Source organism: Camarhynchus parvulus, chromosome 2, assembly GCF_901933205.1.
Source record: "Camarhynchus parvulus chromosome 2, STF_HiC, whole genome shotgun sequence".
NCBI classification, from domain to species: domain Eukaryota; kingdom Metazoa; phylum Chordata; class Aves; order Passeriformes; family Thraupidae; genus Camarhynchus; species Camarhynchus parvulus.
This window is the reverse complement of record NC_044572.1, coordinates 28,371,543-28,515,721: the sequence shown is the minus strand read 5'-3', so window position 1 is coordinate 28,515,721 and position 144,179 is coordinate 28,371,543. Positions and strand designations below refer to the sequence as shown.

General features: G+C 37.4%; 1 protein-coding gene across 1 annotated transcript; it reads left to right on the top strand.

Annotated features, from left to right (window-relative positions):
* Positions 1-50,371: 50,371 nt before the first annotated feature.
* On the top strand, positions 50,372-116,291 carry ETV1 (ETS variant transcription factor 1). The gene is given in 14 exon segments (XM_030966856.1): positions 50,372-50,543; positions 51,081-51,216; positions 52,002-52,089; positions 53,808-53,855; positions 63,730-63,783; positions 84,113-84,242; positions 85,794-85,982; positions 89,771-89,885; positions 89,887-90,019; positions 102,015-102,083; positions 104,459-104,527; positions 107,543-107,712; positions 111,185-111,286; positions 113,868-116,291. Coding segments are annotated over 13 exon segments (1,434 nt in total). The 5' UTR covers positions 50,372-50,543; positions 51,081-51,171; the 3' UTR covers positions 114,090-116,291.
* Positions 116,292-144,179: the final 27,888 nt, after the last annotated feature.

Genomic DNA, 144,179 nt, shown 5'->3' with positions numbered 1-144,179 from the left:
AGGCAAATAAAGTTAGAGATTTCAGCATGTTCCAGAATATCATTGTAAAAAAGAATACAGTCAGCTGTGGTATGAAAGGCAGAAAAATACCTTTTTTATTTTTCTAAATTTTTAGGTTACTCTTTGTTTGTCAAGATTACAGCATTTTAGTGATTATTAGTGATTTAGGGTACTAGTGGTATTCTACAAGTTTCTGCCTTTAACCCCAAATGGCTTCTGGGGCTTGTAACTTTGAGGCAGACCATAGCAAGACCAAGGCTTTCTGAGAGGCAGACACTTCCAAGAGGTGTCCCTCACCTCTCTGTGGGAATGGCTAGGGTGATCGGCTACAAAATGGGGGAAAAGAAGAAAAAAACAGGAAGAATTATCTCTAGACAAGGAAGAAGATCAGAGAGAACTCTGCTGTGGAACAAAACAACAGATGCTCAAAGTGAAGCACGGTGCAGTGGCAGCCACAGAAATGGTTGTGAGGAACCTGGAAGGCCAGAGAAGGCACTCAGGGCTAATGAGCAGCAATGAGCTAGATAAATGGGTTAATTACCTTTATCCAAAGAGCCCTTCCATTTAAGGCTGAAGGAGTAAAGTAGTATTTCCTTGCTTTGAATGCAGAAGGACCCTGAGAAATTTGGGCTGAAGTAGACAATACTACCGGGCCCTTCAGGGGAAGGGAGAAGGACTTGCAAGCAAAGGGGAGCTGAAAGATTGTCAAAAGAAGGTAAAGGACTTTCCAGAACTTTATCTTTTCTTTCATACCCTGAAAAAAAAATGAAGAAAATTTGCCTTTGCAAAACAGCAGTTTGTCAGGCTACTAAGTGGTTAGCCTGAAAATAAATAAATAAATTTAGAAAGCTGAGGTGGGCCAGCGGAGCACAGCTCAATGTTTTATGCAAGAGCGGTGAAGAACGTGTCAGCCTGTTGCCAGCTAATTGCTGCTTGTCTCCAGCTCCATCAGGTCTGAAAGCATTCTGTTTTCTCTCTGTCCAGAAGGAAGGAAACTTTTTGTGGTCCTGCTGAGGTGAGTAAAAGCCTTGCTGTAGCCCTGGCTGGAAAATGAATAAAACATGGGCGAGACCTGGAAGCTGTTAATGAGAAATAAAGTAATAGCTTAAAATCTGTGGCATGTGAGGCTCTGAGGTTGTGCTATGCAACAACGATTTACATGGAAACTGTCCTCATGTCTACCAGGGTTTGCTGATGTCTGCTCATCCTGGGCTTGTGCCATGAGGAGCCTGATGGCTCTTACTCCTCGTTTTTGTTCAGACTGTGGATTTTTAGTTGGCCTTGAAATAAGGGGGTTTCACCTTTTCTGTTGTGCATGTATGTGTATGGAGCTTTTCCATTATCAGGTTCTCTTAATTTTAGAAATACCTCTGAAGAGGAGAAATTTCTCTATGACCATTAACTCCCATTATGTGAAAGTGCCTGACAGCTTGAAACTATTAATAGGCAATGATACTTCGAGACATCTAGAGTCTGGGTATGGTGGTATTCAGAGGCTGCTTTCTTTCCTTTCTGATTCATGATACAGAGAGATTCACTGAGGAGCACCTCAGGGCTCTCTTTAAATGTGACTCATACAAAGAGTAAGTGATAATTGTCAGGCTTTGTTATTTATAGTAAGGGGGTTGATGGTAAAGAAGCAGATTCATGTGAGGTACCCACTCTAATAAACATGGAAAATAATATACTGGATCTGAGTGAGAAGGAAAGATTTTGAAGTTTTTGGGTGAATTTTTATACTAGTGTTGATACGAAAATACTTAGCTGCTTATGGACCTCTTTGAAATAAACTTTTGGTTAGTTGTTTTTTACCTAGGGTAATATTTGCATGCTGTGAAGGAACGCAGAAATTTGCATTAATAAGCTGCTTTTTTGGACAGGGAAGTGAGCACTTCTTAGTCTGTTGATGAAAACCATCTTTATGAGCCAAGTTGTGCTGGCTAGTAAGAGATTGTCAATCTTCAGGGCTATCATTCTATTTACATTAAGTGTGCAAAAAAAATCTCATGCACTCAAACCACATGATAACAACTATTCTATAAACTATTTGTACCTGCAGAGAGAGATTGATGATAGCTCTGTCCCTTGGTGAGGTGGACATTGCAACGTGAGCATTGTCACTGTAACTTCTGCCCAGCCACGAGATTAGCTTTTGCAAAGGATGTGGTGTAGGGTTTGTTAGTGTGATGATTTCTTCTTTTCTTGGGTTTTTGAGTAAATATGAATGTGTTCTAAAACTCTCTTTTTATCCCAGAATGATAAGAACTCAAACTTTGATTCAGACAGATATAAAATATGTTTATCGTACACACATATGTAAGCAAGCAAATGCAGGAAGATCTATTTCATCTACATTGAACTTTACTTCCATATGTTTCAATTCAGTCCTATTATTCAAGGAAAAAAGAAAGAACTTGTTAATGTAGGTAGCTTTAGAGAATTTCAGGGGAGAAATGGGTATGTTGGGATTTTCTTATCAGTAGTATGACCTTGTTACAACAATATATACATATAGATTAAGGAACCTTTCCCTCATTGATATCAATCACTGTTTTCTTTGACTGTAATCTGAATAGGGGTTTTCTTGTAGGTTTTTTTTTGTTGTTGTTGTGTTGTTTGTTGTTTTTTTTTTTCTGGAAAACTAGCTAAATCTTTCTTTTAATGTTTCAATACAATTAGATTACAAGAAGCTTTGAAAGATTTGGTCCAGCTGCCTGATTTACAAAGTCTAAGACTGAGATGCAAATTCAGGCCTTCATATTTGTCAGTAGTGCTGGTCAAAAGTTCCTTAACCTCTGTTTCATCAAAATTCATTCAATTGTGTGGAGGAGCCTACCTTCCTTAATCAATCTGCTTTTTTACTGAATTCCCATTTCAGAGCAAAATAACTTACTTTTTAAATGTCAAAATATTTTGTCCTTGAATGTTAAAAGGAAATGTGAAGTTTTGTTTGTTTCATTATTTCCAGTTCATTAATGTAGTGATTAGCATTGTAGTATAACTGACTTTTCACTTTAAAAAGAAAAATGTGAATAAAATGATGCTCTTTTTAATTCACTACAGAGATAATTATTATTTCCTTTAAGAAAAATGTTTAGTTCTTGTATTTGTTCAAGATCCTGCAATGAAACTTGCAACCTTTGTGCCTTTACAGTTGACAGCAGAGTAAAAGGCTGCTCATCAAATTCTAGTATTTAGTTAAAATACCTGCATTTTTGGTATTCAAATAGTAGGTACACATCTCCTAAGTGTTGCATTCAAGGAGTTGCTTTTTCATTGTTTCTCTTTTTTTCAGATTAATTTGTCAGAACAAGTCTACCTGGTCACTGAACAAAGAAGGGAAATTCCGTTATTAAGTTATCCTAATTATTATAAAATAAGTCAATCACAGAAGAATATTTTACAGTAGGCATTGTAAAACAAGTTATTGACAAGGCAGGTATAATGCTTGTTTTTATTCTAAGAAGACATTGTAACATAATTGAAAATAACCTTTCAATCATGTTGATAAGGCATATGTATGTCCTGTAATTCTCAAAATCTTGCAGTCTTTAATGTCTCTCAGTGTTTTGGGTGAATTATCAGCCACTACTGTGTGATAGATAATCTGAGCTCTTTTTACAATCAGAGTTACCCAAAACATGTACACTGTCTAAAGTTTTGTTATCTTCTTTTTGGTCACAGTACCTTTATCACTAAGTACTGTCTACCCGATATCTAACCCAGTTGATACTGTGTTAAAATTCTTGCTGTGACAATCATCAGTCTTATTTTTATGATCTTGGAACACGAGGTTGGTGTGTTCCAAGATCATATAAATAGTGTTAGTGGACTTGCATGAGGTTAATGGGGCTTACAGAAAATGTTACATTTCTTTGGCACAAGATAAGGTTCCCTTCTGATGGGAATCCTGTCACTTTTTGAGATATAACAACTTTCTCTGTCAAAGAGTTGTGATATTAGTCTGTGTGGAATGATTTATAGCTTTCTCTTGGCTTGCCTGCTGAATCTTAGGCAAAAATAAAAAAATCTTATGGCAGATGCCAATCGTTTCCTTTTGGTATGCATGTAGAAAAATGTGTTACCACGAGAGCTAGTGAAAGCATTCAGATATAACCAGAAAAGCTGAGCTGACAACAGAGAGCATTGCTCTGTTCTGGGAGTCAGACTCACACAGGCAGAATTTGAAACGTTCAGAAAAGGGTTAAACTCCCTTTATTCGTTTCTAGGGTGACTTCTGTCTAAAAATGCAAGAGTAGAAGTAGGTATTAAATACGTCTGCAACTTGCCACTGCTAACGCTCATGTCTGCGCAATATTTCTGCTGTTTTCTTATCTCAGATATAGCACGAATGGTAATTTTTAACTATTTCTACTATGTGCTTCCTCCACAAAGCACAGTGCAATAGCACAGCATAAAAGCAGATTTTAATAAGTGCAATAAAAAAGTTTTAAGAAGCCCAAGATACCTTCTGGTCCAACATCACAGGACAGTAAAGAGATTTGCAGAAAAAAAAATCACATAATGCCAATTCCACCTATTCTCAGTAGAAGTTTGCATCACAGAGGACTTCTAGCCAAATTACAAGTCATTCGTTGTTTCATTCTAGCTTGTTCACAAATGAATTTGGAGAGTTCCTATGATATGATCCTTATCGGAATATATATGCATACAATTGCATAAAGGAGGATTGAGAATATTTTGGCAGATCTGGTTCCTCTTATGTGTGTACCATGCTATTTCTGCAACGCCAATGGGGATCCCTTGAGAGCATTGGAAGTCCCAATGTAGAATGAGATATTAGGTCATAGTTTTGGAGATTATGATTGAAATATAGCCTTGGTTGAGACAATTTAAACTGAAGTTATGGATGTGGAGGTGAAGTCCCAACTCCACTGAAATTCTTGGTTTGCCATTGCAAAGACAGAGCCTGTGTTTTATCCCTGCTGTATTGTGGTAGTGCTAGGAACATCTTTCCTGCCCCAGTTAAAATGTCTGCAAAGTTCAAGTAAGATATTGAGAAGTTATGTGCATTCACACATCTGTAAGACCTACTGAATTGGTGCACCTGCAAAGTTTCCCCACACTATTAGCATCGAAATGAGGTCCCCAGGTCTCTCCCTTTCAGCATAGTGCTCATGTTTTCCTTTCTCACTTTTCTACGTCCTTAGCAATCCTGTATTTCCATCTCCAAAACCATTAGCTTCAACAGGCTGTATTAGAATATGTTTTCATCTACACAGTTCTGTACGTTGGTGGTTAGGCACTAGGCTGAGAAATGGAAATTTTTAATTTCTCAGGTTAAGGAACAAATCAGTCTCCGGTTTTCTAGCAAGAACTGTAAGCGCTATAAGCAGTGTTATAAGAGTCCTGCTCAGTTAAGGACCTGTCTTAAGCTCCACCCTCTGAATCTCAAAGGCATGAGAATTTTCAAGCTCCAACTAGATGGAGTTCACACATCACTGTTTTATTTTGCATCTGCCAATTCACATGTAAATTTTATGGATTCTATGTGTAACTGTGTCTCTTCTCACTATTCAGAGCCTTAAAAATCTACCCTTAATGTTTGAATCACCCTGCTGGGGTAATGTAATACCGAACTTGAGTATGAATGAATAAATAGTTGCTTTGAACCCAGCTTTTAGGACTTCAAGAGAATAGTGACTTGGTAACAAATTCTGTGCTGTTGACTTAAGAGGGCCTGACACAGTGCTGCAAAAACCAGGTCTATGTGCAGCATAACACAGCCCACTCCTAATTATTTCTGCCTAAAGTAGCTGCTGCTGTTTGTTTTCTTGTATTTCATACTTAAAACAGCAATGACGCAGTAGTGAGTCAGGTCTTTGCCAGTGCTTAAATAGCCAGGGCTAGGTGCTATATAAAAACTTTTTTTTTTTTTTTCTAAAAGCTGGTGTGTGTGTAAACCTTAATTAGGAGGTTATAGGTTTAGGGTATGCAAAGGGTGTACAAAGAGTACATCTTCAGCCTCCTACATTTACATACTGCTTTTTCTTTGCAGTATCAGCTAATATCTGTGTACTCTGACTTCTGTTTTGTAATTTTTTGGCACCCACTGCACACCTTCAATCTTGCTCTGTCTTATGTATAAAGCCAATCTCGTAGCTCATTTTTTCAACGTTATTAAAATGTTAATCAACAGTCAGTATAAAGCAGCATATTAAAACATCAAATAGAAACATTTTGTGGCACTTTTTATTCATAACTAAGAAAATTTAATTTTCTAAAAACTGCTAGTCTTATTCCTTAAAAAATTGCTCCATGTGGAACTATAAAAATATTTTTAGTTAACTCATTGCTCCAATCTAGTGGTAAAGAAAGGCTGAGAATCTTATCTGAAGCAACAATTTAATTGTCATGTGACAATATTGAACATAGAGAAGGTACAAGGTTCTTGTCCTTATTTATTTGATTTCCATTTTTTCTCAGCTGCATTCAGATATTGCCATGCTTAAGCTGGACTGTTACTTAGTAGTTCTTTGCCTTCTGGCTCATCACTGTTCTATCTTAATCTTCAGTCATAAAATAATAACTGATTGTCTTAATTCTCCTCAATCTTTGAAGCTTTTGTTTGTTTTCCCATCACTTTGTTTTCCATCTGCTAGTTCCTTTGCTTTGTTCATACACTTCTAATGAGAAGTACTTTTTATTTTGATCTGAGTCACAGCCCTTGTAAATTTTCTTTGCTATTGAGATACATTCAGAGTTCACCTCTAAAGAATTCCTGGTCTGTCAGTTCACAATCTTATCTTCTGTCAGGAATCATTCTCAGAATGTTTTCTTCCCTGACACCCCGCCCCCACTTCCCTTCCTTTCTGGTTACATTAGGCACAGGTTATTTATTTGTCTTTACTTATGAGGCCTTTAGTGGCTTACATCTACCTTGAGAAAAAGTATTTTTATGTCTATGCCTAAAAACTTCTAATGCTGAGATGTCTCATTTCATAAAATCTCTTTGATAGAAAGGCAAATGCTTGTTCATATGATCTACATCTGGTCAAACCACAGCAATATTCTTCAGCCAGTAGTTTTAGATTTTAAAGCAAATATTTTGGCAATTTTAGCATATTTAATACACAATCAAAATTCCTATGGAAATGTCTACAAACCTACTCCATTACCTTCCTTCAAATCCTTCCTTCAACTATGTACAAAAAGACCACGTTGTAACTATTACCACAGAAATCAGAACCTGTTGTCTTTCATATTCTGATGTATCTGTATCTGTACTTAACAGCTTTTAAATTACAAGTTTGCTTTTAGGGGTGGGGGAAGGGAACTCCATGTTCCGTGGTGTGAGAGCATCTCGCACAATAGGAGTTCTGCTCCACTACTACATCATTCAAATGCTCGGCCAACAGAGATATATCTACGTAGTTTTATGTTGGCAGATGGATTTATAGCCCACTGATGATTACATTGCATGTCCCATCTGTACATGATCTGCAGGAAACATGAACCCAGCTAGAAGATTTACGCTGTTGCATTTTTAGCTTACTGTACTGAAACTTTTGTCATTCATTCTCTCTTCTGTTGGTCAAAACCAACAATCACCATATAACTGGGTTATGTGGAGATTTCACTTCTTCCTACTGCATTCTCCTCACAAATAGAAGAAACTGCAAAATCTTTGTCTCATAAGTGCCCTATTGGTGTTTCTTTAAAATCTCAAATGCCCCCTGCCTAAAAAAAGAAAAAAAAGGTGTGATGGACACATGTGATCCCAGATCCAGCAACATTGGAGACTTTTTAGGAAGATGCTGAATAGACCAAGGTTGCATACTTCCTTTCTCTCCTGCCTATCCAAGGGAAGCTGGCCTTGTGAAATTTTTTAACATTTGATTGATTTGCCAGCGACCTGATCCAGGATCAGAAGGAAAGATGCAAAAAAACTTAGTCTGGATTTTGACTTGAATTTTCAGGTAAAATACCCTAACTGTGATATGGGCACGCCAGGTTAGATCTTGAAGGCTAAGTCTGACTACCTGAGGTCACAAAGAGAGATTCCTGGCCTAAAGTGCCTCCCCAGGCAGGTGGCACTGTAGTGAGGGAATGGATCACATACTCCTCTCTCAATAGGCTTTATTTATTTTATCTGCTGTCTACCTTCTGTGACTTGCTTCCTTTCCATTCCTCCAATGAGAAGCTGCATTGCTAAAGCTTGTTCCATAACTTCAGTGGGGGAAGTTGCAAGAATAAAGAAGCATATGTATTAAAAATGAAGAGAAATAACAAAATGCAGAGTTTGTCATAACTTGCAGTAAGCTGCTTCAGTTTTGTTGCCCCCACCTGTTATTTCCCCTTGGTGTTCACCCAGGCAAGATGTTTTCAGGGATAAAAGAGAGAAAGTAAGATTACTCAGAGTCAGGGGAAATTAATGTGTTATTTGCAACAGAGGTGAAGTTCAGTGCATTGTATAGAAGGGAGCTTTAATTAAAACCTCTGTTTCAGAAGTAAAGTAAGTAGGTTGAAGTCCAGGTGAAAGAAAGGAGGGGGGAATAAAGGTTGCATTTTCTTTCATTTTTCTGTTTTAGAGGCTGCCTGTGAGCTGAGGGCACTCCCTGTGCCAGGCTCTGTCACAGGCTCTGCAGGCAGGTGAGGGGCACACACTGGCTACAGCCTCCTGGATTGGCTGCCTTTTCAGTAGCCTGGGTTTCTGCAGCCTTCCCAGTCTCCTTTATGAAGCAAGCACTCTCTTAAATCCACATAATATTGGTGACCCCATCCCCTCTCTCATGTGACCCACTGGCCTGACACCTTTTAATAAAACTTAGGGAAAGTATTTAAGAGTAGTTAAAAGGTTATTCCTGATATTTTGTGCTTTTTTGGACAAATCTTCTTCGGTGTTTTTTCATCACTGTCTCTAGCTGCACACCTTGCTTCTGTGTTTTCCTGTACAGCTAATTATTCTCCTAGATCTTCTGACCTTCTTAACATAGGAACTGAAATGTCAAAGAATTTACTGTATAGTATTTCTTTACAATATTTTTTTTTGTCAGGGAAATGAATATGTTTTTCATTCCATCCATTTGCTGGCCAGGTAGTATGCACAGAGAAAGCTAAGTACTAAACGGATTGAATGTTTTACTTCTCCCAAGATTCCCTAGATATATTTATTTTATTTGTTGCAGTCTGTTCCCTGAATGAAAGTATAGAGGAAATATCTCTATTGCTGCCTTCTGCATTTCCTTTGCAGAAATGCCAATATTTGGACTGGAATCTCATTCATTGTAATGCAATTTCACAACAATCATCTAAATTGTTCTAGATTTTACTTGAGATTAGAACCCAGCCTGGAAGGTTGGTTAAAGTAGGATCAGGATAAGGAATTGTTCTGAAAAGTATTTAAGGCTGCCTCATCTGGTTTGACTCTACAGCCATGAATGTGTTTTACAGACTTGGGAAGGAATTCCAGGTTCTGCTAGCTGTACTGACAATGGTGTTCTTACTGCCTTGAGTGGTCCTTCCTTTCAGCAGCAGTATGAATTGCAAAGTCTGACTCCCATCCCCAAGAGAACCTACCTGTTTTGGAAGAGATCTTTAATTCAGCAAACCTGTCTTTAAGAGGCAAAACTTTCTTAATACCATAGAGAATTATTTATCAGTTATGTCAGAAGTGCTTTAGTCAAGAGAGTGAAGTGGTGTTAAACATGTGACTTCCATTTTTAAGATAAATAGCTAGCTCTTACAAAAAGGTTTTCATTCTCTGTTAGACAAGAAAAATCCAAATGAAACTTTCAATTTTTTTTTTATTTGCATTAGAAATATAAAATTGTTTGCTTTTTACGCTAGAAAATGAACTTTTGAGAGAGCTCCCAAATCGTCGTTGAGAACTGTTTTGCTCTTACTCAGCTCATGTTGGGTGGTGTTGTGGTCTCACCACTACTATATTTGAAGTTTTCAATTTATTCCAAAGGGGCACTTCTTGTTAATGTACACAGGGTGCAAGCTTATTTAAGGTCTGCTTGAGGAAGAGATTCAAGAGCTTGACTGAAGTTTTTGAAAACTGACTTATAGTTTGCAGAAAGGGCATTATCAAGACAACACTTTTCATTGAATAGAACAAAAACTATAGCCTGCAAACCCCACAACTCAAGACTGGTTTTGTCAATTGGACACCTACCTCACCACAGGCGGCTATGACTCGGGACCTAACCTGAGATGTGTGACTTTGCTTGTTCTTTCACTCCCTGAGAGCATTTGTTCACTTACTGCCATGCAGATAATGCATTGCATTTCACAGCACAGCAAGTTTAATCAGGACATGTCACCATTAATTTGTACTGATATGCACTGATGGACAGGGTTTTCCAGGAGCATGACTAGCTGTTTATCAAGCCATCATCAGTTCTGGAAAAGAAATGGTGCAATCCCCCTGTTGTCTTACAGCATCTGCTTTATTATCTGCTCACAGGAGCACCTTTTTTTCCACTCCTTCTTTGGGTTTCCCTTTGTAGCTGTCACTTGTAGACAGCTTCATTTATTTCTGCTGCTTTCTAATTCCTTTAGGAGAGATGTCTAAAAGATGTGCTTGATTTATTGAAACATGTCGTGTAACTGAAATGGTTAATGATGGCAAGACAAGAGTAAATACCACAATCTGCATTTGATTTCTGAGGCTTTCCTGTTATTTACAAAGTGTCTCTTTGAGTACCATAAATAATTTACAGTTCAAAGTGAATAATTCTAAGTGCTAAAAAGCCAAATTCACATTTATTTCATTTGCTAATGTTTTCACAATATAACACAAAGCATAAAACCCCTTCTCACTGCTCTATAGTTTAACAAAAGAGATGTTAGATTAGCACAGAAACTCCAAAGGACTCTTATAACAGTAGGTTAAGGAGAGGTATCAGTTCTTCGGTCTTGTAGTCCCTATTATGGTAAAATTCTAACTCCAAATGCAGAGAATTTTACCTGACAAAAGACACCAGGGTTAAGCTTTTAGCATGCAAAACTTATCTCACAAGTGCCGTTGTTTTATTGCTTTAAAGAATTTAACAGAGGGAATGACTCTGAAAGCTAATCCTAGAGAATGACTTGATTTTATTTGGACATACTGTAATTTGTCTGTAATAGGTAGAAGTAGTGCACGTGACTTACAAAATTAAATCATAATCACAAATACTAGAAGAAAAAAATCCACAGAAATCAAAATGCTTGTCACTGATATGCAGTTGCACACATCAATTTTAAACAATTCTTTCTATTCTTGTTACTGTCATACAGTCTAAGCCAAGTTAAAGGAATTTGTAGAAGCATTGACTAGTTGAACACTTCCAAAAACAAAATATAAATCCTTATTTTATAATGTCTAGTTCTTTTTGAAGCTAAACATCCCAAATGCTACTGACAAACAAAAAAAAAAAAAAAAAAAGAAAAGAAAAAAGCAGCCATTAATGCTGGGGCAAAAAAGCAAAAACTTAAACAGAACAAAAAATCTTGCTCTTTTAAAAATTGAACTTGATATCTGTATAATGATTATCACATCACAAGATAACTGACCTCATTAAAAGATTTGCTGAAGGAGATCAGATCCTATCCCTCATTTTCTGGAAGAAGATAAATATAGGTTCTGTCTGACATTTGCAGACCAAACAAATCACTCTAAGGGACATCTCCTTTAAGGGGAAATAAGAAAGGAGCTGTATCTGAAAACTGTATCCAATATTTGAAATATTACATAATTTTGTTATTATAGTATCCAATATTGACCAAAAAATTCAAGTATTTGCAGAATTCCTGTAAAGAAAGGGAAGATGTTAAGCATCTGACTATATTCAGTTTATTACAACAAAATAGTCTTAGTACTGCTAGCACTTATGAAGAACTTGGCCCATCAGACATATTTATTATTTGTCATTATTTATGCACCAGCTTTTCCTTCTGAATGATCGATGTTTCCTTTGCCCACCAAAGCTGATATAAAGGATTGCTACACTCACAGTTAAAATTAGTCTCCAATGTTTAACATTACCTAATGACTTCACACAGCAGTGTAAAGAGTGAAGAGAAAATCAACCAGAAGGAATTTTAGGGAAATAGATCCTAACTAATCAGGTCCACGTTTCGGCACTGGGGACAGGTTCATGGTTGAGGTAAATAGGAGTAGTTGTCTCGGAGTCAGTGGAGTTGATTTATTACCAGTTGAAAGACCAGGCAGGACCAACAATGTCCCAGCCCAGTGAAAGGACATGTGCTATTCCCAGTGAATACCAATGGGGTGGGCCTTTTCAGTGGGCCTGAGTGGGTGTTTTGTACATCTATGTGATTTGGCAAGAGGTTCCTTTTCTGAAGCCTGAAACGATTTGCAAATTTGGAGGAAGAATTCAACCAGACGAAGGGAGAGGGAAAGAAAAAAGAAAAAGAGGCCAAGGTTTTTGGTAAATGAAACCGTAGGGACGGGGTGTCTGTGCTACCCTTCTAACAAGTGAGATGGAGCTAAGGGCACTTCCACTGCAGGTACCAGCCTAAAAATATGTCTGCATTAAGGGACTTTTGCCCTCACTGTCCAGTTTTTAAGAGCTCCTTCTATTGTGGTACCTGGTATACTTTGAACATACTTTGGAGCAAGCCCAGGGTATATTTTTGGGGAAGGAATGAGTAGATAGAGTGTTTCATTGGGAATAACTGCCTCAGGACAAGGACTTGGATTTCTCTCTGAATTGATGGGTTTCACTGAATTTGAATTTGACAACTGAAGAAATGAGGGATTTTGTGGCAGGCTAAGGAAGTGCTTTGTACCAAGCCTCCAACTCTCAGAACCCTCCATTTCCTCCAGAACTGTCAAGGAAGAGTGCAGAGATGTGCAGGAGAGAAGCAAACTGGCTGTGATGCATTGGACACTTAGGTTGCACGTGCTCAGACTCAGTTAAAATACTCTGGTGCATAGGATGAGATTCTTAAGCAGTATATTTCATGTAGCTCTTGATTCATAGTTTTCTTACATGTATTTGATGCCGTTGTCCTTCAACCACAGTGTGTAAAGTGCGCAAGTTGTGCTTGTGAAACAGTTACTTCAGCTTTTTTAATGAGTTGTTTGTCAGCATTTCACAAGAGACTTGCTGATTATTGACTCTTGTTCCAGCTGACACCATTTAGCTAAAGAATAATCTTTTATGAAATATAAAGATATAGCTATATATATAGGCATATTTATGAGCCAGAGACTGCTATCAATGTAGTAGTTATAAATTAAATGTAACAGCTAATTAAGAGGTGCAATTTCAATGAATAGAACTATCGGTTTGGTCTTTAAATCCAAATTTTCCTCCATTTAAATTAATCATTACAGTATTGATATTGCCTTAATAACTAAGGATGCAAAGCAAAAGAGAGAGAGGGACAGTGTAAAATGCCAGAAATCCTTGAGCTGTATATTGAAACTGAAATGTAGTTACAACCACAGGCAGCTTTAATGATAATGTTAATTGTCTCTCCTCCCCCATCCCTCCAGCCTCCCCATCTCTGCTAACATTCAAATCCACTATTTCTTCTGGATTTCATTTGGCAGTCACATCCCACTCAATATGAAGGCGTATAAAAGAGAAAAATCAGTCTGCTAGCATACTATATTGGACCCAATTTCTTACTCATCTCATGGCACCAAGATTTCTTTTATCTGCAGGAATGCCAACTGATAGAGCAAATGACAGATGAAGCAGTCACTTGCAACAGTTTGGCTCCAGAATTAGGGATACTTGTCTTCCCCATTGTGAAATACCCTTTGGTACTGGCAAAAAAAACTCCAACAAACCAACATAAAAACAACAACAAAAAGCTTGAAAAATTGGCGACATTCTCAAAGGCATCCAAATTAATTAGCATCCAGATCTCACATTCCTTTGTACTATTGCATGAGAGCTCCACATTTATTTTTCATAGATACACAAATTGTTGAAAGCCACCAGTTACTGTCTTCTTAAGGAAAGAAGTGTCCTTAATTTCTGAAAGGCTAGAGTTACTCTTATTAAGTTGTCTGGTTCACCAACATGTAGAATGCCATGGGAATTCTGCTGCAGCATAGGGAAGACAATTTTTTTTTAAAAGGTAGTAGCACTGTATTTCGATCTTGTCCCATCTTAAATCCTATTAATTTTATTCAATAGGTTTTCCATTTAACATTTTTAGGATTTATGATATTCTCAAAAAGAAATTTCTTATTGCTAAACTCTCCTGGAAACTTCCATTTTCATTTTTATTGTATTTCATTTAATTTTATTACTAGTTCATAATTATTCCTTGTGAATTCTTTTGAAGTATTCTTGTACAAAAACACAAATTACAATCACAATATAATTTGGATTTATACCTCTCCAAATCATCAGGTCTTAACCTCTTGCTTAAACCAGTCTTGCAGGCCTAATGCCTCTAAGGTTAGGCAAAGGCCTTGTTTGGTTGAGTTTTGAATAAGTCCAAGGGTAGAGACTCTAGTTTGTGTCTACTACAATGTCCGATGACATTCCTGGGGAAGATTTCTTCCTAGTTCTAACTGGAAATTCCCTTCCTGCAGTCTATTGCCTGTTCTCTTCTCCCCTGGTTAAACTGATCAATCTGCAGTGACCCAGATCTGCCCTTCCTGAAAACAAGTGTGACATCTGCCTGTCTGTGCTCCTCAGAGAGCTCCCACACGTGCAGTCTATTCAGTGACTGAACAAGCGTGTCTCAGCGAGACTTACTGGCTCCCTCAGCTGCCTCTGAGGATCAGTCTGCTTCCATGGATCTGCGTGTTAAATTTGCTTTGAGTCTTCCATGCTTCATATTAACACAAGTAATACATGGCCCCATGTTGTTCCCCAGTATTAGGGGCTGAACTGAAAGAAGCCTTTACAAGTTGCAGCAGAGCAAAGCAGACCTCATGTTCCTCATCCTTTTCTTGTCTTCTGTCATTAAGTTCCCTGGCCCATTCAATAATAGGTCTACACTTAGTGTTTTGAGATAACAATAAGTTCTTAACTACTTCTGTTGTACCTCCTGACAGCTGAGCTTTGGTTTTACTAATTTTACAACAGAATCACTGAGAAATGTTTTTGGGTAGCTCAACATTGCTTTCAATTTCTGTGCAATTCGTTTTAGCATTTGAGCTCACGCAGAAGTTTCCTATTCAGGCAAGCTGGCTTCCTGTGCTTGACCTTCTGGCACATTGGAATGGACAATTCTTTTTCTTCTTCTGTTGCTGAAGGTCAACCAGCTCACCTGGCCTCCTTCAAGTCAGTTGCTCATGTGATTCTGCCTAGAAGTTTTACTTGACTATTTGACTTCTTCATGTCTCTCAGGATTCTAAGCTCTTTCTCCTTTTCGGTTCTGCCAAGGTTATCCTTAACTATTGCATTACCAACCTGTTCTTACTTCTGAGCAGCAGTTATGCCAAGAAGGAATTACCCTCCCTGCATCTTCATTGCTTGCACAAAAAATTTTCCCTGATGTACTCCATAAATTTTGTGTGTGTATGTGTTCTGAGATCTCCCTACTCCAGCAGATATCAAGTTTTATTATTCAAGTTTTCCTTGACAAACTGGGTCTGCAGCTACAAACCTTCTTCCAGGTTTTTCAAGAAGGCTTTGTCCATTTCCTATCAAACATTATGTCATCCATCCATTGCAGCCCACCAGTCATGGTGTCATCTTCTATCATGTCGAAGTGGGCTTGTGAATGTAGTCGGAAATTATGACCATGTCCGTAACTTTTTTTTTGTCACTAAAATGTAGAGCACAAATTCTTGTGCTGTTTGTTTGTTTATATTTGTCACCTTCTCAGAAAAATAGCTTACTCAGACTAGGGGCTTGCTTTAAACCATCTGTGTATTCCCACGTTTAAAACTTTGCTGTCTGAAATGCAGGTTAAAGCACAGTTTTTCTGTGGTCTGCATGCCCTGAGTTTATAGTACAATGCAGTCTAAATGTTCTGAGTGTTGATAACTCTCCAGTGAAGCTTTAGTTCTCTGCCAAAAGCACCTACACATAACTAATGCGAGACCAGGAAATAATATAATAGTGTCTTATCTTGGAGGATGCACTAGGTGCCCCAGAGAGCACAGGGACAATGACAATATAGAAACCAAGATATGGCATTGCAGTTGGGCTCTTGTTCCAGCTTAGCCTGATGCCTTAAGTTTTAGCTTTTATATTTTTCAGATTCTGTGCTGCTTCAGTGCATAACTCTGAGCTTCATATTAAGTGTTAGCAAGCTCTCTTCTCAGGGCAGGTTGAAACAATCCCTTTCCAGCTTGTCCAAGGACAACTGTTACAAGCTCCAGGCCCAAAAACTATAAAGAACAATAATATTCTCTCTCAATGATGAGAGAAAAACAAGAAGGATGGAACTTTATAACCCAGAGCAATAACTGGACAATTAACTGCAATATGCAAATGGAACAAAACTTATGAAAGTGTAAGATCCTGTGACCGGTTGTCCATTTTTGTGACCATTTTGGGCTCACCTTGGGTGTAGCCCTGGCCAGGCTCTTGTACTGCCCAAGGTGTATCCATTGAGGCCTTTGAAGAAATACCTACTTTATTCTCTTAGCTCTTTCTAGCCTCTGTTCTTGGTCAGCCTTCTCAAGGTTCCTGTCAACAAACTGTAATATGCAGGTAAAGCTTTCGTATTTTATGTATGTATGTGTAGCCATATAAGTATGACTGTACTGTGTCTTGAAAAATAATACCCTCTTTTATGTCATGAAAACATAAGCTGTTAAGACATTGTTTTGATTTACTGAAATTTATTATTTATCTCCACAATGAAAGAAAAATAATTACTTTAGGATATGTTTCAAAAAATGAGAAAAAATGTTTGTTCTGTCTTGAAGAAACAAAACGATTTTCATACAGCCATGTACATCAGAATAACTGAACTTTGAAGAAACCGGCAAATTAGGTGGTTTAATAATTGTGTGTTTGTTTTCCTCTCACTTATTCTGTTGATCAAAGATTACACCTAGAAGTTGCTAAACATCTTAAAAAATACCTGAGTGATCTGGTGTAGCAAAAAGGCAAAGTTACTCAATTACATCGCATAGACCAGCAGTGGTTTAAGAGCAAAAGCTGATTGCAAATCTTAATGACTGCGTGATTCATTTGTGAGCCTCTAAATATACAGAACTTGTATGTGTGGTGTATATAATATATGGTATTTCCATATATTGGAGCTCAGGATTCTTGGACTTGTAAAAGTAAAGTCCTTATATGACAGTATCCTTGTCACTTGCCTGCACTGAAGTGGAAAATTCTAGTTCTTTTTCAGCCAGCTCAGAACTTTGGGAATTGTCTTTTCTCTTAAATACTTCAAATAAAATGCTAAATATATCCTCAGCTTGCTAAAATTAGTGCAATCTGGTTGCTAGCAAAGGAGACAGTAGCTTGGTAGATGATTTAAACAGATGATGTGTATGTGAATGATTACTTTAAAGACAATGGATTTATGCCCATTGTGAGAGTAGAATATGTCTTTAGGGTTTTTTCTGTAATGGGGTTATTTTTTTTAAAAAAAATTCACGACCCAAATTTTTGTAAGTGATCAGAAGGTACTCAGCTACTACAGCCAAAATAGCAATAATTCTTTCTTCCCCTTCTCAGTTGGAAATAGCTCATTTAGCTATTTTTATTTGCTTGCTCCTATGTATGAGAGAGTAGTTGCCATCCATGCAGAAGTTAGGTCCACTCAAGACAGCAAGTTCCACGAATTTCATCATCTTCAAATGGTGTCTTCCTAACAATGCCTTGAAACAGTTTTCAATGTCCAGGATTTATGTATTGGTGAGTTGTTGCTCAATTTTATTTCTAGTTTAAAAGACACCTGAGGGCTTTGTTTGGAAAGAAATTTCCTTGCATTTAAACCAAGATTTAAAAAAAATCTTTTTTTATCCTTCTCACTTTCATTTGCATGGGATAGCTACTCAGGATGAATAGGACCATACATTATTCAGCTGAGCAAAGGAACTATTTTTCATTAAAGCAGATCAAATGGGGTTCATAGACACAGACAGAAAGGTGGGCTCTGTTCATCTAACATGAAGCTGGGACCCTAGATGTTTATATGTTGATCAACAACTGCAGAAGTCTCTATGTAATTTTTAATTAGACTAATTTATAATTAGACCAATCTAATATTTTATCTCAATGGTGTCTTTGACCTAGATCATCTGTTTACTACCTCTTATGACAGTGGTGAGTTTTTCCAGCCTGTTTCTGGTTTTGAATTGGAATGCATGTTGTTTCAATCAGAAATTCAGGCAAATTTCGAAGTATGTAACAAAGGGTTGGTTTAGTTGTCTGAAACCTGAAGAAAAAAATGGTGAGAAAAGTAGAAGGGAAGCTCCACAGAAGGTGCACAAGAGACTTCAGGGGAAAATTCTGACTCATTTGAAAGCTCACATCATTAAAAAATTAAACAAGTGATTTACCAGCGCAATAAGGCAAAAATCAGAGGGAAAATTGAGGCTTAGAATCTATAAGAATAGCAACAAACTACTCAACTATTCTTGGTCTCATTTCTATAGCTGCTTGTCTGGAATACTGTCTGGAACCCTTTAATTCAGAAACATCTGGCAATAAAACTTAGAGATTACCTTTCGTGTTTTCATCACTTTCAGTCTCTAAGTCTTTGAGCGCTCTGCTTCCTCGTCTTTTGAAAAATAAATATAAGGCTTTTTGAATATTTTTCATAAGTTCATGGAATTGGATTTCACTTTTGTGTAACAATACAGATATTTAATCACTGCAAATGAGTTCCAGGTGCTGGAATCTTCACTCCTCAGGCTAAGAATATCTTTCTGGAATAAATGCACCTCAGTAATTTTGTTCCTATATAAAAATGTTCATTTCATCTCTCACCCCCAGCTGATTGGTAGTAGCATTTAACTATTTTTATTTTTTTCATCAAAGATGCCTCTCTTCTTCATACAAAGCTGTATTAGTTGATTACAGGACCAGAAGAATAAGTTATGTTTTGTGTTTCTTTAAAATATTATTTAATTTTGCTGATTAATATAACGAGCCTTACAGTTTAAAAGGAGTTGCAGTGATTTAAGAATATAAATCTAGAAAAGTTGGAAAGTGAATAAATATCTATTTTTTAATGAGAAAAAAACAGTCTTCCTGCAGATTTCTGGGTAGTATTTGAGCCAAAAGATGTATCTCTTAAAATGTAACAATCCTATAAAATAAAAGTATTATAATTTTGGAAGCAGTTAGGGGTTTCTATGTTTTCTATTTTTTAAATTGAACATTACACTTCTGGTAAAAACATTCATCCTTAGAATTATCTGCTATTTATTCTATCCATTCTGTTCCGGCATCAGCTGCAGATTACTCCTCAAGCAAATGTTCAAGAAATATACTGATTTTTTTGTTTATTATTGCTCATTATTGTTTCTGCCTTGAATTTTGACAGTTTTCTTTGGCCACTGGGTGAGAGCTGAGCCTTGTTTTTCACTCAAGCTGCTGTCTACTGTACACTGCATGCTGCACAAACACACATCCTAAAAAGGAGCAGCGCTCCAAGAGAACTGATGGACCTCTGGCATAGAATAGATTGGGAAATTTGATTCTCTTGCGTATAAGTGGGTTTTAGTTGTTTGGTTTTTCAAATTTCTTTTCTTGATACAAGTTGCATTTTGACAAGCATCTCAAGTCATAACAAATTAGACAAGCTGCAACCCATGATTTTTCTCCCTACTCCCTCAGTCAATGTGGAAGGAACATATTACATCACCCCTTAGTACATGAGAGTCATTCCTTTTCTTTACTTCATGTGTTCCTTTCCCAGGAACACATGAAGTTTTGTCACAGGAGTTACAAACTGAATGCTGCTGAGGGAGGGGAGCACTATTTCCCTGGATAACCTAAAAAGGCAGAGATTTCTCTCTCTGGAATAAATAGTCAGTGGTCTTGTCCTTCCTTGCATTTGTTATTAGCAAATGAGAATCTGGGAAGGATAGGAAAAGCACCTGTGAAAACAAATAACTTGGGGTTTGCCCTGAAGTTCTCTCAGCTCAGGAGCAAAACCAGGAGTCCTTCAGCAGCGAGCACAAGAGAAGCATTACTCTATTTACTGTTTGTTCCTTGAGATACATGTATGATCCTGCTCTTTAGTTTGGGAAGGGTGTGTGTGTGGCATGTGTGAGGGGGGTTTGCAGGGAGAACAATGATAAAGGCAGCTTTTCCCTCTGTGAATAATGAGTAGTTTGAGTGGTCACACCCTGGGCTCGGGGAGAGGACAGGCTCCAGAGCTGCTGGGAGCAGCAGTGTGGCTCTGATAAGACACAGACACGCTCAGCCAGGTAGTGTTTGCTACTGGCATTCCAGCAGAATGGGCTTATCTGTTCAAATTACATTACGTTATGAGCAGCAAATAAATTTGCATTAGATTTCTCTGTTGCTTGGTTGGGTTTTTAAGACATCAGTGCTTCAGATATTTTGTTACTCAATCTAATCTAACATCTATTATTGAATTTTCAGTTTCCTAATCTGACCTCCATTATTTCTCTAACTTTTCCTTCAACACATTTAACACACAATAAAACCACATTTTCACTCATCTCTGTCTTAATTTAGAACACAGTGTACTTTTGATCTTGATTTGTTCCTTTCCTAGACATAGAAAAATGAGAACATTAAAAAAAAAGACAGAGAACATTTTGTGCGGTTTTTTTTCTTTCTGGTTAGTTTTGTTTGTTTCTTTGGGGTTTCTTTTGTTTGTTTGTTTGGGGTTTTTTGTTTGATTTTGTTTGTTTGGTTTTCTGTTGTTTGATTTTTTGGTTTTTGATTTTTGGGTTTTTTGCTTGGTTTTTGTGGGGGTTTTTTTTGGTTGGTTGGTTTGGGGAATTTGTTTGTTTTTTTTTTTTCTTTTTGGGGTGATTGTTTTTTTTTTTAATCTGCCTGTAACTGGCATTTTTTTGTTCTCTTGACTTCATAATTTGTAGTAGTGTTTGTTTTCTATCATCTTCTGTATTTGCATTTAGGCCTTCAGAAAAATGACAAACTAGACCAACCTGTGAAAGCAGAGGCTTCTGATAATCCATAAAGCAGGAGCTCATAAGCAGTAACAGAGATTCTCATTCTTTTGCATATCCTTAAAGACTTAATTTTTGGGATATTTTTAAGGTTTTCCCTTGATATCTTGCTTGTGGACATCACATATAGAAATAATGGCTGCTGTTACTGAGGCAAACTACTGTAGTTGACTCGTATTTATTACAAAATCTTATCTGTGAAAAGGAATTTATTTTTTCAGGAGTTTTTTCTTAACAGCCAACTGATCTAAATTCATCTGGTTTAAATTCATTCAGCAGTTCAGGAAAAGATCATTGATTATTGGTTCTTTAAAAATTCCCTAGTGTTCTAATTCTAGTAGACAGTTTCCACCTTGACTTTTTTTGCATTCAAGAAACTGTTTTTAATCCAAATACAATATTTCTGGCAGACTGGGTGCTCTGGGGGGTTGAGGTTTTTGGGTTATTTTAACTTTTTAAAAGTTTTGTGGGTTTTACTAGAGAAAGAGAGAGAAATGTGTATTTGAGTTTATTGCACTCCTAGTATACGCACCAAGGTATCTAATAGTGCAACCTCCTGTCTCAGACAAGAAGACATTCAGAAATTGTAACAGAAGGCATCCAGCAGCTTTAACCTGGAGTTAATGATGGATAATAAGTTGATGACAATACTGATAACACAATTTAAGTATTTTACATTCAAGTGAAATTAGATGAAATACCAGTTAAGCTTGTTTTAGAACCCTTATCATTGTTAATTTGCTTTGCAATCCAACTAAACCTCTCACATTTCTTAATTCTGTGTTACATTGAGGTATCCAACTAAATGATTTGTCTACAAATAGGAAATAAAAGCCTTATGATCATCATTAGCTTTCAGTTTGGGCACGTATAATGTTGGTTAAAATAAGCTTATGGAACTTACAGAGTTACATGTCAACTTTGAACTAAACCATTCAGAAAAGTTACACATCTTAATAATAATTTCTGATACCTCTTTTCAGTGTTTTTTAATAGATTCTGCTGTATTAAAAATTATTGGTATTTTAGAGCTTTTATAAGAAGACACTGGGTACTTAAATTTCTAAAGCAGCTTTGTACAATGTATGAATGCTCTTTTAGAACTCAGCAGGTTTATCACAAATGTTTATTTACCCCAAATGTACCTATTCATCTAATTGGTAGAGACTGACAGACTACTTTACTGTTTTTATCACTTTGCAGTGGCATCAACTGGCTTCCTTCCTGCTTTCTACATCAATGGAATAATGAGTCAAGTTTAATTTTTACTTCCCTTTCTTAGTGAAAATGATAACCAAGGAAGACTTTGGGTTCCTGTCTGACTGTGTGGCATCTATTTTAGTTTGAGCCAAGTACATTTGAGTGCAAAATGCTATGCAGAAATGAACTTCTTACTGAAAACTTCAGCTTCTTTAGGTTTCAGACTTTAAATACAGATTCTCTAAATTTAGAGTGAGATTTGTCATCATGCTGAGAACAATAACCATTCTGAGACTATAGCTCCTACTTTGTAGATCAGAAGGAAGAGAGATCTCCCAAATGATAGCTTTTCTATTTAATGTGGTTGAATCCTAATTATCCTGAATACACAGAGTTAAATATTTCATATAGTAACTGGAAAGATAAACATTTTTACCTAGGGATGAGTTGGATCTGGTTGGTTCTTTGTTTTGAAATGAGCATAAAGTAGGGCATTTTCACTGTGTGCAGACTTGATATTTCTTGTGTGCATCAAGGTTGCCTCTTCAGTTAAATTGGCGGACTGCACAGACACAGCTCCCATACTCCTTGTGTGTATGTCACACAGGACTAAGATCTTTTGTGGTCTGCTTTAGTTCAGGAATTCTGCCAGCCAGATGAGTGTTTCTGAGAACAGAAGTTGATGATGTGATTGTATCTTTTAGTGATCTCCTTAGGCAGGGTGAGAACATGCTCTTGGACAGCACAGCTGGGGACTTTGATACCTGCTCTAGTGGGCCAGCTCATGTTAAGGAAAATATGACAGCACTGGTGGGGTTGAGAGTGTAAGTTCCCTGTGTGTCTCAGCACAGTAAGCACCCTTTTCACACAGTTCAGTTCCACTTCTTACATCAGTGCATCTGTTGCAAGTGTTGTTTAAATGTAATAATTAGAGCAGCCAAGGTTCCTTAAACAAGAATATCTCTTGTTTTGTTGGTCTGTGGGGTTATTTGGAGAAGAGCTTGTGTTGCTACCAGTGCAGGGAAAGACAATTTTTTTTTTTTCTAAAAGGAAATAGGTTTTCCTGAGGTTTTTCTTGCTGTACATTTAAGTGCAGATAGATGTCAATGAAAATTCTAGATACAAGATTTCTAGGTGAACTGTGATATTGTCAACAAAGTTGACAATATTTACAGAATTTACATAACAAAACTATTTATTAAAAATAAGTTGTTCTGATTATAAAAGTGACACATAAATGTAACTCCTATTCCTCTAGCACAAGAAAACAATGGACCCAGAAACTTCGTGTACATAACAGAATCTGCTTTAAAGTTTTTGACAACATTTGGCAAATTTCATTCCCAGAGCAGGCACAATAGTTATTGGTACTAAGGTTCAAGTTGTTAGTCTTAGCTACCAACTTACCACTAATAGTTGACTACTATTGTCAGACACCATGTTACTATTGCCAGAGAAGGCATAAAAATGTAATAAAAATTAAACTTTTAAAGTAAGCAAAAAAATCCACCAAATCCATGGACAAAATAAAAATGGGCTGTCTTACTAGATGAAGAATAGAATTAAAAAATATCTTTTGCTTGCTCCTTGATATTTTATTAAGTACTTGTCCTCAGTACTGAGACTGTCCCATATATAACCTCTGCATAATAAGCTAAAAAAATGAATTTGAAAGAAAATGAGTAAAGAAAAAATGGGTACTTGTTCATGTGATATGTATAACTGTTGATGAAATTGCTGACCTAAAACTAGACTAAATACCTCTATGTGTATATTCCGTTCTAGAAGTATTAGTGTCTCCTAATATTTCAGTTGTCTGTGCATCTAAACATTTAAATAAGTGCTATATGAAGTTTACACTTAAAAAATAACACCTAACTTAAAATAAAAGAATACAGGAACTACATGTGTATGTCCACAACACTTTTTTATGTTGGCAATATTTTTGTGAGCTTGAGCACTATTCAGCAGTGGGATGCCTGTACAGGACTGGAGGATGTGGCCAACAGAGTTTACCTAGTAGAAATCAGAAGACATCACTTAAACTCAAGCTTTTAATTTACTTGCCATCAGACTGAGAGATACTTGAGCTCCATTTTTTAAAATTCCACATATGTTTTGATTGTTATTACCTAATAGTCAGCATTTGATACCAAATAGATAGAAATTGCTCAAACCTCAGAAATACCTGCTGTATAAAACTTCTGTTTCATAAAGGCCTGTGGGATTTTTTCTGCTTTTTCTAAGCCCTACCACTTGTATGTGCACTACTTGTGTAAGATTTATTTTGTCAAGTTAGAAATTTAGCAACAAGCAAGCATGATTGCTTTTCTATTTCATGTTTTTTTTCTGTTCAAAGATAAATATTTTCTCCTTGAACTTTCTTTCTTCACTGTGATACAGAAGAGGAATTCAGGTACCTTTTTGTTCATATGAGTTTTGCAAAAGCAGAAGAGTCATTGCCTGTACTGTTATTTCATGTGTATGTCACGATCTTTGAGCTTTCAACCTTTACCCTGTTGCAAATCAAGTTTCCGCTAGCACAAGCAGCTCCTGAAGCAGCCACTTTGGCCACAGTCAACCTACCTGGGTTTCCTGAGGATGTTCACCCTGTGGTTTCACAGATTCTGAAACAGGAAGCAATTTAGTGAATTCTATTCACTGGAAGGGTCAAATGCCCTCTGCTTAGAAAAAGACAACTGACCTAACAAGTGTTACCAAGTGGAAATAACTTGTGTTTGCTGCTCAGTTCCTTTATTGTCGTTCTTACATTGTTAAACATGGTTGTCTTTTTTCTGCTGGGGCTTTACATTTTTCACAGTACTACTCCATTCAATAGATGTATTATATGAACACAGTCAAAATTTTATTTAGTATCTATAAACAATTTATACTTAAGTGTGGACAGATCTGCATAAAGCAGTACTTCTCTCATTCTCTGTTCACTGGGGAGAGGAAGCTGTGCAAGTCAGGTGTGCAATTCCAATTGACGAGCTCAGAACTCATAATCTTGAAGTTGCTCTTTAAGCTGTGTGAATGATGACAAGATCCTTAACAATAACAACAAGAACAGTTGTTTTCTAAGCTATTTTTTTCCTTATTGCTGCTGTGGGAACGAATAAAGATTGAGGCTTTCTTCCAGAAACACAAAAGATTGAGGTTTTTCCCAGTACATTTTCCCTCTTCTAGATGCAGGAGCAGAACTTGCAGAGGTTTGTAACTATTGCTTCATCACTATACTTTTCGGTGAATAAATATTGCTCATCGATAAAACCTCAGGCAGACGGTCAATAATGGTTGAGTATTAGGTAAGGCTACAATGAATGTCTGGATAAATTTATAGGTTGAAGAAAAAGACAATAGAAAACTCTGAAGGCTAAAGAGAATATTTAGGCATTCTGTGAGGATTAGAGCCAAGTTGTTCACCGGATAGCAGGTATCTTCTTACCCTTTGGGAAACCTAAGAGTTTTGTGGGATTTTATTATTAGAAATGCTAAAGAACCATTATGTCAGCAGCATTATCTTGTCCTAAAGATTCTTGCTTAGTTCCATATAATATTTGATTTAGTCTCATTGAAAAGCAAAATAGATGTTTGTTTGCTAGGCATTCATAATGAGTTTTACCTTGCACCAGAGGAAATCTCTTTAAAACTTCTAAATGTTAGACATGGTGCCATAGAGCTAGATACACATGCCAAACCATGCTTTAACAGATTATGAACTTGGTAAATACAAAAGCAGGGTAACAGCAGAAGTGGTTTCAGATCACATAGAACTCCTTTTTTCTGTTTCTGTGGTTTGAATTTAAATTTTTTCTTTACTTGTAGTACTGGACATGCTTTTTTTTTTCATGGGACACTTAACAGGCATATTATTGATTTCTTTGTAGATCTGAGTGCGAGTCAGACAACTAAAGAAAAAAAAATCTGATTTTCACATGTTTGAAAATCTAGGCAAGAAAGAGAATTCTTCATTTGTCCCTCTGTGTTATAAGGTCACACTTGAGAGCTTTATTAACATGCTGGATTTTTCTCCCTCTCCTTATGGGTTCACAGCCATTTAATTTGTCTGCCAAAACTATTGAAGAATCCTTATTTATCCTCTGTCTGCAATAGGTACCAAATGTAACATTGCTAGAGCTCATTTATGTTTTTCCTGGAAAGTTAGAAGCATAACAAATCTACTGCAGAACACTCGTTCAGTCCATCTCTGAAATGTTTTCAGAAACCTCTCATTGCTCACCTGTTTTGACTTCCTTCTCAGCCAGTTCTGGACAGCAGAATATGAGTTAGTGTTGTTTTGTGCCTGAGCAGCCTTCTTGACTGCTGTTCTTTACAGTTCCATCAGGGAGGTGTGAATGACTTGTGTAAGAGTGTTTTCAAGTGTACAAAGGTCCTGGAGGCTGCTTGTACACCCACACTAAGATAAAACTTTAATTTACGTCCTGTAAAAGGTATAGCTTAAGCCCATGTTGTAGGTGTCTTTATTTAGTTCATTAAAAATTATCATGATATTTGACTCAGGCACAGGTTCCCTAAGATACAAGATATCATTCTTGGGAATAGTGGGAAAAGCACATAAACTCACCTTTTTTAGTAGGAAACAAGTGTGTTAAATCTGAACATTCCCTGAACTTACATAATTAGAATACCCAAATATCATTTAGTCATTAACTATTGATGTCTTCATAGGTAGAAATTGAGTCCTATTCATTACCATTTTCTGCTTACATAACACTCAGGGGACTTCAGGGGTATCTTGGCAGTGGGGAAGCCTTGAGAGAAAGGTAATTTAGACAGATGATAATAGTTGTGCTAAAAGGACAGTATTTCCAACATTTGGAAAGGGCCATTGAAGAATATGATGAGTTGGCTTTTGTTTTGCAGATCATTGTCAATGATTATCGATAAGGTTTTTCTGTACATCTTTTTTGCTTGGGCCTAGAGGTTGTTCAGTGAAACATATTCATGTTCATTTTCTTGAATATGAGGGATCTTTTTTCAAAGATAGTAGTAACTTATCTACCCAAAAGACTAGTTTAGGAAACACAGAAATGGCCATAGTCCAGCACATAAAAGGCAGAGCCAAGGTGGAGTTGGAGCTGAGTTTAGCAAGGGATGTAAAGAATAACAAGAAGTGCTTCCATGGGTATGTCAGCCAGGAAAAAAAGGTTAAAGAGAGCAGCACCCTTCTGATGAGCAATGCTGGCAGACTGGTAACAAATGAGGAGAAGGCTGAGATGCTCAGCAGTTGTTTTGTCTCAGTCTTCTATGGCAGTCTTTTTCCACACCTCTCCAGTGGATGGGCTGCAAGATGGGACTGGGAGAAAACAAGGAGGGACCTTGGCCAACTTGATAGAGGAGTCCAAGGTAACCACATGAAATTCAGCAAAGCCAAGAGCAAGGGGCAATCCCCAGTATCAGCATAGTCTGAGGGATAAATGGATGAAGAACAGTCCTGCCAAGAAGGTCTTGGAGGTGCTGGTGGATGAGAGGCTGGCCATGAGCTGGCAGTGTGTGCTCACGGTCCAGAGAGCCAAACGTGTCTTGGACTGCATTAAAAGCTGTGTGGCCAGCAGGGCAAGGGAAAGCATTCTGCCCATCTACTTCACTCTCATGGCAACCCAGCTGGAGAGCTGTGTCCACCTCTGGGGTCCTCAGCACAGGAAGGACACTGACCTGTGGGAACAGGCCCAGAAGTGTGCCACAAAGCTGACTAGAGGCATGGAGAACTTCTCCAAAGTGGAGAGAACTGGACTGTTCAGCCTGGACAAGAGAAGGTTCCAAGGGAGACTTTATTGCAGCCTTTCACTACCTGAAGAAGGCCTAGAAGATAGTTGCTGAGGGATTTTTTGCAAAAGCATATAGTAATAGGACAAGGAGTAATGGCTTTAAATTATTTAGGGAGGATTTAGATTAAATAATTAGAAGAAATTCTTTACTACGAGAGTGAGGAGGCACTGGAACAGGCTGATCAGAAAAGTTGTGGAAGCATTCAAGGCCAGGCCGGATAGAGATTCAAGTAACCTGGTCTAGAGGAAGGTGTCCCTTAGAACAAGATTATCTTTAAGACCCCTTCCAAATCAGACCACTCAGTGATTCTATTATAAAAATAATTAACTTGTGATATGAATAATTTCAGAGTCTGTCCACAAGATTATGATGTTTGCTTGACAAAAGAAGTCCTTTGGTTTATCATTTATCTTTCTCTCCTTTTTCTCCCTTCCCCCTGCTTTCTGTTGTTGAAAGGCAGCAATATATTACACAATTTTCTGGTATAATGATGGTACTCTGAATCAATAAATGAATCCTCATGTTGCACAAAGGATACTGAGCAATTTTATTTCATAATAGGATGCAGAGAGCGACCATACTTTGCATTTCCTGCCCTCACAGTGGTTTTTGGCTTTCAAGTCTCCATCAATCTAAAGAAAGTAAGAGTCAAGTGAGATACAAGAAGCAGTGAAGAGACATGAAAACTAACGATAAGGTAGGAAGCAGACAGATCTATACCAAAGTTCAGGTTGTAGTCATGCCTCTGTCTCCATGTATGTTGTCACACCACCCCCAAATTCTGCATATTGAGGAAGCTATTAACATCTGAGAGACAGATTCTCTATCTGAAGAAAAGACCTCCATTGAGCTCTGCATCACCACATTGCATTTAATTAACTAGCAAAACACCCTGAAGTAAAACTGAATTAAAGGTCTCACTTAAGCTAGGGAAGGTGAAGAATTTCAGACTTAATTTGCCAAATGGTATTTCAGTATTTCAAAGGAAATGTGAAATTCTTACATAAAATCGGTTATGGCCAACTTGGTCATTGATATGGTAAAATTCTTGAACGTGTCTGTGCCTTAAACAGAATTTCTTCTCTTTTGGACAAAGTAAGTTGACATAATTTGCAGAAATTTTGTACAACTCTATGTTGGCTGAGATGCGTTATGTGCAATATCCTGGGAGCAAACAGACTCAGTGTTTGGCTCTCTGATTGGATGGGTGAGAAAAGTTGTGAAGTTCTTGCTCTTCCTTTACTCTTGGAAAGTCCTAACAAAGATGTAGGAAGCTGCTTTGGAGTGCAGAAGGATGTTTTTGCTTACCTTCTATCTTAATGTAATTCTTTTGTGTGTGTGTAGTAGATATCACAATCTATCCCTCAGTTTCTACTACAGAAGCAAAACACTGCCTCTTTTTGGAGTAAAGTCAGCACCAGATATATGTTCATAACTGACAGAAGACATTGAAAAGACAGAGTTTCCATATGAACTTCTCCATTCTTGTTGTTTCTATAGACTGCTACCAGCCTACGTAAATACACCAGACATTTATATTTTAAACATGGAATGGGTCTAAAATGTTGTCTTTTTCCTTTCTTTTATAGTAGCTTTTTCTATTGACATCACAGTGGTTGAGAAGTCAAAGGAACTGTATTAGATATGAATATTCACAATGTGAATTCAAGCTGTAATTTTTAAAACAGATCATAAATGCAATAACCTCTGATTCCTTTCCATTATAACATCTCAAATACTGTCTTCTAAAAAAAGAGTTTAGAACATACCTTATATCTATGTAATTCTTTAAATACCATATGCAGCTAATGCTGATCTTCATTTGAACATAGGGAGGTATAAATACTTCTATGTGGAAAAAAAGTTACTGTCATTACACCTGATTTTGAACTTCCATTTCTGCAGTTAGGAGATGATACCTGCACAAATGATAAGAGAATATGGTGGAAGTTGTAAAATTCTTAGGTAAGTTGGCATTTCCCTTCATGGAAGAACTTATGCTTATATAACTAGGGTGTGCTTTCATTATTATTCTCAAAACCTGACTGTAGAATATTAATTTTAATATTGGAAAACTTATTATTTTGTTTATCTATCTGCAGTATCTCTCCTCATGTTCTATCCAGTTGCCTTTAATCTGTGGGCCAGAGGGTGATTGTGTGCGAAGATGAAAGATTTGAGGTAGTTTATTATGGAAACCAGAAAATTCTGAAGAAATGTTAGGGCTTCTATACATAAAATCTTAATGCCCAAAGAGAGAGGTCTCTGGATAGGGCAAGAAGTAACATGATTAATTTTACCATCAAGAACAACAATCTTGCTCTAAGGGACAGTTAAGCAATGGAGTAGCTTGCCTAGGGATTCTCTGTTGCTAGAGACTTTTAGGAACTGGTTAGACAAATACATTAGGTGTGGGGTTTGTGCCACTGGTTACTTGGAATATAGGATGCACTAGACAGACTCCTGAGGTGTGTTCCAGCCCTATTTTTTGGTTTCTTCTATAAAGGTTCCAGGACAGACTACATGAAAATCATTACTAAAAATCTATTAAAACAATTACAATCACTTTACCCAGCAAACCATCTCTTTTAATTTTTTTTCAGAGATGGCTTGGTTTACTGTGGCCTGATAGGTTTTATTAAATTGATCCTTGCCATTTATCATTCACCATCTGGTCTCTCCTAAGTGTTTATATATTGATTCCTTTGTTACTTAAATCTGACCGGGTAAGAAAAGGAAGCAGTTATCTTCTGTTCAGAGAAAACAAGTAAAGTTAACCAACACCTGTAGCAGGGGCCCTGCAATTCTTACTGAGTTTTTATGTTGATAAATCTGTCCAGCATTTTCAGTAGTCTAGTCAGTGCTGCTTTGCTGTCCTGAGTAATCCCTCAAATCTCACCCTACAGCAGCCTTGTGCCATGCAGTTGGCATTAGATACCTTTGACAGGATTTACATAACCTCCACCACCCCTGAGAGGAAGTGTTTTCTTTAAGCTGCACTTGAGGCCCTTACAATATCACAAGTTTTAGTCCTTCTCACATGGACACTTGTCACAGAGACATTTGTTCTCTCTAGCATTAATATGAATGTCTTGAACCCAGAAGTATTGTATTGTAGAGTAACCCTATGAAAACTGGAAAGGAGTATAAAGACAAGAGGAGTTTTTCTCAGCTAGCTGCAAGACCTTGAAAATAGAAGAAAAATCTCAGCTGCAACCAGCTTTAGATTTCATAAACCATTCATGTGAAAAACATTTCTTAAGAATCTTTCATACCATCAATTTTTTATACATGGATGCTTTGATAAGCATTTTACATGAAAAATGCTCAAAACCATTTCTGTTCTGAAAAAGGAAACATTAATTTAAAAGACAATAGAACAAAAACTTATGAGTATTTTATGACGTTATTTTATTTTGGCATTCTTTGTTATTTTTGTGTCTTACAGTTTGAGTATCCATTCTCTAAGACTGACATTTTCAATCCTGAAATATAGAGTTAAGTGTTTCTCCAATTAGAAATCAGATTTTTGCCTGAGCTAGGCATTTCTTGCATCATATGTGTACAGTAGCAGTATATAATTAATAATATTTGCATTAGCAATAAAATTTCAGTAGTTAAGGTTTTATTTTTGCAAGGGGGAACTTCAGAAGCCCTTATTGCCATCAGACAGTAAATGAAAACTGAGTGCATCCTGTTGCAGATGCTGTAAAGACTTAAAGAAATTCTTATGGATTTGTCATTTACAATTGGTAAGTCCTATTTCCTTAAACAGGAATTTTACAGGTGTTTGGTTGTTCTAAAACAACATAACCTTCCAGGAAAACTTGTTCTTTTGAATTGAATTACTGAACATTCAAATGTTAACTAATAAAGCAGATTTGCTTTAAAAATTACTGTGGCACATTTCTTATCATTAATTACTATTATCTATACAGAAATCAACTCCATTCCATTTAATTTTGTGCCACAATATTTAATGTTTTCTGAAGTCTTTCCTTCGGAATAACTGATGTAATGCAGGAAAATGGAACACAGAGCACAGACATTGAAATTTGCAATGAATGTATTGACATGGTATAAGGTGTAGTGATATTTGTTGGCAACAGGGAGACACACCTGGGATAAGAATATATGGGTCTGAAACATCTATGCTTTTTCCATGATACCACAATATTGTTGCAATGGAACTCAATTCACTTTCCTCTGCATATCCTCAACAATTTCCTGTGAACATGTCCAGTGAAACAGAGGGTCACAAGGCTTTGAAGCCAGTTGGAGGGAGTGCATCTAGAGATGATCAAACCTTTCCGGTGCCTCAGACCCTGAGATTACCAGAAAGCTTCTCAAAGTTGCCTGGCATCCCTTCATTTTAGCCCTGTTCTTCAGGAAAACAGTAGTAAATTGGATTCCTAAAAATGCCTCTGTGACAGTGTGCATCTTTCCAGTGAAACAGTATGAAGCTTCTTATTGTGACTGGTTTATATGAATTGTCAAGAATTGCTGGAAACATGTGTATGGTATGACACAAACCAAAATAGTTGAATAATCAAAACTAATGCTTATGCTCTCTTCTTGGGCTTGTGTTTCTTTTCTAGATTTTATGGTTAAGGGAACAAAACACAATTAAGTACCATGTGAGACTTAAGTAGGTAACCATTTATGCCAAATTGCTAACCTACTATTGATGTTGAATATTTCCAGGGAAATATAGCTTCCATTCCAATTAAGTTTAAAACAAGAAGCTCTCCACCTTCGCCTACACAATACTACGAATTTAAAATTCAGTTATGGAGGCAAGTTTTACTCTACTTATTTCACACCATTTCATATGTGACATTAGGATAAATATTCCTTAGAGAAGATGCAGTGGAAGGGTGTAAAAAAGTGGGATTTAATGTGATTAAACCCTTCTGAAATGAACAGAAATGTTTCCACCAAGTTAATACAGATACAGGTGAATATGTTGAATTGAACAAATAGAGCAGCTGAACAGTGACTGCCACAAAGCTTCATTTGTGTCCATCAGCTACATTTTTCTGCCAAACCAGCGACATGCAAGTGACATGCAGTTCAGTAAACCTTCTTAGAGGTAAAACAAATTGAAGTAGTCTGAAGTGCAAAATCTTTAATGTATTTCAAGGCCCTTTTGTCTACAGTGCACTGAATTTTTGAGCACTGTAGTCTTTTAGAGAATTAGACTTGATGTAGATGGGGGTTACATTGTTTCCACAAACAATACATCAAAATTTTCCACTTGTCTGTGTGTTTAGTGGCTGCAATGAAATTTTTATTATCCAACAATGGACACTATTTCAGTATGCAATATCTATACATGGAAGTAAACTATTTGCTTCATGTGCATTATTATGCAATTATTTTTAAGATGAAGAGGTGTTTTAATGCTGAAGGTGAGAGGAGTTACACTTTCTCAAGTATTACACAATGACCTTTTTTCAAAGTCCTCTTAAGTCATCACTAGAGAGTTGATGATGCTCTTACAAAACACTCAATTATTGATTTTTAAGCACTTTTAAGATTCTTGAGATGAAGCTTATATGCTTGTACAGTTCAGAAGATGCACCACAACTTAGGCTTTGAAAAAGATGCCAGATATTTATGGTTGTATGTCACACATGAACTCCCAAGGAAGTACTCTTCTAGTTGAAGTGCAGTCAAATCAAAAGAATAGAAAAAAGTGAAAAGCTTTAGCAATAATTAACAGTACCTAAAAACATCAGTATTTAAAACTCGATAGACATAACAACATGAAGTAAAAATGGTACTTTTCCTTCCATGCAATTTATTTCTTAAAATATTCTCAAAATCCTTAGAAATTTTGGTGGAAAATTCCTTTAATTCATCCATGGAACAAATGTCAAAACAGAAAATGGTGTTTAGTCTGTGGCATACAGTGAATTACTTTTGTTGTTGTTTTTATTTTTTAATTGGGGTGGGGGTTTTTTAGGGATTTTTTTTTTTTTGCATTAGGGAACTTAGCATACAGCACTGCTACTGTATAATGAGGTTTTTATGTGGAAGTGTCTATGAAGTAGTGGCATTTTTACATGCTTGAACAGATGTGGATTAAATTTCCCAAACAGGGAACACAATCTCATTCACATAAATGGATAATAGTTTTCTTTCAAACTATAGACATTTATTATGAGATTTATATCTGTCTTTAGACTTCTGAATATGTTGGTAATGCATAGCCACTATTGATTTCAATATGGGTTGGGAGTTATTTGTCCATCTTTAGGCATTTTTATATCTGTCAAAATCACAATTTTAACTCTGAATAGGAGTTTTCCTTTCAAAAACATAAGGATTAAATAATTTTTTTAATTTGTAAGAATGCATGCTCTAAGCAAAACATTTATTTTACACAAATACAAATCTAAATAAATTTCTCAAATTATTTACAAATACTTCTGAGCTTCATTTTTAGACTAAAATTCAGAGACTGTAGGCAGATACACTTGTATTCATTTATGTGTTTTGTGGTGAAATTTCAAAAACTCATAATTTATATACCAGTATATGAGGTGTACTTACTGAGGTGTAAGTACTGGTTGTACTTACAATTTTCAATTTCTGTTTGTACTAGCTTTCAGAAATATTTTAATAATTTTCTATTTCTTTGTGGATAACCTGGTCCCTAAAATATTTTTAAATAGAGTGAGCTGTAATTTTTGGTCACAGAAACTAAATTTGGTTTGGTTAGAATTGCATATACAGGACTAAAGTGGGATAATTTACTCAGGAATTTTTCTTTTATGAATAATGAGAATTTAAAAATTATGACAATTGTTCTGCAGATTGCTAAAATGCTATTAATTGACTAAATTTAGGTTTCCTATTGTAATTACTATTATTATTATTATTAAATATGCTATTTCTCTTACAAAATTTTTGAAGTCACAATGGTCAGTTTCCATCAATGAATTATTCTAGTATTTTGTAAATATCTTCATACATAATTATTTTCGCATTGCATCTTTTTGCCAGAGGATGAGTTGCACAATATATCCAAGTGAATAATGAGGATAGCTCAAAATTGGGGAAATTGTAAATTGGCTAACCAAAACCACTACAGACAGATAATGTGATGTCACACGTACAGACAGAATGATCTATTTCATGTCCATATGTCTAAAAAACTGGATGTTTCTTCAGAGATTTCAGAGGAACAACCAGCCATATGTGTGATTTCATGACTGAGAATTTCCCTTGCAGGCCCTTATCTGTCTTGTTTCTCTGTAGCCTCTATGTTACAGACTATGAACAGCCATGTAGTTTGGAAAAGGGACACTCGTGCTTTGGCATGACTGCTGGATACTGGGCAGGGAAACCTTCCAGGTGTGAAAGGAGAGATTTGTCCTTTCCCATAAGCAAGTCATCAGGCATAATAATATAATAAGGCTAGCAAAGCCTTCTGGGGTTCAGCATAGAGTTTCTGAGGTTCTAATTTAAATAATATTGCTTATTACAGACATCCCCATGTTTGGAAATGTAAAGATTTTAATTTTCAAAGAGGAGAAATGAAAAGCACTCCATTCATTGAAAAGCTGCAGAAGTTAGCCTTAAGATATTGGCAAAATCAGAATGACATTGTGCAGATAAATAACAGACCATTTTGTCAGATTCCATTTTTACAGCTGCCCGTTCTGTTAATAAAATTGTTCTACTGCTTCAGAATATTACTTTTAAAAGTAAAAGGGCTTACAAGTGCTTTTAAAAGAAAATTAGAATATACTGAAGTCTTTTCCCAGGCTTTTCTATTGGCAAAAAACCAAGTCAACAGCACCCAACTCAACAACCCCTCCACACGGAATGTATCTGTGGTGCTACCCAGGGTTGGTCTCTGTTCTCACAGCTGAACCTGGCTGTGATGTTGAAGGGCAGAGGGAGGTATGCTATGTAGCAACAAGGGCTGAGTGTAATTCTGAATAGTTTTACTGGGCAAGGGTGGCATTCTTATAATCCTCCTACTTTTATGTCGTTTGTCGCAGTAAATCACTCTCTAGCTTACAGCCTTGCTGAATCTGTGTGGTGCACTGGTTCACCACCTACAGAAATGAGGAGCTGGCTGAAGTGAAGATCATAACGGCAGGCACTGGATGCTTGTTAAAATTCTCTATTATGCTCTATTGGCATTTCATAACAGAGAATGGACGGATTAAAAATGTGTGCTGATTACTATACAGCTGGGACTTTTTAACAAAACGGCTGCATTCTTGTGGTACACCAAAGAGCTAAACTATGTTCTCAGAAGCACTTAAACTGTGAATCTATGGAGACTCTTACATGCAGGGATGAGATCCCAGCTTCTGTCCTCAGTGTGCTGGGTTGTGTCCCTTGTGTGAGTGATGTTTCTGGGAAGTATGGAAAAGTTCTGTGAGTCTGGTTGATGCCTTAAGCTTTAGCTTTCATAATTTCCAGATTCTGTACTGCTTTAGTATCACTCAGAACTTCATATAAAGTGGTCACAAGTTCTCTTCACAGTTTAGTTAGAAAAAACTGTCCTTTCCAGCCCAAGGACACTGGTGCAGCTTCAGGCCCAAAAACTGTAAACAACAGTGAATTGAGGACAGCAATCTGAGAGGATGGGACTTAACCTGAAGCTGTAATTGGACAATTAACCCCAATATGTAAACGGACCAAAACTTATAAAAGTGTCAAAATTCGTGACCAGCTGTCCCTCTTAGGTCCATCTTGGGTGTAGCCTGACCAGGCTCTTGCACTGCCCAAGATGTATCCTTTGAAGGCCTTTCTAATAAATACCTACTTTATTCCTTTAACACTGACTAGCCTCTGTTCCAGGTAGCCTCTCTAGGCATCATGGTTTGATGTGGTCAAGAAGAATGCAACACACTCTGCTGCTTTCTGTCTCTTTGTTTCTTCACACACATTCTGTTCAGGTGAACTAGAACTCACAATTAACACAACTTACCAAGCCAAATCGAGCTGAACTCTAAACACAGTCATTGCTACCATCCCATCAGTAGTGCGTGCTGTGTGAATTGAGAGCTATAAAATTCACTTTGACTTAAAACGCGAGATAAAGTTTTTCCTGACGTCTCCATCAACATTTTACAAAACTTTTCACTGGTATTCTGAAGCCTTATATGAAAATCTTACACAAAATTTCAGACTGTAAATATGTACATTATCTGTTATTTTGCCTATGCTCATTTCTTCTGTTTATCTAGTGTTGATGTGATGATTTGATTTTTTACTGCACATGCCTTTTTTTGCCTACCTCTCTGTAACTCCTGTAGATGAGACCTCCCAGGTGATATTCAACATCTCCCCTTCCCTCTGTTTTTCCTGTTCCCAGTTTCAGTGAACATAAAAGCTGTACATAATGTAAAGGTTTGCCATCTTTGGTGCAAAACTAAATAACACGATGTGCTTTCCTAGTGCCTTAAAAAGACCTCTGGACCCCACTAGTGTTCCCTATACCAAACATTACCCAGGACAACGCTTTAGTTATCACACATAGGACAGTATTCCTGAGCTCATTCTGCATAATTGCCATCCCTCTGGAAATAGGTTTTAGTCAGAACAAGAAAAATTATATGAGTTAGGCTAGTTAGACTTGTATCAATAAATAAAATACAATGGGAACTTTTGTGTCAAATTTGTATTGACAAGGCAAATTTTGATTTAGAATTAGAGAAATGTGGTCTGCTCCAAGAGTGACTCACAAAATTTGACCTAGGTTCTTAGCCTTTTTATTCCCTTAAATTTTTAATTTCTTAAAATTTCTGAAAATTTATTTCTTATGTAAAAAAATAATATAAAAAAAGAGAACTGAGACCATCCTCCCTTGTCATGTTGAAAATCACTCAGCTGATGACTATTGAATGAATTGATGAGCTCTTGCAGTTTTCCAGATCTTGTCTTCAGGGGTGCTAGATGTGGCTTGTTCGATGTTTAACACTTAGGATAGCTTTCTCTTTTACAATAATGGTTACTATTTCACTATTAAAAACCCCTGCTATTAATAAGTAGAATGTGACACTATCATCATTAGCCTAAGTAAGCAAGAAAGCTTTTTTTTTCCTTCTTCTTATTCACTAATTTATCTTAACAGTGATAAATAGGATGAATGTGATTTTGTATACTTGATGAGGTGAGTTATATTTGGTGTTTCACTCTAATGTGATGGGTAATATTTTCACAAGAGTTGCTTCTGGAGATGTTGCTACAGATAAGAGAGGTCTTCTGAACATGCTCCTGTTATATTACACTATTAAGCATTCAGAACACCAGATGATATCCATATGGAAAGCAAGAAAAAATATAAGAAATGCTATATTCAGACAGAAAAAAGAAACTGTGTTTAGTGGTCTTGCAAAAGCACCACTACGGTTGGCAAGAATACTTTTCATGTTGACAGTCTTTGCTCAGAAGTCTAAGCCTAAATGCTCATCAAGAGTCAACTGCACTCCTCCCATAGACATGTTCCTCTTGGAAAAGCTGAGGGATGCTTGTCAGCCAGTACTGGCAGCACAGATTTCTCTGCTATGTTAAACCTAATATAAACTGCTACTTTTAAAAGGCACAGTGTGGGTACTTCTTTGAGTTGACATTCCAGCATTTTCCTGAAGTGCTCAGTTCCCTACAAGATTATGTGTTTTCATTTGTTTGGGGCTTTTTAAAGAAAATGCCAGAAGTATTTGGTCTCTCTTAGCTCTGTTTAGGGACATGCTTGTGTTTTCAGGAGAAAACTCTGAATTTAAGCTCCATAAGGGCTTTCTAAATGAGCTTGCAAAATTTGATAGGCTGCACAATCCACTAAATCACATTTAGCTGGCAGCATCATGTGCAATAAAAGATCTATTGCTAGAAAGAGCCACAGGATAAATTAGAAACCCTTAGAAGTTTTCGTAAATTATCTCTAATAGTCTTTACTTACTACACTGTTGCAGCAAAGTGGCATGGAAAGACTACTGAAGAATCTATGCTAGTTTGTGCAGAAACTATTTCTGTATCATCAGGAGCCTTCTGGAGAATCACAAGCCACTAGGAAGCAACCATTAGTTGGTATATGGTGAAATCACACCTCTTTGCTAAAGCTATTGAAGGAATTTTACAGAGACCAGCTCACTTTTTTTGATGACCTGAGCTCTAAAAATTATCTGTGCAGCCTACAGTTGCTCTTTTCTAGTAGGGATGGCAGCTAAAACAATCAGAGAAGCACAAGTTCAATCATCCTTTGCTACTTCACTATTTACTACTAGAAATTAGGCCAGCATCCCTGACATTGCTACTTAGCAATTAGCTTAGAGGGTAACACCTTCTTTTTTAGAAAAAATCATGTCTACTTACATTTTCTTTAATTTTTCAAGCTCTCAGCTTTGAGGTTTAGTTTGCTCCCTTTTTTGCATTTGCTGGCACGGATGGAATATCAAACTCTAGGATATAGATATGTATTTTATGGACATCTGTATTTTTACTGTGTGATTCAGCCAAAATACTTGAATATTTTCTCTTTTTACCATTGTAATTTGTTTATGGTATTTTTAAGTAATTTGACTTTATGTATACAAATGGAGAATCCTTGTGCAGGAATTATGTTATGCATGGCTGTAACAATTTCCTTATTGCTTGTTTTTGAACATTGCCCAAGGACATTCTATCAAACTAACCAATATATGTAATGTACACCCCTTTTACTATCCTAAGGTAGAGCTATGAGTGGAATATTTAGCTTTTAAGTGATTTTAGGTCTGGCTGAGTGCATAGGTGCTTCTTTGTGTATATTCTCCTCTTCATCTATATTATCCAACGTGTACCAAAGATGGCATGTTTATGGTCATGACATGGACTTCTCGGGGAGACAAAGGTAATTTTCATCCTGTACCTTTTAGTTTTTGAAATTAATATTTTGACACCCTGTTAGGAGACTGAGGGTAAAGAATGGCATCCAGGCCAGACAATAAGACAAAAAAAGCTATTATATGAACTTAGAAGTCCTCCTTGGAAGGTTTTTCTTTGACTTGTAGTAAACTGCTACCCCCAAAAAACTTGGTACATTTTTGTGCAATGAATTGGATTTACACAATTAAATTGTCAATCAGAGTTGGTAAAACAAATCGACATTAGAAGAAAGCAAGCAAGAAAGTTCCATACCTCAAGTATGGTTTCATTTATATCTTCCTTGTCCGAAGGGGGAAAAAAGTCACAGTGACTCAGGGAACTGTGCTTAGTAAATTTTAGCTTTCCTTTGTAAAATGTGAAGGAAAACATCTTTCTTCCTTAGGCTATCATCAAAAGCATAGAGATGATAATATAAAGATTCAACAGATTTTGCAACAAAAACATCCTGAATGAAGTATCAGATTGCAGAGATTGTAATTTTAGATATAAGGAGCCTTATATTTTTGGATTTTTCTGAGGTCAATCTACGATCTGAGGAATTTTATGATACTCTGAGCTTCTGTTTGTATCTGAATTGGACTCTAAGTAAATTAGAAGATTTTTAATTTTTTTTTAAATGTAGTCTGGCCCTGTTCACAATGGGATTCCAACATTTCCTATTAGAGCATGATTTATCAGGAATTTACTTAATCTCCAGCCCAAACTGTAGTACAGGCCTCTAAATTTAAAAAGGAAAATAAGCAGAGCACTTAACACTGAAAGAGACCTAAACTTAGAATTATAATAAATAAAATAAATAAAAACCTAAATTAAAATTACAAAAAATAAAGATGAACCCAAACCAAAATTGGAAAAAGTTATGTCAGTCAAGCCTGTTATGTTCAAAAGGCAAATATGATTTCTGTCTTTCATATCTTAGGTTATTGGTATAATGCAATTAAATACTCTCTGTCCTATCAAATGTAAACTGTAGCTTTTATATTGCTGTTTTTCTTAGAGATGTCTATTTCTTGTCCTTCCCTCTTTCTCAAGCTAGATATGATTTTGAAACACAAGCAAACGAATGTCAGTTCCTTTGGCCTCTGTTCTGCTATTCCATTGCTGAAATTCTGCCCAATTGAAAATTTCCATTCAGGCTGAGTGGCATTTGTTGAACTGGTGGTTGTTGTTTTTATTATTATTTTACGTTATTTTAACACTCTTTTGCAAAAGTCATGGACTTTATGCAACACTTGCTGTGCCTATGCATGACATTTTAAAAGCAGCTGCTTCTGTGGATCTTTTCCACAATAGTACCTTTTTTTCCTGAAGACACTCTGACCCTCACAAAAAACCCTTCAGTGACTTTTAAACCTTGGTCTGTGATGTTTCCAAACTTGTGTGTGGAGTAGGTTCCACCCAATTTAATACTATGAAAACCTAAGGAATACTAACTAAAAAGGTACAGTGAAGAGTAAATAAGATCAGTGAAAGATTTTTCAATATCTCTACCACCTTTTCCTCCTTTAAAACAGTGTAGAATGTTGTACAGACTTTGTCTTCAAAATCTCTGCTCTACATTACACCTTTTGTGATCAGAATTAATAGGCAGAACAGTGTGCACAAGGAAATAGATGGAGCAGAATGGTTTATGAGGGTTTCTTATGTAAAAAGTGTTTTTCAGATTACAATAATTTTTTTCAGCCTTCAGTGTGTTAGAAATGAAGATAAGACCATAGAATGTTACTATGCTACAGGGATCCTTCTTGCTCTTTGGGACAGTACACGTGCTGTTTGCTTATTAAAGCAGCACACAGTTCTCAGAAGATGTCTTATTTTAGCTATAGAACTGATTTTTCTTTTAATACACATTAATGGAAAGTGACTGGAGAACACTTCTATGCTTCTACAGTCCTGAAAAGGCTAGAATTGTGTGAATTCGTAGCAATATATTTCAGAGAGCAAGAGCTTGGCAGTTTCCTTTAACCTGCAGTCATTTTACCTTGTTTGCTTCCCTATGGTGAACCAGTAGCAGTAACAGCAGCGGTTGCAGATGGAATTAGAGCATATTTGGCCCTTGTCATATATATCAGGGCTTGAATTCCACCTCCTGCTTTCAGCTCCTTTTTTATTTGATTGATTGATTGATTGATTGATTGATTGATTGATTGAATGTGGGACATTTTAAAATATTGCACTTCAAAATAGGAAAAAAAATCTTTGTGACAAAATAAAATCCAATAAGAGGCAGTAACTTCATGCCCTATTAAAACACCGTACTTTCAAAAATGAAAATCCTAACATTCAAAGATTGCATGTTCTTCCCTTCTCCCCTCTTTTTCAAATACTGAAAACTAATGAATTGCAAAATTGTGAATAATGGTAACCTTGCGCACTCTATGTGGAAGAAGCCTCAAACATCAGAGCTGAGTTTGGTGACCCAATATAGCTAGGTCAAAGAAAAAATGAAGTCCTGGAATATTACTGAAATCCTCCCAGCATGCAACATTTGTCCCTATTATTGATCCTTGGTATACTCACAAGAGCCTAATTTTCTGTTTTTGAAAAACAGGTATAATTATTGTTTCCTATCTTATGAACAGATTTTGGGATGTGCAAATACAAGTTTTTAAGCACATTAAATTCACCAAATTAAAAGATCACTTCCTGCTTCTAAATGTTTTGCATTTTATAATTCTAAGGGTTCAAATGATATCTCCTTTGTGGCATTTATCATTTCGGTGAAGACTTGCACAATTTGTCTGGTGGGACTCTGATCTATAGTTCCTGTATATCCTATTACAGCTGTACATATAGTTTTAGTCTCCGTTTTTTGTTTATTTTTTTTCCTACCTCACATTTCCTCCCAGGGAAGAATTTCCCTACCACATGACTCAACATAGCTGTTTAGTCCTCAATTTAAACCTTGCAAACATTGGCTTTTCCCAGTCTACCTATAGCTTTCTTTTATCTGAACTTCATTTTCTCTTTTGGCATCGCTGCTTGCGTGTGCCGTGAAGTGCTGCCAAGGTCTAGCTCCTTGTCTTTATTGCTGTCCTTTCCTGATTTTCATGCTCTTCTCAACCACCTTTCATAGATGCGCCCCATCTTTGGCTCTTTGCAATACAGTTTATCCTGAGTGTGAGATTGGTTGATCTAGGTAGCTCTCTAATAGCTGTGATAACCATAAAAGCAGTAATGACAGACTGCAGTGCCCCACATTTTCTTCTTACTTTTTGCTTTGGATGGGAAAAGTTCTCATGGAAAGCTCAGGAACCTCATATTTTTTCAAATGCTGCTTTAAAACTTCTAATTTAAAATGCATCTGCTAGTCACAGATAGAAGTGATACATAGCTACCGTCTGTTTTGTTACCTCTGCCTCTCAAGGATACTGGGTTTGGGTGTGAGGGAGAACACATTTTCATTTCTGTTTTGATGAACAAACACCTCTGCTCTCTAGGGCAGAGACCACGATCTTTGCTCAGCACCTTCACAGGAACAATAAAGCCTGGCTACGAAGGCTGGCATTTTCAGCAACTAAAAATAGAGAACATATTAAATATGGCAAAAGTGAAGAACATAATGCATATGATCTCATTATCTTCCCAGAAGTTAACATAGTCTGTTCTCTTACATTATCTACTCTACAACAAAATACATGCCCTACTGCAAATGGGCACAAAAAATTTAATTCCTCTCCTGAACACCAGTGGCAGCACATGCATGCCTCAGCCTCTTAATAGCAAAGCCACTTCTTAATTAACTGGAGACTGGGGCAGGATTTGCTTCTGGAACAACATTTACAGTGTGCTTTTCAACTAATGTCTTGGTTTATTTAGGTCTTTTTATCATTTTACTAAGTCTTTGCTTCTGAAAAAAACCTAAGAAATACTATTCTCTGTCTTTTAATTTTTTTTTCTCTTAGTAATCAACACCTGCTTTCAGGATCTTGCCATTTTATGTGCATGGAGCTGTGTTTAGATTTTGTCCCTTTGACTCTTCTGTTGCTTGTCTTGGAATACCTGGGTGTTGTGCACAACTATCTGGGCTTAGGGGTGGTACACAGGTGGAAGTGGATGGCTAGGTCCTAATGATTATGCATGTTTACTATTTCAAATGTACATATATACAATATAATATAAATATAGCCATTGCCTGCTAATAGTAATAGTTTTGATTATTGCTGTAACTATCAAAACTCATAAATTAATAATTGTAGAGAGAGGTCATATTTTTTACTAACTCAGTTGATGCAGTTGCTAAAAAAAAGAGGAAACAGGCTTAAGGCCCTTATTTGAATCCACAAGCTTGCTTGGTTTTTTTGTCATTATAGCCAGTCATTTAATAAATGGTATTGCTTTTTCCTACTGACCCCTTGCTGCTATGTTAATATCTGTGCTCAAGCTCTGAGCATGTCCAATAGTGATCTTGAGGGAGAGTCTGTAATTCTGAAAGGGCACGTTGTGTCATCTTTGTGTCTTCTGGGTTTCAGGAGGGCTTAAAGAATGACCAAAACCATTTAATGTGCACTAAACAACTTACAAATGAGAGACTTTCCAGCAAACTTAGTAAACACAATCTTTAAGCATTTCTCTTCCTGTTCCTTGCTTCATGTTTGCCTTAGACTGTAATTGCATCAAGAGATTTGAGGTTTTCTACAAACTGTATGAACTACAGTGGGGCAGAAATCTCACAAAGTATGTGAAGGATTCTGAAGTGTTTGCATGATTCTCTCTTGGTACCCGTACAGGAGGACATGCAAATTAAAGCCATCTGTGAGATTATGCACAAATTCTTTTGCTGGCCTGATATTCAAGTGACTTCTAGGCTACTTGATTATCACTTTATCATGGTTGGCCATTTAATTAATTTAATTGCAAGGAGAGAAACCTGGAAACTCCACTGACCCTGCAAGAAGCTATTGCAATTTACATTTAATGTTTCAACTTGGTTTGTTCTTTCAGTGACTCATACACTGCTATATTAGGTCCTGGACTAGTATAATTTTTTATTTTATTTTGAGTTTCTCAGTTGGTAAGGAAATGAGTATTGTTGTGATGGGATTAAGATGATTTATACAACTCAGTCAAGAAGTCTTTTGAGTTTTCTCTAGTATTTTGCACTAGAGGACTGCCTGGTGCTTCAGTTGTGCTGGCACAGAGAGCTGAGAATTCATCCTAATCATGGATTCACAGTTCTAGATGACTCACTCCTCTTGTGTAGTAATTGTAATTGAAATTAATACATATGGATAGCATTTTTGCTCCTCAAAGGTTCAGAAGGAACTAGATTAGGAAAATCCATTGAGCTAGATGCAGCCAGTATCTCCACAATCAATAGAAATAGACTATTATTGTCAACAGTACTTCTCAAGTTAAGAACTCAATGCTCAATACCTCATTTTATAGGGACAAAACCCCTGGTGAGATGACAGGGGGTGCCTGTGTAGGAATTACCCAGAAGACCATCGGGAGATCCAGAACAATACTGAGGTTACTCTGCTCCAACAACTGGGCCAGTGCTCTAAGTGAGTTGCCAAGACTTTTCCTCTCTAAAGCTTTTATACTTTGAAGTTTTGGTTATGGTGAAGGCTGAAATTATTTTTAAACTTAACTTTTCATCTTTCAGGGAATCATAGAATGGTTTGGCTCAGACCAGGCCTTAAAGGTCATCTAGTTCCAATCCCCTTGCCATAGACAGGGACACCTTCCACTAGACCAGATTACTCAGAATTCCATCCAGCTTGGTCTTGGACACTTCCAGGGATAGGATATCCATCACTTCTTTGCAAAACTGTTCCAGTGCCTCATTCCCCTCATAGTAAGCAGTTTCTCCCTAAGATCTAATCTAAAGCAGCCCTCTTTCAGTTAAAAACTGTTCCCACCTTGTGCTGTCACTGTATGCCCTTGTAAAAACTTCCTCTCCATCTCTCTTGTAGGCCTCTTTATGTTCTGGAAGGCGCTATAAGGTCTCTCTCCCTGGAGCCTTCTCTTCTTCAGGTGGAACAACCCCAATTCTCTCAGTCTGTCTTCATATGACAGGTTCTCAAATCCTGTGATCAACTTAGTGGCCCTCTTCAACAAGTACATCTTTTTTATTTTGGGGGCCTCGGAGCTGGATGCAGTATTCCAGGTGAGGTCTGCCCAGAAGAGAGGAGAGGGGAAGAATCTCCTTTGGTCTCCTGGTCACACTTCTTCTTCCAGGAACCAGGATATGCTTGGCACACATTGCAATAAAAGATTTGTCTGGAATTTTAATTTCTGCACTCATTGTGAAATATTTTAATTTTTGTTTTCCTGTGTAGCATAATTTTCTAGTACAAAAATATTTTCTGAAATTTGTTCTACATTGCATTATCAGGTAAACAGACATTGAAATGCAGTTGGTTATGGAGGCCTCTAGGTTTGCAACACTAAGTCAAAATGAGAATGACGTATGCAACGTGCTGTTAATTCATACAGTCAAACACAAACAATGCTGTTGTTTTCTTCCATTTTTTCATTGAAGATACTTGTTTGCGCATACTTTTAATTCCACATCTCATAGTTTCACATATGAATACAATCACCATTTTATTTCTTCCTACTGGTACGTTCCTTTCTCTTGATTTAAGGTTTAGTCCTTGATGCTACATTTGAAACAAAGGCTTTACAGAAAGCCATAATGTTGGGCAAGTATCTGCCCTATTAATTTCTCTGTTTTTTCTTTTTAATTCTGATGTTATATACTATTTTGTTATATGACACTATAGCACATCATGATAAAATAAGCCCTGTTAATCTTCTTAAAGAGTCAGCGTCAAGAGGTTAAATTGTGGTCAAGGGTTAATTTACCAGACAGAAATCTCATTAGGTTTTCATGGATTTGCTGAAGACAGTCACATACGTAGTTGTTATTTTAATGAGTCTTCTATAGACTATGTTTTAAAAGTTGCTGTTCAACAGTTGTTTGGATGGAGGGCATCCTTTTTGTTGTCTGTCAGGCTCATCAGTGACATCAAAGTTTACTGGGGAAATGCCTGGAAGGAATGGATAAAGGAAAACAATTTCAAAAACCTAGTGAGGTTTTTTAAATGTAGCTTTGAAATGTGCCTGCATATTATGCTCCAATTGTGACTATCTCTTTTCTGAAGGATTTTCTTCAGTATAAGCATAATTTTATGAGCGTGTCCAAAAGGTTTTTTTTTCATCATAAAGTATTTTTGAGTGTATTTCCCTGTCTTCTTATCAAGTAAATTTATGATCTTTATTTTTTATTATTTTTTAAAAATTGTTATTGAACTTGGATTTTATCATATTGGATTATGATGATTTATTTCTTGATTTGACAATGTGCTTAAACTCTTTCTACATTTTCCAGAAGAAACCGGTCTTTATCAAATCTTCTCTTTGCTCTGTTTTGATTTACTTTCATGTTTTACATTACAGCAATTATTTGTAACTCCATAGTGTGTCAAATTGAACAGAAAATATATATTTCCTTGTCCACTTTCAAATAAATGTGTGAAGTATATATTACCATTAAGAAATGGAAATAATATATAATTTTCAATATATAGTGAAACTTTACAGATTACTTGAACATGTCCATTTGTAAAAGGGAGCTAGTATCTTATTTCTAAAGCAGTATTATTAGAAAAATTGATTTAAAAATAATTTCTTATAGCAAAATAAATTCAGTGCATTTTTGGATATTTTCAATTGGGTAAAAAACTGTTTCACCTTTTCAACTAAAAATGGAAGTGATTTTGAAGTTAATTTTTCAGTTTCTAAAAGGATTATTTAAAAGGAAAAGATACTTAATAATACAGTACTATTTAAAGTAATTATGTTTTAACTACTCTTTCCAAAAAGAGTAGTTAAAACATAAAATCGTTATAAAAACCCCAAAAGTTGCAAGAATTTTGAACAAGCACGTAAAATTACAAAGTAATTACTATGCCTTCACCAGTTAACATACGAGACAGTTATGACTGATGATGATACAAATTGCAATTCAGCACATAGAACTACATCTACAGGATCCTCCTGTTAATAGTTAATGAAGTTTTTCTGAGTACCACTCAGCACAGTGGATGAACAAAGATGGGGATAAAGAGGGCTTCAAAACATCTTCACTCTTCCTTTCCTCCCTAACATGTGTAACAGGCCCAGAGAGAGGGAGGAGGGAAGGGAAGGAAGGGATGTGTGGCATGAGGAGGAACAGCAAGCAGTACCGTGGTTCTCCTGCCAGGATGCATTTATTGCACAGCTTCTCTTGGAGTTACAGCCCAGTCTGGACCACAGAGAGCTTGGCTCTTTGCATAGAGTCGACCTCCTACAGCTCAGTGAAGCAGGATACCAAACCTGTGCACATGGAGAGGAGGTGGTGGTGTGCGCTGGAAGGTGGCCACGGTGCTGTGCCAGACTTTGTAAGGTGCAGGTTGTGATGTAGGGAAGTGCAAGGTGGGACCCAGCCTGTGTGAATTTCATGGCAAATTTTGGGCGATTTTTTCATAGGCCATTCCATAATATATGATGGCTCTGTGGTAACTTTGGAAACTTCACTTGATGTTGGTTTAATTGCCTTGGCTGACTGACACACCAACGACTTTTAGTGCACTGTTTAAAGACAAGAAAATCCACTACTGATTTTGCTTTGGAAGAATATGTGGTAAAGTCCAGTGCTTTGGGAGCTGGTTGATGAGTGGCTCAGCATATCCATCCAGTGGGATGGGGTGGTCAGCTGGAGGCAGTCGCTTCATTGGCTCTGCTGGTCCAGAGGTTAAATTGGCTGCTTGCTTCTCAGGGTCATGTGTGTAGCCACAGCCTTCCCATAAGCCCAGCAGCTGCTCCAGTCTGAGTTTGGGTATAAATAAGAAAATGACGGCCTTGTTAGAGAAGCTGTGAACGCCCCATCCCTGGCAGGGCTCAAGGCTGGGCTGGATGTGGCTTTGAGCAATCTGGTGTAGTGAGAGCTGCCTATGGTGGAGGGTAGAATTAGCAATTATTTTATCACAAAAGTGGCTTACGGGAACAACGACTGAGAGACTTGGTCAAGAACAAAATAAAAACATTATAGGTTTTTACATTTAGAATAACATTATTCTCTTGTAATTGCAGGTATGCTGGGATGGATGTGTGAAAACAGAAGGAACAAGAACACAAAAAACAAGCTGCTGGTGGTGGATGTTTTCCCTGAGAAGGCCATATGGGAAGGACAGGAGTGGTGGGAACATGGTGCCTCTCTCTTCCTCAGCTGGACTGGACAAGTGAGTATAGATGGTGAGATCAGAAAGGAGGACAATCAAAGTGTTGTGGCAGAGAGTAATATGCTCCAGAATAGTGTGTAATGAAACAATTATAGTTTTTGAAACAAAGTAGTACAGAAGAAGTGACCTGAATATTGTTAAAACCACCAGAGGGAAATTATGCAAAAGCAGGTTTCTTTAGTTGGCTTTACACTGTCAGCTATAAAGCGAGCCCTCAGAAATGGCCGAGTGAGAAGCTGGGCTTGCTGGCTTTGGGGCTTTACTTGTTAAATGCTGAACTACGTCAGATCATAGAAACCTGAAACTTTGTATCTCACAGCAAGATAGCGTCATGAATACCTAAATTTACCACCTAATTGCTGTGATACCTGGAATTTACTGCTCAAAGGGAGGACAAATATAGCTGTTATGAAACCACACAAATCTGCTTTGGTGCATCTTGGCAGTTCAGAAAGGCAAGAGTTTTTGGACACAGCCTTCCAACAGCCACTCTGTCCAAAGAACAGAAAGCTTGCTTTCTTACAGAAGTGCTCAAAAGTCCTGACATTGGTGGGTCCTGGCACCACTACACCAAAAATTCCCCTTGATCCGGTGTATGGGTGCTGCCAAATTCTGTCTACAAAACTTAGAAATTATGTCATCCTCGTAGAAATAAAAATTGCTTTCTATGATTCAACGAAAAAAAAAACCAACCCAAAAAAAAAACCAACCAAAAAAAACCCACCCCAAACCCGCCAACCAAAAAACGCCCAACAAAAAAAACCAAACCGAGAGCGACCATGAGCCCCGGGATGCCACCAGCACCGGACAAAACGGTACCAAGTCTCTCTCGCCGCGCTCACCTCCGGGTGCCCGCGGCGCTTTGCGGGGCAGCTCTGCCGCCAGAAAGGGCGCGCGTGTGCGTGGGGGGCGCGTTTCGCTTTACAGAGTCAGGCAGGAGAAACTTTTTCTTTAAATAATTTATTTTTTGTGAATGGGAAGGGTTGCCCTGCCACCCGGGGGGGGCGTAGGGGACACGGCGTGCCCGCGGCAGGATCCCGCGCTACCGGCGGGCCCCTGAGCGCCACTTCCGAGGCGCTGCCCCGCGGGCGGCGCGGGCCGGGGCCGCGGCAGGAGTCGCCCCCGCGGGGCCGGGCGGGGCGGCGGGGCCGGGGCCGGGGCCGGGGCGGGCGGGCCGCGGCGATCGGCGATCCGGCGGGGGGCGCGGGGAGCCAATGGGCGGCGGGGATCCGCCGGCGCGGCTCGGGGGCCCCTGGAGGAGGAGGAGAGGAAAAACCACGGGATTGAGCTCTGTCAGTGGCGCTCGCGGCTTCCAAGGGGGAAGTGCCGGGGAATAATTAATGTTTTTATTAAATTTGGAGGGAATTTTTTTGCAGCCGATCGCCGCGCGTGGCCTTCAGGTGGGTCTTGCCCCGCAACTTTGCCCGCCGCCCCGCAGGATCGCGCGGCGGCGGTGGGGCTGCGGGAGCGATCCTGTGGGAGAAGGTGGCTGGTGCGCGGGGCGGGGGGGCCGTGCCTGTGTGTGTGTGTGTCTGTGTGTCTGTCTGTGTGTGTGTGTGTGTGAGGGCGGTGAGTGCGTGGCCGCCGGGCGCCGCCGCCGCCGCGAGGTGCGCGGCGAGCCCCGCGTTCGCCATTACGAGTTGAGCACACGCTTGCGAGAGCCGGGGCTGCCGCCGGCGCGGATCGCCCGCGGGCGCGGCGCGCAGTGTAAATAAAGCCCTGCCTCTCGCCCCGCCGGCCGCCGCCGCCGAGTGCTTTTGCTCCGCGTTTTGCTGGCAGGAGTGTGTAACCCAGGTGAAGGCAGAGAAGGGAGGGTTGTTTTTATGAATGGGACTCTTTGAGGTTAATTAGGTATGCAAATGCAAGCAGTTCATTCATGCTGGCTCTTTTTTTTTTTTTTTTTTTAAATCTAAAAGCCATCTTGTATTCCTCTCTAGGCTGATTGGAGTCCAGATCCCGAGGAAATCTCCAGATCAAATGCCCAGTAAATAAAAAACACTGAGCTAAGACTCGTGGAAGAGCTGCAGAATGGATGGATTTTATGACCAGCAAGTGCCTTACATGGTCACCAATGTGAGTGATCAGTTCAAAGTTGGTGTTTATAAACTTGACTCGGACTTATTTCTGTGGGGGAGTTTTACAGACACAGTCTCTGCTTTGTTACGGCTGTAGGGGCGACTCTTCATCTGGGAGCTTTGCTTGCAGGATGAGCCTATCTTCTTAGTTATTGCAATAAAGCATCGTGTTCTTTTAAAGACAGTTTTGGGATGATTAAAAAATCATGCACATGATTAGCGGATGAGGGAGGCGAGAGCAGCAGCAGCTGCATTCAAAGTTTCTGGCTGCGTTTGCTGCAACGTTCAAAAGAATGAAGTTGAGGCAAACATTAACCTTTTTTTTCCCCTCTCTTTTTTTTTTCATTCAGGACTTCGCAAACAATTTTATAAGTAACACAGGGAAACAAAGCAGTCCATTATAATTTCATGTCTGGGCTCTCCTGCATAGCTTATGCTATGGGGATTTATGGGCTATTGTGTAGGTTTGTATACTTTAGATGCTAAAAATACAATTGGCATTGTGTTGCTGCTTAAGCACATTATATACATATTGTACAAATAGATGTCTACATAGATAGATAGAATTGTGTTGCATTTAGATATAGGACTCTTTGGGAGGATATTAGGTGCTCAGCAGTATCTTTTGTTAGAAATTGAAGGCTGGCAAGAAGTCCCTGTTTGAAAATATAAAGAATTTATGCCAACTTTGCATATTCCTGATTAATTAAAAAAAGCCCAAAACAAACCCAACCAAATCTCAAACCTCAGATTTCTAAAGTAACTGATCTTTCCTGTTTATAGAATCCGCGTGGGAGAAACTGTAATGAGAGACCGACAAATGTCAGGAAAAGAAAATTCATTAACAGAGACCTGGCTCATGATTCAGAAGGTGAGGGCTTGTTGTTCCCCCCCCTGCCCCCCCCCTTTTCTTACTAATGCAGAGAAGCATTTTGAGAGTTCTTTATTTATTTATTTTGGAGATAAATATATCTAAATCAATCTGAATAAACAAGACAAGAAAACTACATTTACTAGTGCAAAACAAACTGGCAGAGGCAATAAATGTATAAAGTTGAAAGTCTTTCCTTGACTTACCCTGTTGCATTTTGTGCACATGTGGCACACGGATGTCATGTGCTGAGGACAAGCCTTTGCGGCATCTGACACAAGTCATGGCACCTGGGTTTTCACCATCAAGCCTCTTCATATTTAGGGCATTCTTCATCCCTCACTTCTTTTAACGTCCTTTTCCCTGGTATGTCTTCACTAGTGGTAGCAAGAGTGAGAGAATGTGGGTGTGGAGATTTGATTTTCACCAGCTTTACTGTATAGTCAGGGTTCTCGTGCCTGCTGGCCTGTTTCTCTTGTTGTATGACACTAACAGGGTTAAAAATCCAGGGAATTTCGATTAAGGGAGCCTAGAGTGGAGAAAGTTTTGGGGGCCCAAAGGTTTGTAACTTAGTCCCATCAGTAGCCACCGAGGACTGTAGCTTGAGAACTGTAGCTGTTAACACTTCTTTAGGTTACAAGGTCTGTATTATGCTACGCCTACAGCCCAGAAAGTACATGAGACCTACAGGAAGATATGTAGAGGCCTATAACTTACCCCTATGTAAATCTTATCAGGGTAAGAACACACTGACACACTTTTCAAAGTCCATACTTGCCTGGAAAAGTAGATTCAGAAAAAAGCAACTTTCTGATTTTCAGTTAAATCATTTCCCAATGTGCATGTGGGGTATCAGTCCACAGGATAAATGAATACCCTCTGTCATTTAAGTATATGTAAATAGTTATCTGTCAGCATTCATAAAAGAGGAAGTCTCTCTCAAAATACAGTAAATTAAAAATAAACCATTTGTTAGTTCAAATATCCTACTTAGTCTTAGCAAACAGAATTTTCGTAACTGAGTTTCTGAGGCTTGCAAGTAAGCTGAATGCTGCTCTGCTTTACACCCATTATAAGTAACTGATTTCAGTGCATTGCAAAAGATAAGCTGCTGCAAAATTCAGTCCACGAAAAAGGTTTTAGTTTTAAAGAAGTACAGTGAGTACAGCATAGAGGAAATAGTGGTGGTTCTCATGTCATATGAAGTAAAACATTAGGGGAAGTACAAAAGATTTCCCATTTCTCTTTGCTCGTGCAGCATCTCAGGTCACGTCTTCAGAATTTTTATGATAGTTATGACCTTACTATTAAAAATACTCAGTTGTTGCTCAGCAGAACTGTGGAAGTCCAAGCAAGCTTTATCCGGGGCAGATATTACAGGAGAAGGCCTGAGTTGTATAAGAAGAAATTGTTCACCTGTAAGAAATATTATGATTTTTAGCTTTTCTATGTGTTGCTGAATGAGCCTTCTATACTACAGAGCTCTGGTTAAGATTCTGGTTATTATTTCAAGAGCTGAAAATACAGTAAGTGCTTGGGGTTTTATTAATAGGTGTAGAAAAATCAGTAACTGATGCCTCAGAATGCCTGCTTTTTCTGTACACTTGACTGCCAAAACAGAATTAATGTATACTGCTCTTAAGGAAAAAATATATTTTTGAACCTATTTTAATCTTTTGAAGAGATAACATTTTATCTATGTCTTTATCTTTTTGCAGAACTCTTTCAAGATCTGAGCCAATTACAGGAGACATGGCTTGCAGAAGGTAAGGGAAAAAGCTGCTTGTAAAAAGAGGAAAAACAACTCTGGAGGGGAAAAAAAAAGTCCTGAACTTGCTGTCTTAATGTTCAGCCCAATTAATTGAGCTCTAAAAGAGCCACCTCATGTGTCATGCATACATTAGAGCCTCTGATGAGTTTGTCTTTGGGGACTCTGGGGCTGCTCTACCCAGTGTCATCACAAATTACCAGGAGAAATTGCTTCCAGCTCACAATCACATCTGCTTTTGGCAAGAACTAATGCACCAAGACTTCAAGTTCTAAGCCTCTGTTCAGATTTTAATTGCAATTGATCAGGTTTATATTATTGTACCTCGAGAGACTACATACAGCCAGAACTGGGCTTGCTGTTTCCTTTTCAGCAGCACACATAATTATTTGGTGTTCTGGTGGAGTACTTTTCTGATGGCAGAAATTAGTTTCTCTGGGTTCATCGGGACGGGATGCTTCAAGATTTAAGTGCAAGTGTCTTCTTTCCACCTTGTTCACAACACAGAACATTAGGTGTGTATGAAATGCTTAACCAATACTTTTTCTTTCTTTTATTTTTTTTTCAGAAACCTTTAAATATTTTGCATGTTATTTTTGTCTTTGTATTTGTAGTTGTGAGATTCTGTACCGGGTGATTAGAAAACTAACATCGGTCGGTTTTACACATGCATGCTCTTTTAAGTATTTCAAATAATCTTGCAGAGCACATTCTAGTGAAGAGACAGGGTTTAAGAACAATAATGTACAAATCTGAATTTTGAGTAGTTGTTGAGATATTCATTTAACAGTAACTAAAAATGAGCTGCTGCATTAGAACTTTAACAAGTTGCAAGGTACCTTTTTGCTTGTTCAAGTCTATTTGTTTTCAGCAACATTTTCTGATTTTTTTTTCTTTAATATTCAGAGTACTGTTTATTTGAAGCATTTGAAGCATACTGTGTATTTTTGTGCATTATCTCTTCTCAATATTTCTGGTCAATTTTTTTATGTAAACTTCTGCATCTGAAATAGACATAAATTTGATGCAAGTTAAAATAATCTCTCCAGATTCATCGTGATTTAAATGAATGTGAGTATTCACATATGTTTAAGTTTTTTCCTGTACAGGACTATGTACAGCTGTTTATAGAAGAGATGTTCTGTGTTTGGTTTTTTTTATTTTTTTTGGTTTGGTTTTTTTTTTTTTGTTGTTGTTGTTGTTGGGTTTTTTTTTGGTTTTTGATTTTTTTGTTCTGTTTTGTTTTTGTTTTAAAGGAGGGATGGTGGGGTGACATGCTTGCTGTTAGTGTTCATAGAAAGAGAAATATTGCTGACTACTTGTTTATACCCTGACTCTGTTTTAACAGCTTTTTGTGTGGTTTCTTTACCTATTAGTAAGTTGTGGGGTATTGTTTATTTTGATGACATTTTTATTCTCCTAGTATTAGTTTTAGTATGGGGTTATTCTGTGTATAATCAAAAACCCCTCCTGAAATTAATGGAACAGAGGATATATTTTTATGAGCTATAAAATTCTTCCCTAATAATTGAAAACAGGCTGTCCTGAACTAAGACCATTTTTGTAGTATAATGGTCAGCTGTAGCTGTCTCCCTGTGGCGATTTTCCTAAGGAGCTCTTTACATTGTATCATCTCATTCATGTTTGCAATCACAATCATGTTAAAATGCTACTCAAAAGATACTATATTTTAATTTAGAGGTTAACTTTGAGTTTGATTGTTTCACTGGCATGGATGGTTTTGAAAAATGGTTAAATTTCTTTGATCTTAAGTCAGAAAAAATGCAGGCAGATTCATAATGCATGTGCAGATAATAATGGAAGTTTGAAAAATAATGCAGAATTTAAAACTGAAATTTGATCATTTCCATAAGTATATAAATTAATGCCATGGCATTTTTTTTTCTGAAGGCACTGCTTATTTTAGACTAGAATAATTTGTTTGAGAGCCCTTTAACCTCTTTATCAGAGAGTATTTCACTGAATAAATTTAGATAGGTTTTGAGAGAGAAGGTGTGTAGTCCCATGTCAGGTAGGTTGAGTAACCTTTATAAAGGCAGATAAAATAATCTGGAAAATATTTTAAAATGAAAAAAAAGTTCCTTTTTTTTTACATAGCAGAAAGAAATAAACCTAAATAACACTATTTGTCCACACTATATTTCAACTAAATATTACAGGTTTTTTAGTGCTCTAGCAGTACTTTAAGAGATCTCTGTTTCTGGCCATGCCGTGGTTTGAGCTGTTTCATGAAACAAACTTTGCACAGCTTTTCATAAGGCTAAACTAAAACTGAAATAAAAAGTTAAGATGACAACATCAAATATTGAACTATTAGCTTGATCCCAAAGTTTTATGGAAAAAAATAAAAAACCACCCTTAACAACTTCTGTTACTCTTTATAATATGCTAGTGTTTGAGGACATTGTAGGTCTGCTCAAATGTCTATATGGATGAGCTTAGCCAGGAAACAGATTTTGAAATCAGACTTGTTTACCCATTGCTAGATGTGTCCATTTATGTATTTCTGGACCTTCCTAGGCTAGAAGTCTGCCAATTTGGCAGCATCAGTACTGTTTACATATTTCTTTTCATAATGCTCTGGAGCCAGGGAAATGACCATGAAATTTTAAAACATCTTGACCCTTTTTAAGAAAAGCAGTGGCAGCTGACCAGGTTTCTCCCACAAGTTCAGATCCTCACCGGGGAGTAACCAGGTCAAAAATCTACTTGTTAGTTAGGAGAAGAAAGTGAGTTGCATTTTATGACACACAGAAATAATGCTTGTGTATTTTTCTTTGTTTTGCTTTTCTTAAAGCTGTCCTTACTGCATCACGTATTTTAGCCTGAAGATTTTTACAGTTAGTGTCACCTGTGACAAGTAGGTGGTAAACAAGTAAACAGAAGAGATATGTATTCTTTTCCTCTAGAAAGTGGTGGGAGGTTCACTTATATTAAAGAATTAATCCAAATGTAAACAATTTGTGTAACCTGTTTAATATTTTATTACTACATAATTAACAAGCTGAATACTACTTACAGAGAGCTCACAAATGTATTCCACTAGCTGCATAGTAGATTTTTATGGAAATGAGTTTTACTTCTTACTCTGTGTAGTACTATATATGTAAGAAAGACTCTAAATTATTTTGATGTAAAACAACTCTGAGATTGCCCTGTGTCAATTGTTATGCAAGACAGAAGATAGAGTATAACAGTTTTCTCATGCTAGAAATTGAAAATGGGAAGCCTTTAATATTTTTTTCAATGTCCAGCCTTGAAATAGTTAAACTTGCCTATTGCTAACCAAGGCAAATATTATTTGGATTTTATCTTGTATATTTAAATAACTCAGTGGCAACATTTTGACATGATAATACTATAAAACGACTTTATTGATTCCATGTGCTTGGAATCAGATTGGTTCTGTCAGGTAGCAATTGTTCGGTGACTTGAAAAAAGTGGTTAAAATATTAATCTAATGTTATCTTGTCATGGTAACTCTACCTACTTGTTGTGGGAAAAAATGTAGAGAGAACAAATTGTTAGTGAGTGAGTTAGTGTCTCCTTTCTATGGTGAAAGCGTTTGGTTTTGGGGACTACTAGATTAACAAAGAACACTGATTTTTTTTTTAAATATTATTTAGACACTAATTTCTCCTACAGCTTGTTTAAGATATGTAAGAGGCATCCCAAGTGAAGACAAATAATAAATTTATGCACTAGATCTGCTTCTTGGAGCAAGTTAATAAGCTTCTCAGATGACAATGTACTAAAAACTAAAATATAACATTATTTATGTGATTTGAAAAACATACAAAAAGATTAAGTAAACAGAAAGGGGTTTGAAATAACAGCTACAGATAACGGGTTCGTGCCTCTACCGCAACTCTGCGAAATTGAGGGGATGGCTTCTTCAGCTAGTGCTATTCAAAAGCCACTTCTTAGTATCTGAAAGTAAGTAATTTCCCTCCAACAATTATTGGCCAACTTTGGAATGAACTTGAGGAAATAAGTTTCTTCCCTCTGTTCTCCTGATGTGAAGGTCCCACCAGTGTTGCAGTGATGTCTAAGCAAGTGTTGACTTGTAGCTTGTTTCTTGAATGAGGAGGTGTGAAAGGAAATAGTTTCTAGGTCTTGAAGGATTGCTTTTAATAAAAGAGAGTACTGGATCTTCAAATATTAGTCTAGTTAGAATGGCTTTGTTTAATCTGACTAACTAGCTTTTTTCTGCCAAAAAGTTGTAAAATTTAGCCTGTGTAAGGCAGATGGTATGTAGCCACATTCAAGAATTATCCACATTTTTTATAGGGGCAATAAGAGTCAAGAAATTGTAATTTAGTACCTCCATGACTGAAATCTGCCTGACAGGAACAAACACTCTTAAAAGAAGTGAAAACACTTTCAGTTTGTAATACAGAGAATATCTTATTCTCTTTTTTTTTGTGCACTCTAGGGATCTGATAGATTTGATTTTCTAATACAGCTTGTGATCATAAATATCTGCACAAAAAAGAGCAGTTAGATTAGGCAAAAAGGAAGTCAAGGGATGTTATTAAAATAAAAATCCAAAAGACATAAACCCACCAAAAATCTACAAGTCTGAAAGTCTGCGTAGTAATAAACTTTTTCATGTTTTTCTTGTTTGCTAGTAAAGTAAATAATTTTACTCAAAATCATAATTTTTGAATGCGGACAGGGTTTTGCTAACCATGAGGCATGTAGCAAAATACTAAATGTGAGAACTCCTTTTAAAACTAAATTTTTTCCTCATTTTTAGTATAGCAGCAAATGAAGAGCAGATTCTGCAAACCCATCTTCATATTCCTAGGAATTATTCACATAAGGAAGAATTTTGAGATCTGGAACTAGTTTTGAAGTGCATTTAAGTTTATTAGTCAGAGCATCTCACGTTATGTAAAAAGGGTTTGAGGTTGTTTTGACAGCAAATCCAGTGCTTATGGGTAATAAATTTTTTTACCATCTTGAAATTTATCATTGTTTTACCTTCCCAATGCTTCTTTGTTAGAAACAGTTGTTCCTGTGGAAAAAGTACAGCCACCAACCAACACCTCCCCACCCCAGCTCTTGCAGGAATACTTACAATTTAGCCAATCTTTCAGATTTTCAGAACTGACAATGAATCAAAGAAAACTCAATAGATCCATTACTGTTGAGGCCCAAAGTCTTATTTTAGCTGAGGCCAAAATACTACTGCTCATATAGAATTTCCTGTCAATTTCAATTTCTTTTGCCACTTTGAATAAATGATGGATATTTTAAAACTAATTGCTCTTAGCTCTAAAAGTGAAGCATGAGGTCAGAGCACACAGTACCGCAGGAAGTGTTCTGCTACCCAAAATAAAGTTTTAAGTGAAGCATTTTCAGCTTCTTGTTTTTCTGGACAGTTTCCAGTTAGTTTTTTGGGTTTTTTTTGTTTTTTTCTTTTCTTTTAACAAGAACACCTTTCTCTGGAGTGCAGCTGAGCTTTTGGAAGCAGTTTGTGAGCAGGAGAAGGAAGAGTTAAGTTTAAGCCCTTTATAGTTTGCTTAACTTTTCATTTATTAAATAACGTTCCTCAGCAGGTCTGTGCTGCATCTTGAGACAAAGCAGTGAAATCACTGTGTTTATGCCTAAAGTTCAAGTTTACTTTGCTGTAGCTTTCTGGAAGGGTGTGACATGAAAAGCTTGTGGTTGGGGCCACATGGTTCATGCTGGACTGTGTTTTTGTGAATGGAGGCAGAACTCCAGTTCTGACTGCTTGTCTTGAGGAATTGCTTCGGAGATCAGCTGTCTCATTCACTGGCAGAAAGAATGACTCATACATCTTCTGCCTTGTTTGGCTCCAGGTCATTGTTACAGTGGATAGAGCTGGTTTTAATTAAATATTAACTCCTTTTGTCCTGGATGCTTGTTAATGGGGACTTTTTGTTTACTTGCAATGAAAGCAAGCTAACAGGCCCCAGTTCTAAACTTTTTTTCCCTCCAAATTGCTTTCCCTTTGCAAAATGAGCCGTCAGTTCAGCCTTTCAAAGAGTGTTTAAAGCTTTAAAAACTACAAACAAGCATTAAGTATTTTTGTGCTGTGAATGTTTGCATATCTCAGTAGGTAGTGAAACTGTAAAACCTAAACTGATAACATCTTCAAGATCGTCATTTAAATTTCTGCATGCTTTCCAAATCCTTTTGAGACATTATAGCTATAGTCAGAAGGAAAAAAAAACTTTTGGTAATATTCTAGGCTGAGTTGGATAGCTTATGCTGCAGATGTTGTCTGCTTCAGGACTCTGAGACTTGATGGCTCTGAATGTGGAATGAACTCATGTAGCTGCTTCTGCTATAAGCAGTAAAAGCCACGTGCTTAATATCCTTCAAAACCTTTTATCAGTCTTTTGGAATATACTTGCCTTCTCAGACCCCCATAATTAAGTAGCTCAAGGAAATGTTCTCATTCAGATGGGGGATCATTTCAGATATCTTTTTTCAATTTCCCTCTGAATGGCAAAGTAAAAAAATAAGTTTTGCTGATTTCTGCATTGTGTCTTGTGTATGTTAACAGAAGCTTTTATGGTGGCCTTGTAAGTTGCAGTATTTATGAATAAAAGAGGAAATGAATGGCCTATGTATATAAATGTGTAGACAGTTGTGACTCTGCAAGTTACGTTTTCCTTTCAGACATTCATGTTGAAGTCTTTACCTGCCTATTTAATTTGCTGCAAAATCTACCTGCAATTATCCAAAATCCAGGTACAAAAGCCCTCCTCTGCTTGAGCGATGGGATGATGTATCCCAATGATGCAGCATCTCACAGCGAGATGCTGGTGGAAGGAGTCTCTGAATGACGATGAGTGCTTGCATTTCAGCAGTATGAGCATTTGCAAGTTTCAGTTTTGCTTGTTTAGAAATAATATCAGATTAAGTGAAAGAAATAAGTACTCATTCCCCCAGTTAGCAGGTCCTTTTAATTTCTCCATACAGGCTTATGGGCTCATTTCTAAGGTACTGATGCTACTAAATTTGCATTCCAGTTGGAAATGCATGTTCCTAGTTTGAATATTTTGGTTGCTGTTATTTATTATGTTTATATTTGGTAGGGTTTTAAATACTTTTTAACTTGCATTGTTCCTTTCTCTACAGAGGCTTTTAAGGCTATGTTAATATTGCATTTAAAGTAAATTTTGACAGCATAGTCTCCACCTGTTTCTAGAGTGCCAATAAAATGATGTGCTCCATCTCTATTAAATACGCCTTCATAAATTTTGGGGATCCATGAATAAAGTACATTATTCTTGTTTAGTCCATAAACAAGAGCAAATCAGTGGTAATGGCAGTAATGTAGTAGTTTCTATGACAGTTCAACCAGATATATTTTATTTTTTTCATAGATTACTATGGCTGGGGAAAAAAAAAGGACCTTACTTACTGATATATACATAAATCTCTACAACAGATTTTTTTCTGGACTAAGTCAAATTAAACTGATAAAACTAGAATGAAGCACTGGTGAAGCTGTCCAATGCACAGAGGATGCTCTCTGGAAAGTTATATGAGATTTCTATCCCTGTTCTGCAACCACTAAATGTAGCCTCTTTATTTAAACAGAAGGGGATTTTGTTTTCTTTGAGGCTTTTAAAGATATCCTAGATTCACAAATTTATATATATATATCTACATATACATGTATGTATGAAATACAGGTGCATGTTAAAAAATTAATTCTGCTAGTCTCCCTGCTGCATTTGAAAATGATGTGTGGCTTAAGAAAAATGTGTGGGATGTGTCTTCTGTAAACAAGTTACTTGATTCAATTACTTTAACTCTGAATATACTCACAGATGCTTCAAAAACAAGTGGACTTATTAGAAATCTTAGGTACTGATTTCTAAGTAGAAGACTTTGATTTCATAATCAGATTTTTTCTGTGACAATCAAATAGTTGGCATTTTTGTAAGGAAAATGCCAAACATTCATGTGTAGTCAATTGCGTGAAATGTCAGAAATTGTGGAGTGTTAGTATTGGGGCTCATTCTGTCCCTGAGTTCATTCTTGGTAAAACTTGTGTGGTTTCTCTAGAAGAAAGAGAAATTGAATACATCAAAATACTGGGTATATTTGGGTTGGTAGTGTTTTATACAATTTCAAACTTCAAGGAGCCAATATGTCCTCAGAGATACTGGTTTATTATAAAAGGATGAGTTACTGTCAGGTTTGATTTTGTTCAGTTTTTTTTAAATTAGAAACCCGAACAACAAAGCAACAGTAGCTATGCTTTTTTTTTCAAAGTAAGACTAATTACACTTAGTGTATTTATCTCACACTTCTTTTCAAATATGTAGTTGCACATTTCCAAGGTCATTTGTTTTTAAGGGGTATTTGCTGCAATTAAGACAGTAGGATTTTAATTTTATTTTAAAACCCAGAGCAAATAATTATTCAGTATTATGAGCCTGATTCTGAACTCTTTACCCAGGAAAAAAACTTCCAGTTAAGTCATTAGAAATATTTCCTGAGTAAAGGAGTGGAGATCTGGTCCATGAAGAGCACTGTAATGCACATTCAAAATAATTGTGAGTAATTTTAATTAAATATATCTTTTTAATTCAAACGAATTATATAAAAACTAGTAGAAATTGCACATATATAATGGGAAATATGCATTTCCTATACTAGAAAGTGTTCTGAAGGGCACGAAAGTCACATTTTATCAACTAATGTATTTGAGTACATTTGATAGCCACAGTTTCGATAAAAGATTATATAAGCAGCATTTACCTTTCAAATCTTATTGTGTAACCAGATCATGGCAGATGTTAACTTTTAATTAAGATTGTATGAATTATTTGCTTGTCTTTGGACAAGAACTGTGGAAAGTATTTTTAAACGAGAATTTTACACAGCTTTGCTGTGGCGATTCCAGTTAGAGTGGATGTTGAGGAAAAGATGAGGAAGTTAAGAGAAGATAAGCTGGACCTCTCTTGGTATACCAGAAACAGTCATGCTCCGAGGACGCCGCTTCTGTGTAATGTTCTGCAGTTATTTGGATGTATTCATCTATAATAAACCTTTAGTGCTATTTCAGCTTAAATGGTTTAAATGAGTTTACCACACAGTTTGAGAGATGGATAATGTCTTAGATATACAACGAAAAGGAAATGTGGTACCAGAGGAGCAAAATTATCTATCAGCAGACCGTGAAATGATTGTATTTAATAGCTCAGGTTTGTGTGGAAGTTTCCTAAAAGCAAAGACGATCTTACAAAAGGCAAATGGATGTTAATTGTGATTTTTGTTTTAAGTAAATCTTTTTTGATGTCTGAAATGTTGTCATTGAACCAGGAATTTTGTGGTCTGTTAAAATAATTCTTTTTGAATATTTAAAACAATAACAGAAAATCCCTACTGTGCTGGCTGACTGCCACGAAGAATTGGAATCTCTTTTAAGTAAGCCAAAGGTGTGATAGTTTCAGGTTAAAGAAGCATTGGTGTTAATCAGTGGGATTTGATTTATGTGGACTTGATGTGCAGATATTTTGAAAATAAGCACTGAGGAGTTTTACCAGTGTCTTGGTAAGTCCAGCTCCTGGTACAGGGAGCGAGGCAGGGCCAGTGAGTCCCCACGTCCTCCCATTCCTGTTGTTCTGTGCCGGGACTTCTCTGGACTCATGCTGCACCACACAGCTTCACCCCAGGGCTTCTCTGATATTAAAATGATGCGCTTGCCTGATTTTCATACCCAACAATGAAGAAACAAAAAATCATAATTTTAAATTTGACTGTGCTTTAAATTAAGCACAAGAGTCTTTATTTATGCTTTAATGGCTTATTTTAATTCTTGGTTTTTGTTTGTTTTGTTTTTGTTTTACTTTCTTCAGCTCAGGTACCTGACAATGATGAGCAGTTTGTGCCAGACTATCAGGCTGAAAGTTGTAAGTATACTACAAATCATCACTTTCTTGAAATATACATATTTGTATATTTATATCTACATCTTTGTATTTGTTATTTATTTTGTCATCTGTGGTCATGTGATAGCTCCTTTTGCTGATCGGTGACATCAGTGTGATGAGTAGATAAAGCAAGTGGCATTTTGATATGCAGCCAAAAGAACTTCTTTGGGCTGAAGGTATAACCTTTAGCACGGGGCCCTTCCCTGTCATTTCCACCCATAGCCCCAGGAAAGCACGGAAAAACTTAGGCTGTGGAGGTGGAAGGAGTTTCTTTGTCTGTAGAGTGTGCAGAGGAGCTTTTTAGCCGGTACAGATCAGATACTGTGGGACGGAGGATGCATCTCTGCTGAGCAGAAGTGTGGCTGCTCAACACATTTTGTGTATGAATGAATAAATAAAATTCTCCAGGTAATCAGTCAAATACAGCCACAGCTGAAGCATTCTAAAGTTGTCTTAGCATGTGGCGTTTTCTTGCTCAAACAGTATTTTCCTTTGAGTTAATCTCTGAAAACAGGAATTTTGTTAAGCTGGGTGCTTTGCATTGTTTTCTACTTACTTAACAAGAGTCTAAACTTATTTTTATCAGCCTGTACTCCTCAAGTCTTGCCTTTACCTATTAAAATGCTCCTATTCTGTTAAATGCTGGCTCCATTTTGCTGTACCTGATGTTCTGTGGTATTGGGTGGTTGCAAGGGCATAGCATCAGAAACATCTGACAGTTACAGGCTTCTTGGAGCTTCCTTTTGTAGTTTTGTTCTTCATGGTAAGGCTTCTCCCCGTCATCAGAGGTCTGTTCTAAACAGTGTCTGCTGATTGTAGCAGAGCACATGGTAGCTTTTCCATTTTGCTAAATAACTTAAATAGTTTATCCTATTGGAGTGAATTACTGCAGTTCACTAAACCAGATAGCTGTTAAACACAGCATTCATATACTGAAATATTAAGATTAATATAGAGAGATTAGGAAGAATTGCATTTAAATTGTCTTTAAACAAAAAAAAAAACATACTTACTGAATTTTCCTGTAAATATTTTAGATTATTTTTCCAGTTATTAAGTAGCTGTTTTAAGAAGAATTCATTAAGAGTATTCATAACAGCATTTTGTGAGGCAAAAAAAAGCCCACTTTTTTTTAATCCCCTGGAATTGTTGCTGTGCAGGATAGTATCCCTGCACAGCAACAATTTAAATTAGTTTTTCTCTCAAAGTTCCTGTACATATGCTAACCAACAATCGTGGTCACTTTTAAACTTTGAAAATTTCCTTTTATAAGAGAGGTGGTTTTTTTTTTACCTCTGTCTTCAAAGACTTTTTTTTTTAAATTAAATTATAACACAAAAGAGAGAACAATCTATACATTGAAAATCAGATATGTTACTTTACATATGGATCTGTGTCCAAATATAGTCATTCATGCATATGCCTTTGTGTAAGAGTACAAAGTTCAACTGGGGCTTCTATTAACCCACAATTATCGTTACACAACAAGTCAATGATTCTTGGAAAATAATTTGTGGGCTATGAAAAGCCCTATTGAAGCTGGCCACTGCTTTTGGTGATAAAGAAATTCTCCTAATATGGCTATTTTATTAATGCTGTTGTGTTTCAAAGTTCCTTAGCCACAGCTTACACAGTATTATCAAAGGAACATTTATTTCTTCATTTCAGTTGGTTTCTTTATCTTAAGTAAAGGTCAGGAGAGCTTCCTGGAGAGTTACTCTGGCAAAGGTTATGGAGTTTCAGACATATACTCGGATATAATGTATGTGGCTGTGGGCTCTGCAAAACAGGAACGGAGATCAACATAACCAAAGCCATGGGGAAATTACTGCTGCAGAAGTAGCACAATTGTGACTGTTTTCTCTAGAACTGTTTTCCAAGCCTGCCTTCAAACTCCTTTATAATGACTTGCTCTATATAGTCTATAACTGTGCAGTATTGAGCTCATTACTGGTAGCAGTCTGGCAGAAGCACTTGATTTCCTTTTTTTTAAATCTACTTAAATTTATTTTATTTATTTTAATTTTTATTCTTATTTTTACATGGTAGAGAATAGACAAGCTGTCATAGATTTAGTGTTTAATACATTTAATTGAGGCAAAAATGAAGAAGGACAGATGTGTATACCAATGAAGGGGGTCACAGCCACTTTAGTTTAAAGGCATCTAAACTAAACAGTGCTTTGCTACAGAAATTTCATTTATGGAGCTGGGTATAGATAGGGGTGTGTATGTGATGTGCAAAGTGTGTAAAGAAAACTGAAGTGTTCCAGTGAAACAGTTACAATCTGCTGTCCAGGTAGAAAAATAATGACATTTTATTTATAGCTTCATTGCTTGAGAAAGGGGCTTTAAAGCCGAGACAGATCTGTGTTGTTAAATAGAAAGTTGTGATGTTAAATTGAAACATTAAAAGGAGACTAAGAAGCTTCAGTAACAGTGGCAGTTTTGGAAGAGTGGGGTTAAAATTTCCTTGCCTAGAAATCACCAGCTTGGTGATCTGAAGAAATCAGCTCTTGAAGCAAGATGTGGAAGATAGTGGAGGACCTGATATGCCAAGATCATGTGCTGTGTCCTAGCACTGAGCAGGATTAAATGCCCCTTAAAGTGCTGTGGCTTTTGCCTTTATTTTCTGTAATAATGATTTTAACTAGTGAAACTGCACTAGTATTAGTAACTAGGGGAAACATTTAGTTTAGATTAGATATACAGTCCACTTTGTCCACTCAGGGATTTAACTTCAAAGCTAGCTTGGGACCATGAATATTTCAATTATGACTTGCTATTAAACTTCAATCAGTTTTTGAAAAGCAAACATAATATGTGTATTTATAGTTAGGTGTGGGCTTTAGATATTATGGGTGAGATCAACAGCCAGCATAACTTCATGTGGTATTATTGACGTTATTGGAATTACGCACATTTCTATTAGCTAAGGACCCAGCATGTCAAGATTTAAGCTGTTTAAAAGTAAAATTTGTTTTGTTACTCCTTTATGACTTCTGGAAAGGGGCCCTTCCTACCATAAGAATCTTAGTAAATCTTACTGCACTCTCAAGCCTTACTTTTTTGTCATCATAGTCCCATTTTCTCTTACCTTTTATTAAATATTCTTTAACTTGGCATATATATCACAAAGAACCTTTTTGTAATTTTATTTATAGTGAGTGGAATTGAAAGTAGATGACAACTAGCTTGTTTGGCTGAAATTTGAAAAACAAAACACAGTTTGGTTTCTTGTATCTTTCTACTTTCTTTGGGCACTGAAATTCTTGATTTCTAAGACACAACAATGTGTATAAAAAAGATTTTTTTTTTGTTTGAAATTATACTGGAAAAATATTGAATTGCATATTAAATAGTGTCATTTTCTTAGTTTTTCAATTTCATTTTCACAAGAAATAAAAGTTCCACAGAAAGAGTGAGGAATCTTCTACAGGCTTTTTCCCAAAAATTCTGTTTTAGGCAGGTTGGTTTTGTCTCTTTCTGAATTTGCTTCTATAATGCAGTTCACTTGTTTGCTGAATATTCAAGTAACTTCCTAATGACTATTCTTTAACAATAACATGAAAAGTTGTGTAAAGCAAAGATGTAAAAAATCTGTTTGCTCTAAAAAGGGGAATGTTTTGGTGTGGTTTTTTTAATCAACATTCTGCATGTGACACTTTTTCCTAATTCTTATCCAATTCATAAAACCTAATTAAGCTAGTTTTCCCTCCATGTAGAGTCAGTATTCACATTTGGAGAAGGGTGACCTGTGTTAACTTCCTCAGATAAGGTTTCCTATTGTTTCAAGTCCATTTTCATATACTGAGGAGGAGCCAGATCCTGAACTGGTTGTAATCAGTGGCAAGGCTTTCAGATACTGTAGAGCAGCAAGGGCTTTCCACTCCAGGAGCAAAAATGAATAAAGTGTTCAGTTTGCTCGAAGTCAATAGCTGTTGAGGTGAAGATTACTTGCTCCCATTGTTTGGATGGTTTCTGTGACAGACACAAGAGGAAGTAGGTAGGATTTGCTGATGTTTAAAAGATGTAGTTGGCAAAGAAAACTTGGTATTGTCAACAAAACACTGAATTGTAACGCGACCTTGGTACAGTTGGTTATGAATGGGGATTACTCGGCACCAAACTTGATTGCCTGGTGTCTTAATAGTATAATCATGATTTATTTTGTTTTAATAATATGTATTTGCATGGATCTACTTTTCCACAGTTTTCTTTTTTTTTTCTTTTGCCCTGAAGTGTTAGTTATGTATTTAAAATTATTGATAAATTCTAGATTTTGGCTTTTATTTGCTGCGGAGTTTCTGTTAATGAGGATTTGTCTTGTGCTTCACCTTCTTGATCAGTTTCCTTCCTTCTTGTTTATTTTGTTCCTGTATTGTTTCCGAGATCATCGCAGCCTTACCTTACCACTGCCAAGGGGTAAATGTTAGTGTTAGACCACATCTGGTGACAGTAAGTGGGAAGGGCTGGCTGTAAAAATCCATGCTTCTCCACGTCTGATTAAACTTTAAGATAGAAAAAAATACTTTTTTTAGTAGTAATTTTGTCACTGATCTTTCATGACCTTTATTCTTTCTCTTACCTCTTTTTTTGTTCCTCCTGGTTTAGTAAAGGGGCGCTTTCAATGTAGATGCCAGGAATCTTAAATTATTCAGGGATGTGCTTTTTAGATGCTCTGCTTCAATCTTTAAAAGCCTGTTAAAGAGAGATTCTTTACATAGGCTTCAGGTAGCTGTATTCTTCTGTCATTTTAACTAATGGTGTAGGATATTCCAAATGCAGTTTAAATGAGGAAAAGCTTTAATATTTATTTATATATTTGCAGCATACAAAGGATTTTTTTTTTTTACATTACCATATTTAAAAATGCTTCTTTTTGTTTATTTTCTTCTCTTTCTTTCTGTGATTTAAATTTCAAAAATGAATTTCAGAATTAGAAGAGCATTTTCTGCTTGCTTTAGTATGGCAAGAGCTGGTGAGAAATTGACATAGGTTAATTTTCCCTTATTTTGACATATTTTGGAGAAGAAATCGCATACAATAAAAGTAGAAAACACCAGAATACTAGTGGTTCTGACAGGTCTGCTGAAGTCAAAATGAGGTATATTTACTGGAATTGGTTTTGGTTTTGATGCAGAATAGTTTAATTTTGCAGCTTCTAGAAAAGATTTTCGTGGACTAAAAAAAAAAAGTCATTTTTTTAATGTGATGATTCACTTCATAGGCAGCTGGTAGTCATGTCTTGGTAGAGCACAATGTTCTAGAAATTACAGTTGGTAGCGTTTTGGTTGTGGCAAGTTGCACACACCAGCATCTTTTCAGGTTTTTTTTTTTTTGAGATTTATTTTATTTTATTTATTTTATTTTGCCTTTATTTAGAGTCCGTGTGTTTGGAATAACCTTTTCTCTGAGTGTAGCTCTGCAAGTGTGCTGCTACAGCAGGCAGTCTGACAAATATCCTGCAAGGTGGTGCTACTTATTCCTGGTGCTGAGCTATTCCCTGGTAGGGCTTTTGCTGCAGCTGTGTTTTGTTTCTTGCCACTTGTCTTGAAACTACTTCCTTCCATAGGTCAGATGTTGTCAGATACAGAGACATTTGCTTACTTCTTTTAGTGCATGCCCGACTGTGATGGATTCTTTCTTAAGGGCTGTGAGAGTCGGGGCTCTGTGGTTTGTTCCTGCCTTTAGCTTTGCATGACCTTGGGCATGTTGCTTAACATCTTTGTTTCTGGTTTGAAGTAGGTACAGAAATGCATGTATCACTCTGCTGTGAGATACACAGCTTTCTTAATGATCACTTATCTGGAGATCTCAAAAGCATTTTACAAAGCCAGTCCAGTGCAATTGCTGTTGTAAGAGCTGGAGAGGTCAGACTGAGGAGTCGATGCTGACCACCTTATCTCCCTTCATAGTTGCCTTAGATAGCCTTGCTTCTTTCATTGTATCCCTGAGCACTTGTTTCCTTTGTTTAAAGCCGGACTGAAACTGTTACCACCTGTTAACTTTCTTTTTTTCTTTTCCTACTTTTTTTCCTTAATTCACATTCAAAAGAAATTAGGATTTAGTGTCTTTCAGAAAACTCATTTTGTAGCTCATTGATGGGCATTAGCCTGTGCTAATAAGGGTTTTGGTTTTCTTTTTTTTTCCTCAAAAGATTTTTGGAAATATTTAAATCTGCCATATAGTTGTGACCATAATTGCAAGATTTGATTCTTGAAAAAGTTTTACCATGAGGGAGAGTGTCGACAGTAATGCCTTTAACTTGTGATCTTAATAGGAGAGAATTTGTGGGCTTGCTTTGATTTTAATAAGCAGTTTCTGTTTATTTGCTTATCTGCTTGTATTTTTATACTAAATTTCCAGCTTTGAAGGTGCAAAAATTTAAGATTCTCCTGGATTGTAGTAGTGGTAGTGTCTCACAGATTATGTAAATACTTGTGGTGGCAGTAGCCCTGTGAAACAAATTAGAAGACCCCCATCAAGAATATAGCTTTCGATTTTAAACACTTCTAAAGCAGAAGCTTTCTTTCAGAGTGCCCAGCAGGCTGTGATGTGAATTTTATTGCTAATGGAAAGGTACCTCTGGGCATCCACAGAGACAGCAGACACGTCACGCAGACCGGTTTGACTGCCCAGGACCAATCTGAAGCTGATGGTCTCCAGCAGTGTGGGGTATGGGGGAGCCCAGGCATCTGGACAGGGCTCTTCCTGTGGGGTTTTGTGCCCCTGTCTGCCCGCTGCCCTTCCACGGCCATGTCCCTGCTCATCCAAGCTGAGTTAGTTTCCTTTCCTTAGAGCCCCATCCTTGTTTGCTGCTTTATTGCAGATTAAAGGCTTGGGTTGCATGTGAAGGTTATCAGCTAATGAATAAACTTCAGTCATCCTGTCCTGTGATAAATCTGTCTCCTAGATCAAAGATGAAGCATGTAGACCTTTTTCCTTTCAAATGGTAATTTCTTAAGGCTGTCAGGTCACTTCCTAAGGGCTGTTTACATGAAAACAAAAACATTAAACATATTTTATTCAAAATGTTGAATTCTCAGTTTTGAAAAAACCTTCTATTTCCTCTCTGAGGAAGCCTCCCCTCCTTCCTTCTGTGAAGGTCTCATCCGTGGAAATACAGGCAATCTTCACATTGTAACTTGTGGTCATGGCAGTATTTTCTTAACACTACCATTATTTCTGTTTTAAACCAGATAGTTGTTAATTTCATCAGGAGTATGTATATGTATTGGAACATTTTTTCACTTCCAGTTGTGTTAAAATGTGCATAAACTTCTTTTAGCTGTATTTTCACACTGAAACCAAGCAAGGCAGACTGAAGGGTCTTTGTGATTCTATTTTGATACAAAACGCTTATTCTCCTAAAGCTCCTTTCCATGCAGTGTTTTTGCAAAATGAGTTTTGTATTTCAAGAGCAGTGTAAATACTGATTTGAAAATCTATAAGCTCTGGAATGGTCTAAAATAAGGAGGCAGTCTGCAAGCTGAGTTCATCCACTTCTATATATCACATATGTTTCTTTACATAAAATGGGTTTGCGGTCTGTATCATTTTTTTATCTTTTTATTTCTGCTTGCTGCCTCAGCAACTGGAGATAGAAATCAGGCTCTCCTACAGAGTGCTGTGAAGTTTTCAAGGGACATAGCAGTTAAAAAAAGGAGGAGAGGGTGAAACTCCTCAAGACGTCAGTTAAGCACTGACATGCTTAACGCACATTTGTGTCATGTAGGACAGAGGTAGCCCTCTGTAAGCTTACAGGAAAAATAGCCCTTGTTTCAGGTTCTAAGTCCTTTTGTTTTGGTCCTGTGCCTTTCAGTACTAGGAAGTAGTTACAGTGAAGCCATTTATAAGCTGATAAATGTGCAAAAATGATTATATTTATTAATTCTTTTGAAATTTAGAATTCATCAGTGTTTTTTTTAGGAATGTTTAAGCTAAACCTAGCTTAAACTTGTAAATGGAAAACTGATTATTTTATCAAGGCGTGTGCTTGTCTTTCCCTGAGAAGGATTCTTTTCTTTTCCTTTCACTTATTCTTCATTCTCTTTGTCTTCAAGACATTACTCTTACCAGTTCCTGGATTCTAGTATGACCTTGATGAGGTGAATGGAGAAGTGAACTGTCTTGGTAAAGGATATCTTTAGTCTTACATATCTATTTCTTCTGTAAGCTGAGGATTATGCATGTTAGAAAAGAGTGAATCATTAGCAGCTTTATTTCTGGTTGTCTTTTTTCCTGTAGCTGTTTATGAACTTATTCAGCAAATGTGGTTGCCAGTAAGTTAATGTAGTGAAATATTTTCTAGCAGTGACATTTACTGCCGAGTCCTGCAGTCACCGAATAGGAAGGTTACTGACTGGCCAGGTTTTGTCTTTGAATTTATATATTATGAGTCGTCATCAAGGACATTTGAAAAATTACATGTGCAAAAACAATTCTCAGTCTTGCTAATTTGATCCTCTTTGCTCAAAGGCTGTTTCCTTTCTGCTTATAATGTATACCAAGAAAAGATAAACAGTTCTTTTTTAATACTCTGTCTTCATGCTGTAACTGAATGCAATGTTTCCTTACTAACAATCTGTTAAAATTTTCATATGGCCAAAACAATAAGAGAAATGGAGACAGCAAGGACTTTTTAAAGTGTCAGTATTCTGTAAATACAAAAAGTTTCAAGCATTTTGCATTAGAATTTAGGAGCTGGATTAGGACAAGTCTGTATAGTCAGTGTGTGTGCGTGAATAGATATATATGCATACATGCATACAGGAAACACAACGTGTAGTTGTCAGTCTTACTGATTGTATGCACTTATAAAATAATCATAAAACTTTAGGAATGCTTGGCTTCAGAAAGCATCAGCAAGTGTATTGGTAATGTGTGTTTAGAGAGTCTCACATACATTAGGAATGCTTTAAGTAGCAGCAGAAGCCTTAAATATCCGTGCTGAGCACGAGCACCTGGTTGCAGGTGGTCACAATTCCACTGGCTCCAGAAAGAGCACTTTGCTAAGAGTCTTTGAAAATCGGCCTACTTAAATATAGTCTTGACTTTATGTTCCCAGATGTAACCACTTCTGACAATGGCTTCTTTGTTCCCTGTTGAATCAGTGATAAAAATTGTGAGCTGAATTTTACTGTTGACTTATTTCAGTGGCCCGCACCTTTTCCACTGGAGACTGCAGGTTTTGCAGTAGTGAAGTAGAGAATTAGACTTCAGCCTTGCTTGAATGATTTGTAAAAGCGATCTGTTAGAGTTATTACTGGTGAACATTTGTGAAAATTGAACATTGAAGCATGGAGGGCACATGTATTTAGAGTGGTGACAGTCCCTTTCTCCACATGAAGTAAACAAACATCCCATTAGCTACCCTGAGTTAGTGTTAGTGTTGTTTTATGAATTTGTACTTATTGCTAAAGGCAAAATTGAGTTAAAAATAATCTCAAAATGCGGTTTTGTTCAGTTTTAGTGCCTAGCATTGAAAACTGCTAAAATAAAAACAAATTGTAAATAATATTTTAAATTGGTTCTTTAATTCATGCTAGAGAGCACTCAGTGTGGAGTTAATTTCATTATTTATTGTTTTCTCTTATTTTTGCATATACTTGAGTAGTTATCTGACAGGCATGATTATCCTTAAGGATAATCTTTTATTAGGATGCTCTTGTATTATGAGGATATTCCTGTTTTTATAGGGACACAAACTGACACATCAGTTATGGGTCTCTAAGGGTAGGCTCCTGAGGCTGAGCTACTTCAAACTAGAATCAACCTTCTGACACTGGTTGTTTGGATTATGGCAGAACCAGCAATTAAATCCAGTTTCTTTCACATTTTGTCCAGCTGCAAGAACAAGATCAATGGCCCTCTCATGTATAGATGGCTGTTAGCTCTTTGCATGAATACATCAGAAAAGAACAACAAAGATAATAATTGTATTGATGTAACTTGAAACTTTTCCGTAAGAGGCGAAATGAGGCAGAATCAGTTCCTGTTTGTTTTCTGCTGTGAGCATCTTTCCTAAATATCAAGGTGATGATACCTTTAAAACAATAAATAGAAAATACAAAATTGTTCATTTTAGAGTTTATTGTTATGTTTGGTAAAAATGCTTGTTATAGTTTCCAGAGTTTTCTCCATAATTTTATTTCTACAAAACTATTTAAATCCAGACTTGAAATGTCAGACTGCAGAGTTACCTGAAGTGGAAAGTGTGCATGCATGTGTATGTAAAATGCTGGGATATTATTGGATATTTTAGTAATGGAAACTACGCAATGCTTAGCCATTACATCTCACAATTTAAATTAAATTTTGAAAATTGCTGCAAATGGAGATCCTGTCCTCAGAAAAGCACACAGACCCTGATATAGTGGCCAGCTCTTCTCTTTGCATTTCACTTTATTGATAATTCCCAGGTAGGAATACAATTTAAGTTTTCTCCCAGGCTTGATTTTACATTAAGAACTTCCTCTTTAGCAGAAGCTCTAAAGGTGGATTGCCTCTTTTTGCACTGTGCCTGGGAGCCTTTGGAGCCAGATACATTATCAGTAACTGTAGGAACAAATGCCCCGATCTCCTCCCCGGATTTTAACAAAGCAAATGCAGGTGAAGAGCAGCCCCGTTTCTCTGTGTGGACATGGAGGTAGCAGACGCAATGTAGAGGGATTAAAAATTCTTTGGAATTTTTTCCCCCTCCCTATAATCATCTTCAGCTATCCACGTGTTTTAGTTCAATTGCTACAGAACCCAGCTGGTTTAATTTTATTAGGTTACTGCTTCCTCCTCCAGAGAGCCCTAAGCCTCTGTTTATTTTGGGGGCAGGGAGAGCTCTTCGTCCTGCTTCACCTGCTCTCCTCAGACATCAAAGTGAACCAGTTCACTCCTCCGAGCTTAATCCTTCCCTTCTCCCTCCCACCAATGTTCTGCAAATTTCCTTGTATTCTTCCCAGTAATCCAGTGTCCGAAGTATTTGTCAGCAGGTTCACTTTTACCCTGGAGGTACTTGCTAGGAGGCAGAGACCCTCTGGCAGCACTTTCCACTCGACTGCCTGCAGCTGTGAGTCTCCTACAGCTGGACAGGTAAATTGTCTGGAAAGGAAGGAGAGCACTGCAGGAAGGGGACATAAATCGGAATAAAACAGTGCCTGTGACAGCATTTCTGTGGGATTGCTTCTTTTGGAGGCTGAGAAACTGTGTTGGTAACTGCAGCTCCTGCTGCCTGAAAATACCTTCCAGACAATTCTTAATGGGAAAGTGGAAATCTTTTGGGGATAGAAGCAAAGAAGGATCAGCTAACCAAAATTGTGCCAAAATGTTCCATGCTTGGGGGTAGAAGAGTAGAGACAGTTTTCTAATACTGTGTGACGGTTCAGCTGGGTAGCAGCTGCCCAAATACACTGTCAGTTTATGACAAAGGACCTGTAGTGCCTTACCTAGGTATTTACTAGAAACGTCTAGAAAAGTTTGCCTTGGAATTGCTCTACCTTTGCATTTTAGTAAGTAATTTATCTTTTATTGATATTTACTGAAAGTTACTCCCCCTACCCCCCAGTCTGGTGGCTTACCCTTTTGGGTGGGCTTTTTACATGTTGTTACACTGAATATATTCAGTGAATATACTATGAAATTTTTGACAGACGTGGTCCTTTGAAATGAGAAGCCCAGTGGGTACAAATATCTGAATCATCTCAGTGGTGCCTTCAGGATTTCTAGTGTCAGAAGGCTGCAGGTGTACCCTCAGTAACTAATGAGCATTTCAGAAATTACAACTGCACAGACAAGCAAATCACGGATATCTTGCACTAAAAGCGAGGAGTTATAGAAGTGAACTAATTATTAAGCGGAATGGGTACAACCTCTAATATTGTGCTTCCTCTCCCACACTAACTGGGAACCCCTCCACCTCTCAGGGGAGGCTACATCTGTCATGGCAAGAGGGTCTTGGGTTAGCTGCCCAGAAATAGCTATACTGGCAGAATTTTTTAGTGTCTTAGCACACAAGCTGTAGAAAATTCCAGTTAAAGAATGACACTTACTTTCCTTTGTGAAGTAGGTCCTAGAAGAATTTCTTTGCTGAACAGGGGCAGGACCATAATGTTTAATTGTCAAATAAGGTGTCCTGCAGGGAAATGGCATATGCCTGCATTTTAGTGTTGTTTTTGTTGGTCACCTTTTCCCTGTGTATAAATGCCCTTGTATAACCTGCGTGATGGATACTGATGCAAACTTGGTGCGCTATAGGTGCAGTGAACTCTTCTCTGTTTTCTATTTTAACACTTTTTTGGTCTCAGGTGCTAATCTCAAAGACTTCATGTTAATGCCAGATCATAGTCAGAATAGGGAAAATTATGTTGAATATAGAGAATTAACATAATCTAGAGATGAACAGTTGATTAGATTAATTTAGAATTGAGTTTCATCGATGCATTTTTTTTCTTTTAGTAATTAATCTGTAATGCTTTTTTGCTTAAAAAATTAGGAAAGAAAAAAACCTCACTCCAAAGCAAGAGCAAGTTATTTTAGCAAACAGTGCTGTCTAAGATGGATGCATTACTGTAGATCTTAATGTCCAGAATTTTCCAATATCAATTGTAGGAAAATGGGCTGTTATTTTCCATCTTGCAGCTCCTTGTTAGTAAACAAAAATAAATTCCAGCTTTTGCTGCAGTTTGTTTTCACCTACTTGCTACCTTTTCCTAAGTCAAATTCAAAATAATTTTTTTTTTCTATTCTCATACCATGTCATCTGAGAACATTCCATGTAGGCTTTGAGGAAAAAATCCCACAATTTTGGGCTGTCTTTTTTTCTTTACCTTCCCCCCACATCCTTTCCCACCCCCTAAGGATTGTAAAGGCTATAGTATTGCGTAGCGTTCATGCGATTCAAATAGACCATTAATTGACGTGTACAATATTGTAAGCTTTAGTTTGGAAGAGAAAATAAGCAATTTGCTTCATTTTGCAGCATGAGTTCTAACTGTTATTAAAGTGCATTTGTAGTTGCATATTTTCCAGTAAAGGTGACAGATTACTTCAAAGCTGGTATTTTCTTTTTGTTAAACAAGGTTCTCAAATAGATCCATCTTGCCCACGTATTCTGTTCTTGCCAGTTGGCTTTGAAAGCTGGTGCTTGGGCTCATCATTCAGAACTAGCTTCCAAAAAATGAGGTCCCATGCTGTTTCTATCTTTTGAGCTAGTAGGGGCTGGAAGGATCTGATCTGAAGCCAAGGCGAAGACTGAATTGATGGAATCATATATAATAGTTTTGCCAAGTGCTGCCCAGTGATGAAGTCCCACTTTCTGGGAAAAAGCCCTGAGACAAGGGGTGGCAGAGCATTCTCTGTGTTAAGGGCTGTCCAGAGATTTTCTTTTCTGGACTTAAAGTCAGATTACCACATAAGAAAGAACTAGCTTTTTATTGAATGCTTTTTCACACATTTATGAGTTGCTACTTTCTTCTGCATGCTACTTACCCATTTTCTCCCCAGTTATACATATCCATTTGAAGAGGAAAAATCTTTCTGCTCTTTATTGCAGTATTACACATATTTTGGCCATATGTAATGTATCATTGCAGAGGCATGCTTGCACATTCAGTATGCTTACTTTCACTTGACTCTGTGTGCACGCAACAGTACCCAAACAAACATGCAGACTGTTTCAGGTGAGCGGTCACTACTTGGTGAGTCTAGATGGAGCCCAGCTCTTTTTAGGTCTAAATTCTGGATCTTGAAGGAGTTCTAGTTTTCTAGATGCAACTGTAAAATGGAGAATAATATCAAGGTCATGTATTTCTTCAAAAAGATACTTGACAGGAATGCATAGATTCCTCCCATCCCCACCCTCCCTTCACTTGCTAGCAGCTTTCATTTGTAAGGCAGTGAGAGTTCAAGTCTCTTGTCTATGTTCAGCTTTTCTATAAACTGCCAGGATAGTTTCTGAAACCACGGTGATGATGCATATCTGTGTGTCAGATATCCAATTTGTCACCAACTTCTTCCAATATCTGGCAGAGAGCAGGACCTAAATGAAATCCAGTTGACTCAAGCTCAGCTAAGATCTGATAGAGATGACTTTGACAGATAAATGGTTGAAGAACCTGGTGGAGTCTGTGTAGATGTAATCTCTTCAGCCATTTTTAAATCAGTCCACAGCCTTCAAGTCTTGCTCATTGCTGCAGCTGTTGCAGTGGTCAGAAACAAAACGTTTTTTTGCAAGATCATGTAGGGTGAAATCAACTGCAGATCTTGCCTCAGTCGTCCATGCTTGCAGTCACTTCTGTCTTCAGCTGTAGCAGTCTTAGGTATTTATAGGCTTTTTACTCAAAATCATTGGGAACAGTTTAGATGGCAATTCTTGATTACCAGCCTTTACTGTCCCAGCTCTCTTCATCTGTCACCTCTCCTACATGATGTTTTTATTTCAGGTTCTGTTAGTATACAAGCCTGCATACCTCATCCAGCTGCAGCACAATAACCTCTGGAGTATGAATGAATGGTCAGCTGTGTCGAGTACCTGCTTCTGATGACTCCTGAGCATCTCAAAGTTACGAGTAAAACTTCTCATCAAAATATATAATACAATAAAATTGAAAGAGCACACTGCTTTGGCATCCTGATGTCTTTAATCTGATTCTTATTGTTGAAATTCAGAGTGCAGCTGTCTACAAAGGTCTAAAGCTCAAATCATAATGATCTAGAAATACATAATCAATAAATGCCTTCCAGCATGCAGAAGGCTATTGTTTCATGAGTTGAATGCACACTTTTGAAACCTCTTTGGAAAATACATATAAAGCCTGGCATTCCCACCTAGAAAGCTATAGAGAAAGTATTTAGTTTCATAGCTCATTGCTTAACGTAAGCAAATACCTATACTGAATGTATGATTCAAATGTTAAGGTAACTGTTGCAAAAATAAGGCATTTCAGGACTCGTGAACCCACAGTGTTGTGCTTGGATTGTTTAAAAATGTTTTCTGATAAGAGCAGCTAGGTCACTACTATCACCTAAGACATAACTAGCATTTTATGCTCTTTGATGAACTGTTCAATAAACTGTTTAAAAGCAGATTTTTTTTTTTTTTACTAATGCCTACCTGTTGTACTTATAGCATAAATAATTTGTTTGAATCATCAGGTGAGTGCAGTTAAGTTATAGTGAGTGAGGAAAATGGCAAAAACATGAATTAGGGTCCCTGTCCTTAAGTGTATTTCAGTTTGCATTTTGATAGCAGTTTAGAAATGTTATCGCCTGTTTTGTCACAGACATAATTCACATCTTTCTTCAGGCACTGTAAACAAGAGAAATGGTTTAATGGCTCCATAAAAGGCACTCTGTGCTGATAGCTGAGATTAGACCCTTTAGTAATGGATTTTTGTGTGTTGGGGGAAGGGGAGGGCTTGGCAGAAGTAAATGTACTGGAAAAGAATCTTGGAGAGACTGATGTATCTGAAGTGCCTGCTGCATTGCTGTATGCATCGAGAGATAGATTTAAAGTGTGACAGTGTTGCCTTTATCAGTACAGGGGCCTTTCCTTCTTACATTTGAAATTTTACCAAGTATTATCTTGATTCACCTCAGTCAGTCTAGTACCTGGAGTTGCAGTGGTATCAACTTAAGTATTTTTATGTCTTCTGTCTTTTCATCTTGCTGTTGAGTCAAGTCCCCTATATTCAAGTATGTTCAAGAAATCTCTCAAAACTTACATTGCATAACCATTTTGCCTCAATTGATGATAAAAATTAGTGAGTTTATTTACAGAATTGTGTTTAGAAAATGATTTGAGGGCATAAATTTGAAAAACAGCTCAGAAACAGCGTGTTTAGGCCATGACTTACTGTTTATTTCTTTTCTCTTCAGGTACTCTAAGTCCTCAAATGTAATACACGTGAATATAGTATTACTTAGGAGACATCAGAGTTCACTATCAGGAGCAAGTGTGGTACAATATCAACTGCTGCCAATTGATTTTATACCATATAGTAAACGTTCTTGACCCACAAGTGTGGATAGGGCATCTTTGTCTCTTGGTCAGTTGAGTAACATTGCCTGCCATTAGCCAACATCCCTGAATTACCAGTTATATTTCATGGCTTTTTAAAGTATGTTTAAAACCATTCTTCCTCAGAAATAAGATTTTATCATGTGTTCTGGGCAGGAATCCGAAGTTTGAAAGTTAAAACGTTAGTTTTTGTTCAAAGGAGAAATGACTTGCCATTTCATATAGCATATTCCTAATTTCGTCTTCATCTTGAATAATCATCTCTTGAATTGAAAAATATTTTAAGCCATTGCTTAATGCAGTGCATTTCAAGACTTTCTCAAAAGAAGTAGATTCAGTTCTGTATGTACAGAGGTGGTACGCTTCCTGTTTCTCAGGCTCTAAAATATCAGACTTCTCTGAGACAAACCAATTCCTCCTTTGACTTCAGAATTCTTAATAAAATTGTTCTTCATTTGAGTGGTGTAGTTCTTCATTCTTTGGGTGTTATTATGAACAAAATGTTCAGGGATTAGGCTGTTGACAGATAGCAAAGTAGAACAGCATTTCTGAGGGATGGATGGCACGTTCCACCCCGTGTTTTTGCATGTTACATGTGAGCTTACTATGTGGTGAAATCATTATGGTTTTGTATAAAATCTAGATCTGTACAGCAGCACATTATGTATAATATGCAAGCCCTTTTACACTGCAGATATAAATAGACATATTTATGCACAGAGAATATGCATACAGTAATGTATTATACCTTCATCAATTTGCTACAAATGGCAGCAGCCATGCTTGCCTTATATCTGTGTGTTGGCTTTGGAGATCCTCCAGACAGGATCTGTGGGGCAAGGGTCTGTTTCTGACACTGATAAGCCTGACTTTGCATGGTAGTTGAGATGAGGTGTTGAAGCCATCCATCTAAATACACGTTGTAGGATTGTTTTCCTTTCAAGTTCGGAGGTAGTTATCTCTAAGTAATCACTCAGGATGAAATCTTGGCCCTTGGTCACTGTTTAATAAGACCATTATTAAGGCAGAGAGCCCCTTACTTTAATAGGGTTGAGACTCTTGTTCTGGGGTTAAGTAAAATGAATTTACCATCAGGAAGAAAGAAGTGGTAAGGAGCTGGTTGTTTAAAATGTCATTTTGTTAATATGAATGTGTTGGTAGCTGGTATGCTGCACTAAAATTAGATTGTATAAATAAGCAACCCTGCTCTTCTCAAAGGAAAGAGGATTGAGAACATAATATAAAATCCAGTTTAGCAAAAGAGTGTATGTTTAAATTCTCTTTTAATACGTGCACTATAGAATGAGCGTCACACTAAAATCAGAAGTGACAGGCAGAGGGTTTCAGTGATGGTATGAAAACTGCTTTTAATGTTTGAAATTGTATTGTTAAAATAAGTCTGTCATCTTCAGCCACACCTAAGGCATGTCCTGAAATGGCAAGTAGCCTTCAAGAAAGCCCCCCAAAAAGCAGTAAGTATTTTTATCAGCCTATCTTTTTTCCTTTCTACCTCTAAAAGTGGAGTTACAGATAAAGTTTAGCATGGTGACTGTGTCAGGGGACTGCCCGAGGAAGGCTTTAAATTTTACAGCTACATTATCTTTCTGGCTGTAGTTAAGATAAAGATCTAATATAAAATCACTTTGGTCTGTAATGCTTTCTCTAAATGAAGTGAAGGTGTTAACCTACTTGATTTGATACACTTTACCCTAGCTTATAAAGCTGGTAGGAAGGTGAGGTAAACTTTAATTAAAACTACAGCACAGATGCCTTCTAGCAGTGTGCCCTGTACCTTGCTAGGACTGTACAGTAAGCAAAATAAAATGTACCTCGCAGTTGAGGCAGCAGGCTGGAGCCGTGTTCAGTGAAAGTAATTTAATTAGTGTTGATCATGACTCCAGATGATGGTGATTTGATAAGGAATAATTTAGTACTTAACAGCCTTTTACATGCACCAACTCCATGTGGGAAGGTAAAGCAAATTGCACAAAATGAATGTGCTGCTTTCACTTGTGCCTGTGCCAGTGAGCTGGAAAACTGCCTGTTAGCAGACGTTCAGGCTCTCAGCGCTGTGATGAAATACCCAGCCAGTTCTCCACACAGGGCTGCAGTGTGGGAGTCTCTGTACTCCTGTTATTTAAAAATAAATAAGGGAAGTAATTTTTCATAACAGATTAACTCCAAGGAAGTAGCAAAGTAAAAAAAAAAAAAAAAATAGAGCAGCATGTGGCCTTTGTGCAAATATGTGATACTGGCTTAAAAAAAGAGTCTTGTTGCAGTTGTGTTTTAAGTTTTTGATTCAAGTTAAAGAGATTGCCTACCTTAGCTTTGGAGCCAGCGTCCCAGAGTTGCAGGCCCATCATATATATTAAATGTATATGCATGCATTATTTGACCAATACATACAAAGTAGAGTCAGCAGTAAAAGTTCACTCGAAGCATCCTGAAACAACCTGCTCGATATCAGCCTGCTTTGTGATTGCTTTGGAAAGCTGACTGAGCTTCATTTTGCCATATTATTAAGTCTGAGAATCATTTTTCAAGTACATGTGGGCTTTTTTTTAGTGCAAGTTCAGACAGTTTTATTCAGGAAGAATTCTTTTCTTTTTGTGATGTTCACATTTTCCATCTCTGTTTCCTAAGTTGTTGTGCTGTGCATATGCATTTCTATATGTTTTATTGTCTGCTTCTCTTTTCTAATCTTTCCACATAACTGGTATTGTCCACAAAATATAACAGCTGAATAGGAGTTTTCTGCTAACTCTTGTGAGTTTTGTGAAAATACGTGTCAAAATAGAATAGTGTTATGTTGCAGATGACTCAACTGAAAGGCAGTAGTAGAAGCTGTCATGTAATAGGGTTTGAGAGGATCTATTTGTGAAAGAGTTCTCTGAACATTGCCTAACCATGAGAAAACCTATGGCAAAAGTCTGGAATCCAGACCTTACTCACAGATGCCAGAGTTTAGTGGTTCTGACACTCACTTCTTAGACAGCATTTAATTTATCTCCCCACTGAACCTTGGCATGTGTATGCAGATGCATTGGTATCAGAAGATAATGTAGTCTGTAACAAATCTTCTTTCCCAAGTTCAGGTGCAAGAGAAGGGGTAAGATGCTACTTGATGGTATATAAGGATAGCCTGGCTTTTTGCTGAGATTCCCTAACAGGAACTGCTTCATGTACGTGGATTTTTATGGAGATACAAGTGTCTATGTCAGGCTGGAATGTGATGTTCATACTATGGTGTTTTGGTGACAACATCAAAGTGATAAAATTATCTCTGAATTATAGGCATCTTGGGGTTCAAAAATACATTAACAACCTCATTTTATTTAAAACTTGAAAGGTGTGTTTTCAAGCTGTTACATACCTGTCTTTTAGTCCTTTGTCCTCCTAGCCACTTAGTTAGGTCTGTCAGCGTCAGGTGAACTTTGAATTTTCTTCTGCTTTAATTTTGGTTAAGATTGGATATGAAATAAGGAAAGTTGTCTGGTGTAAACTAATTTGCTGGTTAACCTTGCCTTTACCTTTGGCCTTTCCCTTAGTACAGACCAACTTGTGCTTCTAATTAATGCTGCATTTCTATCACACCCCCTCTGGGGTTTTTTTTAGCTTTTAAAAAGGATGACTTTTTTTTTTTTTTTGGTTTGTGTCTATGTCACATCCACTATTGAATTTCATCAGGCCAGGATTTTATCTTGTTTATTTTTAAGAAAAATTGCTTAAACCATTTATTCTGATTTTTATGATGTTATTTATAATTAAAAGTGCATAGAATCATCAGGTTTTTTTGCAGGGTTTTACTGCAAATTTTCAAGCATTCTGTGGGACGAAAACATTACTGATCATACACTTGAGGCTGATATATATTAAATTTATTTTGGAGTCGTTTGTGTTACACTCTTTGAAGTGGACTACTATTGCATTTATAGCTAAAAGCAACCTCTGATATTACTTAGAAACATTTGGTGCCTGGGAAGTATTTTGCCTCTGACAACATTTACAGTAGTTAAGCCAAATATAAGTGGGCTGTTATTTTCCTGCTAATGAGACGGGATGCTGGCCATCATTCTATTAAACAATAGAAGTGATAATAGCCAATGTGAAGGATCTCTGGTGTCTATTTTTCAGTTGACACTCAAAGAAATATTTGAAATGTTTATTTCCTATATTGTTTTTATTATTACAATTGTTTAATTAATCATGTGTTTAATTAGCAGTGTCGAGCTTACTTGGGAAAGCTAATTGTTGATATTGTACTCGGGTTTTAATTGCATTCTCCTTCTCTTTCCAGTGGCTTTTCATGGTCTCCCTGTGAAGATCAAGAAGGAACCCCATAGCCCATGTTCGGAACTTGGCTCCGCTTGCAGTCAAGAGCAACCATTCAAGTTCAGTTATGGGGAAAAGTGCCTGTACAATGTCAGGTAAAGTAATTAGGAGCATATTTGCAGTGAGAACTGCTGGCTTAAATGAGGACTGATGAAAGAGTAATAAAACCATAATAGAGATCTTAGAAAAGTTACCTCTTCAGCAGATAACAGACTGATGAGATAATGCATTTAGCTGATGAACACTGATGGATTTGTTTACAGTTGTGTCAAACACTTACATAATAATTTTAAAGCAGTGTTTTTCATCAAAATGCACATCCTCCATTCCTCCTCCATGGGAGCTAGCCAGAGTTTAAAAACCCAGTGTACAAGCATGAAATAGAAGAAAGGAGTATCTTGTTTTCTGTGAGCTGTGTTGAAAGTACTTTCAAAATGCATTATGTGCATTAGGAAAGAGAGATCTGTGTAACAGGCAAGGGATTGGCAGGTCTGAGCAACACATTAGGTATTTGACAAATTGTGCAGATGTTGTATGTGTATATTCCTGGGTGATTACCTTTTAAAACAGTGTTTCATTAGTTGCATTCAAAAGCAAGTTGTCTTCTTTTATAGGCATAGATAATAAAAGCTTTATTTATTTGTAGGTGGTGGAGGGGCTTGATACTTCTTCATTCCTTATTGACTTCCTTTTGGTTGCATTTACATGTCACTCCTTCCTTTAGTGTCAGCAGTGAAGGATTTCTTATTGACATTTCAGTCTATTTTAGAATCTTTCATCTAGCTTTGATTCTCATCAGTGTAGTATGAAAACTATTAGCACTTAAAGCATTATAACATTTAACTTTATGGATATGAATGGGGGGAGAAAAAGGAAAAGACTGGCACTTTTGCCAGTTATAAGAAGTGATTTTGGTTTCAAAAATCAAATGAATGCAATGATGGATTTGATGGGTGCTAAGGGACCTGATGTAGAAAAGCATGCAAGCTTGTGCTTACTATATTCCTAAGTCTGCATTTCTCCTGGTTAGAAACAGGGATGATCAAAGTGTTCTCAAGTCCTTTCCTGATGTAACACACCCTTGAAAATACCATCTATGTACTTGTAGGACCAGCAGTTTATTTTTGAGAGAGAGAGGGGTAAAAAAACCTGTCGAGAGAGGCTGCTGACGTCCTAGTATGGGTAGCTAAGCCAGCATACCATTGTTTTTCTGGGTCAGATCACTTCCCTCTGGCTGTATTGTTTTACTGTCTCACTTTGTGGTTTGTGCAAAAGGAAAAGAGCCTTGACAGGCACTGTCAGCTCTTTGTGCTCTAGTCCAGGTGGTTCTACTTTTATGTATTTTGTATACCTCCTGTTAGAATATGACTGTAAGACTGAGTCCTTTAAAAATACATTTCTGTGTCTCAGAGAAGCAAATGCTGTGCTGAATCATTTGCCTCTAACATGACTTTTTCATTGCTCTTCTTAGTGTAAAGTTGAGAATTCTTCTGCCCCAAACTGGTTCATGAGTTAACTATAATCAAAAGCTTCTAAATGGGGCACTTGTGGTGATTTTTTTCCTGGATGTAGATGCTATGGTTTTGGATTTTCTTCTTTCTTTGGAAAAAATAACCTACCTTGCTTTTCCCTTGCTTTACTAATAGTGCCTATGATCAGAAACCACAAGTGGGAATGAGGCCCTCCAACCCACCGACGCCATCCAGCACTCCCGTGTCGCCGCTGCACCATGCCTCCCCGAACTCCGCTCAGACTCCTAAACCTGACCGCGTTTTCCCTACCCACCTCCCTCCATCCCAGTCCATTCCAGACAACAGCTTCCCTATGGATCACAGGTAAAACACAAAACATGGGAAGGACCCATTCAGAAGGTGTTCAGTTGTGGCTCTTATATAGGGTAGTGCTGGCTTCCTGCCCACAACTCTTCCCTTTTAGGTTGGGGGATTGAGGTGGAAACCAGCAAGGTTCGTAGTGTCAGAAATGTGTGTGTTTATGAAAAGCTGGCACCCAGCTTGGTGCACTAGTGTATGAGTTCATATTGGCAGTGACAGAATTTAAATTACATGTTGGTTCTGTCTTGTGAGGGTGATTACAGTATGCTGGGTAATCTCATGTAGGCTCCCTTTCCCACAAAAGGTTGGACACAACAGTCTTTCGAGGTCCCTTCCAATCTGGGCTCTTCTATAGTTCTGTGATTCACTTGGGGCTAGAAAGCCCTTCAAGGTGATGAAGTCACTAGCAAGCGTGTTCCTAACTATAAATATCTGGCCTCTCGCTAAGTAGTTCACCTATATAAGGGATAAGTGACCATGTTACAGTGTTCCTGCTTCAGAATATTCTTTAGAAGGGTGGATCATTTTTCCAAGCCCTTCTGTAATGTAGCATTTCAAAAAAAGATGCCAACATAAACCGTGCTTAAATAACATTAGTCTGAGTAAAAGCCACAAGAGTTAGAGACTAGAATTAAAGCTTAAACTGTCCTTAAGTCACCCTGTTTTGTTTTGATATGTTAGAAATCCCCAGACAACTGTCTTAGCTCAGTTTTGCAACAGATATGTTCAGTGGATTCCCTTGTTTTTTCAGTCCAAGCACTTGTTTGTGGAATTCTATTTACCCTAGCCTTTATTGCATGAACCTGTTTTTGTATACTGAGTTTTGATTGCCCCTGAACATTTAAAATTCCAATGGTGTGTAAAGAGATATATGTTCAGAAACTTGTTTTACCTCTTAACCATTATCAAATTAAGACCTGAAAAGAAAAACAGTTGTTGGGAGTGTGATTTGCATATTTCTGCTCTAATAAGGGCTGTTATCTCCAGGGATTTGTGCAGATCACTTTTGAAGGAGGTTGCTAATGTTAATATTGCTGTTTTGAGCTCTACTGAGATATCTTTAAATACCACCAACGTTCTCTACAAGCCCTTCTGGCCAGCAAGAAACACTGAATTGGTCCCTTCACCTGTCATAGTCCCCATCTCCTCCCCAGCTGTGGACTGTGGTCTAGCCACAAAGGCCCCCAGTGAAGCCAGGCAGTGGTTTAGATTACAGGAGGGTGGATAAATGTGTTCCTGTACATACAGCAAAGTCAAGCTGCCAGGAGACTGAAGTCAGCTGAAGCTAAATGGCTGATGTGCAGAGAACAGTAGTAAGATTTTTCAGATGAAAAAAATATTTTGTTATAAAACTACTTGTAAAGAGAGCGCTGAACCTGTATGTGAGCCCTAACTTCAGTATTTATAGACATTTGCATATATCCTAGTATAGTTTCTGTACCCACAACCCTTGCACTGTGCAAGCTTTGTAGGCTCTTTACGTGATTTCTGCTCCCTTCCCATCTCTGATATCCATGTTTAGGGCATTTTGCACTAATGCTTCCCTTCTATTATAGAACATCATGTGTTCTAGTAAAGTCCAAAATAGCTGACTCAAGGAAGAAAAAAAACCCCATCATCTCATTTTTCTCCATTTTTAAAGAAAGGTGGAATTGTAGTGGGAGATATTTTTTCCCCATTTTCTTATTTATTTTGAATCTTGTATATGAAGCAAATGTGTACTTCATATTTTTGTGAAATTCAAATTTTCGTGATTTACAAGGTGAGATACTACTACAATGAATGTATTCAGAAAATGTCAGTTAAACAAATGACCTGCCTATGTGAGTTCATATAAGCATCTATAACTCAAGGCACAGTGTTTTTGGAACATGCATTGGAGGCACAGGATAGCTTTAGCATCTAGTACATACAGCCCATACATCTTCATACAGGGCATGAGTATATGAACGATAAGTGGTCCTAACAAGTACCAACAGGAAACAAATCCACTTGTATAAACAAATGGCTTGATTCCATACAAAGCTTCCAGTACAACAAGTATTATTAACTTCCTTTGAGGCTTTGTGAGTGAGCCTGTTTCTTATTTTATCTTCAAGTTGCAATTTTCTGATTCACTCCTTGACAGTTCTTAATGATAATTTCTGCTTCTTTTTTTGGCTAATGAAAAAAGGAAAAAAAAGGAAATGAATGCAGTGCCAGTCAGCCTAACTGTTTCATAATACATTTGAGTTTCTAAGTTTATTTTCTGCAGGTGTAGGTGGAATTGCAAACCCCAATGTTACAGTGCAGTAATCTCTCTACTGCAAAAATTACAGTATTTACATCAGCATTGGAAAAATTCATTTTGTCTCCACTACTGCATGGTAATAGTTTCTATCTCTGTAGTTTCCACAGTATTTATAATTAAGCTATGATAGTAAATATTTGTCAGAACAAGTTACAGCAGTATTATGACAGAATGTAATAGAGTTTAAATTGTTGTAGAAATATGTACTACCTATGAGTTGATAGTCAAGGATTTTATTGCTTGTGCAATGAAACCCCTGCATTGTGCTTCACTCACACAGTTTTCTTCAAAAGAAAGTCTTTTGCATGTGTGAACCAGACCCGAAGTACAGGAAGCTCAGGAATGATTAGGCCTTTTTTGTGTGACAGTAAGAAGCTTCCAAAGAAAGGCACAAGTTACTTTTTTTTTTAAGGGTCTTGTTTGTAATAAATGATAACAGGACTAGTAAGCAGTTTGTTGTAAGAACATTGCATTTGATGTTGGTTGGTGTGGACACAATATTACTGCTGTGGTGATTACTACTGTGGTAATCTGCAGGAGATAACTGGAAGACATCATGCAGTTCATCAGGACCCAGTGGGAAAAAAGCATCCTGGTATTCTTCTGTATGATTCTGAACCTGCAGATGTCCAAGTAATTACATTCAGGCTTTTTAGTTCAGGTAGATAGGTTTTATGGAAGAGAAAATAAGCATAGGCTCTTGAGGGTAGCACTTCATGTAAAACAAGATAAGTTGAAATGAAATTCTCTTCTTTTTTGCCTACTGAAGAGCATTTGGGAATACCAAATGGCAGTGTGGCTTGTACAGATTACAACTTTCATGTAGAAATGACTAAGGAGAAAAGTTAAAGCAGGAGGGTAATTAATTGTCATAGCAAAAATTTGCACCCTCTCCTTTCACTGGGTGCTGACATTCCCTTCCTGTTGCAGCTGGAGTGCAGTGCCATCCTTGTGAGTCAATCTCTCATGACACTACCGCTGAGAGGACAGAACAGTGGAGTTTTACCCTGAAATGGTTCCAAATGTTAGAGCAGACAATACTCCATAAAAAATGTGTTTATTGTGGTCAGAATGGTTTCTGTGTAACAGTAAGATGGGTAAGAGTATATTAGAGTAGGAGCAAGATGTTGCTAACATTTGTGAAAGAGCAGAGGACTTTAACTATGCCTTCTTCATGTCACTGTGGTAGAATGTCAGTCTTTCTACTGTTTTAGAGCTGGTGCATTTCCTGTTTGCCTCTTCTGTTGAGGAAAGATATTGGAAGCAAAGAGGATGTGGTGGGGACAGGTGTTAGAGCTGGTATTAATAGGTGGGATTTTTGTTTCTTTGCTTGCTGCTGTTGTACAGTGACAGTGATCCTGATGGGAGCACTTGGCATAATCATAAGCAAAGTGTTGGTTTTTGAGAAAGTGATACAGCCACTAATAATGACTTCTGAAGATCTTTGGGAAATGGAACGTAGCTGGAGTCCTTTACATGACCTCTCTAATTTGTGTTCTAGATTTCGCCGCCAGCTCTCTGAGCCTTGCAATTCTTTCCCACCTTTGCCTGCAATGCCAAGGGAAGGACGTCCAATATATCAGCGCCAGATGTCTGAACCAAACATCCCTTTCCCAGCCTCAAGGTTTTAAGCAGGAGTACCACGATCCAGTTTATGAACACAACGCTATGGTTGGCAGTGCAGCCAGTCAAAATTTCCCCCCTCCGCTGATGATTAAACAGGAACCTAGGGATTTTGCATATGATTCAGGTAGGTGAGATTCTCCTTTAGTTCTGCACAGCAAAACAATATTTCACTCCAAGCCATTGCTACTGATGTTTTGATTGAATGAATTGAAACTTGCTCTTTTGCCTGAGACAGCTTACAAAGTATTAAGATTGCTACATAATACAGTGTGACTTGTGCCACCATTTCTTGCTCTTTGAAGTGCTTCATTTTCTAGAAATCTCTGTCCAGAAACATTAAAGAAGTTGAGGAAGAAAGTAATGGGTGCAAATTTGCTTTGTTAAGAGGGAACTTGTTCTGTACTATCTCATCTTTGACCTCTGAATTTGTGTGCTCCATTTTATGAGTTCTTCCATTTGTGTGCCAGAAATAGAGAACTCTTTCTCCTCTTGCTTGCATTACTTTAAATCAGGAGTAACTCCACTGAAGTGGGGTTTATACAGCTATAAAACCGATGAGGGAGAAGAATCGGCCAAATTGGTGTCAGCTCCTCAGTTTGTGCATACGGCTGTGTTTTGTGGAGGTACATAATCTGAGATGCCAGGTTGCTGATGTAGAGAATGCACTGTTGCTATTAATAATGTTTATTACGATTGTGCTTATAGGGCAACTGGAATGGAATCTTATTGCTCTACAGACAGTACAAAACAGAGGAGGTGGTGGCAGAATCTGCTCTCAATAGCTTCTGATCAAAATAGAAAAGATAAGCAATAGGAAGGATAGAAAAATCAAGGGAATAACACTGTAAATGTTTGACAAAATTTCAACATAATATTTATATCATATTTGGGGAAAGAATGAGAAAATTAAAAAGTCAAAAAAGAAATTTGGTAATGAGTACCAAGTAACAAGGCGAAGGAAGCTACAAAGAAGAAAGCTGGAAAGGTGGTATGAAAAGAAGCTGAGATTAAAGCATGAGGAATGCTCTAGGTGGGGTTAAACAGTTGATTGGTATGGAGCCAAGATAATGCAATCAAAATGTTGTTCAGTTTTAGTGTAAGTGATTTCTGCAGCTCCTCTTCAGCATCTGCCTCGGTCCTGCTTTGTGCATGCCACACTGTTGAAAGGGAGGGATTTCAGTGTGTCCCAGCTGTGCTCCTGGAGGAGGGTAGATTGCTGTCATACACATCCATGCTGACTTGGGCAGGGGGAATGGATGGCTCTGTCTGACTTCAGTCTGACTCCCCCTTCTTCTTGATGCTGCTGTACTCCCAGGGCTTTCCTTCTGGTTCAGTCTCTGGCTAGATGCTTTTGCTGTTTATTTTCCAAAGGCTATATGACAGCTGAGTTGAAGTGTCCTTTGAAATTTCAGCTTATGAAAGACTATCTTGCAATTTGATATAGTGTAGAACAGTTTTTTTATTTTCTTTCTGTAGCTAACTTAACACTGTCTCTCTGGTGGGATATATTGTGGTTTCATTAATGTAAAGTGCTTGTTGTAGAGTTGATCTCGATGTTAGAATGGGGGAATTTGGAAAGTTTTCCTTTCTTATTCTTAACAAGCAAAAAACCAATCATTAGGAAAATTTGATTTAGCCCTTAACAGGGAGGGGACCAGGGGTGAAATATTTCTCCAAGCTGAAATACAAGACAAGATGAAAGTGAAATGGAATTACAAGGATCAGATCCAGAACTCAACCCATTCATTGATGACGGTTCTGAGATCTGTGGCTTTGTGGAGTTATGTATCTCTGGTCCTAGAGCATATGGGAGTGACTGTGTAGTTCATGTGGCAGTGGATAATAAATGGAGGACTGCAGCTTCAGGCACTGCCGGTGCCTTGCAACTTTCACAAGCACCTTGTTATTCATCTTGCTAAATTAAAGGTCAAAAAAAGGCCCTTTTGTAAATATGCTTCTTATTTGTCTCAGAAGTGGGATCCCCTTATTACATACTGTTACTTTAAATCTGGACTGGCTGCTAGCATTCATCTTGCTTTGGAATATTCTGTATGGAAGAAAGCAGGAAATTTTATTCTGCAGTGAAGATGTACAAAGTTGCATCCAGTCCTGTTATGTCTATTTATTTTGTGCCAGCAAGAACAACATTCCACTTTATAATAATTATCTTCAAGCAAAATTGTTTCTTTTGTAGATGAATGATTAGTTTTTAAAAATGTAATAGCTGTGTAACCAGTGGTCATGAAAAATTAATCTCTTGGTATCAGGAAGTACTTTTATTGGCCTCAGAATCACTGCATTTAAGTTGACACATCTGTACACTCCATAAATTGCAGTCAACAACTGTGGTCTGTTGATATTTTGTCTTGTTACCATCTGTTCTCCAGAAACCATCATTTTCCATCCTTGCTAAGAGTACATTAAATAACCCCTTAGGAAACATAATGTATTTGTCACTGAATCACTGATTTCATTTTTCACCTATGGATGTTCAGGGAAGGAGGAATGCCAGAGTAAAAAGTCTTTTTTTTCATTGTATTTTATTGCAGCTCAGAAAAGAATATAGAAACACATTTAAAAAGTTCATTGTAATGCACTGAGATGTTCCTTTTGGGATGTTTTTGAAAGGGACTCGTAAAAGTTCATTGCTTTTGTGCACTATTCTTTTATACTTTGTGGGAAGCTGATGAATGAAAAGCATTATTATAGAATGATTACAACTCTATTAAAACATGACATTAATTATGACATGGGAAATGGCAGATCAATTAGTTGTAATTGTAATTGCAGGTATGCAATTTCTTCTGCAGAATAGAGATAATGGAGATGTTTGAGATAATGGAAAAAGAAAAATGTCAACAGAGTAGAGGCTCTTCCTTATCTATCCACGCTTCTAGAAGTCACAGTGCATCATATAGGTTCAATCAGACATTTTCTGTCATGGATTTTTTTTTTCCCATGTCTGACAGTCAGATGCATTTAGTACTTGATGGTAAATCTAGCAACTTTAGTCACAGAAGTGCAGCCAGGGACATACAGAGCTTTGAGATTTTGCATAATTAATGAATATACTCCAAAAGGCTTCCTAGGACCTTTGTTTACAAGGCCTAATAGTGGGTATTCCTGTACAGTTAGCGCTGCTAGAATTCAGTAATGTATCCAGGTAATTAAACAAAAAGGCCAAACTTGATATAGCTTGTCTCTTCTGTGCTTTGTTTTTGAGCAGGACCTTCACAGGTTTAACCCTTCTTACATGATGTAGTGTATTTGCAAATATAGTAAGGTATGAGTCTAGCTGTGTGTGTATCAATTAATACTAAAAATCTTGTTTTAAAGCTACATCTTAAATTGTTAAATCTTGTATTTGGTTTTGCCCAATTCTTAAATTATTAAATCTTGTATTTGGTTTTGCCCAATTGAAAATAGTTATTTTGCAAAATTGAAGTAGTTATTTTGGTTGAGAAATTTTTATATTCATGTCTTTGGAAACTGAAATTTGTCACTCAGTGGTAATGGAGATGAATAGAGGAGGAACTGTTGCTTGCATATACTACTTACTGATTGCCAGGGATTTTTCTGTTGAAATTTAGATAGATTCAGTACTTCCTGAATGTGTTACAGGCATTAGCAGGGCTGTTCTCACAGTTTCATTTCAGGGTAGCCTTACAATTAATACGCTTGAACAGACCTTAGAATATTTGGATTCTCTCCCTGTCACTTCTGAGACACTAGTCACATCACTTAAAGAATGAACTCTCCAGACGGAATTATTAGCCTCCATGTCTTTCTTTCTGCTCATCCCTTTAATTCCTGAAGCCTCACAAGCAAATACTTTGTGTTAGCAAGTGACAATGGATGAGCACCTGCCCCTCTGTTAAAAGAAATGAATGGAGGCCAAGAGACAAATCAGATACATAAACCTGTTTGTTTTGGATACCCAGTTAGAACTGGGTGATTTTTTAAATGACATTATGTTCAAATCCTAGCTCCTAGGGACTTTCTTTGTGTTTCTACATGAAGAATTATGGGAACATCAGATAAGGGTCTCAGTATAAGCAGTATAAAAATACATATACCAAAAATCTGTCAGAAGCAATGTGGCTGCTCTGAAAAACCTTGTTGGAGCTGGAATGGCTTTACTGAGGCCTAAAGTTGACCATTCAGCTGTATTATCTTTTCTTTTCCTGAAAACTTCTGCCTCAGCACATAGACAATTTCCATCCCTTGTAACAAATGAAGCAGGGGCTCCTCCTGCTAAGTTGTTTGCAGCATGGCTCTCCTTCCCACAAAGAGTTTTGACCTGTGCTCTCAAGACAACAGTGATGGAGCAAAAGGCTGTATGATATTTGCAGCAAAGGATTTGTATAGAGTTTGTGCAGGAAGTTGTTAATTATGACATTTACTAACCTCCTAAGTTTGCTCTTACAGGAATAGAATGTTGGTAACATTCTGCCATCCATGTTATAAATGTATTTACCTAATGATTGGAAACAGATTAAAATGCAAGAGTTCTCTCAAATACCTGATGAGGTGTTTTTTGAAAAGCAAGTCAGTGGTTATTAAGGTGGAAAAAGACCCCTAGTAACACATTCTTCCCTAGGCGTCAGCCAACGTATTCTTAAATTTGGGATTTTGCAGAATAGCATAAGAGAAAGTGCTGAATTGAAATTTCAAGGGAAAAAGAAATATTTCTTCAGTTTATATTTATTTGCAGGTTGATTCCTTCGACCCCTCCCCCCAATTTCCTTTTTAAACAGTTTGTTATTCTATTGTATTTCTGAAGAAAAAAATTAGATATTTGGAGATGCTAGTGTGAAGAGAAAAAGTCAATTGGAGGCAGTGCTGGTTTGCTTTTTCCAGGATATTCTCCAGTGCTGCATTAAATGCATTGACCAGTGCAGCATTTAAAGTGGCACAAGTCATGGTGCTTCTACTACTGTTTTTTATTATATTGGCTAATTTTTGTACCATGCTCTGAAAATATAAATTTCTGTGATTGCTAAATATTATGACTTCTATTTTTTCCCCTGGGAGATTATTTCACAGACAAATAGACTTCACAGTTAAGAAATATTTCTTGAACATAAACCTAAATTTTCTCTTTGATTGGTTGCATTCCCTTGCTCATAGCTACATCTCATGGAAAACAATTTATTGGTATTTATGTACCACCTCTAAATCACTGTAGATGGATTGTGTGTGTGCTCTGTCAGTGTGACTCAAGATTTTGTATCTTGCTTCAAAAGTCTTCCAGCTGCTGAGTCTTTTCCTCAAATTCTCTCAAAGTTTCCTTTTTTTTTCTTTTTATTCCCTTCTTTTAAATCAGTCTGTTTTGAACACATTTTTATAAAATGCTTTGTGAAACAAAACTGACTCCATCCTTTTCCTGGGTATGGTGCTTAGTACACACATCTCAAAACTGCATCTCCTTATAGCCTTGAAGAAATTCTTATACACAAAAGTACAATTGTTCTCAATGAAAATCCAGATGGCATAAAGGCAGGAGGGGAGAAGGGACAGGGTTTGCTCTTGAGTTAGGAAGTTTAAGAACTCTCCCCACCTCAGTTTTGGTTTTGCAGTTTTCCCTGTGGTTTAAAATATTTCATCCTTGTGTTTTGGGAACTTGTCTTTGCTGTGTTGCTTCAGTGAATGAGTATGAATTTTGTTCAATAGTTAAGCTGCACTGGACTTTGTACTTGATTTTAAAAGACAAATCTGTTGTCGGACTGTGTGGTGGCAGAAAATAAGAGCATCTGACAGGGAAGCTTGGGAAACCTGGACTTCAGAAATTTGCTGTGAAGGGCAGAAATTTAACTTTTCACTTGCTGTCAATCTAGCTGATTTCCTCTATTCACTATTTCTGTCTGAAATAAATCTGTAGTTAGAAATGATTTCATTTTGCAATGTTACTTTTGTGAACAAAGGAAAGCCTGAATACCAAGTTAATGTGAGTATACAGGCAGGAGACCGTATATGTATTTTTGTTTTCAAGGCAGACAATATGATCTGAAAAATTGTCCTGCAGTCCCTGTTTTTCAAAGAAATGGATAAATATCCTCTAAATCTACAGTTACAGTAAGTGGCACTGGCTAATGATTTGATTTGAGGATTGAGAGCACAGTCTGGATTTACTCTTTGTGCATTAAGGCAGGTCAAATGGACACAGGCTGCATTTTAAATCAGTAATGGAAGGCTGAAGCCTGCCTTAAACCAATCACATCAGCCTTGCTCAAGACCAATTGATCCCGAGAGACTGAGCCCTGTGAGCATAGCTTTTATATGAATGGACTCTGTGCAGCCTGAAGTTTCATTCATAAAATGGATGCTGAAGGGGAAAAAAAAAAGCCAACCCACACACGCCAAACCCTGGAATGTCCATTTATGCGGAGCTGAAGGGTGTAGTGTTCCCTCAGCTGCTGCTTTTGCCAGTTGCCTTAAAGTAATGATTAATGCTGCTTGGCCCTGCCTGCCTGCAACCTGACACCATTTATGGCCTTGGTGTGTTTCTAATGTATAGTGAATGAGAAGGCTACATTCTCAAATCAGAAACATAAACAGGAACTGGTTGGTCTGAATTCCATTCAAATATGTCACTTCAGCCGTGCAGTGTTTGTCCAACTTCGATTTTACAGGCAGGGAATGGGGCGGGGGAGAAAAAGCAACACAGACATTTTTGCAGTAAGATTACCAACAAAAGGAGCGAGGGAGAGAGAAAATACTGCTGTCTTTTTTTGAATTCAAAGGAGAGCAATGTTTAAGACACATTTTACAGTTACTGAGGTTAATAAAAGCAAATACATGATTTTAAAGTATGCTCAAAAGATCAGCTCCATGTGGAATTTCAATTCAGAGCTGAATGTATGAGCCTTTGTTTTCCTGTTCTGCTGTACAAAAAGTTACACATCGCCTAGACAGGCTGTTGACATCTGGTCTCACAAAATGCATTGGATGTTGTCATAGATCTAAAAACCAAAGTTGTGGAAAGGAAGATGTTTGCTTAAGGTTTTTTCTGTATCTGTGTAATATTTCCACTTAAACATGAACCAGTGAGGCCAAACCTAATTCTCTGACAAGTTTTTGTGAAATGAGGTGTAAGAAATTAAACTTTAAGAATTTTAATCAGCTATTTTTAGAAGGAAGTGTATGTGTATGTATGAGTGCACATTCTTGTAAGTTTGGTTTTTTTCCTGGATTGCTGGCACAAAGACTGGTGACTGAGAAAATGCATAAAACCTTCCATTCTGAATGTTTCTAAATTGCATAATGATTTGGGAAAAGATTGCCTAATTTTTAAATTGATTTTTACAGAATTTTTATTTGTTTTCACCCATGCAATGTCAGTGCACCTACATTTTTTCATGCTGAATCTGCTACTGAAAAAAATAATGCTGACTTTTGTATTGCCAGGACTTTACCAGTTTGTAGGACTCTGTTCATTATATAGCTTGTGAGGGGATAAAGCTTTCAAAGGTGGTTGAACTAAAACTTGATCCACCAGCATTTGAGTGGTGGGTCAATTGCTCAAGCAATTCTTGTATAATTCTTGTAATTAGTTCCAGTATTTTTACCTGAATATCTCCTTTTGGGGAGATAAGAGTTTGAATCTAAATGTGTTCTGCAGGTTTAAAAATCCAAAAGAATAATTTTTTACTTCTCCCTGCAAAACATAAATCATGCATTTTTCTTAGTGACTCCTGGTGCTACCTGAGCGATTTGTTGTGATCTTGTTTGAAGAACTGCCATTCTTACCTAAAAAGGTGCTTTTTTTCTGGTGATTTCACTATTATCTTTAGCCTTGAGCTGGTCAGAACTTCTCAATGATGTTGTGAACAGCTGTTTTCCACCAGGAGGCTGAATGTGTTTCAGTGGTGGATGAAGCGCTCCTTTGTAAACAGTTGGTCAGTGCTCTTGGAAATCCATGAACAGAAAAGTTATTTGCAGTGATATTGTGATGTTTTAAGTTTAATGCCAAAAGTATGATGTGTTCTAGTTTGAACATTTTATTTTTAAAAGGCTACTTTTGTCTCTGCACTTGGTAAAAATCTCTCCCAGTACACCAGCCACCTGCTCATATAGGAGAGAAGTGCTTGTACTGTGCAAGGGAAGCTCTGAAAGGGATGGCTGGTGTGTTCACAGGGTCAGGCTGGCACATGGGAGCGACTCCAGGTTTGTCCCAGCTACCCAGGGGACTTGTGTGTGCCCTTCTGTACCCAGCAGCACAATGGGAGAGAATCTGCAGGTACTGCATTTCTTGTCTATGGGAAGGCAAAGTGGCACATTTAAGTCTATCTGTATAGACACACAAACTCTGAATTAATGAAATAGGGGCTAAAATTCACATAATTACTTTTCAGACCAAAATGACAATTTAGAAGGACGTGGTATAAGTGAAATTGCAGGGTTTCCAGTGAAATCCCTTCAAAGTTTTGGGGACCAGGTCCTTTTGAAACAGTTCCTTATGGAATCTGCTTCTAATATGACTTACTTGGTAATAAAGTGTAAGTGGAAAAGTGGGCAGGAAAACAGTAAGAAGGTTGCAGTCTTATTACCACTTAGTTTTAAATCTTTAGGGAAGTAGGCATGTTTCACTATGAGTTGAGTAGTTGGTGAATTTGAGTGACTTGTTAACAGGGTCCCTGACTAAGGCAGCTGCCTGCCAGAGCAGCACAGTTTTCACCTGAGCAGCTACATGGAGGGTGAGGCTGGGCAGGCAGTTCCCTTCTTCTCCCACCGTTTCAGGTGGCCTGTGCCTTCCAAGGCTCCATCTCCACGTCTCTCCCTCTGCACGTGCACACGTGCAATGCCTCTGTATGGCACTGTGCTTTGTCACCAGCACGTGGGGTGTGCCCTGGGACTCCAGATCTTCAGCTGATGTCGATAAAGCAAGCTGAAAAGTAATTCAGAAAGAATTAAAAAAATAGTTAGGGTGTAACATAACAACCTGCCCTTCAGTTAGGGAGGCTGTGTAAAGTCAGAAACAGGAACAGCTGAAGAATAAATCCTGGTTCAGGTTTCCAGTCCCTGCTTTGCTCTGCTTCATTCAGAAGAAGACAGTCAGGCACTTCATCCCATAGAATACAATCTTGTCATTTCATCCCTTTGCCTGCAGAAACTCCATCTTCCCTGTGTCTATTCTGGCTAGGGACACAGGCTGAAATTCTGTTTTTTTCTGTACAGGGTGGGATTGTGGGAACAAAATCTCATCCTTATCTCTGAAAAACAATCAGAAAAGAGGATTTAAGGATTCTTTATCTGCTCTGAGTTATACAGGGCTGAGACAACCTAACCCCTTAAATTCTGACATGATAATTAATATGAAATACCTTACCAAGGGACCACTCAAGTGTCTTACTTGATAATGAAACTTAGAATCTATGCCTGCTAAGTTAAATAGCAGACTTTTCTTGTCCTGAGAAGTTCTGTTTGGGCATTTTCTGCTTGGATGTATTCTGAAGAAGGCATAGCAGAGCTTATTTCCATTATTTTTCTCTGTTACGGTCCTGGATGAGAAGGCATTTTTGCAGTGTCTGGATTATGTGTACTTTTTAAAACAGCACCTATTGTGAAAAGAATGGTTTCATGGTCTAGGATATAAAACCATATTCATTGTTTTAAGATGATTGCTGTGTTTCTGTTAATAAGAAGAGCAATTAAGAATGATCCCTAAGTATTCCAAAAGAATAATAAAAGATAAGCAATTTTTTTACACTTCCGTATTTTTAGATAGTTTTTTGTTTTGTTGTTTTTATTTTCTTTTAAGGAGCTCTGCTGTTCTTGAGCTGATGTAACCGTACAATGTAAATTGCTTCATTAACAGTCTGAAATAAACTTGTGTGTCTAAATCCAGGCACATTTTTCTTCAAAGACCAAAACTTGTAAAAAGATGATAAATTGGTCATCTCTTGGATCTTGCCCTGGAATTATTTCATGCCTGCTTCTGTCTTATTTGTTGTCTTGAAACAATGGTTTAAGAAGAGGGAAACATATAATTGCTCTGTAATTTCTGCACTAAAATATTTTCTTTTGAAGTAGCTCCGCTTAGCATGTAAAAATACTTCTGGGTCTTAGTCAAGCATTTAGTACAATTTAAAACTGCAATGCTAAATTTCATTGGTTGGACTTTTTATTAGATAAGGTAGAAATGAAAGCAGCAGGCAATTTAATTAGCAGTAATTTTTCTGGGCAAGTCATTACTTTGATGAACTTCAGAGCAATGTTTATGGCTCCTAATTAACCATGTTAGTCATTTGATTGAATAATCACTTTGGAAATGTTTCTACAATTTGATTAGAGTCTGACCCACTCTGATAGTCATAAATTAACTGATAGCACTTTAGGATAACAAGACTCTAGTTACTTTACGAGAAATAAACTCTTTGTTGCTGTATTTTTTTGGTCCTCTGTGGACTGTTTAAGCACAAGCTAACCAGAAGATTAAGTAATGTTGGTACAAACAATGCTTGCCTTAAAGAGACTCCAGATGTTAATTGTAATTGACTTAGGAGCATGGGAGATGAAACCCCAACTTGGCTAAGAAGACAACTTTGTGGATGCATGCATAATTCTTTATTCAGTATACTCTGCTCTATCACTTTGCAGGAGCGGAGTTCATGAGTCAAAAAGGGCTTTGCTGCCAATACTAGAGAAGCTTTACCTAAAATAGAAAACAGCATCTGTTTCAGTTCTACAGCTTCCTCTTTTTTACGTAGATTTTTCCATTCTCCTTAGAATTCAATCTACTTGCTAACATGAATGATTCCTTGCAGGTGAAGCACTGCTTGTAGCCTTGACTTCTAGCCTGCAGTGCTATACTTGACTGGGGTGATCACTGAGTCACCGATTCCTGTGGTTGCTCAGAATAGCTGCCTGAGACATTAGAGATTCTCTAGGCCTGAGGAGGCAGGCACCCAGTGTTTTATCGAGAGAGGAGGTAATGAAGAGTTTGGCACAGAAGTGCAAGAGGGACCATGGACTGTTAGAGGAAACTTATTATTATTACTGCCCTGTGTTTCACTTGTTTGTGAAGTCAGTGTAAAACCTCATTTTCTTATCCTGCCAAATCTTTGATACTCATCACTAGTCAGTGAACAGTGAAATTTGGAATCACAGTCTGAAAGAGTCTGTAGGCGGTGTTGGAAAAATAATGTCTGCTCTTTCGACCTGTATTTGCATCTCTTAAAGAGTTACAAGTTACTGGTAACAGATTGCATAGCTTAGGGTAGGAGTTCATCGCAAGATCAAATAGACTTTGTTGAGCAAGACTTTTGATATCCAAGAAGTAGGTTAAACATGGTCTAGAAGGGCAAACATTTATGGTGTGTTTCTGTTTGCAAGTCCCCGTGCACAGGATGTGACTACTTGGGGACAGTGCAAGACACGGGGAAGAAAAAGAAAGACGTTTAAAGAATACATTTTTCATTAGTTCTATTTGGCTTTTCACATTCTTCCTACAGATTTCAGTAGAAGTGGAGAATAGCAAATAAATATCAGTATTATTTAGAATATGCACAGTATTTCTTTTTGAAGGTGTCATTTTTGTTTTAAACACATAGAAGTGGAGAGTGATATAGATCAGCCTAAATTTCTAGATAAAATGCTTAGCAACTGCAGAAAATTTCATTAGCGCTTCAAGTCCTTAACCAGAGTCTAAAAAGTATTATCCTACTCTAAATTCACTTTGACATTCCTTGTGTAAATGTAGTGTTTATAAGTGTGACTGGCAGTCTTTTCAGCACAATTGATTAAAAACTTTTTGTCGAATTAGGTGCAAAGATAGATATACAAGCACAGGGTTTAAAATATTCATGGTCACTGGTGCAGGTTTTTTGGTGAATGGTCCGAAGTGTAATTGCCATGGGAGTCAGCTTTTAGCAGAGTTGGTTACAAGAGGTTTAGAGTTCAGTTGCCTGTGGTAGGTGGGATCTGTGAACCTCACTTCATGACCTTCTCCTTGGCCATGCGTGGTGTGTGCTGCTATGAAATGCTGTGTGTTGACAGGTTCCCTCTCACTGTAAGTTGCATCCTTTTCTGTTGCTGTTGTGCTTGCAGCTTGTCTCATTGATAACCTGCACACTTTTAATTCCAGTCTTTTGACTTGCATTGTCATCTTCTCCTTTCAGAAGTGCCTAGCTGCCATTCCATTTACATGAGGCAAGAAGGCTTCCTGGCTCACCCAAACAGAACAGAAGTTAAGTTTCCTATTATGTATCACTTTTGTATGAGAGAAATGTAAAAAAAATTAAAACCTGGGGGTATCTGGGGCTCACTGGTTTACTTCTGGTTCTGGGAAGACTTGCATCATCCTTCTTTCTCTTTTCAGTGTTGAGTTTCTGATGCACTGAATTTTTTGTAGTTTCTTTTAGTGCCATGGGTTGATCAGGATAGAAGCAATTATATTATGAACTTAACTCATTCTGCTTTTCAAGGCCTCTAGCAGTGGAAAGGAAGACACACTTAAAAATTTGTCTGTTCCACCCATTCTGCTCAAGTGGTATTTTCCAGGCTATTAGCATGACAGGCTCAGTTAACTGTGTTAAGTAATCCATTTTATACTTTAAATTTGGTGAAGGTTTTAGGTTTTTCCTTTTGTTATTATTTTTGCAATGTTTTGATGCACTTTGCCCAAGTTGAGATGTACGAAAATTCCCAATGATTTCAGTGGGACAGAGCTTACATAATTGTCAAAATTAAGGATTCTGAGTGACAGAACTCTATATTAACTAGAAATAGGAAGTCCAACAGAACTAAGATGACTGTGAAAGAGATATTATAGCCTCCACTGTCCTGTTTTATTTCATCTGTCTTAGCGATATATTATTTTCTGCTTGTTTGTTTAGGGTTTATTTTTCTTCCAGTGGGCAAATATCAGAAACATGAGGAATCTGATTTTGAGATTGATGAGAATCCAGATAGACGTATGAATCAAAGTCTTCCAGGAAGACTTCATTTGCTAGTGTAAAGATAGAAGCAAAAAGATAACACATCTGGCTAAAATCCCATCTGCTTCTGGGTTGAAATAAAGACAGAAAAAAAGAGATAGTGTTTAAAAAGGAAGGTAAAACAGGAGATGGGAATTTCTAAGTCTTGTCATATGAAATTATATGTAGTATAGAAGTTTGATAAGAGAGGTGAGAGACATCAGGAAAAATATAAACAAGCTGCAGGGATAAGGGCAAAAGATTTTGAGTTTTGATCATAGCACAGATAGGGGAAAACCCATCTTATCTGTGTTATGGTCTTGTAAGGAGTTGGAGGTGGCAGAATTTTCATGAATGACGTAAAAAAAGCAGTGATGTTAGCTAAATATTTGTTTTCTGTATTTGGAAATCAATCAACATAATTTTACAGAATAAAGGTCATGTCAAATCTGATTCTGTTCTTTGCTGAAAATAAAAGTTTGATTGCTAAAGATGCTTGTATCGTATAGTTTGACTTTTTATGGCATTCAATTTGCCTCTGCGTTACATTCTGATTAAGAAGTTAGCACAAAGCAATATCAATAAAGTACACATTAAATACATTAAAACCTGGCCAACTGACAGATCTACAAGAGGCTGTCACCAGGCAATCATCTCTGAATGGATTATAGTTCTGTAGGAATTGATATCAGGAGTGTTGCTATTCAATATTTTTAGTAAAGATATGGAACAAAGTTAATGGATAACTTTATGGCACAAAGATAGAGCAGTAAATAACAGGCGGGACAGGGCAGTCACAAAGCAGTTTGAATTGTTTGGTTATCTGGGCACATTAAACAAAATGTTTTTCTAATACGTGAATGTAGATCAGGCCTGTGGAACAGGGAAACAATATATTGGAAAAAAGGATTTTGAGGTGGGCCTCCTCCTCAGCTTCACACTGGGAAACCAGCCCAACTGAGCACTGTAACCTTTAGGCAAAAAGCCTTCTGCAATGCTTAGGCAGTCAAAAGGAGGGTCAGAGGGCGGCAGGAGAGGAGATGTTTTGTCTCAGTATCACTGGTGAAACTGATACCGATTTGCAATACAGTTCTGGTTAAGCAAAGCATGAGCATAATAGGAAATAGCAGGAATGTGTACAGAAATAGCAGGAATGTGTACAGCCTAGGAAGGCTGCTGGGTTGTAGACAGTGTCTTTTAATGACAAAATAAAATTTTACAAAATTATCTTAATTGGAGGGAACATCAAGAGCAGTGTGTGAGGGTGACCTGTGTGGGTGTGAGGAGGAAATGCTGAGTGGTACTTCTTTAGTCTTGAAGGGAGAAGATCTGCAGGAACTAATGGTTAAATGTCAAAGCCATGCTAGTTCAAACAGGAAATGAGCAAACATTTTGTAATAAATCATAGAGAAATATGGGTGCTTTTTCATTTTAGCAGGTGGAGATTAACAGTCTTTTGGGAATGCATATGTTAATTAAACACCCTTGTACTTAGGCCAAAATGTTGGGATTGGGCGGTGTCTAAAGGATGTGGGATATTAATCTAATTCCTGTATAACTTAGTGTTCCCTCTGGCATTAAGCCTGTGATCTCTTTTTTTCTCCATGCATCTTTTATATAAACACCTCTCTCGTTTCAACTTGCAGGCTGTATGTATGAAAAGGGACCTAGGCAGTTTTATGATGACACTTGCGTTGTTCCAGAGAAGTTTGACGGTATGTATGACACATCTCTTTTTCCTGTGCAGGGAGATGAAAAAGAGATGAGGGACTTTTCTCTGTTGCTGATCAGAAAAACCCAGTAATGTTCCAATCTAGGATTCCTTAACACACCATTTGTGGTGCACCCAACCAAAGCTGACCTTTGTCTCTTGAAACCAAAGTCTCCTCTTCAAGAGGATGTCATTTGACTTTTGCCAGCAAACGATGCTGCATCTAGACTTGTGGCAAAGAAGCTCAGTTCTGTACTGTTGAGAAGTCATAAGAGGATTTCCATTGCACTGATGATCACATACTACTTGTTTGAGATGCAATGAAAGCTGTACTTATAATTAACAAAACAGTGGAGAAAGCAGCAGCTTTGGTTTTACTGAGAATTAAGCCTCTTGTCTTGCTGTCTACGAAGTCATGAATAGTGGGAAGTGAGTATATAGGGCATTTTTTGTGTTTATGCCAATGTATTTGCACTAGGTTGAATGTACTGGTGGTTTATTTTTCAGTGGAATTGATAACAAATCAATGCCCTGTTCACAACACTACCAATTACAGCAGATTTTTTTAAGAGGAATTCTGAGGTCAATTAAAATGAATGGTCCAAATTATCCTCAGTTACTCTGACGTAAAATCAGTTTCGTGGTGTAACTCAGTTGATTTCAGTTTTATTTCATTAGCAGCAAAGTAGATGGACACCATATTTCTTGCCAGTGACTCTGTTAGTCTGCAACTTTGGGAAATAATTTAGAGACCAATTATTTAAATTTGCTAGAATGGCATTATGTTAGTGGACGCAGGCTAGTGTAGTGTTGTTAGTATAGCTTTTGTGTTAGTGTGTGTATGTCTGGCTTTATTTATTTCAGCCGGAAAGACTAAATATTTCCTGATAAACTTGTGAACAAATCTTTGACCACAGCTAAAACTAGGGCTGTAGAGTTAGTGTTTTTCTCCTACTTTATTTTGTTTGTTTTGTCCTGAGACTCACTTATGCATTACAAAACTATTGCGTGTTTAGCAGCATTTGTTGTATTTGCTGAAAATCTGGAGACTCTGAAATGAAAGTAACGCAGAGAATTGCACATTCTTCAGAGTATCACATGTATTTTTACGTTGGTAAGAAATAGATAAAAGAGTTTTAGACAATATTCGACCTAACTGAAGGCTGCTCAATCCAGTATTGCATTGTCACTGCATTGACACAGTCGCAGAACGAGTGTTTTATTGAAAGTCTACTTTATACCCTGGCTTTGTAATGTGAGCTTCTTGGGTTTTTTAACTTTTTTTGTTAAGCACATTGTGTCAGGTATTTTTTTATTCCCCAAAAATGATTGTGGATCTGATCTGAGCACCAGTGTCAGATTTATATGTACATTTATGGGAATGGGATCAGACCCTGTACTACAAGAAGTTAAGACTCGTTAACAGTAGCATTTGTCTATGTCTTCCTTAAAAAACCTTTTGGTTAATTTGGGTATTATACAGGAAAGGGAATGAAAATGAAAAATAAATACAAGTAACAGTAAAAGAATTAAATGTTAAGAAATATTTTTGTGCCTGCAAAGCAAGCAGTCTGCTGCTAGTTTCTATGACTGCTCTTTGAGAGAACACCTTGTACTCTAGAAGATTGATCTCTTGATGCAAATAGGTGTGTGTATGCTTGCAGCATGATGTTTTGAGGGAAAAATAGCAGATGTGTCATCATATTCCAGCCAGTAAAGCAAAAGTTGGATAAGCCCAGGACTAGTCTTGATGTTTCAGAAGTAGATTCTCAGCTGCTTCATTTGAAATCAAAGATCAGCACAAGGAAAGAATTCGATCCTGTGTAACACTGTGCTTGCTATTTGCACATTGCACAGCTATCATTACAAGGAAAAAACCTGTCCTTGAAAAAGAAAGACTTTCAGGACTGGAACTTGAACCTCACATAAACCAAAAAGCCTTGTGCTGATTTGTTTTCCACAGCTATTGAGTCAATTTTCTTTCTTGATTACAAAAGGAAGTGCTCCATTTTTAATATTATTATTCTGCCTTTCACTATGCAGAACCATTCTGTAATGGCTGTCAGAGCATCCTAATGCTGTGGTTGAATTTAAATTCCTGACTTTCCCTATTAAACAGGTCACACTGTTTGTTGGAGGCTTTTGCTGTTCTGATAGTTGAAATGAGGAATTTACCAGTATATCTAGGATTGCAGTCCTTGTATGGAGAAAAAAATACTGTCTGCTTCAGCATCAGACCTTTCAGCTGTTGTTGTTTGCATGAGTTGTTCAGTATAAATATGATTTAAAAACAACAAAGACAGTATGGATGTAACAGGATGGTTTTCTCATTGGCAATTTGTGGAACAGCTAGTAGAATGTTATTGATATTTTTTAAAATGTTTTTCTAGACTTAAAATTTTAGAAAGATTACTTATTGCTTTTCAGAGGGAATACTAATTTAATATGTAGATATGAGTAAAAGTAATTTTTATTGCAAGTCCAATATGCCACAGAGGAACTCGTGTATCTGCAGGATTTACATGCCTATACATAAAGGACATGCTGTTTAAGTCCAAGTCAAATACTTTGTCAAAATTTCCTTAGAAGAATTTGCATGCAAGTTTCACTCAATAGGGTTTTGCACCTTTATGAAGCCTACATTACTTTATCAAAACTGGGACCTGTGCAAAGTATAGTACACAAACACAGTTCTTCACATATCAGAGCTGCTTCAGAAATAGTTTATGTTCTTTCAAAGTGAGGAAACAAAATGGTTTGCAAGAGATTTGCATTTATCAAGCCTACATGGGAAGAGACTTAGTGAGACTTCCATAAATCATGAATGAATTTAAATGTTTTTTAGTATATTAATATGTTATTGTAAGTCCCCAGCAAACAGGGGAATGTTGCATTTGAGGGTGGCTGATTCTTCCCTTTGCTTTGTTACCCCTAATGATTGCTTTACCAACTTGTCTGACAAACTGAGAGAGAGTGTTCCAGGGCATTGCTCCTCTAATGTTGCTGCTGTTGTGTGCAGGAGATGTCAAACAGGAGCCAGGCATGTACCGCGAGGGACCCACATATCAGCGGCGAGGCTCGCTTCAGCTCTGGCAGTTCTTGGTAGCTCTTCTGGACGACCCATCAAACTCTCACTTCATAGCATGGACTGGCCGAGGCATGGAGTTCAAGCTGATTGAGCCAGAGGAGGTGAGTTAGACAGACAGCATGCCCTCACATCCACTGCCCCGTCCTGCAAATTTAACTGTGCTCCTTTGGACTTAGGCCTTGTTTTCCTGCAGTATTTTGCTTCAGTAGTGCTTTAGAAGGGTGACAGAAAGGACTGGCAAGGGAAGTGCTTCAGTTAGGACAGAGGTGTGGCTAAGCATAGATTTGACTCCTAGTCCCACAAAACAATGAAAATGTTGCAAGTACTAGAGTTAGTAAATAGTTCACATTGATTGTGGGGTCTGCACATTTCAGAAACCACTTTATGGATGTAACTGTATCCCACCTTACTAGTCTTTCAACACCAAATATTAGATTCATTAGATTGAATCATTAGATTGTTTAGTACAGGCTTAGATCCTAGGCTTGCAGGCTCTCATGCACATGCATGGCTCTTCTGAACCATGGGGTAGATAAAATTATTTATATTCATGAACATTTGCTGGAGCGTGTCTTAGTTCACTTGTGTGATAAACAGGAATAAATTGAATGTTTATTATGTAAACTCTTTTGGACTAGGTAATGTTATGTAACCTAGCCTGCATTCTAAACTGTCATGGAAATTGTTGGAAGATCAGGTGTATGTGAATTTTGTTGTAAAATTTAAGTGGAGGGTTTAATTAAGGTTGTCAAAAGGCAGTATCGTTCTGCTTTACTTTTCTTGCCCTTCGAATAGGGTTTTCTAATAGAGAGGACCACAGCAAATTTTCTGACAGGATCCCCTCTGAGTTAGAGCTGAGTGGGAAGGCTTGGGGGTTTATGGCTGCTTCTGCCTTCCACCAGCTATTTCTGCTGTTTGCCATCCGTCTACTGGCATTAGGAGTCTGAAAGCTTTCTTGCATGTTACTTACATTGTCTGCTAACTGCTCTGTGGAGAAGCTGGAGCAGCTGGGGATGGTGTCAGGACTGATGTCCCTTTCCTTCCCGACGTGGTCTGGCTGAGGAGCAGGTTGCTGCAAGGACCCCAGTGCTGGCTCTCGTTTGTCTGAGCATCCCCTGCTTTTGTGATAGTCACCACAGCAGATTCTGGCATTGTGTATCTGAGGATTTGAACTCAGAACAGTCTTAGTCAATATGATACTGAAACTTTGCTGGCAAGCCTTCAGCCTTAGCAGGCTACATGGATTCTTTAGTTGTGTAACCTGTCCAAGAACAGAGCGAAATCTTTGGAAAGTTTTTTGTTTGGTTTTGGTGAATGATGCACATGATTTTTCCCCCCTACCCTAGTCTCATATTTTTTACTGTCTTAGTTTTGTCTTGTCTTTAAGGTATGCCCAATTTTTTTAAAGATTGAAGTGTTTTATTGAGAAATGATTTCCAGCAGATGGTGCAAAAACTTTATAGATTTTGTTAGCTAAGGAAAGTAACAAACCCCTGTTTTCCTTATTGTGTAATTCCCTGAAGAATTGGATATTCTAATTTAACTTAAACAGATCATCTGCATGTCTGGCTATGTAGAAGTTGCTTTTTGAGCAGCATTGCATCCAAGATCTGGAGGAGGCTTGAAGGTTGCCTCACTCTGTGTTCCTAGAAGTACAAAGGAGTTTAAGTTGTTTTTTTCATGAATCTCATGAATCTGACAGAAACAGTCAATTAAAATAAGAATAGCCTATGGGAAGTCACACAATTCTGTTGGTTGCCAAGTATAAATTGAAGGAAAATCAAAGAGCTTGCTGGTTCTGCTGTGGCAAGCTAGGCTGTCAGTGACATGACCTTTCCATCCATTCCTCATTGGAGGTTTATGCCCTCTTAGAGAGTGACAACAAAAATGAATATGTATCAGCTCCTGGAGTGCTATAGTTCATTCAGGAAGTGACTGTGAACAGTGGATCCTGAGAATTGGACACAGGTCCATTTATGCAGGCTTGTCACAGGGACAACAACCTTCAGCAGGAAGGTAGGGTAGAAGAGTGGAATCCCTTCCACAAAGCAGGACTAGGTAAATGCTGTTCAGTTAGTTCAGGGATGGGAACTGGACCTGACTGCTTGTTTAGGAGTCTCAAAATACCACAAATGTAACATATTCTTCCCCATTACTTGTTGTTTATCTTTGTTGTGTGTTTATTTGTTTTGCAAGCCTGTTATGTTGGGGACATTTAGGACTCCGATTAATGCAGAAAAAAACTTTGGAAGGGATAAAAAAGGAGTGATGTGGTCATGTGTTACAAAAATGAATAGGTGAATCAAAGTTAGACATCTGGGCCAAATCTGCAGTTGGAATAAATATACGTGATTGGAGGTGTGTTTCAGTACAGCTAGAATGTAGCTGAAGTTAGCAGAACTGTGAGAATTTACATAACCCTGAAAAGCTGCACCACTGAAAGGAAATAATGCTTTCAAAAGAAATTTTAGAAATTATAGTCCAGGTGGACACCAAAATCGTAGATTTTTCTTAATGCTGCATGTTGCCATGGCTTGCATCAAAAAGCTCCAGACACCTATGGGACGTTTCGCAGAGCAGTCTGCAGAGAAGCTGCTTGGCTACTCTGTCCTTTTTCCAGAGCTGTATGCATATGCAACTCTCAATCATTTTTATAAAATGTGCTTTAAAGAGTTCATCCGCTCTGCCTTTTTTTTCCCTCTGGTGATATTACAGTCATTTTTACAGACAGTAATTGAAATGTCACCAATAGCCGATTAAATTTCAGGCGAGGAATAAGAAGTTAAGCTCTTTAAACAAAGGGTCGCTTTGTCCAAAACTATCTTTAGCAATAAAACAGGAAGCATAAAGTCAAGTAGAAAACATAAGTCAGAGCAGAAGGCATATTGTTCTCTATAGAATAGTTTCATGAATTACTTGCAATTCACTTTTTATTGTTATTTTTAAGGGAAATTATGGAGCTGAAACTATGAAATTTCTGTTCCATTCTTCGTACCACTGTATAGTTCTTCCAAGTGATTATTCTGCCTCCTCAGATAATTCATTTTTTTTCCTGAAGTAATGTTTAAGGCTGGGAGTTGTCTTTTGACTTGTATTTCCTAATGATTGCAACACTGCTGTCATTCCAAGTACAGTCTGCGTTAGTTCATGAACTAAGTATGTATGCATGTGTGTTTAAAATAACTTACTTTTTTTCCTGACAGCAAGGAAAAGATAGACATGGTACAATTATCCATAGTATCAAACTGAAGAAAGGTTTTGTAAAAGTTTTCTAGTAGAACTTGCTAAATGTTTTTGGTCATGATCTCTTTGTATGGTTTTATTTTTTCATTGGTTTTCTTTATTAAAAAGCAAAGAAAAACCCTAACCATCCACCACATTGTCCAATAAGTCTGTTACAAGTTTAATGATGATGTAGATCCAATTAAAATTCATAGTGGTACATGGGAAATTCAGGTCATAGCAACCTTTTCCTGTTTGTTGCACCTGCAGGGTTTTCCCTCCTGCATCTGATGATAAGATCTGCTTGTTAAATGCATTTAACAAATCATTGCTAATCCATTTTTGTGGCAGGTGGCACGTCGCTGGGGGATTCAGAAAAACAGGCCAGCTATGAACTATGATAAACTTAGCCGATCGCTTCGCTATTATTATGAAAAGGGAATCATGCAAAAGGTGAGTAGCTAATTTTGTATTACATTTCACCAGAGTCTTGCATGTTAATCCATAGGTCAGTTTACAAGGAGTTCTTGTAATTGCATGGCTCGGTAGTTTTTTTCATCTGTTTAGGCAAACACTAAGCTTTTGGACCTACTAGGTACAGCATGTGCATTAAGATTTTTTTTTCTATGTAAAAAACGTCTGTGGCTTTAGTTCACACAATGCATTTCATGATTATAAGGAAAGAAGTAACATTCAAAAATATCCAAAAGAGCTTCCTGGCAGGTGGAAAAGGCAAATGGTAGAGTACAGTATGATTAATGTTTTGCAGATCTAAATTATCTGCCCAGTGCTTGGATACTTTAGTAAGTGCAAGATAGGGGAGAATAATTATGTCTATTAACATACCAAGTACTTTAATATTTTCACCAATAGTGTTCTAGTAAGACTGGTTTTGAATGGATTTTAATATTTATAATAGACTGAATTAAGAGAAATATATAACAATAATTTATCTATTACGGTCTAGTCTTGCTGACAGTATTCATGCCATCCTCCTACTCTGGCTTGCTGATTTTTAGATCTTGCTGTGTAGTACCATGTAGATTGACTGAGAAATCAATAGGGGAGGCCAGTCTGCTGTATCTACAAAACTGCCAGGTGTGATCAAAGATCATAATAAACACCTCGGACTGCAAAATTTATTCCATGTCTTTTCATATTGGTCTTGTGACAAGTGATGATGAACATGTTTAAACTTGTCATATGCAAATTCCATGAATGGAGACCGTGCTCTTAGCTCAGGTTACTGGGAGAGTTACTCAAGTTATCCTTTTCCAGTAGGATTTGTGAAGTCTGAAAAGTTCTCTTTCTTAGATTATGGGATTGTTGTAGTGCACTCCTTTTTCACTACCAGTAGTCAACTTGGACAATAATCTGGGCTAGTATTGGCTTACAGTTCTTCAGTAGCTCAGCACCTCATTAATTTTTGGGTGTCTTGTAACAGTGCACAGAGGCTTTGTAAAGTGGATTTGAGACTGAGTCTGATCAGGGAGAAGCAGAAGTGTTTGGTTTTGCTGACTGGTGCTTCAGGCAGAGTTCCTTGTTGCAAGTTACAGCTCAGCAACATAGGCACCTGTGCTGCCAGCACACTTCAAAGGCAGCAGAGGCAAAAAAAAAAAAGAAGTTGCAGAGTGAAGCAAGTTGAAAAGGTGGGGATAGAAATACCAGAAGGCTGATAATGCTGCACCAACCCACACATCCATTTAACGTGGAAGGCTTACCAGTGCTTTGGACAGCTAGCTTGTTACATCCTAAACTACTACTTTATTATCTACAAGAGTGAGTTTAACATACATTTTGAAAGCTAGCTTGTATGCTTATTTTTCTGACATAGCAATGTTTTGGGTTTTTCCTGGGATCACACTATCTGGCCAGTTCATGTATGTTAAAAACTAATGGCGTTGTAGATGCAAAGCAAGTTTCTTTATGGCAAAGTCTGTATGCATATTTTCCCTCCTTTATTTTTAAATCAACAATGATAGCAGGTTATGCAAAAGCCTGATTTCTGAATGCAACCTCTAGTCTATCAAACTTGCTGACATTAATTTGATTTTAAAAATTCTGCTGCAGGTACAGTCCCTACCAAATTCTATTTGTAGAATAAATAAGCTGAAAGTTTAAGGAGGTGCTTCAAACTATTTTGCACCCATAAGAAAGAGAGTTGTTAAGTTTGCAACACTTTTTCCATCTTCACTAACTCACTTCATTGCTATGGTAGCTGGAGTTGCAAGAAGCAGACAATATGATTTTATTTTAAAATTATTTTAATAAATTGTGAGCATGCAATCCTAATGCATATTTTTAAGCACAATTTTTAAAATAAGCTACTTGGGAAGACACTATATTGACTTCTGTTTGTTGCTTGTAATAAGACAACAATTTTATGCTGTTTTTATCATTCTCTAGCTTTTAGGAAATTGAAGCATAGACATTTAATGCTATTTCTGATTAAGGGAAAACTTTAGGATCTTTGGACAAATTGCCCCTCCATAAGTAAATCTAAATGTCCCGGCTTTGCATGAGCAATTGCTAAGTACATATTAGCCTATGTATTTGCTTACACTGTCCCTGTACAATCAGCAGGCACTATAACTAAAGTGCTTTTATACGTAAGCATGAATCAATCTGTGTAAAGTGAAATCCAGATCTCTGTCGTGCAATGTGATTCTTTTTTCCACTTCGCACACGGAGTGTGTAATTTTATTTTGCCACTGTAGTGACAATTTGTTTACATTTTCCAATAAGAACAGTTCCATTTGTGGTTAAGTATAGGAAGTGATCGCAAACAAATGTTTAGAAGCAGAATACTTAGTTCATCTTCCAACAGGATGTCATGAGTGGCAAAATCAAGAGCATTCTGCACAGTCTGCTTTGGCAGGTCCCACTTGTCTTTGCTAGGTTGTTACCTCACCAGTTCTGCTGTCGCGTTATTAATTGTGTAACAAAGGTGAGTTCTTTGTGAGACTGTTGAACTTGAAGCTGCGAAACACGAGGCCTTACACTGCACCTTTTTTTCCCCTTCTGTTGTCCCAAGGTGGCTGGAGAAAGATACGTCTACAAGTTTGTTTGTGACCCTGAAGCGCTTTTCTCCATGGCTTTTCCCGACAACCAGCGCCCCTTGCTGAAGACTGACATGGAGCGCCACATCAATGAGGAGGACACTGTGCCTCTGTCCCACTTCGACGAGAGCATGGTCTACATGCAGGACGGGGGCTGCTGCAACACCCACCCCTACAACGAAGGCTATGTCTATTAACAACAGTGACACTGAAGGGGTGTTTCCCCCTCCCTTAAGCTTCTCCTCTTTCCCAAGACCCAGAGGAAAGCTGAATCGACTTCAGTTTGTTTTTTAAATAGTACACTAAAAGGGGCTTTTCCTGTTGCATTACTCCTATGGTCTGCCATGGACAGCGCACTTTATTTGAAAGGGGAGGGTTGGAACCTAAATGTTATTCTGTGTAAAAGGAGGAAAAGGGTGGGTTTGCTTTTTACTTAAGTTTGGGAAGGGAACATACAGGTTTTAAGTACAAAAAAAGCTATATCATGTCTGTTTTGTTTCATATCAGCATAAGATATTGTACATTTTCTCTGGGTATCTGTAGTACAGTTAATTCTCATTGTGCAAAATAACCACTTTTGATGATGATATCAGCACAGCATGCCTAGGGCATTTATTTCTTGCCATTCCTAATTGTCTTTCTGTAGTAATAAAAGAGAAGCAAAGCATATACCACCGCATTTAATTTAGAAGTTTCCAGTGGCAGAACTTGTACCTTGCCTCTGTGAACAACCAGATGGTTTTCCTATTATTTTCCTTTTTGCTTTTCATTCTTTTTCTATTTTTTTCTTTTTTTTTGTGTATGACTTAAAAAAAAATTCCTATTTCATGCCAGACTGGCCATAAGTACAATGACCAAGCAGTGAAATCCCTGACTTCAGACTGCAAGCTGCATGCTGTATCTGGTGCCACATTGCTTTACATGTATGGCCCATGCTATGGCGCTGATTTTTCAAGATCCATTTGAGGGTAGTAATTACATGGAGTAGGCTTTCTGGTGATCATGTCAGCATTAAATACAGGATCATGATCAGGAGGGAGAAAACATTTTGTATCCTTCCATTTCCTTTGGTACATAAATAAGTTATTTAATCAATAGGAATTAACTGTACTAAGTCACATATCTAATTATGCTGTTTAGACACAGCAAGCACTCCTTGAGAAAAATATCCAATACACTAAATAGGTACTTTAGTAATTTTTAGACACGGTACCCATTAATATGCATTTAAACCTTTTACTGCTGTGTTATGTTGATAACATATATAAATACTAGATAATGCTAATGCTTCTGCTGCTGTCTTTTTCTGTAATATTCTCTTTGATGCTGAATTTACTATGACCATTTATAAGCAATGCTGTAACTACAGGTAGCATTTCAGGACAAAATAGATGACTTGAACCATTTATTGCTTAGAAAATAGCTTACGCCATAGCTGTGCTATAAGCAGCTTTTATGCGCATCCACAAATGACTAGTAAGCTTCAGCTTGCTAAGGAAAGCTCTGCAGAACCTTTTGTAATTTTTGGTGGAACAGAGATGAACTGTCAAAGAATACCATGAAGTTGCTGTATGACGTTGTAGTGCTGGCACTGGTGTTACCAATCAACTTGTTTTGGACACTAAATGTAAATGTGATCGGATATGCTTGGAAGACAATTTAAATTTTGAGGGGTTTTTTTGGTTGTTTTGTTATTTTTTCAAATTGTTTTATTTTTTGAGAGGGGTTACCTTGGACACAAACCACACGTTCTATTCTGTATGTAAAACAAAAACAAAAAGTAGCAAAACCGCAAAAGTTAAAATATTTATGAGCACCTTTTTTTAAATACAATAATTCATAAGTTGGAGGGGTGGAGAGGAAGCTAAGAATTGGATTTAATTTTTTGCCCAGTGAAATTTAAATAGTTGTTATATGAAGTACCTTGTTTTCCTAGATTGTCAAGAAGTGGGAGAAAAATAAATACGTAACCATAAAAAAACAAGAATAACTTTCATCATAATGGATGGATTTCAAAGACAGTCCTAGGTGGTGGGTTAATCTTCCATCCTTTGTCAGTTAAGACACTACTTAAGTTATGAATATTTTAATACACATTTAATCAAAAGTAAAGAAGTAGTGGTCACTAGAAACCACAGGTGCATAAAAAGCATTTGGGCAGGTATTTAATTTACCCAGATCCATGAGACAACATATTTTATGATATATGCCTTAATATGCCACCTAATTCTGTCATTCATAGATCTCAATGGCACTTAAATACTTGGTGATCAACTGACAAAAAGAAGACTAAAATTGCAGAACTAGCGAAAAGGAAAGGGAAAATGTTCAGTAATATTGTTTAAAAAATGTGGTTTCCATTGAAATAAGGTTCAAATGAAACATGCTTTGATGAAAAGTCCTTGGATTGGTTTTGGTTCTTTAATGTCAGCACAGAGCGCCTCTTGGCTGTGGCAGGATGTGGGTATTTGGGAAAGGGGTTGGACAAAAAAAGGAAAAAAAAAAGATTTTAAAATTGCATCAAATGTGTAATATTTAAGAAGAAAATATATATATATATCTGTATACGGTAGTGACTCACTGAACAAAACAAGCAGTCAGACCAACATTACATGATCTCTCAGCAGAAGACAAAAAGGTCTTTCACTGAACTGATTAACCCTTTATAAAATGTACCTAAGAGGTTTATTTAAAGTCTATTTTTATTCCACTTTTTTGTTTGTTTGGGGTTGGGGTTTTTTTTTTGTTTTGTTTTGTTTGGGGGTTTTCAGGTAGAATAATAAATCTGGCAGCTGATTTCTGCAAGATTGTTGTGTACTGGATTCCTAACCATTTGGATTGGAGAGGCCCCTGCAGAAAGGTTACTCTTTTGGGAGAGGAGAGGATGGTCTGTTCCCAGTGCCTAGAATGGCTTGCTTCAAAGGGTAACAAAAAAAAAAAAAAAAAAAAAAAAAAAAAAGAAAAGAAAAGAAAGAAAAAAGAAAAAAAAAAGAACAGGGGAAAAAACAGGTGGCGTATGTACAATTCGTGTGTATGTATATATGAGTTATAGCCAGGAGTTCGATTACCAAAGCACTGTATTTGACTGACAAAAGGGAGGAGGATGGTCTATGTATATTTTGGGATTGATTCCTACTAAGAACACTTACACATTTTCAGAGAGCATTTTAATACCTTACTGGATTTGAATGTGGAATGTTTGGGGCTGGGGTAAGGGGGCTGGGTTTTCCTTTGGTTGCTTTGGGGGTATTTTAGTTTTGTTTTCAAGCTGCACCACAAATGGAGAGAATATGCAGCTTTCACCTGTTTTTAGTGGGAGCTGTAAGAGAATGAGCTTGTCTCTGTTAGCTCATCTGTCTCTGTGCTGGGCAGAGCAGTGGGGCAGACAGGGCAGAGCTGCTGTGAAGCAAAGTCGGGAGGCATCTCTGGAAAGACCCAGCACTGCGGAACAGCTGAAGGGGCTCAGCTTTCATGTGCCATCACAGATCACTTGCGCCAATAGCTGAACACAGGTGAAGTTAGCGAAGGACTTGGCAGATTCCCTCAGAATCCATTTGAGAGAGTTAACATTACAAGTTTAGGACAGTTTCTTTTTCTTTAGGGATCTGACTTCCATGGCAAAGAGTCTGTCCTTTTCTCTCCAAGGTTACACCAGTCTAACTTTCTTACATTAACAACCTTCACATTACATTCACTGAAAGAACAAATTTCATCTGCTTCTCAGACCAAATCTGCTTGCTGTCCTGCCCATGGTCTGGTGAGGTTACCAGGGGAAACCAGGATACATAAATGCTTTTGTCCAGAAATTCCCTGGAAAGAGGCCTTTACTCAGAATCTTTTCATCTTTGGGATTCTCTGCTACATGGAACTATTCCCCAGGGATTAATGCTTAGAGTTTTATTGCCCTTGACATCTGACTGAGTAGGGCTTCAAGTCCATTTTCACAGGACAGTATCATCTATTAAATATTTTTGCCTTCTTTGTGGTTTTTTTGTTTGGTTGGTTTTTAATAGCAGGAAACAGATCAATGTGTACAAAAGGTATTATGAGGAAATCTTTGAGTTGTTAATGGCTCTACTTTCTCCTCTGAAGAGCATTAGCTTCAGTTCATGTATTACAGGTAATAGCACCCATAAACAGCCCTATTCAGTGCTCACATTAATAGTACTGACAACTTTTCTAAATAGTCTCCTTCAAAGTTTTTTTTGGGAGTCTTAATTAATATGGTATCTTATACTCTAAGAATCATCACTTTGGAATATTGCTCTAACAGAAGAGCCTAGGAAATTAATTTCTTAGTTCTCTGCTTATCTGAGGGTTTTTCTGTTGTGTGTTTGAGTTTTTGGTTGGTTTTTTGTGGTGTTTTGTTTTTTGTTGTGGTTTGTTTTGTTTTTGTTTTTGTTTTTTTCTGATTTTGTTGGTTTGGTTTGGTTTTATACCAGAGGCTACTCTGCTTGGAAAGGAGGTAGCAGCTGAGAGCAGGTGCCTCTGCATCAGAAATCCCAGTTCAAAGTCCACTGCATTTTGCTAAGCTACCAGGCTGAGAACTAGAGTATCTGCAATACAGCACTGAGCCCTCCCCTCCCTGTGCTCTTGCAGAATAGGGGACAACAGTGCACTATCTTTTGTTTCTTCTGCTACAAGAGCAGTAATCTCTGCCAGAGCAGCAGGATGGAAAGCTAGGGGCAGTAGCATTTAAAAACTGCAGGATTACCCAGATCTGTCCGTCTGAGACACCAAAAATGCATCAGCCAAGTGCTGTCCCTTGCCCCCCAGCTTTCATGATTGTGAGGTAGGTAAAGTTAACTTCAGTCTTCAGGAGGTTGAAGTATTGGTTTTCTCCCTGAACACCAATTTAATTTCTGTGGGAAGGAAATATCTGTGCCATCTTCTTATGTAATAGTCTGAAAATGTCTATGAAGTATCTTGTTGACATTTTCCCAAAGAACTTTTTTTATGTGAAAATGCCACAACACGCATCAGCACAAGAAAAGGGTAAATAAACTCCAAGAAGTTATCCATACATCAGGCTCTCCAAAGCTACAGTAGTATTTACTCTAGCAATGTATCATGTCTTTAATACTGCTGTATTGTCCTTATTACATAGTTTCATTGGGCTGACCTCAAAAGTACTCAGTGTACCTTGAAATTTTGTTCGTTTTAAATGAGTTTTTAAATGAGTTACAGGAAGGTAACCCTGAGGCAGGGTTACAATCAAGCATTTGGATCTGGTAAGCCATAACTCCGTGTCTTTGTCTTTGCTCTTACAAAGCTCTGTGGGCACATATGCCCCTATAAATGCTTTTTAGTTGTGTGGTAGAGAGGAAATTACGGCCACTGGCTAGATTTGGGGGTGAGGGTGGCTTGGTAGTTTTTGGGTATCTACGACTGGTTTTGTTTCAGAAGGAATGTCTATATGTACTACTTTCCACGGTGACTTTCCAAGTGACCAGGTAGAGAATTGGTGTCCAAAATAGAATTTTTGCTGTGTAATTTACAATAGAGGCTATGGTATTTCCTTGCTGCTGCCCTAGAAAGGAAGGAGTTGAGGAGATTCCACCATTTTCTTCCCACCCACCCCCCGCCCCCCTTCAGTGACAGGACCCAGCTGATCTGTCTGAAGATAGTTCAAGCCAATTCTTCTCTCGCCCATTTTAGTGAACAATCTGCTCATCAGTACAGTGGCACTTTGTAGAAGCTCAGGTACAGAGTGTTGAGTATTTTAGATGTACTGCAAAGGGCTTTGTATCGCGGCTTTCAGTCAAAAATCTTGCATGGGCAGTGCCATATGGCTATGCCACCTAAATAGAGGCAGAGAGAGATTTTTTGCAGAGGCACCAGCTCCTCAGCTTGAGACATTTGCTGAAATCTGCAGTTTAGGCTGATTCCTGGCCAGCCAGGGTGAGTTTGCCCTGGAAGATCTGGCGAGGAGCTCAGTGTGTATGTAGAAGAGCAGAGAGAGCACTATCCCTGCATGCCTGAGCGAGGAAGCACAGAGATGGGAAAAAGTCTGTCAGGGGCAATCTGGCTCTACCAAGCGGCTACTCCAGAGCTGATTAGTACAGGAAGAAGGAGGTTATATGACTGATGCAGTAAATCACAAAGATAATTGTTTGAATGACATGCTGCAGGAGAATCATAAGAAATTATGGAAAGTAATAAACTCTGTAAACAGCAATGATTTTTTAAGACCCTGGTGCTTGTGGGAGTGCTTCAGGAAAAGGAAGAGAGAAAGTAAAACACAGAAAGGCATGATAATATTAGATGAGAACAACAGGAGTCAAACCATGAACTGCATTAAGGGACTTGGAAGATTGCAGTGTTTTAGATAAAAGGAAGGGACTAAGATAAGTGCAGAGTCAGTACACTGAGATAAGAGCAAGAGAGAAAAGGTAATTGGAGGCAGTGTACTTTGTGGTCAGTGTGCCAAATGTGTTGGGCTCAGAGCTGCACTGGGGATGTGTATAGCCCTGCTACCATATCCCCAAGGACAGGAATACCAGTTCTGGCTTTGGAGTGATTGTTGATTATTTAGTAAAGTCATCTGCACAGTGTTTGGTAGTTGTTAAAAACAAGATACTGGAATATGCAGAGAGTGTTTGGGGCTGTAAATGTAATGTCTTTTTCATCCCACTATACTAAAAAAAAGACCAACAAAACCCGCAAACACAAAAGAAAGAATACTTTTCAGGATAATGAGGCAGATTGTGGGTTGGTATAACTCAGCTTGGTTTCCTCAAAATCAGCTATGTAGCTTTATGTTAACAGAGCCTGTATTTGGTAATGTGTATGCCTGTCTAGCGTAGTATATACACAGGACTTTTCTACTTGTTGCATTATTCAGAAAGTTATACAAATTATCAAGACCTGGGGCATAGCATGAGACCAACAATAAAACATGAAATTAAACAAAAGTACATGTCTTCTGAATTCTACTGATGTAGGCAAGTCATTCTGCTTTTGTTTAAAGCTCTCTGATGGAGCTCTATATGCACCTCTGATCCTTGCAATTAACTGTCCTGACCAATGCTGGCAGATTGTGTGTGCTGGAGTCTCTGCTCCCGGCGGCTCAGCACTAGTCTCTACAAAGGTATCTGGGATCTGCAGGGTCAGGCTGCCTGCCCAGCTTGTCACAAAGACCTTGTGACCATTTACAAGTCTTAAGGACTGTACTAAGCTTCCAGCCATTCTCTATATTAGCAAAAATGAGGTATATTTCAGATTTAGCCAGAAAGGCTAGACCAGCGAAGGAATATACCTTTGGCTACAGATAACTTGGATATACCTGGACATGAGTATTTGAAATGAAGGCACAATGTCTATTGGTACAAGGTAGTTCTGTGTATGGCATTTTGTTTGGGTCCTCTAACTGAACTGAAGAGGAGGTAACACAATTCACCTAACTAGCTGGATTTCTTACACTAAATTGCAAAGGCCTGTGCATGATTACAAAGCTGCTGACATTGGGGTTGGAGTTATTTTTAAAGGGGAAAGAGAAATATTGCTGCATTTATGTTTAGCTGGGAACTGTATGTCTTTCAACAAAGAAGAAATTAAAAAAAAAATCAAGAATAACATCTGACCAGTTAGTGAGTAGTACTCATTTTATATCACTACCACTAACACCTAACTTTTCACTGTAATATTTGCTCTCTGCAGGGAATTTTTGCATATAGGAAGCTAAGGCTATATAGTAACATAAAGGGTGGAAGTAGGGCTAAGAAGCTTTGACCCCCAAAAATGAGGAGAGAGAGAAAAACATGCTTATAAATGTGTTTCCATTCTCATATTGCCTCTAAATTTATCAGTTCCATATTCCATGATGCTCTGAGTTCCAGCCTCAACAGATAACATTAAGCAGTACATATTATAATTTCATCAGACTTGGACTCTTCCTTAAAACCTCAGGTGACTTCATGCATTTATATCAATTTTATCAACAGAGCAGTGCATCTGACTCTCTGAAAGCAGGTGTAGATCGAAGACCAAATTTCTCATGACAAGAAGGTTTGGATTTTGATGAGATGCTTATGACAAACACAGACAGCAAGAGACCAAAATCTCTCATGTAAAATAATACAAAAAACTCTGGAAATACTGTGTATGTGATGTCTTCAGTTAGTAATATTTTTGGAAGACTAAGGGCAGTTTTATTTGGCTGATTTGTGTTACTTGGGGGTGACCATGTGCATAAACTATAATGGGAAGTCAGTATTTCTGAAAATTTATATAAGAAGATTTAGCCAGAGAAGTGTGACCTGCTGACTCATTGTCCCAAAATGGTATCAGTCTAAAATATCATTGCAAGTGTGAGCTGAATTCTCATACCAGCCCTAAATGGGACAGACAGTAGCTCCATACATTAGGAGAACAGGCTGTCATAGCTGTATCCAGCAGAGAAGAGCAAGGAAAGAATCCTAAAACCATTTATCATAAGGAAAAATGATTAAAACTTTCAGTCTTGGTGCAAATTGGCAACTACAAGCTGTAAATTGTAATTAATGAGAAACAAAAATTTGCTTAGAATGGCTTGCTAAGAGACCTCTGATTCTGGGACAACAGATGAGTTCAGCTTCTGTTGGACTGCACACTTAGGACATGTAAGTAACTCAAGCCAATGAATTTTTGCATTACGTGAAATGGTCTCAAATTTGCTTATAAAAATCTGGAGTGTTCAATGAGACATGATAAAGAAAACATCATCATGTAAGAAAATGAACCTCTAGATTGACAAGAGAAAAAAAAATTGAATCAGTTAGTGGATGGTAACATTGTTAAAGAAAGGCCCTTGGAAAAGCCTATATACGTAACAAAAATGACAGCAAGAAAAGCAAGCCTCTCCAGTACCTCAGGTTTTAAATATAGGTATAGGGTAGCTTCCTTTTCTCATGACCCTGCTTTTGAAGGAAAAATAAGCTTCCCCTTTAAAACTCAATAGCTATCAAGATTCCCACTCTTTTCCTTCATCCTTGTTGTTGAAAGGTGAAATTCAGATTTAAAGCTAAAGCCTCTAACCCACTCTACTGAATACAGCTGTTGCTATGTCATAATTATAGAATAATCATAGAGCAATGTGGTATAGGGTTTGTATTGACATGGATATGAAGGAATTGTATTACTGTGCCCAAGCTACTTGTTACTTCCATGCTGTTTGTTTCTGGAGACAGAAGTACATTTTACAGCTTTCCCCCTGCCCAAATAAAGAAAAAAAAAAAACCAAACCAAAAAAAACAAACAAACAGAAAAAAAAAAGAAGGAGAAAGAGAAAACTATTCTTCAAGTGTTTAGAAAATTTTAAATAGTGGCACAGGTTTCTTCATTTTTTTTTGCTTTAAAAGCTAATGACTGTGATGGAAGGTCTTAAGTCTTGACAAAGAATTTTGAAAATGAGGTCAAAATAGAGCATCTCAGAGAAGTAGCACAGATGTGTTAGCTAATATTTATGTGCTCACACACATATTCAAACCACATTTTTTCAACAAAAGCTGTCAATTGTTTCAGATGTTTATAAGATAGAAATTGGTGTTTCCTATCTTGCCCAAACTTCAGATTTTGTGAGAAAGGAAGGAAAACTTTATCAGAAAATAAAAGAAAGGAAGACTAATTTTTCTAGATTGCTGGAATATGAGATTGCCCAATGGAGCAGGAAAAAGGAAGTTAGAAATGAATGGATAATTACAGTTGACATATAGCTTTGTGATTTACTACATGGATACTATTCATGTACATAGACTCTATAGGCACTTTATATAATAGCCATGTAATTAATGTATACATTATTAATATATAAGTGCTTCTATTAAGGAATGTCATTAATGATTCTGCCATCCTGAAGCTGTAAGATACAACTTAGTGTGATCCCCATAAGGTATTTATTCTGGTCTGTCAGAATTAAGACAAAAAAGCTGCATTAAATTCTTACCAGTACATAAAATCTTCTAAAAGCTTAGGAAAGTAGCCAGTCTAATTGCCCTGGAAAGGAAGCCCACAGGCCAATTTTTTGTGAAATGGGCAGAAAAGATATGGAAGTGGATCAAGGTGGACTTAAAATATACTCAGGCCTCGAAATATAGTCAGATCTGTAAGAAAAGGCTATAGGAAGGACTGCACTGATATATATTCAAAGTTTACAAATAGAAAACTTTTGGTTTTCCTGTGTCCAGTTTCAAAATAACTGTGGAAATTAGAAAGGGGCTGAGCAGTTCTGAGAGGAATGACATTTAGCAGATTCCCATTACTGGCATTGGATAACCCATTTATTTTTTGCAAGTTTCTGCATAACAGTAGAAAAATGTTCACCTTCCATTGAGAACTGTAAAACAGAATGACTTCACAAGACTTCAAGAAAAAGAAAAATGATTAGTGAGTTGAAGGCTAAGTATAATAATTACAGCTGGTAGCAGAGAGTTTAGGATTGAAATTTAACCAGCTCTGTCAAAATAAGTTAAAGAGCTGAATATTTAGTCACAATGTTTTAATATACACAGTTCAGGTGTTTTCTCTGAGTCTGCCTTGAGGCCTACAGACTTTAGGTCCCTCTGCCTTTTTTATACCTGTAAATGATGTATGGTTTCCTGAATGCATGAACATTCTCTGCACAGGTGAAACTCTGAACTGGGAAGGAACAGAGTTCAAAGGCCAAACACAAGAAGAAGCATTGGGTTTTTTCAACATAATCTGGCAGCAGAGCTCCATTCAATGGTTTGGTAAGTTCCCCAGCATTTCCAGAGGTTCTATGAATTTTTCTGTACAGTTTAGTTAAAACAAGAACTCAGAGGTCTATTGAATTCAATAGGGCTGGGCCCAAGATTTCCCTACTGCACCTCATTTTCATATGGATGAAGCTAATTTTGTATGCCTTATTGGATGTGTATGCATACACATTTTTTGTGTATGCCTGCTATGAGAAGACTGATTCATTCTGCCTCTGCCCCTTCTTTATACATTTATTCTTGTGTAGAGGGTGTGAATTGAGCAAGGTCAAACCAATCAGCACAAATGCAAATGAAGATAAAAATGTAAAGAATTGGGCTGTGGCATCCAGTTGTTTTCTATCTTCTCCGTGCAAATCCAAGAGTTTTTCTTCCTCTCTTTTTTATTACTTATTTTTGTTCTGTATCTCTGTCAGCACTAGAACACTACAATCTGCTTTTTCACCTCTTCAGATGAGAAAAATCCTTTTTTCTTTTTATCCCATACATTTCCATTTGCTTAGGTACTTCTGTGTTTCATACTCCTTCATTGTGAAAATCCCATTTTCAGGAAACTAAGGCAGACATAGCAACATACTCAGACAGGCTGACATATCTTATTGGGAGTACTGTGGCAGAAAAACATTTCAAAAGGCAAGTATCTGTAATATTTTGTCTTAGAGTATTAACTAATCTAGCATTGCCTACTAAAAGGACACCACTGTAAGTCTATAGAAGGATATCATGCAGTACTAAGTTTCCTTGCTGAAACATGGAGAGAACAATTTCAAACACAGAGAGTGCATTACACAACTCTGCCTTGTCCTGTTCCTGTTTTTGAGGTGACCATCATCCTGTAATGGGATGATGTTATTTTTACGCTGCCTATTGCCATCAATATATTTGAAAAAACACTCTTTTTATTGTCCTCTGGCCAGCTTGAACTCCAGCTGAGCTTTGGCCACACAAATTTTCTCCCTCAAGTAGAAAGCTGCATCTCTCTATTCTTCCCATGTCATTTGACCTTGCTTCCAGTGCACATGCACCTTCCTTTTTTGCCTTATTTCCAAATGAAGTTCCCTGTTCAGCCAGGCTGACCTTTTGCCTCACCTGCTTGGCTTCTGCCATTTGGGAATTGTCTGCTCCAGTGCCCTTAGGAGGTGATGTTTAAAATGTGGCCAGCATGGATGGACCCCAGTGGCCTCAAAAAACAAGGGCCAATCCCTGATTTCTGCAGGAGTGCTGTCAGCACAGGCATCTCCTGCTAACCAGGACCCATGATGGCAGCTCCACTCAACTGAAAAATATGGCATAAAGTTGGAGATTTTGGAGGCTTTGTAATCTCAATAAGAGAAAAGATCAATCAAAGTGCTTGTGTATCAACTACACTCTGGACTTACTAGGAGATTTTTCTATCCTCTTCCAATTCCATCTATGCCCAAGGTATTTTGTATTGTCAAAGGAATGATGAATAATGAAAAAGTAACATTTTTACTACCATTCCCTGTCTCACAAACCAGGATCTGTTTCATCTCCATATTCTTTATTCATCAAGGAGGATGATTTTGTTTCTCACTGTTACTTTCAATAAATTAAATAAGTAGCTAATAATATCAGGGGCTAAAGATCTATTGTGCCATCCATTCAAATCACAGTGACCTTTCTTTGAACATGAGCTATCAAAAGTACATCATGAGCATGACTCATATGAGACCTCAAAAATTGTTTGCTTTTGTGTCTAATGCCAGAACTTAAACTCTGTTCTCCCAAGGCTGAAAGGCTAATGTACTAATTCACAATGTCATGCAGCTGCCTATTTGGTTGAGTTTTCTGTTCTTCTCACAGAAGGTTAATTTCCATAAAAGGGATTTTGATTTGACTGGGCTTGTTTGGACAAGATTTTAGGGGATTTGGTTTCAGTCGTGGTGTTTGATGTCTCATTATATAAAGAAATATGGCACAAGAGCAGAAAATACTGTTGAATTTTTCACTGCACAAGCCTTTTTGTATTGAATGTGTGTGCAGGGTATGTTGTCCTGGGCTGGTGGAGTATTTTACTGTGTCTAGCAACATTATGTTAAGCCAGAGCTCTTTATCACTCCGGTTTTTGTGGTGCTTATTTTCAAGGGATATGTATCAGAAGATAAAATTGATTGAAGTAGGTGATAGGCAGTAGGAACCAAACAGTTCCACTTATCAGGCCATGGGTTCATAGTGATCTGGGGAAAATATTTGACTGCAAGAAAGTCATTGCAAAAATCCTAGGATTTTCACAGCCATATGTTAGAGGTGTGACAAATGCACAACCTCAAAGAGACAAAGCAAAATTAAAGCAGTTGGTAGATGTGCACCTGATCAAGACACACAGATCTTGAAGATGTTAATTTCCACCAGTTGCCTTGTAATTAGAGCTAATACCATTGATTAAATAGAAGAAAGGTGAAAGAACCTGTATATTGCCATGACTCAGATTCCTTTTGTGTTCTGGCCTCTCCAGCATGCAAGAATCAAAATGTAGAGCAAAAATTTCCATCAAGAACCAGTAATATAACTAAAGTAGAGGAAAGAAAAGTCTCAAGGCAGTAAACAAATTCATCTTCTTTAACTCTAGTGGATGAAATCTAAGTTGAGATCAGTCTTCTACAACCTTGCCAAATTTAAAGCCATCTGCACAGGGGTAACTGATGGCCACATTTGCCCCTGCAACTCATTTAGAAATACATCTTCATTTGCCGCAATCCAGCAGAGATGAAACTCAGCAGCACTTTGTGAGCTCTGCTGAGCAAAAAGGTTTAAAGCAGCTGACAAGCACCATAAGATATTGTTGTACCAGTTTGTATTGATTGTGCTGGAGGGCACCTCCTTCTGGAAGAGGATTGATTTTTGTGTGTTTTCACAAAGAGATTTTAATAGTCTTTGTACTTGCTGTCATGTCTCAAAGACCCACAAGCAAGGCATGCCTGATACCACAGCTTTAAATGATCAGCCATCCAGCTTGCAATAAGCATCAATTAATACTGTATAAAAACATCTCCAATGCACTTATACCAAAAACCAATTTTTATAAGCTATAAGGTCAAATTTCTGCTATAGCAAAGAAATCAGCATCATCCAGGAATTAAATTAGCTCAGCTTCAGAGAGCGATTAAGAGAAAGAGTACTCAGTTTCTGATTCTTTGTTAAGAAGGTCAAATTCTTTCTTAAACTCATGAAAATGTGAAAGCTGTTAATTGCAATCATTTGAGTCATTGAATAGAAAATTGTTCCTAGAGTTTTTTCTTTTGTTACTTCACTCAGAAATTTAATGCCTCTATAATTTCCTGAGGTAAAAATTCACAGCAAAGAAATGACTAGCTAGATAACTTTTTAAAATTTGGACAGAAAAAGCACAGAAAAGAGTGTGCGGTTTTTGTGCCTAGGTTTTTGTGTCATATATGTAGGCTAGGCCAAATGACTATAATATTACTAAAGCTTTATCATAGATCATTGATACTGCTATCAATACAATAGTACTTCTTCATTTGGAAAACTCATAGAGAATTTAACAGAACTGAAACCAGAAATGGAACACAGAATATTATGTGTAGATTTTAAACAAACATCTTTTCAGTGATGTGAGAACTATAATAACTATAATAACTTTTAACAAGTGTGTGAGAAAAAAAATTATTTTCATGTATTGAGCTTTTCCATAAGATGAGGAAATCCTTTATAAATCCATGTCCAGCCTGCCATTAGATTCCAGCTCTGCTGGGGTGCAGTGAAACATCTGCTCTAGCAGAGCTGAGGCACTGGTGGTTGTAGATGCTCCAAACAGCAAGGGGTTAATTTGTGGTTTCTCCTGACCACAGTAGCTGATGCCCCTTGTTGAGCCAGTAGTAACAGAAATTCTGGAATTGCTTGGCTGCTGCAGGTCCTTAAAAACACAAGTGAATGTGACGCCTGGGGACATGGTTAGTGGTGGACTTGGCGGTGTGGGGTTAGTAGTTGAGCTTTACAATGTTAGAGGTCTTTTTCAACCGAAACAATTTTTTAAATTCTCTGAATGTCCTCATGGAGCATGCCATAAAGTATTGAGCCCTGTATCCCAGATGCCACTCCAGATATCACATTCTCTTCTTCCATCCCTCCCACAGGTATAATTCCCACCTTCTTTCTTCATGTCTCTTACTATGGATATTAAAGAGAAGCTGAGGTTTTGCCAGAAAGCCAACAGATAGAGCTACCTTTGCTTTCTGATTTGGCTTTTAGAAGCAGCACTGACAATGCATATGTTTAAATTAGTTGCCCAAAATCAGGGAAAATATTCTCTGCTGCTTTGGTTTTGTTTTTCATAGTGTTTACAGAAGTCTTCTGAATTTTCAGGAGATAGTATGTGAGTTGCAACCATTATAATGCACATTACAGACTAAGCCCAAATCAACATGGAGGTAAGTAAAATTAATAGGACTATTTCCACCAACACCTACAGTAGATTGATCAGAATTAATAAGATTTATGAATAAAAGCTTTTCTTTACTATATATTCATGCAGTATTTTGTGAAGTGGGGTCTGGAATCTATTTTTTACTGCTGCTGCACTAAAAATAGCAATGATGTAATGTACTTTGCAAATACTGAGCTTCACTGTGGAACCTAGAGTTGTAGCTTCTAACTTTTTCTAGTTTATAGCTGCAATTTGTCAAAACTCTACCTGCATATTTGGATGAAGAAAGCTCAAATGCTTGAGTGTTGGGAAAAGTAAAGAGCAAAGAAATGAGATGATGGAAAATGTTGGATGGTTCTTAGGACATAAAGATAGCTTCTATTCAAAATAAGTGAAGAAAACCTTCTTTTAGCAGCTCATTTCTCTAGAACATAGAAGATGTGAGAGTGGACAGAAAAAAATGTGTCTTAATTTTAATGAAACACGAATATGGAATATATCAAGATAAATCACACTCTGGCTATTATCAAAACCATCAACACTATTTTTTGTGGAACAAAAACGCAAACAAAGAAAAGATTGCATCTTTTGTACAATACTGATCAGAAAAATAGGGAAAAGAGTAGAGAAAATGTGGAAGACAGACAAAGAGAGAATGAGTAACATGACTTTGTGAATCAGCAAGTATTGGCAGTGCTCCTTACACTCTTAACCAGCTGGGAAAAGTTGGCTCTGACTGTAAGCTTAGATACAGAATATTTATATTCTTCGGTATAAAGGAATAAAAAAGAAAATATATTAACTAATTGTTTGAAGATGAAGGAAATTATAAGATTAACTCATATACATGTAAAATTCTTTCTATGCTGTATGTTGTATATTATATATTTTACATCTTGCACAAGGAGAACAGCTATCTCCTTCAAAACCATAAATCTTAATTTCTAGTCTAAGATGGTAGTAGGTCTTCCATTATAGTGTAGCTTTCATCTTCAGCAGCTTTTTGGGGGAGAATGGAAGGATGAATTCATTAGAAAGAGACTAGATGAACAGTAGAAGAGTCTTGAAATGACAAGGTTTTTCCCATGCAAACCTAGAAGAACATTCTGCCTCAGAGTTAATTTTGGAAGACTTTTGTTTTTTTTTTTTTTTCTCTGTGTGTGTATGTGTGTGTGTGTATCTATGACACAACCTAAGAAATTTTTAAAAGAAAAGTGCTGTGTAAGAACATCTGGGGATAAAAGCAATGAGATCCAAGGCACTTTACCTAATTAAAAGAATGGATCTTAAAAGGCAGCTTAAGATGTTCAAGGATCAACTGCACAATTCTGTCATTCAAGGAGTATAGAAGCCTGATCATGGATGCTTGTAAATATCTTTTATTAGGGACAGAAAAATACTGTAGATGCATTATCTCACTCAGCTCTCTGCTATGTGACTGTTTCATACAATATTCATTGTACTGTTTTAAAAATATCACTGTTTAACTTCTAAGTCTGCCTTTAAAAACAATATTGAGTAACTGAGATAATATTCTTATGCAAATATGATGCTTTATTCTTAGAGTTAGCATGGAATAGATAATGAGAGAAAGGTAATGACTTCTGATTGTATAGTTGATACTGCATAGACTTTAGCAGCTACTGCTACATGTATGAGATAGATGACCACTATTTTCTTATGCAGTCATCAAACATTTCATGTGATCCTTTACATAGTCAAAGAAATTCCGGGCTATTTCTTTCTAGTCTCTCTGCACCATTAGAGATACAGCTGGATTCTGCTTTTAGGACCTTGCTAAGATCTCTGTGTGTATCAGCAGATACATTTCTCAGACAAGGGAGGTAGAGTGATGATAATTACAGGTCAACCAGCTGTGAAAAGATGAGAAAGGAATGAGCCCACGGGCTCCATTCTCCACCCAGAAACATGGGCATGTATGATGAATTTGCTGTGGTCCTTGTCAATTTATCTCCTTTTGTTGCATGATGTTCTCAATCACAAAGTATGTTTTCATACCTAACAGTAGAATTAGTTTCTAGATTATATGTTCTCACTTGGCATGGAAGATTTCAGGTGGGTGACTTTTCTTTAATGTTTATCAGGGGAAAGTATGCTTAAAATTTGTTATCAAATATTTGTCATATGCACTAGAGGAAATGAACAAACCTCAGAGCTATGTGTCCAGAGACCTGTCTGCTCATTCACATCTTTACCTGAACTATTTTACAAGGATGGTCATCGTCTTCATTTTTTTGTGCTCAAGTTCTCCATCCTCAAAATGGGAGTAATTGTATTAATTTAATATACCCAAATATTATTGTTAAGCATAAATAATTGTTCAGGAAACCTGTTACAAAGATTAGGCTTTTTCAGAAATGGCAACAGGGGAGGTTGAGAGAAGAACACCTAAGCATTCAGGAAGTACTGAAACCTCAATAAGTTGACTGATTTTTGGAGTATGGTTGCTGACATCCCTTGGACACACATACATATATAACCACAAGGGAAAGGCAGAGGACTGGCAAGGAAGGGGTGAACAGAGGAATAAATGTGTGTACTTTTCTAGGCATTACGAAGTGAGATGCAGAGTGAAAAGAAATGAAATGGAGGGAAAGTAGAGAAAACGAGGAAATGATCATTCTGTCACTCAAGCCATATGAAGAATTAGGGTTGTTGAAGAAGGAATAGAGTTTAGGGGGAATATCTAGAAAAGACTTAGAATGGACAGAACTGGGGAGTCATAAATGAAAAAGAGGCAGATGCATCTGAATGAAGACTCCATATTATTAAGTTTCTCCTGAACAATCTAGCCTTCAAGCGGATTTTACAGAGATGTTCTTGCCTACTGCAGAAGGATGTGATCTGGTCGTGAAAAAGCAGATAAGGTTCTAGACTGGATCAAGGAAGTTATGACCATCAGACACTGAAATCCACCAGTCCCATTGCTGCTTTGTGCTGTGTTGATTATCTGCTTGGACTGAACATCCCTAAGGACTTGTAACTGTGGTGAATGCACAGACAGGAATACCCAGGGCCTGTTTATTCTGGACTGGTCCCAGGACTGGAGAGTCCATTACATGCCAAAAGATTTGGATGAGTACAGGAAAAGGAAGTATTATTAGTACCTATAAATACTTTCTGTGGTTCTAGGCGGCAGATTCTGCCTCACATGGCTCCTTGGTTCCTCTTCCTTGTTTCCTAGCTCAGGTCACATGTAGCCCATCCTGTTTAGGATGTTGATGCAATAAATGACATTTCTAGGCGGTCCATTCATGACCCTTCTGTGAAATTGAAAAAAGCGCCATAATATGACTCATTTAATGTTAGGAGGCTTTATTGCCACAAATTTTACCAACAACTTCCATATGTGCAGTACATTTATTTGTACAAAAGCTAAACAGGGAGTAGGAAAGTGTTGTTATTGGTAGAGCAGTATTTCAGGGGAGTCAGTTGTGGTGGAATCCAGTCAGTAAAATACTGCTGGAAGCTGCTTGAGAGGAAAATCTGATCAAATTATAGGAGTTCGAATAGTATTTTAAAAATTGAATTGTTGAGATTCTGAAAGTTATTAGAAGTTATTTCTAGCTAAATGAGATGGATTTGGTCTCAAATGTATGTATGTGGAAAGCAAAAAAGCCAGCAATATTAACCTACTGGTTTATTATACCTAGAATAACTGCAGAACACTCTTGGGGAAAAAAATCAAAAAAGGAGGTTACGTTTTAATGGACCATGGGAGCTAATTTGTAACTGAAACACTGATGATATTTTTATGCTTATTAGCTTCTATCATTTAGGAGGGAGATTAAGCTTTCTACAGAACCCATAAACATTTAGTTTGTTGTAACTACAGATTTTAATGGTTGAAAAACAGGCTTATCCATCTGTTGGAGACCAACAAAACAAATACCTTGAGTTACCTGTATAAGCTGCTTTGTCTGTACATGTAGCTCTAAATAAGCATGACATGATAATACTGATCATTTTTTAGACAGGATGTCAAATTTAGGGTAAATGATGCTAAAAAATATTGTAAAATGGTCCCTAGCCTCTCTGAGTGCAATAAAATGATCACAGCAGGTTTTTTTTCTCATCAAAGCAGATGGCTTTAATGATTTTTCAAGCCATGCTTAATTCATCTGCAAACAACAGAGATTGGTTTCCAAATGTGTACTGAAAGAGAGAGATGTTACTGTTCATAAATGCTCTGCAAGTTTGTTTTGCCCCATCATTAGTGGCAAATGGTGTTTACTTAAGGTAAATTATTTTTTGTGAACTGCCTTGGAGTTAGTGTTGCAGTTGCAATAAATTACCTGTAAAATGAAATGAGCATCACCTGGTTAATGTTGCTAGTAATAGACCTGATGGAATATACAAAATTATCTATTTTATTTTGAATTAAAACTGCATTGTAGAAAGACTGCTATCTTTTCCAAATACTTGTTTGTTTTGTACTATAAAACTGACTGTTTTTGGTTTTTTTTCATATTTTTCTATTGTGAGTTTGTTATTGTTGTCATATTGTTCTTTAACACCAAGTAGAGAAAACCACAAAAACACATGGCCAATTCCCATATGGGTTCATATTTTAAAAATATCTTTGTTTTTTTATTGTGTCAGAAGTTAGAGAACAACAGAAGAACTAGTCTGCATAAGATATCTTACAGGAAGGGAAGCATTAAAATACACTGAGTAAATAAAAACAATGATTCCAGCTTCTTTATGTCTCCAGAGGAGGAAATGCAGTTATTCCTAAGATTATATCATTCCTCCATTTAGCTAGTGACTGAAATATAACTGGAGAAAGAAAGTTTGTGTTTAATGGATGTATTTCTGAACACTGAAACTTATGTCTGCAGAGGCTTCCTCACATTAAAAGCCTTGGTTTTATCAATAATACTATAGCTCCAGGCCATAAAGAAATGGAAAATTTTGTTTCTTTCTATAGATATATACCAAACTCTAAAAAAAACAAAAAAGTTTTCCAGAACAGGCATTTATCACTTATAGATGTGAGTAATGTACACATTTAGGCCATAGAAGACTTGTTGTCTTTCTAAACACATCTTAGTTGAAGTTAAAATATGTCTCATGATTTATGATTGATGGCTTGCCAGCTAAAGCATTTAAAATGTAGCAAGAACAGACAAAGGTGTTGGGATGACACTGACTATAATAAATAACATGAGATATGTGTTAAGAAAACTGTGAAATTAGATATTGAAGGGCATTGATGCTTGGGGTTGTAGATGTTCTTGATTTCAAACTGGAATTATAAACAAAAGTTGTACTAAATAATTTCAAAGAAAGTTAGATGCAGGTGGTATTCCTGATATGATCGTTGTGTGTTTCTTCATAGTCTAGACCTTCATGCTTAAGCTTCATAAAGTATTGAAACATGTATGCAATTAATAAGATGTGCTCACTTCCTTACTGTGTCATAATCTCTGCCCTTCCCCATCATTCCCATTGAATGTTGTGAAAAGCCATGGTCCCAACATGTCAGAAAGGAAAGTTCAGGGCTATGCCTGTACAGAGTTTGAGTATGCAGAACAGTCAAGCAGAGGTAAGGACACCTGATTAAATCAGTATCTGCACAAAAAAGGATTTTTTGACTGCTCTCATTTCAGACCATGACCTTCAGATTTTTCAGTCCTGGTAAATTCAGTCCTTCAGTAAGAGATGAACAGGGTTTATATGTCAATATAAAATTTTAATTAGGCAGACAATAGAAAAGATCTCTTCCAAATAATCTTCTTGTTGCATAGTTAGAAAGAATATTTTTAAATCATCTTTATTTTAAAACTTTGCTGATGCAACATTATTCATGCTGTTGGTTTTCTGGAAGATAGCAAGCCACTACATGCAAAGATGTGACATTTTTGAGTCACAGCAATTAGTTCGGTTATCTAACACAATACAAGTGGAAGTGAGAAAGAATGGGCCAGAACAGGAATAATCCTCAACATGTCTTTCAATTCAGAAGGGGGGTCGGGGTTAGAAACATTGCATTCAAGATGTCAGAGACAGTGTTAGAGAGCGTAATTTAGCAGTGACGTTCATGGCTAGTGCCAGGAAAGCAGCTGGCATCCTACAAGAAATACACTTGAATAGAACATAGTTCAAGACACTTAAGACCTTTCTGAGAAGTGAAAACCTAGATGAAAATACAGCCTCAGAGTATAAATGGAGGATCTGTCTAGCACTGTGTTGTTGACATTCTGTTAAAAAAAAAAGAAATAACCCACAACAAAACCCACAGTTGGAAGGTGGGAGGAGGGGATTGTATCCTGCTAAACTGTGAGTTTCAGTAATAAGGCTTCACTAAGAAAAGTGCAGCATAACTAAATTTAACATACATTCTAGAAGAGCAATCAAATCATATAGCCTGAGTTTCAGTGAATTATTCATGTGAAACCTGATGAGATAAAAGGACTGACATGAGAGAACACCATAAATAACATACTGTAAAAAGACTGAAGACCAAAGATCTAGGCTTTCATCAGCAGATATAAGGTAGCATTCTCTTTTGGAAATGATGGTGGTTCTTCACTCAATCTACTCAACTTGCATTTTCAGTTTTTATCTGGGAAATTGACAGAAGACAAATTTCCCAGCAGACAAATTTAGTATTGCTAACTTGCTGCTAAACTCTAATTCTTGCCAATTCCCTAATTTTCTCAAATTGACATTTTGCTGAACAGGATAATAAAGACAGGATCTTGTTGCCATTCCCGATGAGTGTAAACACCAGACTGATCTCTCCTATTCAGTCTATAATCCACACCACACCTTTAACCACTTCTTGTATTTGGTGTAAGACAAGTTCTTCACTTGTCCTCAGTGAAGAAAAGTCACGCTGCTTTTCTTCATTTGATCTTCTAGGTTAGAGAGATGTAAAGCACACACTGAAAGACTGAAAATCACTTTTCTGAGAAAAATGAACTTTTTTTGGAATATGTCTCTGCTGCAAAGCATTAACGTAAGTAAAGCAGCACTTTAAAAATAGTGATAATCCACTACTGCAATGGACCTAGTGTCAGTAGTGGAAGTGCTGCATTGACTAAAAGTCCATCCCTTCCCTTGCATGGTGTTGCTCTTACCTGGGCTTTTTGGTTGTGGTGACTAAGACAGTGTGTTTTTCAATTTGTTTTTTTTTCTGACCTTTGCAAGAACACCCGAGTGGCCTTTGTCAGCATCTGCCAAAGTGCAGCAGCAACAATCAGCTTTATTGCTTCTGATAAAAAGGACACTTATGCTAGTGTAGTTTACCCCAAAGCCAAGCTGAAGAAGGCTGTACAATTTCTTTACATTCTAGATGTGTTATGGTGTGGTGTGAATGCTTGACAAGGTGTAAACCACTCTCCTTCTCAAGTATTTGCCTTAGTCAATGTACTTCTGACTAAATGTTGGGATGCGATTCAGGCAAAGTCCCTTTTTCTTTGTAAACAAATACTGATGTACAGGGAATAACAAAGCATCTCTGACTTCAACAGGTTCTTTTGGTGTAAATAATCAGACCAAGGTGTGTGGTGACCCACTGAGTTTCCACTGATGAGAGTCAGCTCAAAACCACAGTGAATTGCAAATTATGCAGGTGCAGTATAAATGCTGGATTGTTCTTGTGTTTAAAGTTATATATACTTTACTCTGCTTTACTATGCCAAAGCCAGGGTGCCCAGCACTTTGTAAACTCAAAGGGCTTTGAAGCATTTAAACTAGACCTAGTCATACTATTTTCAATTAACATGTTTATTCTGTTCAAAAATGCAGATTTTTCACATAAAAAAGGGAGAAAAAGAAAAAAATACTTCTATCAATATGGTGTGATAATATATAATGTCATAACAATGATTTATTTTGTTAAATTAATTTCTTTTTAGATCAATTTAATATTAAACAGTAGTTTCTGACTTAGCTTTCTGTGAAAAATTGTTCAAGTAACTCAGTTTTACACGGCCTGGGTTGTTTAGAGCATTGTCTTGAGTACATTGGAAAGGAAAATTCCACTTTTCATAGCATCTTTGGAAATCCAGAAAGAGTGGAACAGTATCACATGGCTCACATGAATATGTAAGACATATTCAAACCAGATTCACTGTTTCATAGAAGGAAAAATGTCTTCCAGCTTCACTTCTAATTGGTATAATGAAATTGTTTGATGCTGAAGTGGCCAGAAGCAAATTGCTTCACCTTTAGTATAATGATTTTTATTTTTTTTACACTATACTCTGTGAGTAGTTCAGTTTTAAGTTGTCACCCCAATTTGAAATAATGATAAATATTGATGTGTGGTTGTTGCCTGTAAAGGATGTCCCCACTCCTACCTAGGTCTCAAAAACCTTTATTCCTGGTCAGAGCTATTGCCTCTTAGTGAACATTTTCTAAACCAGCAAAACAGCCTCCCACAGCCCATTTGGATTGCTGTGGTGGGCCAGCGCTTAGTTCACTGCAATGCAGTGGTAAGCCACAATGTCTCAAGAGATACTGGACTCTCTGGAATGCAAAGCTAGCAGCTGTCATTTTAGTCTCCTGTACATTGCACTGAACAGCTCCGCCTGCCCCAAGGAGAAGAGCCAGAAACTAACCTTGGTTAAGCATTGGATTCATTCTTCTGGCAGTTCTCTCAGCTGACACTCTTTTCCTCAATCTATGAAGATACTTCACAGGCCTTCTATTTATAATGCATTTAATGTCCCCTACTGGTGGTTTATGCGTGGAGGATAGTGGTACAAAAGTATATATTAGAAGCAGCCGATATTAGTCCTAGATGTACTTGTAGTCTCTGAATTCTATTGAGCAATTGCTTCTCTTGCCTGAAGGCACTGATTCATTACAACACAATCCAGAAAACAACCTTGGTTTTCAAATAAGTAACTGAGGTCAGAAATTTGGCAAAAAGCTCTTAAACCAATAGTGGAGGAAATTACTTTATTGCAGAGTTAGGCTGATATTTTCAGAGGCAAGAATAACTCCCATTAACATTGTTGGCAATCACACAGCCTAATCCCAAGCATGTAACTTAGAAAACTTCCCCCTGTGTGGACAAGTGTTCTCAATGAGTTTCTAAATTTATAGAAGCCTCAAGAGCCCGTAGTCTCTTTGTTTTGTTGTTAGAGTCTGCAGTCAATTCCCAAAGGTAGGACTCCAGCATAGCAACAAGCAGCATTTTTATTAGGCCAACATTCAGCAAAGTAACATTGTTTATATTATACATTCTTATTTTTACACATAATTTTCATGATTCCATTTTAGCTTTATTCCCAATAGATGTCTGAAGTACCATTGCTGTAATCTCTACTGACTAAGAAAACATGCAGTAGATTAGGCAGTGGTAATGGTTACCAAGTGTGGGGCCCCTGCTGTTGAACACAAATGACAAGCTCATCATGAGCTGTTTCTGATGTTCAGCTGTTTTGCTTCAGTATTCTCCAAGAAGCAAAGCTGGCAAGGTCTCTGCTCTGAGAACAGTGACAACATAAGAAAATTCAAGGCCCAAATCACGATTTTCACAGCCCTAAAGATTCCAGGAAAATTACTTCTTTGGTAGTATGATCTGCTTTTAACTTTCAAGGACAGCATGAAAATGACTTTTAAAATAACAGCAACATCAGCAAGAAGTCACCATGACCTATAAGCTTGTGTTGTAATATCCATTCTCTATAGTTCAAGTCTGTCTGAAATCTGAATGCAAGTCAGGCTTGTAGTACTGCCATGTCTTGGAGATCATGAAGCAGGAGTTCCTTGTGGAAAAATTTTGTTCTTGAGTAATATAAAATTGCAAAAGCCGTTAATGTGGCAGAAAGAGAAGAAGCTGGAACCAGAATCTAACATCTGGATGTACCCTGAAGAAGTTCCAATTTCTCAAAGAGGTGAGGTATTAATTTCTATACCCTTTTTGGTATTGTGATTGCTATTAATTCTGTTTGGATAAAATTCAGAGCCTCACACCCCTCACCTTCACAAAGACAGGACTTTCAAGCTGTCTGTAGAGAAATATTGAGTCAGGGAACCCAGCAACTCCTTTGTGTTTCCATTCTTCTGGTTTTGAGGCGTGTCTGTGTACATTCATATGCAGCTACAGTAGGTATATTCCAGAGGCTCCTGAAACATTGGTCTGCCTTTTACTGGCTGTCAGCCTTTGTATTCAATTACCAGGAAGAAATCTTCCTGGGAGGGAAAATGTAGAGGAGACACAGTAATGTTTGCAAAGTGCATGAAATAAATAAATAGTATGCACAGAAGAGTCTTCTGAAATTCTGCTGGTCCTAGTCCTGGTTCAAGCAATAGAGACTATGTGATCCTTGAATGATGGATATGCCAGTATCTAGCAATGTTGTTCTACTCATTTGCATTTTAGTATGAAGATCAACACAATTCCAGCATTACCAGGAGTGCTCAGGATCCCAGCTTTCTCCAAGGAGGTAGAGAGTGCTGCTCACCCAGTTCTCTGGGGGACTGAAAAACAATCCTGAAGCTGTGTGCCCACTGTTTGGTTGACGTTTTGGGAAGGAAGAAGTGATAACTACAATGAGCTGATGAAACCTGACAGGAGCAGACATGGTATGGACAAGATAGACAACCTGGATGGTGACATGTAGCAGGGGGGGAGATCTACAGGCTCAACCCAGCCTTTGAATGAGAGTAGTGGTGTGTGGTTACTGTTGCTGTCTGGGTTTGGCCAGGATAACAGAAAGTCTATTTGGTCTTGATAGAGTGAAAGACAAATATTTGAAGTGAGATAATATTTGACTGAGAAAGACAAATAGGGTGTGGATGATGAGTTATGTATGAAAGAAGATAGGAAATCTCTGGAAGTCATGCAGGACAGGTGGGTAGGCCAAGGGAAGTGAACAAAAAAGCAGTCAATAGCTGACAGGATGGAGGGGATAAAACAGTAGAAGGGAGGAGTGCAAGTGGAAGTTCTTATAGGTAAAGGAATATGAAAATTCAGGAGTTTCCAGTATTTTTAATGACATTGGGAATGAAAAGGTAATAATTGACTGAGAAAGAAGGCATTGTTGTGGTTGATCAAGCTATTGTTCTGCAAATTGTCTAATAAGCAGAGAGACATGACTCCAATAATGCTTTTTACTTTTTGTTTGTTAGCTTGTTTGGTCTTTGGGGGAGGTTTTTTGTTCCCAGAGAAGGCATTTTGAGAAGAATTTTCACTTTTCTATTCCAAAAACCATAATTTTTTGAAGACTCTGGGAGATACAGATCTGGATTTTGATCCACTCATGCTTACTTTTAGCTATGTTGTTCAAGCAAGGAAGTAATATTTTTAGATTAAGAGAACCAGATGCTATATCTTAATAAAGCTTCTGGAATCCTCTCATTGTAAATTCTTCACTATTTTGATTCTACATTGTACAGAGGTACCTTAAGAAAGAATTGTATAAGCAAAGTCAGTTCTCCAGCACCAAGGTTAGATTAAATATTTGCTGCATATCTGTGGCAAGAAAGAGCCACTTTAGTTATATTGATGGCTTTTACCTTATTGCCAATGTACAGCTTGGATTTTTGAAAAGTGGAATCTCTTAACCCTGTGCTTCAGAGTTACTATGTGTACTAGGAAAGGTGATGCAGAAGGACCGGTATGGGCTTAATGGTAGCCTTGCTTGTGACTTCTCAGCTTCTTCCTGAAAATCCCAGTCCCTTTTGTATTCATGTCAAAGCTGATATGTGCCTATTTCTTTGCAGTGGTAATTAACACAATATTGGTAAAAGGGGAAAAAGTAAATTAATTTCCTCTGAAAGCTGAGCTTGGTTATGAACAGTTCAGGCTTACACAGTAATTGTCTAAATTCTGGGTTTTTAGGAAGTTGATTCAAGACCCATGACTCAATCTTTAAGGTACTGTCTACCTAGGTTTTCAATGGTGCTGGTTAAAGAGGGTGTACTGATTCATAAGACATGCCAATAGAATGCATATAGAGCTCAGATATATAGCTGGAATGTAACAAGATGCTATGAGCATCGCATTTGGAAAAAAACAGATCAGTATCAGTCTGGGTAATTTTCACATAATCAGAATGTCTGAGGTTGGAACGGACCTATGGAAGTCATTTGGCTCAAACCTCCCACTCAAGTGGGACCCCCTGAAACTAGTTGCCCAGGACTGTGCCCAGACACTTTTTGAATATTTCCAAAAATTAACACTTTGGAGGTTCTAGAAGTGGTCCACCCATTCCCCTTTGTATCTGCTACTGAAGGAGCAGGCTGTACACCTACATGCACAATGCGTCACTAAAAACTCACAAGTGGACTCAAGAGCTTTGGTGTGAGCATGTATTTGCCCCAACCCTCAGAGCATTATTTTACAGTGGTGCACAACCAGCCAAAGTCACAGCTCTGCCTCTCTTCCCCAGCCTTTAAAAAGAAAATTATCTTCTGCTGACTCAGCTCCACAAACTGTCTCAGTGCCAACACACAGAAACACCAGCATGGGTGACAAGGAGAGATTGAAACTGTATGGCCAGGGGAGAGATGAGGAGTAGACAGGATTATTGTAGTTTGTGTTCAAGTATGACTTAACAGCACAAATGACATAAGGAGGAGAATTGAAAAAACTATGGAAAAATATGAAGTACAGTTTATTCCCCTCATCGGGGAAGAGCTGATTTGTCTCTCAGTCCACAAAGTACCTCTGTCATCTACATAAGAAAAATATTAAGATATCTTTACTGAATTTTAAAAATAGTCAATTGTACTTGCAGAGTAGGGTAGGACACAGTATAAATAACAATGATAATCATATTGACAGCTAGATGTTTTCTATTCAAACTTACTGTCTTTGGTTAATACCCTTAGGTTTTTGTTGTAAGAGTTTGAGTATTTTCCTTCAAATATCATGGACAAATTGAAGCTAAAGTATCTTTTCTCATTCTGTGTCATGCTCAGCTACAAGAGTCAAACCAAGTGACTGCAGTGACTTCTGAAGTAACAAGTTATATTACCAATGTGAGCAAATATTGTAAGTATATAAAATTGATTAGATTGAAGAGATTGTTGAATTTTGCATTTCAGCTGCTTTGGATTTTACCAAGAAAAATTTAGATATGTCTTCCTTAATGCCATGTATATATGCCCTTTTTTTTTCCTGCCTGCTGTTTCTTTATAGAAATATCATTATTCCAACCACATCACTTTTCAATGTAGAGACCTACATGGGCAGTGATTTGTGAAGGATTACTTGCAAAGCTTACACTATAATTGTCTGAAGTAGGAAAAAAAAGAGAAAAAAATAAAGCTTAGAGTAAGGTAATGTATACTAGTAATATTGAATTGATTCTACATGCAGAGTTTCAAGCCTGCTGTGTTTGCACAAAAATATTGTTTCAGTTTCTATATGTCAAAGAACAATGATCCATCTGCAAATAAGGATTTGCTTTAAGCTGTCTTGTATATCAAGATTTAAGCAAAAAAACCTGATATATAAAATTTGTAACTTCTATTGTTATTATTATGCTTAAGGGTAAAGGGCCCATTTTAAACCTATGAAACCAATGAAATTTCTTATTGTGATTAGCATACCGATAGCACAACTTTGTTTGCACCCCCCTGTACTAGATTCTTTATAAACCCTGAGGCTTAAACATCAAAGCTGTTGTTCACTGCGTGCCTGACCAAGGTACCACCTTGTTCATATAAAGAAAATGGGTAGGATAACTGAACTAATCTCTCCAGCTACACCACTGTAATCCTCTCAGATACAGCCTCACTGCAGTGAACTGAAACTGGCAGCACATCAGCTGTGCTCAGCTCCCTGTTGCACTGCTCTAGCTGGAGCAAAAACATCACTTTATGCATCATTCCTATAAATATAGGGTCTGTTAGAAATGTAAAAGAAGAGTATGCAGTAGAGCTGGCACATGCCACTGGAAAGCATATGTGTAGAGGCAATCAGGTGGTTTCAAAAGTGAATGTCATAGGAAGATTTATCATCAAAGATTCATCATCTGTCTATGCAGCACAGTGAAGCACTGATGCAGTGAATGACGTGCTGCTTTCACCTCCTTGTCTTCTGTGATGTTTCACTGTATTTAAGACTGGTGTAACTTCTGGTCACCTGGTACTGCAATGTACTGAGTTTCTTTTTGCTCCCTGTGGGACAGTCAGCTTTTCTATTTTGGTTTTGCACTTCTTACCAGTATCCAGACACTGTAAGTCTTAGGTAGATCTATCTTAAGCCTTTATAAACAAAATTAATATTTACCTCCTTCCTTGGTTGTGCCCAGGATGAGAAGCAGGGACTTTACAAGATTCAGAACTGTCTTACTGGAAGGGTTAAAAGTGAAAACTAACAAGATAGGCTCTAAACTTTCTAAGTGACATGTACCAGCCTGGCTTTCTTGAGACTCAGCATAAGCCAAAGAGGCAGTGCAGTCATTCTCTAGTCTGCTGCTGGATATTTATGCCTAGATCTAATCTTCTTTGTAGTATCAGAGCTCTGTAATAATAACATAGTTTTTGTATTTCTCAATGACTTTGATAATTTTGCTGACTTTCTTGATCAGATCCTCAATGACCACCTCACTTTTAATTCATTAAACATTAGATACCCAGATGCAAGCTGGACACTCAAATAGGTTTGAGGGCTGAGTGAATGATTTTTTTCACTGTGTATCCTCCCCTGGCCCTCCTTTTTAGGTGATCCTTGACTTTCCTTACTTTCTTTACTGTGGTAAAGATTTCAGCCATGTATTTTGCTTCACTATTTGCATATTGCATAGTATTTTAGTGTAAAGCTTGCTCTGGTGACCTTCAAATTGATCATAAAGCAGTTTTCCAATTGACTTCACTTAGATTCAGGCCAGGCCTAGATGCTGGGATGGGATGTATATTTAAGGATATAGAGTTATGAAAATTCCTGTATTTGAGTAATGAGAAAGTAGGGGATGATTCTTTCAAGTAGTTACCTGTCTCTTATGAGTGAAGTGTAAGGCGCTGTGTGTTCTACATGGTGCTGTCTTGGGTACCTCAAAATGCCATCTGGTTTAGGCGATGTTTTTAGTTTCTGAATATGTGTATAATTGTTGGTATCACATAGCCTAGGCATGCAACAATTTGTCTGTGAACTCTGCATTTCCTTAAAGGAGTGGCCCAGGCTTAAGTCCAGGCATGGGAAGTCAGGGCAAAAGGAGGGACACTCTGAAATTTGGAAT